The 144,179-nt window shown below is 40.4% G+C and overlaps 5 protein-coding genes and 1 long non-coding RNA gene across 17 annotated transcripts; 4 read left to right on the top strand and 2 right to left on the bottom strand.

Annotated features, from left to right (window-relative positions):
- Positions 1–20,760: 20,760 nt before the first annotated feature.
- On the bottom strand, positions 20,761–32,406 carry LOC311598055 (uncharacterized protein). 4 transcript variants are annotated; one of them, XM_084782853.1, is made up of 5 exons: positions 32,244–32,405; positions 31,652–31,803; positions 28,030–28,156; positions 25,675–25,770; positions 20,761–23,384 (listed from the first exon to the last, which is right to left on the bottom strand). In XM_084782853.1, the coding sequence occupies exons 3-5, from the start codon at positions 28,061–28,063 to the stop codon at positions 21,496–21,498; spliced, it is 2,019 nt and encodes a 672-aa protein (XP_084638979.1). In that variant the 5' UTR covers positions 28,064–28,156; positions 31,652–31,803; positions 32,244–32,405; the 3' UTR covers positions 20,761–21,495. The 4 variants fall into 4 exon arrangements, with proteins under 4 accessions (XP_084638979.1, XP_084638980.1, XP_084638978.1 ...); XM_084782854.1 differs by having other exon boundaries at positions 31,652–31,790; XM_084782852.1 differs by lacking the exon at positions 32,244–32,405 and adding an exon at positions 32,043–32,165 and having other exon boundaries at positions 31,652–32,001.
- A 24,966-nt stretch (positions 32,407–57,372) lies between these two features.
- Positions 57,373–66,283, top strand: LOC311598071 (uncharacterized protein). 4 transcript variants are annotated; one of them, XM_084782894.1, is made up of 5 exons: positions 57,384–57,536; positions 59,082–59,252; positions 61,317–61,443; positions 62,457–62,552; positions 63,362–66,283. In XM_084782894.1, exons 2-5 carry the CDS (start codon positions 59,229–59,231, stop codon positions 64,117–64,119), a joined length of 1,005 nt encoding a protein of 334 aa, XP_084639020.1. In that variant the 5' UTR covers positions 57,384–57,536; positions 59,082–59,228; the 3' UTR covers positions 64,120–66,283. The 4 variants fall into 4 exon arrangements, with proteins under 4 accessions (XP_084639023.1, XP_084639020.1, XP_084639022.1 ...); XM_084782897.1 differs by lacking the exon at positions 62,457–62,552 and having other exon boundaries at positions 57,373–57,536; XM_084782896.1 differs by lacking the exon at positions 59,082–59,252 and having other exon boundaries at positions 57,389–57,536.
- Positions 66,284–73,073: 6,790 nt separating this feature from the next.
- LOC311598070 (uncharacterized protein) lies at positions 73,074–80,192 on the top strand. 3 transcript variants are annotated; one of them, XM_084782893.1, is made up of 4 exons: positions 73,074–73,191; positions 76,210–76,336; positions 76,837–76,932; positions 78,244–80,192. In XM_084782893.1, the coding sequence occupies exons 1-4, from the start codon at positions 73,186–73,188 to the stop codon at positions 79,008–79,010; spliced, it is 996 nt and encodes a 331-aa protein (XP_084639019.1). In that variant the 5' UTR covers positions 73,074–73,185; the 3' UTR covers positions 79,011–80,192. The 3 variants fall into 3 exon arrangements, with proteins under 3 accessions (XP_084639019.1, XP_084639017.1, XP_084639018.1); XM_084782891.1 differs by having other exon boundaries at positions 73,101–73,484; XM_084782892.1 differs by having other exon boundaries at positions 73,103–73,385.
- Positions 80,012–109,119, top strand: LOC311598058 (zinc finger protein 58-like). 2 transcript variants are annotated; one of them, XM_084782858.1, is made up of 4 exons: positions 80,012–80,114; positions 97,361–97,487; positions 103,332–103,427; positions 104,227–109,119. In XM_084782858.1, the coding sequence occupies exons 1-4, from the start codon at positions 80,052–80,054 to the stop codon at positions 105,927–105,929; spliced, it is 1,989 nt and encodes a 662-aa protein (XP_084638984.1). In that variant the 5' UTR covers positions 80,012–80,051; the 3' UTR covers positions 105,930–109,119. The 2 variants fall into 2 exon arrangements, with proteins under 2 accessions (XP_084638984.1, XP_084638985.1); XM_084782859.1 differs by lacking the exon at positions 104,227–109,119 and having other exon boundaries at positions 103,332–103,972.
- LOC311598074 lies at positions 89,777–93,566 on the bottom strand. 3 transcript variants are annotated; one of them, XR_014779471.1, is made up of 5 exons: positions 93,430–93,566; positions 92,698–92,975; positions 91,985–92,075; positions 91,666–91,735; positions 89,777–90,026 (listed from the first exon to the last, which is right to left on the bottom strand). It is a non-coding gene; the product is annotated as an uncharacterized lncRNA (long non-coding RNA). The 3 variants fall into 3 exon arrangements; XR_014779472.1 differs by having other exon boundaries at positions 92,698–93,562; XR_014779473.1 differs by lacking the exon at positions 91,985–92,075 and having other exon boundaries at positions 92,698–93,562.
- Positions 109,120–123,492: 14,373 nt separating the features above from the next.
- LOC311598060 (uncharacterized protein) lies at positions 123,493–133,793 on the top strand. The gene is made up of 4 exons (XM_084782861.1): positions 123,493–123,615; positions 129,372–129,498; positions 129,987–130,082; positions 131,015–133,793. Exons 2-4 carry the CDS (start codon positions 129,375–129,377, stop codon positions 132,712–132,714), a joined length of 1,920 nt encoding a protein of 639 aa, XP_084638987.1. The 5' UTR covers positions 123,493–123,615; positions 129,372–129,374; the 3' UTR covers positions 132,715–133,793.
- The last annotated feature ends 10,386 nt before the right edge of the window (positions 133,794–144,179 follow it).

Here is a 144,179-nt window from a genome sequence, read left to right as displayed (position 1 = left end):
TTAATGGCTAAAACACACACACACACACACACACACACACACACACACACACACACACACACTCATATGTGCACAATAGAATATTGCTCTGTCTTTAAAAGAAGGAAACACAGACATTACATGGTTTTGTGTCACTGCTACTTCTGATTGAAACACTCTCTGCTAGAAAGAGGATGAAAGTTCCTAATTCTTAGGAAGAGAGGCTCACATGACTCAGAACATTCACAAAGTTATGACATTTACAAGGCCCCTTCCCACAGTTCTAACAGCACTAAAGGGTTGCTGGGTGACATGAATCGCTGTGATTGAAGCTGCCTTGCAGTCTGGGCAGAGTTTTAGGGTTTTGTGACCCACACTATGGTGGCCTTCAAGTCAGCCATGCATGTAGTAGTAACCCACAAATCCACTGACTCAGCATGCCTGGCTTGGGTGGAGTCTTTTCGTCAGCCTTATATTAATGCTCTTTCTCTGGTGAATAGACATTTGTTTACATTTCTTCACGAAAAGTCATGAAGCTCATAGATGAACCTAGTGACTAAAAATGATGCTTTGTCCTCGCCTCTGTGTCTCAGACTTAGAAAGATAAAATACTACATAACATCACTTCCATTTGGGATCTAAAAGAGTCGAACTCACAGCAATGGGAAGTAGAGCAGAGATAGTAAAAGAATTGGAGAGGGAGATTGTGATCAAATGTTCTGCGGCTGAATCTTCATCCCAGCTCATAAGATATATAACGGCAACTTCCCAGGAGGCACATGCTCAACTCCAATCCCATCCTAAAAATGTCTTCCTCTAAGTCAACACTGTTTGACCCCTGTGCTCACTCTCCTAATAATTATAAAAAGACACTAATTTACATTTTGTCTAGCTTTTATTTTTTTCTACTTATGGACATGTGGCTTGTAGACTTTGGACCACAAGTGCCCTCAAAGGTTTATGTAGTTATGTAGTTAAGGCTTCATCATGACAATATTGTGAGGTCACTGGAACCTTAAACAGGCACAGTGGGAGACCTTTAGGTTTTCCAGACTACATCCTTAAATCAGGTAGAGGAACTAAACCCTTTCCCCTCCAGGGCCATGTGTTAAGTGGTTTCATTGCTCTCCATTCCCACCACAGTACAGTGCATCCCCCATAGACTATGAAGCACTGGGACCGGCTGAGCATGGACTGGAAATGCTGAAACTGGCAACTACCTCCTCACCCCTTTTTATTTATCAATTGGTTATCTCAAGAACTTCTTACAGTCACATTAATTCTCTTTCTTCCTATCCAAGTTGAAAACTGAAGTCTAGAGTGAAAGAGTAAATTATCATGGCTGTTATTATAAACATTCTTCATAATAAACAGAATGACTCAATAAACTGGGTCCCCTTCCAGAGCCAGGAAGTCTATAAAGTGTGTTCCCCTTTTCTGAGTGCCTTGTAAAATATGTGTCATGATGAGTGGCTTATTAACATTTATAAGAAGGCAGTGACACCAAACACTATAATGAATGCATGCAGGGATGTGGTACAGGTTCTTGCAAGAGGTTTCGTTACCTAAAATTGTTTACTTGGGCAAAGCAGATGTTTTTAAAATCACACATCCTAGGCTGTCTTCAGGGTAAAGCTTTTACTAATCTCCCCAAAAGAGAGCAACAAGATCTCTACATCGCTGCCTAGACCAAACACACCTTACTATCAAAGTAGTTATTACCTTAAAGTGAGAAAAATGAACAAAAGTGTTCCAACTACATGACTTAGGAAACAAAGAGGCATCAGTATTATAATAGCTCACAAAAACAGACTGGAAGGTAACATTTTTGAGGAGACATAAAGAAGGCATGCAGCATTAATTAAGGAACGATAAATAAAGAGGACATTATAATTCTAAACATATACACATTGAACACAGGTGCTCTCAATTTTCGTAAAACATATTACTGGATATAAAAGCAACATATTAAGAAACAGTAAAATTAGGTGACTTCAATAGCCTAGTCTTACTAGAGGCAGGTCATATAGACAAAAACACAGAGTAACAATAAAGTTAAATTATATTATAGATCAAATGAACTTAACAGACACACAAAATATTCCACTCAGTTACTACAGAATACATATTAAAAGGCAGTCAGTAAGAGCATCTTAGTTACTTTTCCTGTTGTTGCAATGCATTACTCTAACAAAAGCAGTTTAAAAAGAAAAGAACTTATTCTGTCTCACAATTTGAGGGTACAGCTTATGACAGTAGGGGTGTCGTAGAAGCAAAAGACAGAGGAGCTGGCCAAGTTGCTGTTGTTCAGCAAAGTTTCTGATACGAAATTGTCCATCTTGAAGGGGAGCTCGAATCGACATAAATGTTATAAAAGGAGATGAAACACTCCATCCTGCACAGAAGTTGGTTAAGCTCAAGAAACAACAGCTCAAAGAGTTCAAGAAGTCCCTAACACTGACCAGATAAATTAGTCTCTCCCTCCCAAAGAACAAACAAGTAGTACCAACTGCTAAGACTCATGTTCAGACAAGACAAGTTGCCTGGAGCAGACTCAGACCATCTGGGCCTCCCACAAAGTAAACTCTCCAACCAATTGAACTGCCTACCAGTGGTTCAGTGTGCTCGAGGTTTCCAGATTGCATGAATAGTCACCCGTGCTGGGATGACCCTTAATGATATAGCTGTCTTTGAGTTATTTCTACTCCTATAAGTAGACTCCTCGCCCTGAGGATAACACTAATAAACCTCAGTGGTTCACAAAGTTAGACTTTGGTACAATTCTCACTTTGATCTTTCATGGGTTCCCTATCTGGGATGAAGAGACATGTGCTTGCACATCTCCAGGATACTGTTAACCAACAGTCCAACAATAGAAAACAATGAATACCAATGCCCAGCTCCATTTACACAATCCACATCCCATCTCAGGGAATAGTACCATCCACATTTAGGTTGAGTCTTCCCAAGCAAGCTAGTGAAGAAAATTCATCATCTGCCTAACCACAGAGCTGCACAATCTAGATTATTGCTCAAAGAGACTTTTTTCCCAGGTAAGTACAGATCCTATCAAGAAAATACATGAACTCACAGAAACAAAACAACACTATTGAATGAAGAATGGGTCATTGAAGAAAACAAGAAGGAAATAAAAATCTTTGAAAACAAAATGAAAATCAAAATACAACATATCAAAAGCTATGGGATGCAAAGAAGGCAGTCCTCAGAGGGGATTTTATGGATTTAAGTGTCCACATTAAAAAAACTCAGTAAGACTACAAATAAATAAGTTATATACTATAAAGCCTTAGATAAACAAGAACAAACCAAACCCAAGTGTGGTAACTGAAAAAAAATCACTAAAATATGCAAAAATTTAATTAAATAGAAGGGCACAACAATAGAACCAAACAAAAAGCAATGAGGTAGAAGAGTTTGTTCCTCAAAAATATTGAAAGACTCTTAGCCAAATTAATCAAAAGAGAAACAATGTTCCAAATAACATTTGGAATGTGAAGCATTACACTACATACCAATGAAATCAGAAAATCATAATAACATATCTTTTTTTAACCTTTAAATGTATTTAGTTGTTCACTTTAAGTTCCAATCAGAGTCCTCATCCTCCTCTCCTCCTGGTCCCTTCCCTTCCTGTTCCCTCCTACCCTACCACCCAGGAAAGCACCCCACCACCACAGACACACTAACCCACATCAGCATTTCAAGTCACATCAGGACTGAGCATATCCTCTTCCTGGAAAGGTAGTCCCTCCAGTGAGAAGTGATTGAAATACATGCAACAGAGTCCATGTCAGAAACAGCTTCCACGCCCCTAGTAGGGAACCCACAAGAAGACCGAGTTGTTCATTGGGTATGTATGTGTAGAGGGCCTAGATCCAGTCTACGGATGGTCTTTGGTTGGTGCTTCAGTCTCCACAGGCCCCCCTGGTTGGTTCTGTAGGTCTTCTTGTGAAGCTCTTGTCCCTTCTGGGCCTTTTATCCTTCCCCCTCTTCCACAAGCCCCCCCGCCCCGTGATCAATCTTTTGATGTGAGTCTCAGCATCTGTTTTGATCCTTTGCCAGGTGTAGCCTCTCAGAGTACAGCTATGCTAGGCTCACCAAGCATAGAAGACTGTCATTAATAGTGTCAGGGGTTGGTTCTCTTCCATGGGATGGGTCTTATGTTGGGCCAGGCATTGGTTTGGCATTCCCTCAATCTCTGTTCTATCTTTATCCCTGAACATCTTGTAGGCAAGGTAAATTTGGGGTAGAAGATTTTATGGGTGAATTGGTGTTCTCCTCCTTCCGCTAAGAGCCCTACCTAGTTAGAGGGTGTCCTCTTCTGTCTCCATGACTCCTGCTACTAGAAGTCTCTGCTGGAGTCCCCCTCATATGCCCCTAGAAGCTTACCCTGCCTTACGTCTCCAGTTTGTCACAGAGGTTGCCCTGCCCACAGTTTCTCTTTTCTCTAAAGTCCTTTTGTCCTCCCACCCCAACCCTCACCAGGTCTGATCTCAACCCTCATCTCTCGCTACGCTCCCTCTCCTACCCTGTTCCCTCTCTTCAACCACTATTCTATTTCCCCTTTCTGAGTAAGATTTAAGCATCCTCCCTTGGATTCTCCTTGTTACTTATCTTGTTTGTGTCTCTGCATTGCAGCATATTTATCCTGTACTATATGGCTAAAATCTACTTATAACTGAGTACATGATATGTATGCCTTTCTAGGTCTGGGTTGCCTCACTCAGGATGACCTTTTCTAGCTCTATTCATTTGCCTTCAAATTTCATGATTTCTTTGTTTTTAATAGCCGAGTGGGGTTCCATTGTGTAAATGCACCACAATTTCTTTATCCATTCTTCAGTAGAGGGGCACCTAGTTGTTTCCAGGTTATAAATCTTACAAATAAAGCTGAGCAAGTGTTGTATGGTGGAACATCTTTTGGGTATATATGCAGGGATGGTACAGCTGTGTCTTGAAGTAGAAATATTCTCAATTTTCTGAGAAAACATTAGATTGATTTCCAAAGTTGTTGCACAAGTTTGCAGTCCCACTAGCAAGGAAAAAAATCTTCATATCCTTGCCAGCAGGTGCTGTCATGTGGGTTTTTTTAATCTTAGCCATTCTGACAGGTGTAAGATGAAATCTCAGGGTTGTTTTGATTTGCATTTCCCTGATGACTAAGGACATTGAGCATTTCTTTAAGTGTTTCTTTGCCATTCTATATTCTTCTGTTGAGAATTCTCTGTTTAGCTCTGTACCACATTTTTAATTGGACTATTTGGTTTGTTGGTGTTTAATTTCTTAAAAATCTTTGTATATTTTGGATATTAGCCATGCAGTTTTTATTACTATTGCTCTATAGTACATTTTGAAGGCAGGGATGGTGATTCCTCCAGAAGTTCTTCTACTATATACGACTATTTTAGCTATTCAGATGCAGCATTGGTAAAGATCGTTTCCCAACCTGTAGGCTGTTGCTTTGTTCTGTTGACAGTGTCCTTTGCCTTGCAGAAGCTTCTCAGTTTCATAGGGCTCCATTTACTAATTATTGATCTTAGAGCCTGAGCTGTTGGTGTTCTGTTCAGAAAGTTATCTCCTGTGCCAGTGAGTTCAAGGCTGATTCCCTATTTTTCTTCTAATATATTTAATGTTTCTGGGGGGTTTTTTTGTTGGGTCTTTGATCCACTTGGGTTTATGTTTTGTGCAGGGTGATAAATTTGGGTCTAATTGCATTTTTCTACAAATAGATATCCCGTTAGACCAACACCCTTTATTGAAGATTCTACCTTTTTCCCATTGTGTGGTTTTGGCTTCTCTGTCAAAACTCAAATGTTCATAGATATGTGGATTTATTTCTGGGTCTTCAACTCAATTCCATTAATTCCATTGACCTACCAGTCTGTTTCTATGCCAGTACCAACAAGTTCTTATTACTATTGCCATATAGGACATCTTCAAGTCAGGTATAGCGATACATCTAGAAGTTCTTTTATTGTATAGGACTGTTTTAGCTATTCCGGGTATTTTGTTTTTTTCAAATATGGTAGAGAATTGTTCCTTTAAGGTCTTTAAAGAATTGTGCCGCTATTTTGATGGGAATTGCATTTAATCTCTAGATTGGTTTGGTATGATGGCCATTTTTACTATGTTAATCCTACCAACCCATGAGCCTGGAAGATCTTTCTATCTTCTGATATCTTATTCAGTTTCTTTATTCAGAGGCTTGAAATTCTTGTCATAGAGGCCTTTCGCTTGCTTTGTTAGAGTTATGCCAAGATATTTTCTGTTATTTCTGAATGTTTTGTTTACCTAATTTCTTTCTCAGCCCATTTGTTATTTGCATACAGGAGGGCTACTGACCTTTTTTTTTTTTTTAATTTTAGCTAATTTTGTATCTAGCCACTTTCCTGAATGTGTTTATCAGCTGTAAGAGTTCTCCAGTAGAATTTTGGGGTTCACTCATGTATACTATAATATCATCTGCAGTACATACCAATGAAATCAGAAGATTACAATGGCATATCTTTAAAACACACACACACACACACACACACACACACACACACATGTAGCACAAGCCTATAATCCCAGCCTCTGGGAGGCAGAGGCAGAAGAATCTCTGTGATTTTGAGGCCAATATGGTCCTGATCTAGGACTGCCAGGGCTGTTAGACAGAGAAACCTTATCTTGAAAACAAAACAAACAAACAAAATAAAACCTATTGACTCGGTTACTTTTTCTGTTACTACAATAAAGTACCCACCAAGCAAACTGAAGGGAAGAACCCTTTATTCTAGCTCACCTCTCCAAGGTGAGTGACGTCATAGCAGCAGGAACTGGTTACATTTGTTCTGTAGTCAAGAAGAGAGTTACAAATGTTTCTGCTCAGGGCTGGTGCTCCTGTTTTTCAGCCTTGCATTCCAGGCCAGTGAATGCCTTAGCCAAAGTTTAAAAGAGCCTCTTCATATCATTCAACATGATCAAGGTAGTGCCTTGCACGTTGTCAAAGGCTAACTTTAATCCAGATACTTGCTTACAGGCATGTCTAGAGGCTTATCACCTTGCTGAATCCAGAGCCTGTGAGCTGACAATTAATGTCAGTCATCACACCTATATTCCACCATAACCTCATTGTGCCCACAGTCAAGTAGAATGCATGCTCCTGCTCATCTGCCCTTCTTGACTTGATGCTCTTTGCACCAAAGGTGGCCTTTCCCACTTCGAATTACATCATCTAGACAACCCTTCGCAGGCATACCAAGGAGCTTTTCTGGGAGATTCTAATCTAGACCCTGTCAGATTGACATTACCCATCACAGGTAGTTAGTACAGACCGATACTCATCACAAAGTTTAGGTTTGTAGGATTTCTCAACAACAACAAAAAATATGTTTTATGCTATTAAGGCATAATCAATAAATAGTTAAGTAAGCCTTCATATTATTTGAATGTGAAAGTTTTCTCTCACATAAATGTTTCGACATTTCATAAGTATAAGATCTTCAAGAAACTGTCACATTCTTCCCTTTACAAGGTTTCCTTCCAACATAAATCTTTTGGTATAAAGCAATGCCTTAATTATTAAAGGTTTTGCCAAAATCCTTTTCTTTCTAAGGTTTCTCTCAATTATTAATTATTTGATGGTGAGTAAGACTTAAACAACAGCTAAAGGCACTGCCACAATCCTTACATTTGTACAGTTTCATTCTAGCATGAAATTTTTATATGTCTAATTAGGGCTGAATAATGATGAAAAGTTTTTACAACATTCTTTACAATTGTCAAGTGTTATTCCAATATGAATTCTCTGATGTCAATTAAAAGCTAATGGCTTTGCTACATTCCTAATATGTGTAGTGTTTCTCACAAGTATTTGTCTCTGTTGACATTTAATATGTGGAACACCTGAATACCTGTACACCTTGGCTGTAGTGTTTTTTCTTCAGTGTGAATTATTTGATGTTGAATAATGCTTAGAAAGCTATACCACGTTTTTCACATGGATAAGATTTCTCTCTGATATTAATTTTATGTTTAATTGGGGCTAAATTATTAGCAAATTCTTTTCAGTGGGCGAGTATTTTCTAGGATGATTATTTGGTGTTCAGTAAAGGCTGAACAAATGCTCAAGATTTTGCCACATCCTAACATTGCCTCTGCAATACTTGATGATAAGAGAGATATGAAGAAAAGTTAAAAGCTTTACCTCAGGCTCTGCACTTGAAGGATTTCTAACCAGAGTGAATACTTTGGTGTAGAATAAAAGTTGAAGAATTGAAAAAGGCTTTACCACATTTTTTGTAAGTATATGGTTTCTCTCTAAAATGGAATCTCAGAAGTAATGTATGAAAAGTTAAAGGCTGTGCCACATTCTTTGCATTTGAAAGGCCTATCACAGGGATGTATTATCTGATGGTTACATAAGCCTAAAAAAATAACTAAATGCATGGCAAGATTCTTCCCATCTTCAGGGTTCCTCTCCATTGTGAATTATTTGGTGTCATTTAAGGCTTGAAGAACAGTAAAACAAACAAACAAACAAAAACATTACCACATCTTCGTTGTTATATAGTTGCTTTCAAGTATGAATTCTCTTGTGTGTTTTTTAGTTGTTGTTGTTGTTGTTGCTCTTAGGATTTTTATTTTTAATTTTTCTTTTTTCGAAAATAGTTTTTCCTATAATATATTTTTATTTTAGTTTTCCCTTTCCTAGCCCCTCCAAGTCCTCCCTAACTTACCTCACAACAGAATCTACGCCCTTTCTGTCTCACATTAGAAGACAAACAGACATCTAAAGGATAATTTTTTAAAAAAGACAAAAACCAAAAATTGGAATAGAACAAAACAAAACAACAGAAGAAAAAGACTTCTTAAAAAGGAGTCAAAGATGTGAATAAATTATAATAAAAATAAATAAATAAAGGAGCCAAAGATAAAAAAGAAGAAAGGCATAAAGGCACAGAGATATACAAATTGTTATACATAAGAATCCAATAAAAATACAAAAGTAGAAACCATAATATATATACAAAAGACCTCTTAGATATAACTGATTAATTTTTAAAACGTCATGACTAAACACTATGAGATAAAGAATAGCCAAGGATGACTTTGAGTTCATTGAGCTCATTACGTGCTGGCCATCTACTGCTGGACATGGGGCCTGCCTCTACTTCCAGTGAGACTCCATTAGAAAAATTCTAATTTTTTATTTGCAAGTGGTAACCCACTGTTGCTGGCTTCAACTTTGACTTCTTATATACTTAATAAACTCACTCATTCAAATCTAAAAGCATGATTTTTCTGGAGTGTACAAAACACGTCTATTTTGGTCTCCTGTGTGACATACCTGGTGTAGTTGTGTGGAGGGGATGACGCATGTGTTGTATGCACATGTGCACTCAGAGACTGAGGAAGAACATCAAGAGCTTTCCTTCATCACTTTCTGTCTTATTCTGTTAAAAGAGGATGCCTCACTCAAGCTGGTGAGCAGATTCTTGGCTCGGCTGGCTGAACAACAGGCCCCAGAAATCTGCAGGCTTTGTTTACAGCCAGGCTGGTTCCATAGCTGAGTGCTAGGAGAATCTAGCTCTTGTTATCCTGCAGCAAATGTTCCTACCTCCTGAGAGATCTTTTCAACACACTGTATACCCTTCAGTCACATTTGTAATCGTGTATAGTTAGGTATTACTTCGTTGCTTTATAAAATACTCACTCTCTTGTGACTTCAGGACTCTCAGAAGCCACCACAGCCAGCAGAGGAACAACCTACTGGAGGTAAGAAGGCAGCTCAGTCCAATATGACTCAGTAGATGGTGTTGGTTCAATCTTCAGAAGTCTGACCTCAAGTAGTTTATTTTTAGGCATATTTAAGCACAGCACAATTGGGTGAAGACTTTCCTAGTAAAATTATCCCAATTTGTGTGCACAATAAAGCTTAAGATTTGACTACATTGAAACTCTTTGTAAAGTACCTGTGACACCTTTCATGAAGACGGGTTCGCTAGATTGACTGCATGTGACACTTTCATAAAGACAGGTTCTACAGATTGACAAGCTCACAATAAAGTTCTGGTGGAAGATCCAGCATGATCTCAGACACACAGATAGTGTAAAGGTTTTATAACCATGGCCACTCCCAGCCTTCTGGACAAATAACTAAGTATGCATCCCTCCCTTTGAATGGACAGCCCCATGTGTTTAACATTCCTGGGTCCCATAATGCTTATCTGTGAGCACAAGAGCCTCCATACGTCCCACATGTGACCTTTTCATTATGACAGAAAAACATTTCTATTTCCCACCAAAAGCTTTAATTTAATTTCTAAGTTTCCCAATCAAAATGTTACAATTGTTTTACATGCGACATTATCAGAAATGGCATATATTAAGTTGTTGGAGAAAGCAATTTGTTTGGTTACACTTTTCAGTGTAACTAGAAATTTTGACTTTGCTTCAACTAACCTCCTCATCCAGAGATCCAGACTCCAGCATGATGTACAATCCTCATGCTGAGCTTTCAGGAAGACTCAAAGTGTAGAGGTATAGGCACCAAGAAACAACGTTGAAGCTCAGTTTTAGAACCTATGTCTGTGATGTCATTGTCTGCCAGTCTACATTTCCCATAATGGGTTAAGAGAGAAACTGACAATCAAAGAAAGTTTCATAAAAATAACTTTAACAGTGTTTTGTGAGTTAAAGACTCATAGCTGGGGTAGGAGAGATGGCTCCACAGTTAAGAGCATGCACTGCTCTTCCAGAAGAGCCAACTTCGTTTCCCAGTACCCACATCAGGTGGATTACAACCAACTCTAACTTCAGCTCCAAGGGCTCTAACACCCTCTTCTGACCTCTGTGAGTTCCTGCACTCATACACAATCAGGACATCCCTCTCTTTGCAGCACACACACACAACATCACACACACACACACACACACACACACACACACACACACACACACACACACACACCATACATTTTAAAAAAGCAAAGTCTATTTACCATAGACTTATATCGCAGTACGGAAAATTCCCATTGACTTAAGGTTACCTTAAAGTACTTACACAGGAAACAAAATTGTTACAATCCCTTTAAGATGATATTTCAAGCTAAGCTTAAGGCCCAGCTGGCTTTCCCAGCTACTCAGGAGCCTTAGGCAGGTGGATCACATTTGCTCCTGGGACTGTGTGTCAGAGTAATTTCAAGGCCGCGTAGATAACGTATAACTTTTCTCAAAAGAAATAGCACAGAAAGAAATAAAGAGGCATGGTAATTGCTGAGAATGGCCAGATGAGCGTGACCCTACAGGTTTGTAGTAACTTTCTTGTATTACTTACATTTCTTGTCACTCTGATGAGATGTCTGGCTAGCCTCGTGGAGATGAAAAAGATTTACTTTCTCTCATAGTTTGAGCACATGGCCCATCATAGCAGGAAAGGCATGGAGACAAGAGCTTGAGACAATGGTCAATCTGTGTCTACAGTCAGGAAACAGACACAGAGGAGCATTGGTTCTCAGCTGACTTTGTTTTGAAGTGCTTGTGGAGTATGTGTGTATGTGTGTGTGCATGCATGCATGCATGTGGGCTCTAGTGCTCATGTGGAGGTCATGTGAGACTATGACAGGTCAAAGAAGGAGGATAGTGACTAGAAACCAAAGGGCCACTCCACCTTACTGGCCAGTAGGGCCTAGGCAGTAAATACAGTCCATCTGTCACTGTCTTGCTTATATTAATAACAGTTTTGGTATATAAATGCAGGTATCTGATGTCTGGGAGAAATGGCTCTAACAAGAGAGATGCTGTTTTGTTTGGTTACAACATCCAATCCAAAGCAATATGAGCCTCAGAAAGATGCTTTGTGAGAAGACTAGTAATAAAAATACAGTTTCATTTTACTTTGATATGATTATCACATATCTTGAGTACAGCTGAATAAAGCTTCTCAATTATATCATTGCACCGTGTGACTAGTAATACTCTACAGTGAAAGGCAGCTTAAGATGTAATTTCTTTGAATTGCAGGCAGATTTTACTTAATAAAATAAAAAGGGTCATAGCTATAAATGCCCCTCAATGAGAGTTCTGTAGCACTACAATATATTCGATAAATATTTAACATAAAGTTTTACTGTACTTGTGAACTCAGTCTTCCCTTAAGGTTAAAATTTTATACTAAATGCCAGTAATTATGCATTGTTGTGTTAATTAACAACAACACAGTGTAGATTGCTGATTACTACATGAAACTTAAGCAAGACAATGAGAGAGAGAGAGAGAGAGAGAGAGAGAGAGAGAGAGAGAGAAGCATCCATTCCTGTTTAAGGACAATGGCTTTCTGGAGTTGCAGCAGTTAACTGCTCCCTAACGGCAGCAAAGCCTTGGCTCTTAGATGTTATTAGCATCTTTGCTTTATTATTTCTTCATTATCCTCTTTGGAACTCCATGCCCCTGTGATGGAATACCCAGTGTAAGTTCTGGAGAGGTGACATAAATAATATGAATGGTAAAAATACTAGAGAACATAAATCCTAACTGTTTGGTAGTGATAAATTAGACCTTGTTGTTTATGGTATAAACCCCATTGTTGGCTTCCTAATATTCTTTTAAACCAATTTAGTTAAGGTGAAATGTATCAGCCAAAGTTGAATATTTTGACAAAAATTATATCTGAAGGAGAGTTAGGAGAACATAAATAGTGATGGAAAATAAAAGCTCCCTGAGGTGGTAGCTTCTTGTTTCCAGAAGGCATTTCAAGTAAAAATGGTGGGAAGACATGAGAGTAGGTATCTAAACCTGATAAATAGGGAAACAGAAAAGACTCAAGGTTTCCACAAAATATACAAGCCAGAGGCTGTTTATTGGGCTCCTCCCATCATCAGGGAAAAATGCTGTCACTTTTTATGTCTCTACAACTGAATCTTCTTTATTTACCAAATACTTAATTCTTGGCCCATTTCAAGCAATTAACCTGGCAATATCCTGATAACCACTGGCACCTTCATTACATATTGATTTAATAGACCTCAACTGTACATAGCCATTTCTCTTTTTAATGAATGAAAATAATTGGTCCAACTTTGAATATAATTACTTCCTCATGAACATAGGCACAAACATCCTTAATAAAGCACTATACTAGTAGACCATATTCAAGAATATCTCCAACAGATTACACAGCATGAGAGGGAGGGGTACTTCCCCCTTTAATGAAAGGTTAAGTTACTTGACATTAGCAGAATTAAGGTGAAAACAATATGGCCACACAAATAAGTATAAGAAAAGCAGTGATAGCATTGAGCATACTTTCTCAACCAATGCTATCAGAAAAAAAAATGTATAAATGAAATGTCCAATATATTATGACCATTTACATATCTAAAAGCTGCAAATAGCAAAGAGACACCATTTTTTCCTCAGGGATCCTATACAATATGAGAATGGCTTCTCTCTCTCTTTTCATTCCACACAGTCCTGAAGCACAGTAATAGTTATTTACAGATGAGATGATCCCAAACACACACACACACAGACACACACACACACACACACACACACACACACACACACACACACACACACACAACTACCTCAGTGAACTTTCGAGACATGGAAATCAGCATTTAAACTTGTAAGAATCAGGGTCTGACCAGCAAGCTCAGAAGACCCATATTTGGTGTTCAGATTTCATCTCGATGGCTGACACCCACTTATAACTCCAGCTCCATGGAATCCAGTGTCTCTTAGCCTGTGCAAGTACCTGCATTCACATGCACACACACACACACACACACACACACACACACACACACACACACGATTAAAAATAATTATTTAAACATTTTAAATCCAATTACACTTCTTTACAGAAATAGCTATCTGTCTGAATAGGAAATCAAGGAAAGGGCTGGAGAGATGGCTCAAGGTTAAGAACACTAGACATTCTTCCAGAGGTCATGAGTTCAATTTCCAGCAACCACATAATAGCTCGGAATTGTCTGTAATGAGATCTGGTGCCCTCTTCTGGTGGGCAGGCACACATGCAGGCAGAACATTGTATAATAAATAAATAATAATAAAAATAAATCTTTTTTTAAAAAAAAGAAAAGAAAGAAACCCAAAGTAGTTGTAAAAGTTAGCACTCCCACCAGCTATGGAAGACTGTCCCCCTTTCCCCACATCCTCGCAGGCATGTGCTGTCACTTGAATATTTTTTTTGGTCACTTGAATTTTTGATCTTGGACATTCTAATAAGTGTAAGATACAATCTCAGACTTGTTTTGGTTTGCATTCCCTTCATTGCTAAAGATGTTGAACATTTCTTTAGGTGTTTCTCAGCCATTCGATATTCTTCCACTGAGAATTCTCTGTTTATCTCTGTACCCTATTTTTAGTTGGATTATTTGATTTGTTGTTGTTTAATTTCTTGAGTTCTTTATACATATTAGATATTATCCCTCTGTTGGATGTAGGGTTGGTGAAGATCTTTCCCTAGTCTGTAGGCTGTCATGTCCTTTGCTTTACAGAAACTTTTCCATTTCGTGAGGCTCCATTTATTAATTGTTGATCTTAGAGCCAGAGTAGGTGTTCTATTAAGAAAGTCGTCTCCTGTGCCAATGAGCTCAAGGCTCTTCCCCATTTTTTTTTAAATTAGACATCCAGTTAGACCAGCACCATTTGTTGGAGATGATATCATTTTCCTTTGTAGGGTTTTGGCTTCTTTGTGAAAAATCAAATGTACATAGATGTATGGGTTTATTTCTGGGTCTTCGATTTTATTTCATTGATCCACCTCTATTTCTCTGACAGTACTGTGCAGTTTTTATTAGTGTTGCTCTATAGTACAGCTTAAGATCAGGCATGGAGATATCTCCATATCTTTTATTGTACAGGATTGTCTTAGCTATTCTGGGTTTTATTTTCCTTTATGAAGTTGAGAATTGTTCATTCCAGGTCTGTAAAGGATTGTGTTGGTATTTTGCTGGGAATCGCATTGAGTCTGTAAATTGCTTTTGGTAAGATGGTCATGTTTACTACGTGGTTTCTCAGAAAATTTGGAACAGCTCTACCTCAAGACCGATATTCTACTCCTGGACATACACCCACAAGATGCTCCACCATACCACAGAAACTTTTGCTCAGCTATGATCATAGCAGCACTATTCATAACAGCCAGAAACTAGAAACAACCCAGATGTCCCTCAACCAAATAATGAATAAAGAAACTGTGGTACATCTACACAATGGAATACTATTCAGCTATCAAAAACAAGGACATCATGAAATTTGCAGGAAAATGGATGGAGCTGAAAAAGATCATCCTGAGTGAAATAATCCAGACCCAGAAGGGCACGAATGCCATATACTCACTTACAAGCGGATATTAGCCATATAATACAGGATAACCATATTACAATCCACAGACCTAAAGAAACTAAGGAACAAGGAGGACCCCAGGGAGATTGCTTAATTCTCATTCAGAAGGGCAAATAAAATAGACACAGGAGGCAGTTGAAGAAAGGGAACAGTATAGGAGCTTACCATAGTTGTCCTCTGAAAGGATCAAAGCAGAAACTGAGTCTCACATCCAAACTTTGGGCAAAGCACAGAGAGTCTTATGGATGAGTAGGGTAATAGAAAGTCTCCAAAGGAACAGAAAGTCCCCAAAGGGACCAACAGAGCCAACAAATCTGGGCCTGGGGAGGTCAGCAGAGACTGATGCACCAAACAAGGACCATACATGGAGAGAACCTTAGGCTCCCCCCCAACTCAGATGTAGCCCGATAGGCACCTCAGTCTCCATGTGGGTCCCTGATTAAGGGGAAAAGGGCTGTCCTTGCTATAGACTTTTTGCCCCCACTTTGATCACTTTCCCCTGGCTGGGTGCCTTACCATGCCACAAAGGAAGGGGATGCAGGCAGTCCTGAAGAGAATTGATACGCTGGGGCAAATTGGTAGGGGCGAAGGACTCCCCCTCTCAGAGGACTAGGGGAAGGTAATAGGGAGAAGGAGAGAGGGAGGGTGGGACCGGGAGAAAATGAGGGAGGGGGCTAGGCTTGGGATGTAAAGTGAATAACTTTTTAAAATAAATTTAAATTTAAAAAAAAAAAGAAATCAAGAATATAATCTAATTTATAAGTGCATCAAGAAAATAACATTAGGAATAAAATAAACCAAGAAGATAATAATTATCAGATGAAATTTTAAAACATTGATAAAGGAAATCAAAGAGAATGTTAAGGAACTGTAATACATTCCTTGTTCACAAACTGAAGGAATGTACAGTCTTGAAATGCACGTTGTTCAGAAAAACAATCTACAGACACAATTCAATACCTGTCAAAGTGTCAATGGCATCATTCATGAAGTGAGAGTTGTTCACGGCGAGGAGAGACATGGGCCCATTATATTTGGAGATCAAGGAAGATATTGTGTGTGGCATTTCTGGAACATAAGCATGCAAGAGTTGAGTGATGAGAGGTTAGAAGGAGCATGGCTTAACAAATCCTTCCAGAAGACTGGACTGTGCTGCTAGGTAGATGCACAGAGCACAGAAAAGATGTAGCGTTGGCAAGGGTGCATAACCTGTGAGACATAAACAGATGTATGCATGACTGCCACAGTAAAATAGAGACCTAAATATTTAGTTATTTATATAACTATACCATATTATAATATATATTGTAATATGTACATAATATATATGTGGACTTTTGCAGGTCAAATAAGGGCCTGGAAAACCCACCAAATTTTTTATAATTTTACATTGTCTGAAATATCCTACTATTACAATCAATTAAATAAACTTTAGAAATTAGGGGTGCCTCAGAAGCCTCATGTATATATGTCTCTTGAAAACTTCAATTTGTCTGTCCAACATCACATCTAAATTGAGCTACAGAGGGTTATTTTCAATGGGAGTTGGTTATAAGTTATTATTGGTCTTATTTAGAGAGAAAACAAAATTGGACTCAAGGATGTCTCTTTTCTTTTACCTTCCATTCATAGGTTTGGAGACAGGGGTTGAAAAGAAAGAAGGGGGAATAAAGAAATATATAGGGAAGATAGAACAATACGTAGATTAGTGAATCTACTCAACTTAATGCCTCAACTGTCACTCACAAGGTTATTTTTAATACACTGGTATATAATTTTGTATATAGATGCAAAATAACTTTAATTTTAGATACAGTGATATAGAATTCAAATTTAAAATTATTCCCCATACATAATATATAATATAAATATATGTATATTCCTACTCTAATATGCAGTATTGTACCAATATTACTCAATTATAATACAAAGTAAACTTCCAATACTTTGAAAGTGCTGTTGCAGGCTGTTTAGGACAAATAAGTTGTACAAGTTAATTTTTAATTGATCAAATCACGGCCATATCAATTACTGGTCTATTTTTAGCACATGAATATACATCTTAGGTGCAACAGATAGATATGATTCTATAGAAAGACAAAGTAAAATATATAAGGCCTTCAAAACCCTCAGAGGCATACAGAATATGATATTTAAAATGTTTTTATTATTTTAAAGATTTATTGCCAATGAGACAGATTAACTCCTGGCAATACTCAGCCTACCTCAAAGAGGATGATGAGCATCAAAGAACTTCCTTATGGAGATGGTTTCAAAAGCAGCAAAATAGCCACTGGGGAAAATGTTCTCATTTCTACCTCAGGCAGAATTCTGCCTAAAAAAGGGCAAGCTTGTATGCAGGCAGAGTCGATGGCCAAACTCTGCCAAGACAGGGTAAGCAAGTCCTCAATAGTTCCTGCCTCACAAATATGTCTATCAGATATAGTGGGCCAGAAGGCTGAAGATGACACTCCAATGTTATAGAGTTTGGGGTGACTGCTCAGGTAGCAAACTATCTCTGTTATCTCTCATTTGGGAAACTGCTAACCTACACTCCCTGTTAACTCAGGTAATTAATTTTATTCCTTCTCAAGTCTCTGATAGGGTTGAAGACAAGATAGCTTAGTTTTACAATGAAGTTTAGTTTTTTTAGGGATTAAGATGTTTTTAGGTCTAGATAAATGTTTTAAATTGATAATGATGAGATATGATAGATATTGATTTACATTCAGAATTTTAGACGCACCAAGATAGGAAAGATATTTTCTTTAAGGCTGCCAAATACAAATAACCAAAACACTAAGAATGTAACATTTATGTAATTCCTGATTGTGTCATGGCTCTTCTTGCTGCAGGTAGTTTATTGTATATATATATGTGCTATAAATGTATATGTAAAAAATAAAAAATATTTAATAAAAAAGATTCACTCTCTCTCTTCTCAGCTATGACTATATTTATGTCAAGTTGACAAAATAAAACCCAATCAGTACAGTCATGAATCTGGCAGAGAGACCAGTAGGCAGGAAGGCAAGTGATAATGATAAAAGGGAGCTAAGAAAAGATGAGGTAAAGAGTAACCATAATGCATTATATACCTGTATAAAATTGTCTAAGAACTAAGTGAAATCTGCAAGTACTCTTTTAAGGATAGTCCAGACTGAGCAACCCAATGTGTTTGGATCTGGAGTGAAACAGGGTTTCATGTCCAGAAGTCAAGGGATCGTTCTGTATGGGGTCATCCCATCTGAGCATATCTCAGTAACGTCAGTGTTACATGCCTAGCTCTCACTCCTAACCTCAACATATAGTAGACACCCTCGATGGACTTTTTAAGGGAACCCTTGCATTTCTAGTAGGAACTGCTATCGATCCTGTGTCATTTATTCCCTCAGAAGTCAGTCCTGGGATACATTCTACACTCGGTCTCAGAAAATCAAAAGACAGGAATTGTAGCTTCATGGTAAAAATGCTTGACCGCTTTCAAATCTGTGGATTTGATTTCTTTCTTTTTTTATTTTTTTAATTGAAAAATAAATTCATTCATAATTACATCTCATTTGCTATCCCATCCTATGCATCCTCCCATTCCTCCCTCCCTCTTGCTTTCACCCCACTCTCCTTCCCTATGATTGTGACTGAGGGGGACCCTCTCCCCGTGAATATGATGCTAGGGTATCAATTCTCTTCTTGGTAGTCTGCTATCCTTCCTCCGAGTGCTCAAACTCTTAAAAAAAAAAAAAAGTCAAATCAATCACTTATTGTATTTTCCTCTGAAACAAAATTTCACCTTTTTAACTCACTACAAGGCTACAAATAGTGGCACATTCCAGTATAACTGTATCCTACACTTAGATGTCATTTTTCATACCTCAGAAAATGACTCAGTAATTCCTTATGTCCAGCCTCCGTGCCCTGTCACAAGGCCCCCAGCTGCTGGAGAGATGTCACATAAGCCTTACTTGGTTCTCTTACCACAGTCCTCTCCTAAGATCAGCTATAAAATGTAATCTGTTGTCTTTTCTACGCACCTGTGTCGCCGCACGGGCTTCAGGTTCATCGCGGCACGGGCTTCAGCTTCATCGCAGTTGACCACACCTTAGCTTAGTCATACAGCTCCCACTTTCCCTGGTGTGGTCTCTCTGTCATTTATTTCCCCATCTTTGGTGTCACTGTCACAGTCAAGGAGTGATCCCCTACCCACCACTGTCACAGTCAAAGAGTGACCCCCACCCACCACTGTCATAGCCAAGGAGTGACCCCCGCCCATCACTGTCACAGTCAAGGAGTGACCCCTGCCCAACACAGGCCCAGTCAAGGAGTGATCCCCTGCCCACCATGGTCACAGTCAAGGAGGGATCCTTGTCCACCACGGTCACAGCCCCATGTCTTTCCAGCAAGGTTAGTCTTCCTAGTAAAGCTATCAGACAAATTAGAAAGTCCCTCCTCTGGATGCCTCAGGGCTTTTTCTTCTCAAAGCAAGATATTCTTAAGAGAAATTCTAATTTGTTGAGGACAACTGTTACAATAGCTTGAAAAACAAAGAGAGGAGGATAGTGTTTTAGAATTTATCAATTCCAGCCAGTCAGCCTAGCTGCAGTTATGTAAAAACGTGTACATACGCATGGTGCGTCAAATGTTTTCTTAATTCCTAAAGTTTGATTGTAAAAGTAGGCTATTTCAGACAATGTAACAAATTACCAAGATTGAGTAGGTTTTGTAAGTCATGGCTATATAGCCATACCACCATTTTCAAATATGTACATATATGTGTGTGTGTATATATATATATATATGCATATATATACAAATTTTACTATATACTAATATATAGTAAAATTCATATATACATATTTGTATATAAATATATATTTATACATATATAAATACATTTATATATGTGTATATACATATATATGCATATATATAGTAAAATGTGTGTGTATATATGTGTACATTTGATAAATGGTAATACAATTCAAGATTCAGAAAACTAGGACATAATTGCCCTCCTAAAAGTCCTTAATTTCTAGTTTCTGTAAGAGGGGGATAGACATCAGATGTAGTAGTGCACACCTTTATTCCCAAGACTCTGGGAGGCAGAGGCAGCTGGATCTCTGTGAGTTCGAGACTACCCTAGTCTACAAAGCGAGTCCAGGACAGCCAAGGCTACACAGAGAAACCCTGTCTCAAAAAGGGAGGGGTGAATATGTAACATATGAAATAATATCCTCAAAATCACTGAAAAGACACTGGCATTTGGGATATGATAACCAGTTATTCAAATAATTCTCAGCATTAGACAACTGAAATCTGTCGCCTGTCTCCCTTTAGTAAGGTGGACTATTTTAATGTCTGTGATAGAATGACATGTTACCCAACAAAAACAGCAACACTACACCATGAACCATTCAAATTTGTTTATTTAAAGCAAGCTTCACATACAACTCCTATTTTATACCTACTGTATGGTTCTCTGAAATCAATCAGGACTATCTTGTTCTTTTGACACAGTCTGAAAGTTTAGCTAATTTCCATTTTCAAACATGAAGACATATCGTAAATATGGTTTCACTAACAAATTCATATCCTTACCGAGATGAATTGTGGTCACTATTCTGATATCTATGAAGAGTTATTCCTACCATGTCAAATAATGTCCCGTAATTTATAAGCATTATTCTATATATTTTATATATTCATAGGATGTGTCACCTACAGTAGTACTCCTCATATCCATTAAAATCTGAGGTATGAGTTTTGCTACTCTTTGTGTGTACATAATGTCTCCCCGTATAACTACTTCGCTCACACATACTGGACAGAGTTCCTTCCAAAGTCAAGAGACAGAGAAGACTTCTATGAAGCTTGAATTCATTGATGAGGAATGAGCATTCATTAAAAGCCTTGATACATTATTTATATCTGTAGTGCTCCTCAATACAAATTTTCTGCTATCAATAAAGACATGAAGAAGAACTGACAAACTTGCAACACATTTGAACTTGTAGGGTTTCTTTCATGCATGGTGTTTTACATTGTGTATGTATGGAACATTTATTAATTAGTCACATTTTTTTTTTCCATTTCCACTGTGTCTCACTAGTATGGGGTTTGAAGCTAAGAGGTGAGCTATTACTAAAGGCCTTGCCATATTCCTTGAATGTCAAAGGTCTCAGTTCCAGCGTGAATTCGTTGATGCCGAATAAGGCTTGAGCTATTATTAAAGGCTTTACTACATTCTTTGCATGTATAAGGTTTCTCTCCAGTGTGGATTCTTTGATGTTTAATTAGGGCTGAATGATTATTAAATGCTTTTTCACATTCCTTGCATTTATAAGGTTTTTCTCCGGTATGAATTCTCTGATGCTGAGTGAAGGTGGAGTAAATACTAAAAGCTTTGCCACATTCTTCACACGTATACGGTTTCTCACCAGTATGGATTCTCTGGTGCTTTCTCAGGTAGGAAGAACAGATAAACGCCTGGCCACACTCTGCACATTTGTAGGGTTTTTCACCAGTATGAATTCTTTGGTGTAGAATAAGACATGACGATTTAGCAAAGGCTTTTCCACATTCGTTGCATGTGTACGGCTTCTCTCCAGTATGAAGTCTCTGATGATATTTAAAATACGAAGAACACCTAAAGGCCTTGCCACATTCTTTGCACTTGTATGGTTTCTCGCCTGTGTGAATTCTTTGGTGTACAAGAAGGCTTGAGGAACTGACAAAGGCTTTGCCACAGTCTTTGCATGTGTAGGGTTTCTCTCCAGTGTGAAATCTCTGATGATTCCTAAGGTAAGACGACGACCTAAAGGTTTTGTTGCATTCTTTGCATGTGTAGGATTTGCCCCCAGTATGAAATCTCTGATGATACTTAAGGTATGAAGAGCAGCTAAAGGTTTTACCACAATCTTTGCATTCGTACAGCTTCTCAATAGCATGAATCTTCTGATGCTTATGTAGGTATGAAGAACAGATAAATGTCTGGCCACACTCTTCGCACTTATAAGGCTTCTCTCCACTATGAATCCTCCCATGTTGGTTAAGGTGGGAAGAACAGTTAAAGGCCTTGCCACACTCTTTGCACTTGTAGGGTTTCTCTCCTGTATGAATTCTCTGGTGCTGAGAAAGGGATGAGCGGAAAATAAAAGCCTTGCCACAATCTGCACATTTGTAGGGTTTTTCTCCGGTATGAATTTTTTGGTGTCGAGAGAGGGCTGAGCAGTTATAAAAGGCCTTACCACATTCTTCACACTTGTATGGTTTCTCTCCACTGTGAATTCTTTGGTGCTGAGTGAGAGCTGAACAGTTGTTAAAGGCTTTGCCACACTCCTCACATATGTAGCGCTTCTCACCGGTGTGAATTCTGTGGTGTTGGTTAAGGCTTGAGGAACAGTTAAAAGCTTTGCCACACTCCTTACATTTGTAGGGTTTCTTTCCAGTATGAATAATTCGGTGTTGTTTAAGATGGGAGGAACAGTTAAAGGCTTTGCCACACTCCTCACATTTGTAGGGTTTCTCTCCAGTATGAATTCTCTGGTGTTGAGAGAGAGATGTGGGAAAATTAAAGGTCTTGCCACAGTGTGTACACCTGTAGGGCCTTTCCCCAGTATGGATTCTTTGGTGTCGCGTACGGGCTGAGCAATTATTAAAGGCCTTGCCACATTCTTCACACTTGTATGGTCTCTCTCCAGTGTGAATTCTTTGGTGCTGAGTGAGAGCGGAGGAATTATTAAAAGCTTTGCCACACTCACATTTGTAGGGCTTCTCACCAGTGTGAATTCTGTGGTGTTGGTTAAGGCTGGAAGAACAGGTAAAAGCTTTGCCACACTCCTTACATTTGTAGGGCTTCTCTCCAGTGTGGATTCTATGGTGTTTATACAGTGTTGAGCGAACATTAAAGGCCTTGCCACACTCATCACATTTGTAGAGTTTTTCACCAGGATGAGTTTTATGGTGTTGAATAAGAAGTGAGCTCCAAGGAAAGGTTTTGCTACATTGTTTAAATTTAGAAGGTTTTATTCCTGTTGAGTAAAGTTGGAATGATCAGTAAGTGATTAACCATGTAGCTATAAGTACAAAACTTACCTTTCATATAGATACTTACACCCGTAGATACAGATATAGATGCAATTTACTCTCATGTAACAGTAAAGTATACACAATTCCATAACTGTATTCACTACGTTAGTTATATATGAAACAACACAAACTTCTAGTGAACAATGGAAAATAATTCAAAATTTTTAAAGTAAATACTCTAAAGCCAGTAAAATCGCTCTGTGGATGAAGACATCTGATTCCCAGGAATCCACATGTTGGAAGGAGCAAACTGAATCCTACGAGATGTCTTCCATCCTCTGTATGAACCAGAAGCTCTGAGCAAACACACACACACACACACACACACACACACACACACACACACACACACGTGCCTGCACATACACACATTTAAGATAAGAAATATGTAATATTTACAACAAGAATAACCCTTAAGGGAAGTATGCTAAATGAAATATACATACTATATATGACAGATATCTAATTAGAAATATATGAAAATTCTAAAATAGAAAACCTGGAGAGTATGAATTTGAATGGTGACTAGATGAGAGTGACAAAAAATACACAATTATTTTCCCAAGAATATGTTTTTTGTTTTGAAAGTTAAACTATCTCTGAAAGATTTGAGACATTACAAATTGAATGGAACAATGCCCACATATTTAAGACAGTAAATTGAATGTTATATGTTTTTTAACTCCAGTTTTAAAAAAAACACTAAGTGCTATTGAATGATTTAAAATTTTTCAAGTGGGGCTGGAGAGATGGCTCAGACGTTAAGAGCACTGGCTATTTTTCCAGAGGTCCTGAGTTCAATTCCCAGAAACCACATGGTGGCTCACAGCCATCTATAATGAGATTTGGTGCCCTCTTCTGGCATGCAGTTGTACATACAGACACAACATTATATACATAATAAAAAATATTTTAAAATAAAATAAAAATAAAAATTTTCAAGTTTATGTTTAAATCATAGAAGTGTCTGTAGAGGTAACATATTTATTAATAGCTTATGAAATTATAATTAACTTCTAGAAATATTCATTTTTCAGGATAAAAAAACTTAAGTAACCAATGAAGAAAAATATACATAGCATGAATAGACAGAATTAATATTTTTAAAAATTTATTAATTATATATATAGTATTCTATCCATCAATTTTTTTACTAATAACCATACAATATTTTAAAGAAAATCTTTAATATGCATATAATTTTACCACTTATTAAAGCTAAAAACAAATTTGTATACTACTGATATGTTTGAGTTTGTTAATTTTTACCAAATATAAAGTCTTTTATGGGGAATCAGACCAACGCAAGATTTTCTTAGAGACTCTAACAGAAGGACAACAGAGACTTTAGCTCTGTGTACTTGTCCAGTAGTGAACTTGGCATGGCCTGTCAGGCTTCCTCAGAGGAATCAAGTTGTGGTTTCTGGGGAGCCTGACTTCTCCCCCCCCCCCAACTCTCTGGGCTGTTGCTATCAGTTCTTAGGCAGCTGTATCTGAGGTATTCCAAATGAGAGCATCAATTTTATTGGAACTAGTCACAGGGTTGGAAACCTTTTATTATCCTACATTGTTCTAAAGAGCCACTAGTAAAAACTGCCATTCAATCACACGGTGTAGGTTGCAGCTAAGGACATAACCAACAGATATGAGGGAGCTTGTGCAAAAGTAAAACGCAGAAAAGGGAATTGCAAATTCAGCAAAATTCTGAAAGAGTATGGGTGAGCTACCAAAAGTACTCTTCTGCCTGTGCCCGCATACCCACACTGACAACCAGTGTGTGGCAGAAAACATCACAGGAATATAGCATCATAATAGTTCAGAGAAGGCTGATGAGATGACTTTAATTACTGAGGCTGTAAATGTAATTGGGAGACTTATTTGTGGTGACACTGTGCTAGAAAGGCTTGACAAACAGGTCATTAGTACTGTGAGTGCGTTTCTGAGGCACAGAAAGCAATAAGTCCGTAATGATCTCGACCCTGACCTGCAAAAGGACACACTATAGTCACTGCGAATGCATTCAGACATCACTAGAGAGGAAGGACAGATTTAAGGAAATAAAAGACAATAAACATCTGTCAGAAAATGTCCTACTCTGGGAGATAATACATGCAGGATTCTAAAACACTCCCCACAAAAGAGCCTCTAGCCCACCCAGTGTTTGATGTCTGCCTTTCCGTGGCATCTCTGGACCTCTCACTGGTGTGCTCTGATCTACTCCCTCGCACATACCTGGGTATACAGCTGCTGTTGCTGGTCCCTTCACGTTCCCGGGCTCTTTACTCTGCTCGAGAAATGAGACCAAGTATGGCTTAGAGAAAGCAAGACCTGTTAGAAGAGAAGACAAAGCTGGTGATTGCATTTGCTCTCTAGGAATAACCTTCCCATATCACTATTGTGTTTTAAGGAAAGAGGAAATAGCACAAAAGATGGTAGAAAATTTATTTAAGTGTATATCCTGATAGGTATATTCAATACATGGAGCTTTACCTTAAGAAGAAAAAATAAAGCTGATGAGTAATATACTTTAAGATGTATGCTCATGCTTGATGTCTATCAGTTACTAAAATTCCAGTCCAAAACAACAAGGACTGTAATTAACTTCATCAGCCACACCCACAACCCCCCTAAGTGTTCCTTAAGAGCAGGAATCTGACTCTGAGAAAGAAGTTGGGAGGCTTCCCTTCTCCACTTTATGTAAAAGTTTGAGAATATTAGTCTTAGTTCTTCTTTACAATATGGTATAAATATGAAGTAACTCCATCCAGACATGGGTTTTGAAGTTGGTAGATTTTATTTTTTTAATTACTACTTCAATTTCATTGTTTATTATAGATCTGCTTAAATTATTTATCTCACATTGCCTTAATTTTATTAGTACATATTACCCTGATGTCAAAACCAAATAAAGGCATAAAAAAGGAAAAAAATGATAGCCCATCATATCTGGTGAATAGAGGTGCAAACTTTCTCAGTACTTGTGATACATATCACAATGACCATCAACATCATCTGGACAGCATCCCTAACATGCAGGGATAGTGCAACATGCATAAATCAATAAATTCACTACATAAAATAATTTACTACACAATAAGTTTACTACATAAATGGACTCAAAGACAGAAATTACTTAAGTATCCCAATAGGCAGATCTATTTGCAGAGAATTTTACTCTCTATATAAGACTCCAAGGACTCTACCAGAAAACAAGTATAGCTGAAAAACACTTTCAACAAAATGGCAGCATACAAGCAAAGAAATATTAACAAAATCTTGTTATATACCAAAAACAAACATATTGAGAAAGTAATTCCCATCCACCAAAACTATCCCTGACCCAAAGGAAAGGAAAACAGGAAACCTCGGAATAAATCTAACCCAGGAAATAAAATACCTCTACAGTGAAAAGTTCAAATCATTAAAGAATAGAAACTGAAGGAAAAACAAAAAGAAAGAAACCGAAGAACATACTGGAAGGATGGAAAGACTCCTCATGCTTGTGGGTTGGTAGAATTAATGTTGTAAAATTGATCATCCTCCTAAAAGCAATCTATATATTCTGCACAATTCCAATAAAAAAATTCTAGTCCCATTTTTCACAGAAAAAAAAATTTAATCATAAAATTCATATAAAAGCACAAAAGAGCCTGAGTAGCCACATACTACTGACCAAAAAGAACACTGTAGGAAAGGGAACCACGCCTGAGTTTAAGTTCTACTAGAGCCATAGTAATAACACAATCTGTACTGCCACAAATGCAGACACACAGAGAGATGAAAAAGACCAATGTACCTAGATATACCTCCACCAAACTACAGCCCATTGATATTAGACAAGATTCTAAAACCTCACATTGAAAAGGGACTCTCCATAAATAATATGGGAATAATTGACTATTTACATGTATAAGAATGAAACTAAATAAAACCAACTCTACAATGGACTAAGGATAAATGGACATCCGTAACAATCCTCCTACAGCTCAGTAAACATCATGGAAGAGGGGCTGGAAAAAAAAAAATCTAAGAGCTGGAGGACTGGAGCGAGTACTGTTGAGAAGTCTTCTAGACAACGCGTGGCTACCGTACACATAAATTTAAAGCAGCAAAGATCCTTTGTACAAAACCTTCACCAGACGGAGTCCGTCAGCGTCACATCATAGGCAGGGGAGGGGCTCGTAAAGCCACTGCACTCCCCCAGGAGCCGAAACTTGTTGACTGTTGTGAGGGGAAAGGAGACACACTCCTGTGTGGTCCGGCCCAAGGATAAGTAGCCATGCTTAAAGAAATATCCCCTGCCCACTCTCAGGATGCCAAATCTTAACCAAATGTAGTGGACCAGAGGAAAAACAAGGAAGGACGCCAGGGATTTCATGAGTTGAAGAAATGGGTCCGTGGACAGAGTCAGAGGGTGAGTGTAGTCAATGTACATTACATATATGTAGAAACTTCTGAAATAATTGTCATAACACAAGAGTCTGAAGCTTATTGTTGGAAAGCACAAGCTCCCGTGAGCTATTCTACAAATGGAGGAAGCTACATGCTTATAGTGCATTAAGAATTTACTGTGGAAGTGATCCTCACCCAGAAACACAAGGTGGCTGTAAGTCTCCAACATCACGTCCCTGTACAGATTCCACTGAGTGAGGTCCAAGCATTCACACTCCTCTGCAGAGAAGTCAATGGCCACATCCCTGAAGGAAAGCAGTCCCTGAAATAAGGATAAATAAACAGCACATAGTAATTTAGGGAAGCAGTGTAACTTAATATCAATAGATAGCTAAATATGTGGTTGGAAATCTTTTTAAATTTTACACAAGATGAAAGAAGAGTAGTATAGTGAATGAGATACTTTTACATAGTATCTTACACATTGTCCATCTTCAAGGAAAGAGAATAGCATGTGTCCTAATGAACCCATGTGGATATTATATTTCATAATATACAAAATAGAATAACAGAATTATTTCATGTACTGTGAACCATGTGATGGGGGAACTGGCCTGGAGCAAAAGTGAGGTTGAGATGAGTCCAAACCCCCAAAAATCTCATCTTGAGACCGGCAGAAGTAAGGACCACTCCCTCCCTGTTCTGGGCCTGCGTGCCCCGATTCATGTAGTCTTGTGACCCCCTACCTCCACCATCCTTGAGGTAGTGACATAGCCTGGTGACCAGGTTTCAGGTTCCTCCTAAAGACATGTCCAGCTAGTGCCTGGAATTCCTCTCCGTGCAAAGGAAGCATTTTCAGCACCTCAGCCCCAGTCAGTGATGGACACACACCTGAAAACCCCTACCCATTCCTCCAAGGTTTATATAGCCCTGACCCCCCCCCCAAATAGAGAAAGCTGTATTGGAGAAGGCATGTCCCCTTATCCCACTCCACCCCACCCCATCCCCAGCACTCACTGCCAAACCAAGATCCTACTGACCCAACCACCAGGCTAAGCTTTACTCCTTCAAGTCCAGCATCTGTAAGCTTCAGTGCCTGGATGTCCCAAAGGGCAGAAGCAAGATGACATAACAGTGAAACTAAAGCTAAACTGAAACATCATAGACCCGGATACATAGACTCTGGAGATGACTGTGGGGAGGACTTCATCCCACGTGTTGTTCTGAATCAACATTGAGATCTCACCATCTCAGAGTACCCACCATGTCATCCGCAACTCCAAACATTCAACTATGAAAACAGAGTGTAAAACTGAGGGGGTGCAAAGTCAAGGTTTACCTTTCTGGAATCCGCATGCTCTCTGCATGTTGTGTTGATGAACTCACTGCACAGTTAATGGACAGAAAGCTATAAGTTACTGAGTAGATGTGTTCCACATGTCGAAATGTGGAGGTTTGACTGAGAATGGCCCCTAAAGGTTCTTATGCCTGAATACCTAGTCCTGAGCTGGTTCTCTCTCTCTCTCTCTCTCTCTCTCTCTCTCTCTCTCTCTCTCTCTCTCTCTCTCTCTCTCTGTCTGTCTCTCTCTGTCTCTGTCTCTCTCTCTGTCTCTCTCTCTCTCTCTCTCTCTCTCTCTCTCTCTCTCTCTCTCTCTCTCTCTCCCTCCCTCCCTCCCTCCCTCCCTCTTTCTCTCTCTCCCTCCCTCCCTCCTTCTCTCCCTCCCCCCTCCCTCCCCCCTCTCTCTCCCCTCCTCCTCTCTCTTTTCTCTGTCTTTGTCTCTCTTTCTCTGTCTGTCAGTTTGCCTGTCTGCCTTGTGGTTGTGTCACAAGATGTGATCTGTCAGCTAGTGCTCAGCACCATTCCTGCCCACCTACTGCCACGCTCCTACTGTGATGGTCATGGACTCCAACCTTCTGAAACATAAACTCCGAATAGACTCTCTCTTCACCAAGCTGTCATGGTCATGGTGTCTTATCACAGCAATAGAAAAGCAACTAAGACCCAGACTCAGAGATAGCTGTGTTGAGTGAAACCGAAACACATGAGATTCCAGTCAGGCCAGGCATTCTGGCCCTAGCAACACATTCTTCTCTCCATAGCTCACAACGGACTGGGTGTCCACTTCCCTGAGACATACAGTGCCACGCATATCCATGTTTCCGTTCATGTTTTGTGGTTTGGATTGGATGGTTTGTTTTTTTTTTTCCTTTTTAGAGCACCATACAAAAATAATAGGCATCATCATGGCATCATCCTATACATTCATTTTCCATAGTTTGCTTTTATTTTAAAAACTGGGCAGCTTCAGGTACTCAGCAAAGTTAAGCAGGAAGTACTTCTTGCTTCCATATATGAATCCACAGCTTATGCTGCTCAGTCTTCTGCATAAGTGATAGAGGGGCTGACTTGCTACAATGGCAAACCTGTGTTGGCATGCACCGCAACCCTCCTGAGTAACCCCCTCCCTTCCAGCTGGTTCCCTTTCTCCCCCAGTTCATGACCAATTATTTCACATTACATAGACACATCCACTGTGTATGTGAGCCACGTCTCCTTCGTCCTGTTAGTGGGCCTCTCCTCTGGCCTCACTTAGTAGTCAGTGAAAATAATGCAGCCACAAACATGGAGCAGGGGAGGGCAAACATCTCTCAAGGATGCTGTCTTAAAACCCTTCAGGTATGTGAGAGACTGGTCGAGCTAGGTCATGTGATTATCCCGTTTTCAGCATTTTGAGGAACTTCCATACTGAGTTCTGCCATGGCTACACATGTTAACACAGCATCCAGCAGTGAAAAAGGACTCCCCCTTTCCCACACAGCTTTGTGAACACCTGCTGCCATTCATATGTTCAACCATGCTGAATGGGGTGAGAGAGAATCTTAAAATAGTTTTAACCTGCATTTCTCCGATGTTTAACATGTTGAACTTTTTTTTTCAAGTATTTCTTGTCCATTTGCATTTTTCCTTTTGAGAATTGGTGATTTATTAAACAATTTATTGATCAAATCTTTAGTTTTTGACTGTTTAATTTCTACATTACTTTTTATATATTCAATATTAGTACCCTGTCTGATGTGTCATTGGCAAAGATTTTTCTCGTTCTGTAGACTGTCTCCTCACTCTGGTCAAGATATTTAATTTCATATAATCACAATAGTCTATTCAAAGGAATATTTCTTATTCTATTCTACATGTGAAATCCAGTTTTCCCCACAGTAGCTGTTAAAGACACTGGCTTTTTTTTTCCAATGTATGTTTCTGATAGCTTTGTCAAAAATTAAGTAGATTAAGTAACAGGTATACTTCTGTGTCTTCTATCTTAGTCAGTGTCTTGATCAATGACATTGAGCTGTGATGGGATATTTCAGAACTAACAGCAACAAATATTCAACCACCGCTGAGATTTACTTATAAATTAAAGCACACACATACATAAGCATCTCCAAATTTCCTTCCTATATCTCAGATATTGTGTCCATCCCCAATGGAATTCTTCCACTTCCTAAATGAATTAGAGAAGTAATTAGGTCCTGTCTTAACCAATAATTTATGGTTTAACAGTTATCTCTTTCAATCTCATTCCCAGTTGCTGTGATAAAAATACCCAGAGGACACACACACACACACACAAACAAAACTCAGCATTCTAGGGTATAGTCCATCACTGCCAAGAAGTCAAGACAATAACAACTTAAGGCAGCTAGTCACATCCATAGTCAAGAAGGGAGAAAGAAGGAATGTGCACACACTTCCCAATGCTCAGCTGGGTTTCCTCATGGTTACACAACCCAAGACTCGGGGAATGGTGAGACTCACAGCAGGCTGCGTCTTCCCACATCAGTTAAGTAAGCAAGGCAATCCCCGAGGCCAGTCTGATCTAGACAATCACCCAGTCGTTGAGAATCTCTTCCCAAGTGGCAGTAGGTTGTGTCAGGATTCCAATACACCAATAGCCCTCGGAGAAAATTCTGGAAGGTTATAAGCGCAGGAGGGCCCAGAAATTTCACTTCCTCTAGATAGGCCAAGAACTTAACTAGACCAGCAGCCATCAAGCCGGTGTCAGCTAGTAAAAGCATACTTCCACACCTCAAGGAGACAGGCTGACAGCAGATGCACCCTGCGGGGGAGGGCAATTGCTTCACCTTCCACCCTTCTCCACTCCTGGGCTACCAAGCCAGCTCCCCTGGCCCAGAAATGCAGAATAGACTATGCCAGCCGCATCTTAACAGAGTGGTCAATCCCAGCTCCATCCCTCATCACCTTCTCTCCAGCGCTAGGCAGCATCACAGTGGCCCAGCCTAGGTCAGCACAGCACCTCACACTCTGCTTCTTTGGCCTCCCAGCAACCCCAGGCCCGCACCCGCCCACCCCACAATATCCCTCTGGCTGCGCTACATGCTGGACCAACCTCCATGTCGGAGATGCTACCAAAGCGCCAACAGGACCCGACTCTGGCCCAACTTTGGAGAAGCCGGCCAGATAACGGAGACGCACAGGCACAGGAGAAATGCGGAAGTCCTTGTTTGTGACAGCGCAGGGGCGAGACTACATTTCCCACAACTCTGTGCGAGCGAGTTTCAGGAAGCCCTGGAAAGTGTCTGTGCAGGGGCAGGGGCAGGGCCGGGGCGCGGGGAGGGGGGCGCTGTTTGCTGAAGACTGTGCTCAGAAAGAAGACACGTCTGCCTGCGGACCAGCCACTGGGAGTCAGGCTGCTGCCTTTAAAAATCTCAAGTTCTCAAAATGAGATGTTTGGATGTGAGTCGATGTTTATTAGGTATCCTGGATACTTTGGTTCCGTGTGTTGTGATATTAAAACTCGACCTGCTTACTACAGATATTTTAAATATTAAAATTTCATCCCAGGACCTGTATACAGATACTCAGAGACCTATTTCGGGAGATCAAGTCTTTTAATAATGATAGCCATTCACCGTGGGGAAAGCAGCAATATGCAGCAGCTTATCCACCAGTCCAGCGCATCCCATAAAACAAAGGGCATCTCTTGCTGAGTAGAGATCAGAGGGGAAACTTAGAGTTTATCAGATTAATGGAGGCTCTGGGCTTCATTTAAAGTTGTAATTTGGGAAGTTGGTGCTATCGCACTACCCTGCCTCCATGCTATTATACCTAGGAGTTTAGCAATTGAAAGGCAGTAGACAGGATAAAAGGCTGACACCTGTTCAGGGCTTCTGCTATCTGATTCGAAATGTTGAGATCAGTCTGTGCCCTACGAGAAGCTACTTCATACTGTGTAAAAAGGAGTTGTCATGCTATGCCTTGCCCTGAGAGTTCACTTTGAGGGTAGAGGAATATGCACCCTGAGTGGACAAGTGACACCTGTCTGGCCGGATCTCCCTCCACATTAGACTGGACTCCGCATGTTCAATCCCAGTATGTTCCCTGACCCTCTTGTGGGGTCTCTTAGATCCAACACAACTTGAACACCAGGTCAATGCAGATGACAGAAATGTACTGCAATCAAGCCACTACTGACTGATCCGGGCCACAGAACAGACTCAGGAGGTGAATTGTGACTCTCAAAATGTTATAGATCTCTTAAGCCTGAAAACCATTAACATGTGTCAAGTTACAGCTATAATTTCCCACCGCTCAGGATTTAGGGATAGGGGATTTTCTTGAAAACATGTCTTTGTGGTACACTCATCTTATAGTGTACCTATACTATAGCAAGTCTGAAACAAGGTTGGTATTCATGACACCCAACTCAAAAACAGAACAATCAGAAAATAAGAACACAGAATGTATATGCTTTGAGCAAAGTTCCATATTAAAGAATGTTCTAAAAGGTAGTGTTCTTTCATATACTACCACCCAGGAAAATATCATCAGTGTAGGATTCTAGATCCTAAAAGAAAAATGAAGGACAATAGGGAAGAGTGAAGAGAAACTGTAATTTTGAGCTTCTTGAGAGACTTCACTAATGAGTTTCCCCTAATGATTACATAGTGGGAAAGAGCCAGAATCTATGTGCTGTGTAACAGAAGTATGTTAATTGAATCTGTTCCAGAATTCAATGATGAATTTTTTGTAAAATCGTCATCATCAATCATCATCATCATCATCATCATCATCATCATCATCATCATTGCTCAGTGGTTAACGTAAATGATAGCATAGTCAAATAACATAACAAAAACTATTGAAATAATCGGGTTCAAAACTGGGCAATATATAGAAATTATTTCTCCAAAGAAGCCATACTAATATCTAATATTATGGAAAGCACTCAATATCACAACAGCGTATTTATAGCTATAATAATTTGAAATCTACAACATAGTAGCCTGAAGGATCATAAATGACCTTACCATGGAAATGATGCTTGAGTTAGACCTGCCGGTTGTATTGATTATATAATTGACAGATATTGAAACCATATTCTACAGCATATACTGTGGGTCAATTCTGAATAAGCACTAAAAATGAAGAATGCCCTGAATACATAAACAAAACTATTTTTGTCAGAGAAATGAAAAGTACATACCAGAAATTTAAATTTATAGTAAGATGAAGTTAAGTGGGGAGAAGAGAGAAAATGAGAGCCACAGTGTTGGTTATAATGGACAATGGCTGTGTTGCACATACAGCTGGAGACTAAAATGAATAGCCAAAGAATATTAGCTAGGAAATGTAAAATTCCCTTCATAAGCTTGGTGTTTTCTCTGGAGTGACAGCACAGCTGTATTCATACCACATGCAGAGCTCACACCATTTCCTCATCACATTTTTCTTTTTTTAAAAAAAGCAAGAATCTCATTCTAAATTATTCTACTTGCTATGGAAGATTATTTTGTTTCTGTTGTTTCTAATAATAATATATAGGGGGACTTCCAAGATGGTGGCAGCCAAGGTGTTGAGGGTTGGTCTGATGTATTCTGATGCTAGTTAATAAAATGTCGTCACACCTGGGCAGGACAAATGAGATAGGCATAGCTAAGATTCCCAGGAGTGGGGAGACAGAGAGAATCTTGGGAAGAAGAGAGACCTGAGGAGAAAAGAGAAAAAGAAGGCCACCATGAGTTAGATGGAAGAGAAGCCCATGGCTGGCATGGATGGAGGATTTGGACCAGATGAAGAACATTAGCAAGTATATGGGATTATGGATGGAGTTAGCTTAATAGAAATTAATAGAAGAAGATGGCATGGGATTCCTGCCCCACTATGGGAGGTAGTTTAGAGGATTAATGTCTGCCCTGTCCCAGGTTAACTACGGCTATTTTAAAATATAACAAGAGTCTGTGTCTTGATTGATTGCTAGTGGGTTAGAAAATACTGCTGTAATAATAATTATAGATCCAATAATAATCGTTTTTAGGTTCTACTGATAAATTAACAACACCAGGGTGTATAGTATGTGAGTGGCAGAAGACCAGAGACTGGTTCCTGCGAATAACCTAACAGCTGACCCCAAAACATGACATTGGTGTTTCCCAGATGGGAAGGGATATATCCCAGGAGCTGGGGACCCATAGTTCCGGGCCCTCCACAGCTGTGTCCTAGGTCCAAGAGTCACACAAGATCCCCTGGCACCTGATGCATTCTGCCTATATGGAGTATGGGTTCCCAGTTCCAGCAGCTCTTTCCTCCAGCAAAAAGACCACAGATCCCTCCCACTTCCCTGAGGGCAGCACCTAGATAGTACTCCAGGTTAGCATCCCAACTACTAGTATCCCTGAAGAGACCAGCTGAACAATATGAGCATATAGGGCATAGGTCCAAGATGGTGGAGCCCAAGCAAATCTGAGTGCTGGGAGCTGCTTGGCTACCAAATGACTGCAAGGATGAATCCAATTCTATAAAGCCAGTGTCCATTTGCTGACCAACTCATGTTTGTTTGTATGTATGTTTCATTTTGTTTTTATGAGACAGGTTTCTCTGTGTAGCCTCTGCTGTTCTAGAACTCACTCTGGCCTCAAACTCAGAGATCCACCTGCCTGCTGCCTATCTCCCATGCAACATTCAGCTTAGAGCCCTCTCCCTGCTAACTCTGAACCTGCCTGTTGCTGGGATAATGTTGGGGGATGGTTTGATGTATTTTGATGCTACTTAATAAAAGCCATCCTACCTGGACAGGGCAGATGAGAGACGTGTGGCTAAGGGTCCCAAGAAGAAGAGAAAGGAATTCTGGGAAGAAGAAAAACAAGAAAGACCACCATGAGAAGATGAGGAGAGGGTCCCGAGAGGAGAAAGAAGGCTGCCATGGGTTATATGGAAGAGAAACATATGGCCCACGTGGATGGAGAATTCAGCCCAAATGAAAAACATTAGCAAGTATTTGGGATTATGGATGGGAGGTAGATTGATAGAAGTTATTGGAAGCAGATAGCATAGGATTGGGGCAGGTATCACAGGTAGAGCATTTAGAGGATTAATGTCTGCCCTGCCCCAGGTTATCTAAGCCTATTTTAAAATATAACAAGTGGCAGTGTCTTAATTGATCCCTAGCTGGGCCTACTGATAATACAGATAATTAAAAACAATAGGATAAGGCCAGCAGAGGTGAGCAGTACTCAGACTCTGACCCACATCTGCCAACAAAAGGAGGCCTGTGCAGGACCATGCAACATTTAGCTTGGGCCTTCTTCACCCACTCCTGAACTGCCTGGAAATCAGAGACCACTAGGCTTTCTGACACCAGAGACAATCAGATCACTAGAAGTCAGTGTAAGCACACAAGCAACAAACCAGAGGGCCATAAGACACTGATTGAAACTGGCTATGCTACCACAGCAAGCCCTGGAGATACTAACGTAACTGAAGTACAAGAAAATGATCTTAAATCTGAGGTTATGAAAACAATATATACCTAAATACATGAAAGTGCAGCCAAGCAGATGATGGAATTTAATAACTCCTTTAAAGAAATACAGGAAAATACAATCAAGTGGGAGAAAAAAATGAATAAAGCTGTTCAAGACCTAAAAGTGGAATTAGAAGATATAAAGAAAACATGATTTGAGGAAACCCTGGAGATGGAAAACCTAGGGAAGAGGACAGAAACTGCAGATACATGCATCACCAGAATACAAGATATGGGATCTCAGGTGTAGAAGATACAATTGAAGAAATTGATTCATCAGTCAAAGAAAATATCAAAACTAAAAAGTCCCTGACACAAAACATGCAAGAAATCAAGGATACTATGAAAAGACCAAACCTAAGAATAATAGCAATAAAATAAGAAGACTCTCAGCTCCAAGGCCCAAAAAATATTTTCAACAAAATCATAGAAGAAAACTTCCCCAACCCAAAGAAAGAGAAAATCTTCAAGCAGCTTACAGAACACCAAATATATTGGAAAAGAAAATCCTCCCACTATATAATAATCAAAACACTAAATGTACAGAACAAAAAAACAATATTAAAAGCTGCAAGAGAGCTGGGTGGTGGTGACACACACCTTTAAGCCCAGCACATCAGAGGCAGAGGCAGGCAGATCACTGTGAGTTTAAGGCTAGCCTGGACTACAGAGCAAGTTCCAGGACAGCCAGAGATGTTACACAGAAAAACCTTGTCTCAGAAAGAAAAAAAAAAAGCTGCAAGAGAAAATGTCCCAGTCACGTAAAAAGCAAACCTATTAGAATTACACCTGCCTTCTCAACAGAGACTATAAAAGCCAGAAGGGACTAGGCAGATATCATGCAGACACTAAGAGACTAAAGATGTCATCACAGACTACTAAACCCAGCAAAACTTTCAAACGCCATAGATGGAAAAAACAAGATATTCCATGACAAAACCAAGTTTAAACAGTACCTAGCCACAAATCCAGCCCTACAGAAGATATTAGAAGGAAAACTCCAACCCAAGGAGGCAAAGTTTACACAGGAAAACACAGGGAATAAATAACCTCCCATTCACAAAACCAGAAGAAAGGAAGCACGCGCGTGCGCGCGCGCGCGCGCGCACACACACACACACACACACACACACACACACACACTACCACAACCAACATCAAAATGAAAGTAACAACCACTGGTCATTAATATCTCTCAACACCAATGGTCTCAACTACCCAATAAAAAGACAAAGGCTAACAGAATGGATGTGAAAACAGGATCCATCATTCTACTGCGCACAAGAAACACACCTCAGCAATAAAGATAGACATGATCCCCTTGGTGGGGAGGCCTGGGGGCACTCAGGGGAAGGATAAGCAGGCTAGCAGGATGAGACCTGATAGATGTGATCACATGGTAGGGGAGAAGGTCCCCTTATGTCATAGACCTAGGGGAGAGGAGTAGGGTGAAAGAAGGAGGTAGGGGGGAACTGGAAGACACAAATGAGGGGATAACAATTGAGATGTAGTCTGAATAAATTACTTAAGTAAAAAAATATAAAAAGAGAAAAAAGATAGATATTATATCAGAGTGAAAGGCTGGGAAAAGGTTTTCCAAGCAAAGAGACCCAAGAAGAAAGTGAAAGTATCCATCCTAATGTCTAACAAAGACTTTCAAGAAAAACTTATCAAAAGAGATGGAGGACACTTTATACTCATCAAAGGAAAAATATACCAAGATGACATTTCAATTCCGAACATCTATGCCCCAAAAGTAAGGGCACCCACATTCATAAAAGAAGCATTTCTAAAGCTTAAGTCATACATTGAACCCCATACATTAATAGTGGGAGACTTCAGCACCCTACTCTCACCAATGGACAGATCATCAAGAGAGAAACTAAGTAGAGAAATAATGAAAATAATACATATCATCAATCAAATAGACCTAACAGATATCTACAGAACATTTCACCAAAACACAAAATAATATACCTTCTTCTCAGCACCTAAGGAACCTTCTCCAAAGTTGACTATGTACTTGGTCACAAAGCAAACTTCAACAGATACAAGAAGATGTAAATAACCCTTTGCATTTTATCATACCCCTATGGATTAAAGCTAGAATTCAACAACAACAGAAACAACAGAAATTTAAAAACTCATGGAAATTGAACAACTTTACTCAATGACCACGTGGTCAGGGACAAAATAAATATCTTCTAGAATTCAATAAAAATGGAGGCACAGCATACCCAAATTTATGGGACACAATGAAAGCAATGGAAATAGGAAAGTTCATAGCACTAAGTGCCTTCATATATTTGGAGAAATCCCATACTAGTAACTTACTAGCACACCTGAAAACTCTAGATCAAAATGAAGGAAATAAACCAAAGAGGAGTAAATGATTGAAAATCATCAAACCCAGGGTTGAAATCAGCAAATTAGAAACAAAGAGAACAATACAAATAATCAATGAAATGAAAACCTGATTCTTTGAGAAATCAACAAAATAGACAAACGCTTAGCCAAATTAACTGAAAAGCAGAGGAAGAGTATCTAAATTAACAAAATCAGAGATGAAAAGGGGCATAACAACAGACACCAAAGAAGTCCAAAAAGTCATTAGATCTTACTTCAAAAGCCTGTATTCCACAAAATTAGAAAATCTAGAAGAAATGGACCATTTTCTTGGTATATTTCACTTACAAAAGTTAAATCAACATCAGCTAAACAGTTTAAACAGTCCTGTAACACCTAAGAAAATAGATGCAGTCATCCAAAGTCTACCAACCTGGAAAAAAAACAAGGCCAGATGATTTTAGGGCAGAATTCTACCAGATATTAAAACAAAAGCTAATGCCAATACTTCTCAAACTATTCTACAAAACAGAGACAGAAGTAATGTTGCCAAACTCTCTATGAAACCACAGCCATTGTGATACATAAACCACACAAAGATTCAACAAAGAAAGAGAATTTCAGACCAATTTCACACATGAACATTGACACAAAAACACTCAATAAAATACTTGCAAACTGAATCCAAGAAAAAAACTGAATATATCATCTACCATGATCAAGTAGGCTGCATCACAGAGATGCAGGGGTAGTTCAACATATGAAAATTCATCAATGTAATCCATCACATAAAGAAGATGAAAAAAATCATATGATCACTTCATTAGATGCAGGAAAAGCCTTTGACAAAGTAAAACATCCCTCCATGGTGAAAGTCTTGGAGAGATCAGAGATTCAAGGCCCATACCTAAACATAATAAAGGGTACATACAGTGAGCCAATATCCAAGATCAAATTAAATGGAGAGAAACTCAAAGCATCTCCACTGAAATCAAGGACAAGACAAGACTGTCCATTGTCACCATAGCTCTTCAATATAGTACTTAGAGTCTGAGTTAGAGCAAGAAGACAATAAAGGAGATCAAGAGTGCCAGAGTCCAGCTCCGGATGAGGGTCTGGCCCTGAAGAAGGGTATATGTAAGAGCGACGATGGAAGAAAGAATCAGATGCCAGACACCATTCAATTCTTCTGATGAGAGACGGGACAGAGAGGAAGCCTGAATGGCTTTACCTGCTCTGACAACTTGTGTCTCCTTTAAGCTTTATTTATACACATGACTAACAATAATATTAGAATTAGCACCAAAAGATTGAAAAGAAATTGTTTATCAGAGAAATGAGGTCTATGAAGATCAAGATCAGGTGTGTGTGTGTGTGTGTGTGTGTGTGTGTGTGTGTGTGTGTGTGTGTTTTAGGATGTTTTGTTGAGTATTTGATAATGAGTATTTCAAACTACCTTCTATTTCAGCACTTCTCCTCTATTCTTGTTTCCTCTGAAAACATGTTTCAAGAGTTCACTCAGAGCTAAAGTTCATGATGCTTTGATTGCATATTTCAGACAATGTGAAGGATATCAAAGTGTGTGCACTGGAAGGCTGAAGAGGTTCTTCAGTAAACTTTTGTTAGAATTTGACATAAAATGCAAGAGTCAAAAAGGACATCTCTATTTCTATAAAGCAGAAGATATAAAAAAGTAATGATGATAAAGAGGGTGAAAATGATACAGCATAAAATATGCTACAAATTATCTGAAGCACATTAACATTAGGAACAGACTATCCCACTAATCCCCAATAGTGAATAATTAAAATCTTAGCTAGATCCTTTACTTCTGGTTTGTTTCTCTGTTGTTTTGATAAAGCCCCAAGCCCAAAAAGCAATTTGTGGAAGGACTGCAGGCTTTGTCCCAGGTAAAAGCAATCTTGGCAGGCTTTGCCCCTTGGAAATGCCATGGATACATTGGGATAGATTGGATGGAGCTATCCTGGGTCTGAAATTCAGGAAGCCAACTGGGGACTCTGGCTGGGCTATTGTGTTTCTAATCGAACACAGATGGGGGAGGGATCCTGACCAAGACTGACCATTGCACACTCAAGAGAGGTGCAGGCACAGAGGAGAGAATGCTGCAGTTTATGGAGCAGGAAGGCACATGGATTGGGGAGCTGACCAGTTAACAGGCCAGAGACACCTGGAGATCTGTCCCGTGGAACAGATACTGGAATGTTATTCTTGTTTCCCTTTAACTCTTTTTCCCTCTTTTATAGGCTAGTTGGACTGTATAATAAAGTCTAATTGTTAAGAAACAGAGCCAACAAGTGGTGCCCAATATGGGGCCCAATGGGTTCCATAATTTCTAGTGGCATGAGGGAAGATTCAAGAATCAAAGGTACAGAGATGCTGTTTCAGGCTATCAGCAAAATCGCAACTACTGTTGCAAAACTCTTTCCTGCTTTATACTTAGAGGGAATTTTCTGTTTTCTCATTCTTTTATTGTAGTTCTTTCTTAGACAGATTAGAAGAAAGGCTAATATGATAGAAAAGCCAGAATGGTCAGTAAATTCTATCCTTTCGGAAAAGATTGCAGATTTTACTGGACAGATGGAAAGAATGAGGAAAGAAAATGAAGGGATGGAAAAGCAAATAGCATTTTTGGTAAATGAGAGTGATGAAGGACAGAAAATAGAGAGACTGGAAAGCCAGGAAAGAAAAAAAAAGGAAGAGTCAATAAGCTCTATCCTTTTGGAAAGAATTACTGACTTGACTGAACAAACGGGCAAAATGCAGGAAAAAAACTGGAAGGTCTGGAAAAGAAAAAGGCACCTTCGGTTAAAAAGGGTGGAGAAGGTTGGAAACCAAGGGAAAAGGAGGGCAAACAGACCAAAGGGTCTTTGGAGAAAAATGGCCCAGTGAGGAGGCCCAGAGGCACCCAGACACCTTCAGCTTTTCCAGTCACTATAAGACACGTGCTGAGGATTATGATGAAATGGCCTGGCATCCTGTAGACATGATGGATTTAAAACAGTTTAAGGAATCCATCATCAAACATGGTATGCACTCTGCCTTCATTAAACAAATGTTAAACAGCTGGGCCACACTGAATAGACTTGTTCCCCAAGATTGGAAAATTTTAGTTTCAGTGGTATTAGAAGCAGCACAACAGTTACAGTGGTTATCATGGTGGTGAACTGAGGCTGTAAGCATAAAGCAAAAAAATATGACACGGGGAATAAATATTAATAGAGATCAATTGCTTGGTGAAGGACAATATACTAACTTAAGAGAACAAATTCAATCTGAAAATAGAGTGATTAAACAATGTCATATTGCAGCCCTGAGAGCCTGAGAGCTGGTAGAGGAACCTGGGAAAACAACTATTCCATTCACTAAAGTAATCCAAGGACCTGTGGAACTCTTCACAGAATTTTTGCAGAGGTTAGGATCCACTATGGATAGAGTGTTGCCAAACTCTGATACTAAACAGCCATTAAAACTTATAATGGCTTATAAGAATGCAAATACTGAATGTAAGAGGGTTCTTAGACAATTAAAGGAAAGAGGTGCTCCATTAGATGACTGGGTAAAGGAAACAGTTAATATTAACACTCAGAATATCAAAACAGTATTGTGGGACAAGCTTTAGCTAGAGAGCCCAGATATCATAACATGCAGTGCTTTAATTGTGGTAAAATTGGTCTGCAAAGAAACTGTAGAGATAGAAAGCGCAATAACACAGAAGAAAATATAACTCATAGGATAGAACAAAGAGGTTCTGGCTACAATGATAACAAGATGCCAAGACTTCCAGGGCTCTGTAGTTGCTGTGGGAAGAGGAAACATTGGCCTAGGGATTGTCAATCAAAAAGAGATGTGCAAGGCAATATCTTGCTGACAGGAAATGGAAGGAGGGCCCAATAGGCTCGAGGCCCTGTAAACAATGCCAGCTGAATTCCCTTGGCCAGTCCAGAAGTGACAAACCCACAGGAACGGGAACTGAGTATTAGTGATCTAATGCATGCTACTGAAGGCAGTGCAGCCTTGGATCTGAATTCAAATATGTCTCTTACCCTATCTCCCCAGGTTGAATGTTACAAATCAAATACTGGTGTTTTTGGTCCTTTGCCTTCAGGCACAGTAGGAATGGTTCTGGGAAGAAGTGGGATGATTTCTCATGGCTTTTATTGTGCATCCCAGTATTATAGATAGAGATTCTATGGAAGGAATAAAAATCATGGTATGTGTAAAGAAGGAGATAAAAATTAATGCCAGGGATAGAATTGCTCAACCCTTACTGTTCCTTACATTAAGGGTAAAGCTGCTCCAGTGTAAAGGACTGGTGCATTTGGAAGCACAGGGACATGTGTGTTCTGGCAAACAATAGTTAATGATAAGAGGCCTAAATGAATTATACAAATGAGTGGTGTTAAGATAGAAGGCTTGGTGGACACAGGAAGTGATATCTCAATCATGTGTCAGAAGTCTTGGAACCAAAATTGGCCACTTCAGAAGGTTTATACAGAAATTACAGGGATTGGTAAATTATCTCAAATAAAACAGAGTGTACAGTGGCTTGAATGTGTGGGACCAGAAGGGCAGACAGGGAGGCTAAAACCCTAAGTGGCTGACATTCCCATAAATCTATGGGGAAGAGATCTCTTACAGCAATGGGGTACTCAGATTAATATTCCTGAAATTACAGAGATAAACAATGTTGAAACTAGGGGTGAAATGGTACACACTTCTGGGGAAGAGATTAGTGTATGTATTCAGGAGTGACCACAAGCTATGCCCACTGTCCAACTTCAGAACTCTTCAGGTTTACAGTGTCCAAATTTACAAGAGGGGCCCTTGCTGAGAGCAGCTGAAGGCTCAATACATCAAAGAATCTTCCAGTCCCTGGAATTCCCCCGTGTTTGTGGTAAGAAAGAAATCAGGTGGAAGGAGAATAACAGATTTGAGGGCCATAAACAAGGTAATTCAACCCATGGGTTTACTTCAACCTGGAATTCCTTTTCCTTCCTTGTTATCTACATCTTTGCATATAATTACAATTATTTTTTCCCAATACTTCTGGCATGAGAAGGACAGGGAAAGGTTTGCTTTCTCAGAACCTACTCTGAACAGTAATTCTCCAATGAAGAGATATCATTGGAAGGCACTTCCACAGGAAATGTTGAATAGCCCTACCTTATGCCAATATTTTGTACAAAAGCCATTTGAAATAATTCGTAGGCAGTTTCCTCAATCTATCATTTAACAATACATGGATGATATTCTACTAGCTGATTCTGATCATAATGTTTTAGAAAAAAATGTTTCAGGAAGCACAAAGAATTCTGCCATGCTAGGGATTACAGATTGCTGTAGAAAAAATACAAACAGGAGATTCAATTACCTAGTTAGTCTATAAAATAACTGAACAAAATATTCGACCACAAAAGGTACAGATCTGTAAAGATCAATTACAAACTCTTAATGACTTTAAAAATTTATTTGGAGATATTAACTGGTTAAGGCCTACAAATGGGTTAGCTACCTATGAGTAAAGTAACTTGTTTCAAACATTACAAGGGGATTCAGATTTAAACAGTCCAAGGTGTCTAATCACTGAAGCAGAAAAGGAGTTAATTCTGGTAGAGAAAAAACTTCAGAAGGCATTTGTGGATAGAATTGATCCTGAACTTGGTTGCATTCTATCTATTTTGCCCTCAAAATGTTCTCCTACTGGACTGCTTATGCAAAGGGAAGACAGAATCATAGAATGGATATTCCTGGCAAATAAACAAAGCAAAAAATTGAAACATACATAGAGAAAATTTCTGAATTGATTACAAAGGGAAGAATAAGATTGTGCCAACTGTCAGGGATGGACCCAGCAGAAATTGTAGTGCCTCTTACTGATTCTGAGATTATGTCATTATGGGTAACTAATGAAGATTGCCAAAGAGCTTGTAGAAACTATCTAGAAGACATTAACAATAGATATCCAAAAAGCAAATGTATACAGTTTATAAAAAGAACTAATTGGACCCTTCCAAGTATTGTAAAGAGGTCACCAATCTCAGGGGTACCCACTTTCTTCACTGATGCAAATAAATCAGGTATGGCTGGCTTTAAGTCTGATAAAATGACTAAGGTGATTAAAAGCCCATTTACATCAGTTCAAATATCAGAATTGTATGCAATTCTTATGGTATTGTTAGATTTTCCTGAATCTCTTAATATAATTACTGACTCTCAATATGCTGAAAGAGTTGTTTTCCATATGGAAGCTGCTGAATTTACTCCTGATAACTCAGAATTAACTACATTATTTATAGAACTGCAACAGGTCATCAGAAGCAGAAATTATCCCTTGTATATTATTCATATTCAATCCCATACAGATACCAGGTCCATGGGCACAAGGAAATGAAGAGATTGACAAATTACTGATAGGTAATGTATTTGAAGCCTCAAAATTTCATGAAATACATCATGTCAATGGTAAGGGGTTGAAGAAAAGATTCTCTATCACTTGGCAACAAGCCAGAGAAATAATTAATAAGTGTTCTGCGTGTTCCTTATATAGTCAAATCCTATTACCTGCTGGAATTAACCGTAGAGGCAACAAAAGGAATGAAATTTGGCAGATGGATATGTTTCATTTTGCAGAATTTGGAATGATGATGTACGTGCATCATACCATCAATACATATTCAGGTTTTCAATGGGCAACTCCCTTAAGTTCTGAAAGGGTTGACTGTGTGATTACTCATTTACTGGAAAAAATGGCATTTATGGGAATACGTGCACAAATTAAGACTGACAATGCCCCTTAAGATGAAAAACTTCTTTATGTATTATAATATAAAACATGTTACTGGTATACCTCACAACCCCACAGGACAAGCAGTCATGGAAAGAGCTAATCATACCTTAAAAGAAATGCTTATTAAACAAAAGGGAAGAGTAAAGACCCCCAGGGACCGATTAAATAATGCTTTGTTGACTCTAAATTTTCTTAATGTTAATTATGAAGGGACATTAGCTATGGAGAGCCATTGGGTGAATAGAAAAAACTGAGGAGCTGGGACAACCAATATTCTACAAAGATTTGTCACGTATGAAATGTAAACCTGCAATAGTTTTGAGATGGGGTCATGGGTATGCGTATGTTTCCACAGGGAGTGAAAAAAATATGGTTACCAACAAAACTTATAAAGATTAGATCTGAGCATATAGCAAGTGAATCTTAAGAGCTACCTGGCCTATAGAGTGAGTTCCGGGACAGCCAAGGCTACACAGAGATACCCTATCTCAAAAACCAAACTCCTAAAAGTGCATATGACTATTATACAGTTAAGAATGCTAATGTAAAATGAGTGCATCTAACAGAGGATGCAAATCATATGCTTGTATTATGCTCCACATTATACAGGTTTCTCACAGGAGAAAGTCATGGGGTGTGAGAAGGTACTTCTCAACACTAATACACAGAGCAATGAATGAAATGAAATGAAAATGCAGATTCTGATGCAGACACTGTTGACTGAAGCCCACTAGTAATACTTAACTTGCAGGAATTTGGAAGTGGTCCTCTTTCTTTCTTTCTTTCTTTCTTTCTTTCTTTCTTTCTTTCTTTCTTTTTCTTAAATAATTTAAGAAGCATAGAATTTAAAGAAATGGCTATAGATTTCCATTAACACTTATTAGGATTCTTCTGTGAATCCATCCGGGCCTCTGTTCTGTTTTGAGGGGAGATATAGTTGTTGATTGTGTGTGTGTGTGTGTGAGAGAGAGAGAGAGAGAGAGAGAGAGAGAGAGAGAGAGAGAGAGAGAGAGAGAGAGAGAGAGAAGGCTCTTCACTGTTCCAACCTCCTCATTTGTATGGTCTGGGTAGTTGGCTGATTTCCTCTTAGTTTAACATGGGTGGCTTGGAGGATGGGTTTCTAATGTACTTCCTTGTAAGACACTGGGTGTTGCCTGTGTTTGCTATCATGTTTTCCCGATTATCCTGGTCCTCTTGACTCAGATCCTCCTTCTCTTCCCTCAGTCAGCTGCCAACAGGCTGTCTTCTCTCCTGTCCCAAAAACAGCTCTGAAATTCATCACTTTACACTCTGATTTTTATATTCTTCTACTAGATTTGTATTTGCCTAGCTCTTCCTTTGTGTAACACCTGAGTTGTGTCATGAAATCGTTTCTTTGTTTTCTTTTTTTTTTAACATCTACTCTTAAAGCTATATATTTCCATCATAGGACTACTTGAAGTTTATTAAGTTTCAGAAATTTTTTGAAATCCATAAGATCCTTGGAGAACTCACTCTGAGTTCTGAGAGACCAGAGATGGCAGCATAGACTACTACACTCAGCCAAGTTACCTGATAAAGTTGAAGGAGAAAGAAGAACTTTCCAGGATACAAACAGGCTAATAGAATTCATGTGGATCAAACCAGGCCCCCAAAAAGTATTGGCATCCATATTTTAGACTGGAGAGAGGGATAAGCAGAGCCAAGAGACTATAGGAAGAAAGCAAAGGAAGGCATAGTTACTCAAACACAAAGTATGACTGAGGGTGCAGATAGCAACACACACACACACACACACACACACACACACACACACACACGTGGTGTTGGTGCACGCCTTTAATCCCTGCACTCTAGAGGCAGAGGCAGGCAGATCTCTGTGAGTTCCAGGCCAACCTGGTCTACAGAGTGAATTCTAGGACAGCCAAGGCTACACAGAGATACCCTGTCTCCAGGTGGAGGACAGAGGATAACAAAAACAACAAAAGAACTGCAACCATGCATGCACACTTTGCAATTACTTGAAGGATTTATGGACTTTCTAATCACAAAACAGGCTGACTGAATGGATTAAAATACAAAATCCATCTTTCTGTTGTTGAAAAGAAATTAATGTTAGTTTTAAAAGCAGGAACCACCTTAAAGTGAAAAGATGAAAAAAGTAACCAAGAGCAGATGAAAGTGGCACACACCTTTCATTCTAGCACTCTGGAGGCAGAGGCAAGTGGATCTCTGTGAGTTCGAGGCCAACCTGGTCTATAAAGTTCGAGGACAGCCAGGGTTATAGAGAGAAGCCTTCTCTTAGAGAGAGAGAGAGAGAGAGAGAGAGAGAGAGAGAGAGAGAGAGAGAGAGAGAGAAAAGAAAAAGATAAGAAAGAAAGAAAGAAAAAAGTGGAATGGGACCAGGAAGCAAGCAGAACTGTACCCTCTTAAATAGCTGAATAGGACCCGCACAAACATGTATACTGCTTCTTGTTTTTGTTTTGTTTTTTTAATGACATTGTCAAAAATCAAGTGAATTTTACAAGCTGGATTTCATCCAGTTTTAGATGATCATCCAGTTAGAAAAAAGTATTAAGAAAAAATGTTTTAAAAATTTTTGTAAGAAGATTTTTTTTATTTTTTATTTATTGATTGATTGATTGATTTTTTTGAAATATAGTCTGAGCAACAAGAATGTAGCCGAAAGGCAGAGGGGCTGGCCAGCCCGAGAGGAGGAGGGGCTATCCTGCCTGAGAAGGCAGCCTTCCTAATGGCACAGGAGCAAGAATACAAATATGCCAATATCTGTGTGCCCCACGCCCAATAATAGTGCTGAGCTCTGCTTTTATAACTGAAATAAGAAAACTATTATGAAGACAGACATAGAAATATGGTAAAATACTAAGGAATCCAGTATTTCTATGTCTGAGATACACATGTTTAGAAAGGACAAATTAAGATGGATGGCGTGAGTTTCATCTTAAAATATTTTTCATCCCCTGTAGTTTTAATTCTGCATGTACTAGTCTTAGAAGTAAGAACACAAGTTAACAACTTGACAGGAACTCCTCCTGTGGCTTGTTTTCCAGAGTTCCAAGAACAAACCCTAAGCTACTTCCTAGGTCTTGTAACTCAGCAAGGCTTGTAAGTGGAAACACAGTATCCAATCACATTCTGCTTTAAAAGGTAAATACAGACGAGATAAAAAGAAAAACAAAGAAATATGGTAAAATAATATTTACATCTCCTGCAGCAAGAGTAAACATGGGACTATGCACTATAAAGCCATCAGGATGTGTACAAGGCGCTGACAACAGCAAAGATGTGCTGTGTGCAGATCATGCACTGTATGGGGGCAGGTGCCTTGACTCTACTGACACCACTGAGGCATGCATGAAAGAAAAACAAAAATAAACCATGTGACAGCGGTTCATCTCTATATTAACTTTTTTCTTTTGTTTATGTTTTTAGCTATATTTATCCACTTGTCAATGATAATAAATGTTCCATAAAATATTAATTCCATGAATAGCAGATATTCCATATATGAACCCAAACTACCCTTAGCCCAGTACATATGAATACATTCTGCATATCAAGTGAGAGTTGAATGGATTTCCTTCCAATGTAATATTCCTAACTCATGCATTTAAAGCTGATCAAGCCGCCCAATGGAAAAAACTCAGAAAGACAGAAAGATCTAAATATTCCCAGTGGAAATGTACGGTGAGTGTTGACCAAGACGAGATGTGCTAGAAGAAACTTTAGTGAGAAACCCACAAATTGTTGCTGAATTTCAGCACTGAGAAAGATGACAAATCAAGGGCAAGTACACCAAGAAGAATAGCAAGGGCTGGGAACACAGCTTGTGGGAACTGGACAAGGGACAGCTTCCCTGAGCAGAAGCCCCCTCCCTGCCCTATGCTTAATTAGCGTGAAGTCAACTTCTCTGGGAGCTAGACCAGGGCTCACTTCCCTGAGATCCAAACAAAAGCTCACCTTATCAGATTAGAGCCAGCTTCTCCTTCTCCAGTTGTGTGGGAGACCCCGCAGTGTGACAGCTACAGCAGATGAAAATTTTACAGATGAAATGTCTAGATAAGAGTCCCCCTGCAGCATGACTCAAAGCTCTTCTGCCCTGTACCTTATCAATTAAGGCCAACTTCCCCTATGCCCCTTACCCAATTATATGATGCCAAGGCCGGGGAAGTCCTGCTTGCAGTTTCTGCCTTTAAAAACCATGTATTCTAAGGAATCAGAGCTGCCCGCCTTCCTCCGCCTATGGGGAATGCATGGCTCTTGCTCCGGAGAAAAAAATCAATAAAAAAAAAAGACCCTGTGTACATTGCATCTGGCTGGTCTCTAGTGGTCTGTGGAGGTTTCGTGACTTGGGCATTTCAAGCTCATGGCAAAAGTTGTTACTCAGATATGCGAGTTCGAGTTCCAGCATAGAGTGGACAGGAGAAAAAGTCTTGAAGCTCTGCTTGCCCACTCCCTGCTCACATGCAGAGCAGCAAGATGTGACTCAGAGGATAGCCTCTGATGTGTGGGCGTTTTCCTCAGCATGTTAAGAATGGAACAGGTTTCTGGCTCCTATCTTGTTTCAGGCCATCCAAGGCACTGAATTCTGACTTGCCTCTTCAGACAGGCAAGAAAAAGTATTTTACAGTTTGAGTGATGGATTAAGGCCACTGAAAAGTGACTACAGCCCAGTGGACATGATCCAATAGTGTGTCACATGTCCTAGTAATTATGTCCCAGGACAGTCACTTGGTGCCCAGTTTGATGACCTGTGTCCCACATGGGAGAAGAAACAAATCTTTACTCTTTCCTCTGGCCTACACAGGAATAGCGTGGCAAGTGGGTCCACATGGTCAACCAGTCAGCCAGTCAACATAATAAATAGCATCAAAGGGAATGTAACAGATTCTTGGAACACAACACAGAAAAGATAAAGAGACTGCTCTTTATTGCTCTTTAAAAAAAAAAGATTTATTTATTTATTATGTACACCAGAAGAAGGCATCAGATCTCACTAGAGATGGTTGTGAGTCACCATGTGGTTACTGGGAATTGAACTCAGGTCCTTTGGAAGAGGAAACAGTGCTCTTAACCTCTGAGCCATCTCTCCAGCCTCTTTATTGCTCTTTTATTGCCCTTCCCGAGGACCTGGGTTCGATTTCGAGCACCCACCTGTTGGCTCTCCAGCCCCCTCCTTGTCACGACCCCTCCAGTGGAGTCTGTGTGACAAATGTTACTACACAACCCGAGGAGACAACCCCTGCCCAGGGAGAGCCTCCTGGAATGGGTCTGATGTTCCTGCCAGGAGTAACTGATTGCAGCCTTCTTGTTTTGGAACATTCTGTCTTTTTTTTTTTTTTTCTCCTATATCAGAACTTTCCAAACACGACTCTGCTGCTATGAAATGCCCTAACTTGGGACTGCAGCCAAGGGTCATTCAGGCAAGTTTACCACTGAGTTCCGCTCCATTTGTTAATACAAACATGGCTAAGGATTAAATCATAGTCATATTATGACTTACAAATAAAGTGTTTAAGAAATCTCCAGATAGTGATGAGAAGAACTAAGAAAAAACTGTCTTGACACACAGATGTTTGGCATGAGAGAACACTGACCTTTGATAAAGGGGGCACATGCGTACTGATACCAAGCCAATGACTTAAGAATGATGATTCAAGATTGATGACAACATTATTACTTTGCATCCTGTATTCTGAATTGTATGAAAAAAATGTAAGCACAAAAACACTCCCCGTTTGAAAAAACGTGTATAAAAATCCAGCTTGCTTGTCTGCAAAATACACTCAGACTCAAACTCTCCCCTGGGTTTGTTTGTTTGTCACTCTGCCTATCTTTGTCCACCGACGCTTCGAGAACTCCCATTCCCAAGGATCTATAACTGACTGAGAATCCTCGGCTCCTCCTCCTTGTTCAATGGGTATCAGGAATGAAAGTGGTTCACAGTTATCCATAAAAGTAAGACAACATATTCATTAAGAGAGAGATAGACAGATAGGCAGAGAGACAGAGACACAGTGAGACAGACATAGAAAAAGCAGAAAACAGCAATGGAGAAGGCTAATAATGGATTTCTGAGTCACAAGAAGAGTGAAAGAAGTTGTTTAATAGAAAATACAGAATTTTCTTAAGAAAAAGAGTCATTGCCAGAAGCTTCTCCACAAATGAGAAATGAGAAGCACACCCTCTGCTGGTCTTTACCTGTGAGACAGTCAGTGGGAAACCTGCTCATCTCAGAGAACAGCAAGAGTCCAGAGCAGAGTGAAGATAGAAACGGTTCTCTGAGAGAGCCAGAGGAGATCCCTGGTGAAGTATTAACTGGGAGCATCCCTCCCTAATGCTGCCCAGCACAGGCCACCGCTGTTCACTATTAGAGTGTCTGCTATGCTCAGCCCCCTGTGGATGGAGAGAGAAGGCCTGCCACCATGGCCTCATCTAGGTGGGGTTTAGCTAAAAACAACTAAGAGAAATATTTCAGGGCACTTAAGGCTGGCAAAGTTTACACACTAGGTGAATCCTTTCCAGCCAGGGATCAAAATGTGATACTCTGAGAACCACTGTACATTCATACCTGTCCCTTAGAACAGTCTCACTGCCCCTGTTGGCTCCTATTCCTTATATTCTACTTTATTAGGAATTTATTAAAGGAGGTAGCTCCCTTACAACCTGACTACCCTAAATAAGAGGGAAAGGAGATTAAGGAGAACAAGAATGAGACCTTCTGGGTATCAGTTCCATGGGGCAAATCCCCTGGCATAATTCTCAGGAGTCTAGAGGATCATCTACCTGACAGAAGCAGCTGCAATATCCAGGCGCCAAACTTGGAGGTCTTTCCCTCCCCTCAGCGTCAGGCAGGAACCCCCCCCCCACTCCTCCCCCATATCTATCTATCTCTCTCTCTCTCTCTCTCTCTCTCTCTCTCTCTCTCTCCTTCCCTCCTCCTATTGATAGCCATTTTGCAATACAAGAGCCCAGCCAGAGTCCCTGGCCCCTGTCTTTTGTCTTGGCTAAGACAAGATTCCATTCTCTTCATCGCCCCCTCCTTCCATGGTTCTAGAAACAAGCCTGGAACAACAGAATGGAGAGGGGAGGGGTCATGAGAACTCTTGAAAGTTTGTGAGAGAAGTCCAGATAAATCTGACTGCTCTTCTAGAGTGTAAGCCAGACATTGTTCCCGTTCCTTTTCTCCTTCCTCGTTCTTCTAGAATATGAGGTAAGAGCTTATAAACTTCACAAACAAGAATACAAACTTTATAAACATGAGTACTACATGGCTATAAAGTGCAGTAGCAGGCAGAAACTCCTGCTTTCTCTAGACATACTGAGAAACCTGACTTGTGAGAGCTTAACAAAAGTCATCTTGCACCAAGCTTGTCTTGCCCCTAGAGTGAACTCCCCCCTTCCCCCATGATCCTCAAGTTCTCGGGAAGCCCACAAAAGTACGCCTGGTAACACCTGGGGCCAATTCATAAGGTGAAAAACCCATAATGTTACAGTAGATTAAAAAATTTAGATAAGATTCCCCTTGTAACATTTATATAACTCATGATTATCTCATGGTTCTCCCTGCTGAATGTAGTTTTTCTAATACATATGTAATAAAATAAATGTACATGTTAAAAAAAAAACAGGATAGTTAAAACAATCCTCAATAGAAATACTGTGGGAGGTTTCACCATTCCTGGTTTCAATTTGTACTACAGAATTATAATACTAAAACCAGCATGGTATAAGCACACACACACAAAAAATATTCCCTTTGTAGGATTCTAATCCTCTAATTGGAAGAGGCTATACCAGGAAGCACCAAATGAGAGACAGGGTCAATGCAAAAGCAAGAGGCTTTATTTGTCCAATGCAACGGTGTCAACCTACACCCAAAGGAGAGGCAACCCTGAACAACAAATTTGTAAGGTTTATATACTCTTGCAAAAACAAGCTTCAGCAACAGTACTATAACTGGCTAATGCATATTGGGTGAGAATAAGGGTGTATTGGGAATGTGAGAATTTCCACCTCGCAAGGCAGTTTGTGGCTTTTTCTTGGTGGTTCATGTTCCTGGTAGGGTGGGGTAGCTGTAACGGCCCATGGCAAAGGAATCTTACAGAGTTTCGTTTCTCAATTGGGAGTTAATTGTATCTAATTGCTTCGGTGAAATTTCTGGAGGCTGCTAGCAGGTCATTCCCTCCCGGAATGCAGGAAGAAGTGAAGTCACCTGGAGGGCAAGTTCTCATACAGAATATGGTATTAAATGCAGAATATAAGTTACATATAGGATATGGCATTAATTTTGCCCCTTCAGCTTGGCCCAAACCCCCTATCCTATCATACTCTATCAGCGTTAAGGGCAACTTCCCTGTAACTCCCTTACCCAATCATGTAGCACGAAGGCTTGGAAAGCCCCTTGTGGTTTTTGCCTTTGTAAACCCTGTATCCTAAGGAGTTGGGCCGACAACTCGTTACTGGAGCTTGCTCAATAAAAGATCTTGTCTATCTTGAATCCAGCTGGTCTCTGGCAGCTCCCGGCCTTGCCCCAGGTGCAGGTCCCCGCCTGCCTAGATCCTGGGTGACCTGGAGCAGCAGCAGGCTGATGGTCGCTTCCACGCGCCCCCCCCCAACCACCTTCTCTCCAGAGCTGACAAAAACACTGACCCAGTGGCCCAGCCTAGGTTAGAACAGCCCCTCTAAAGTGAGCTGCTTCCTGCTTCCCACATGCCCCATGCCCACTGTTTCCAAGGTGGGTCTACCCGCCCTCCCTGCCTAATTCCTCAGGCCTGGTGCTGAGGCCAGCCTGTCCTGCAACTTGGACTAACCTTCACCTCAGAGATCTGACACCAGCCGGGTATTAAGAAACTTGAAGGGAGCCGGGCGCGGTGGCGCACGCCTTGTAAGACCCCCAGCACGGTGGTCTTAACGTGGAGACCCCCACCAAGAACCAGCGAGACCAAGGTTTCGGTTGCAACACGCAAGAGGCTTTATTAGGGGGACGGGTACCCGGGCGTCTCAGTCTCTGGAGAGGCTGGCGCACCGAGTGAAGGGGAGGAGACCCTTTTATAGGGTGGAAAGCAGGAAGCAGGGTTACAGAAGCGAGAGGCATAATTACAGGGTTTTGATTGGCTAATTTGATGCGGCTAGATTTAGCTCTGGTCAGGGCTTTTGGAATCAGGAAACGGTTGGGCTATTTTTACCAGTAGCTTACTCACAGATCATACATCCTGTTGCCCCAGGGCAGTTTCCCATACATCCTGTTGCCCCAGGGCAGTTTCCCAGAACCGTTTGTGCAGGCCTTGTGAAATGGTGGGTGACCATGAGTCTTGTGACATCTGCGAGCCTTGGGACATGGTGGTATTTTTCCAGTCTGACTGGGCCTTTCAGGTGACCTCCCTGAACTATTGTACAGCCTTACAAAATAGCATTACACAAGCCTTAAACTATTTGACTAAACAACATTTCGAAATGGGGTCTTTCAGTCTTGCCTTGCAAGATAGCGTTACTGCTGCTATGCTCGCTATGGCGGGTGCACAGGGGAGGGGGTCTTACAGCCTTTAATCCCAGCACTCAGGAGGCAGAGGCAGGCGGATCGCTGTGAGTTCGAGGCCAGCCTGGTCTACAAAGTGAGTCCAGGACAGCCAAGGCTACACAGAGAAACCTTGTCTCAAAAAACAAACAAAAAACAAAAAAAAAAACAAAAAAAAAGAAAAAAAAGAAAAAGAAACTTGAAGGGAAGAACATGAGCAAAAGAAACTCAAAAGAAATACGCTTCCTTGTGACGTCACGTTGAGTGAGACTACATTTCCCACAAGTCTCTGTAACAGAGATCCAGGAGTTGCTATTCAGGAAAGGACAAAAACATGCAATCTCTGCCGCTAGAGGGAGACAGTCACAGGGAGCCAGGCTGCTTTTAAAATGCTCAGCTCACAAAGCAGATGTTTGAATGTGAGTGGAGACTTTATAGTAATGTTTATTACATTTAATAGTTATTTTTGGTTACTCTATTGCGGTTTCACACTCAGATCTGCTTATTATAGCAACTTGCTACAGGATAAAACATTCATTTTTGACTCAGATTTAACTTTAAGATAATTACCAAGAAACTAACATGGGAAGTCACCGCTAAGCCTTTCAAATGAAGTTTGTAGACAGGCCTGGTGGCAGCCCCCTGGTGGCAGCTACTCACGCACTGAAATGAAAAGAACAAAAGTGGGCGGAGGCTGGGTGGTGTGACAGGTTCCACGAAGCCAAGAGGCCTTGATATTAGTGTGCAGCACTAAAAACCGCAACACAACGAAACCGAACGCGGTCTGGTTGGGGCTGAAGGATGTCTCTCACTGGGAGAGCACGTTGAGGCATGGCAGTACTACAGGCTGGGGTCTGGACTTGCACTCGTGAGTTTACACACACACACACACACACACACACACACACACACACACACACACACACACTGAAAGCCTAGCCATGCTCAGAAATGCTAAGCCCTTAAGGTTGCTGACAGTGCCCTTCACTGCAGCATTCAGGAGGAGGACTGACCAGTCATGACCTCATTCTAAGCAGCCTTGCCAATCAGGGGCCCAGCTTACTGTATTGCTTCTTGACTCTAGTTTCTCCAAGTTGAGGAAGCTGTTCCCTGTCACTGGGCTAATACACTGCCTGCAATAGAAGAACAGAATAGGAACCTCGAACCTTCTCCCCTCAGAAACAGCTTCCCTGTGAATGACTATGCATCATGACAGCACGAAACCTTCCTGTGATGGGGTTTGTATCTTTGTCTCAGGCCTGAGCTGCACAGGAATCCTCACTGCTTAGACCATGTGGGCATTCTCAGTACTCCGCGGTTCCAATGGGACCGTGCTACTACAGTGAGCTCATTTGACAGTCCTGTGAACATATTTCTGATACCTTTGTGTTCAAGGAGGAATCACCTCAGTGTTCTGCTCAGGAGTGAGGGAAATTCAAGGCAGATACATTTGGTGTTCAAATAGTGTCAAATGTGAACCCTGACAGGAGCAGAGGAGAGACAGGCAATTCAATAAGAAACATGAAATAAAGCAGAGAGAAATGTCCTATCGTGTTCAATGTACCCAGAGTCAGTGCACACACTAACGCGATCCCAGGGGCCCGGCCCTCCTCTTGCAGAGAATGCAGAGGAGGACATAAATTACTCAGAGAACACTGGTGGTGACTTCAGCGCCTGAGATGCAAGGTCACCAAGGACGACTTCAATAAGCATCTTAAAGACATAGCGCTCAGTCCTACATCAGCTTCCGGCTTCCTTATATTTAGGTAAAGAAGATCAATCTGAGTTTTCAATGCTGTAGTAAGATTCCATTTAGCGTTAAAATCACAAAGTTTCAGCCGAAATAACCAGGAAACGTGATAAACATTACTGTTGAAGGCTCGACTCCCAGGCTAATATTGGGTGCTGCGACCACAGGACTTTAAAACACGATGAATCCCCTTGTGGCTGTGGCTGTCCCTGTCCTGAAGATTAGTTCCTAACATCTTGACCGGTTCCTAGCTGGGCTGGAAACCAAGCACCTTACAAACCTCAGGGGGTTCCTGGAAGTCCTTCGCACTGACTTGTGGGAAATGTAGTGCAGACCACTATGACATCATCAGAAGGGGCCATGGTTATCCAACTTCCGCGTTCACTCTTCAAACTTCCTTTTTCTGCAAAGTTAGGCGCCTGTCCTGCTCAGCGCTGGGCTTGAGTCTCTGACATGGAGGTTGGTGTAGGGAACAGCGGCGTCCTGCAGATCTGAGGGACTGTGCATGGTGGCGGGTCCTGCGCGGAGGGAGCTGACTTGGGCTGGGAGGGAGACAGGAGTAGCTGCTGACCTAGAGGTTCTGTGCTGAACTAGGCTGCACTACTTACTGCCTCTGGATGCAGGTTTGACCCAGAAGAGGGCATCATGCCAAAGCCATGTGCTGTGAGTGTCCAGTCTCTTAGGACGCCCCTGCTGCTCGAGTCCACCTGTGCTTCTGAGAATGGAGAAAGTTGGAAACACCAGGATTGCAAAGGCAGTAGGGTGGGTCCCCTGTCTCTGGTGCCTGAGCCTGTGCTGGCAGCCCCTGTTCCAGCTTGGGTGGGGTATCATGGTGGTACTAGCCGCCTCACGCTCAGAGGGCTGTTGTCAGATTTCTAAGGACACCTAGCAGGTGGGGCTTCTGACTCTCCTGTAGCGATAGCCTGCCTGGGACTCCTGGTTTGAGCTAACAGTTTCTGAACTTCCTACTTTACAGAGACAGAGTGCTGTGAGGGCGATTAGTTTAAAGGATGTCAGTCTCAATTCGTTGTAACAAATTGAAAGTTTTCAGGACAGCTCCTTTGAAATGGAGCCACTATACATACCCCCCTCAGACCTGAATCCCAGACGGACACTCCCATATAGTTACAGAATAATCCTGTAAACGGTATGATCCGAGCTTTGCTTTAGTCCAAGTAAATGACTAATTTTATACTGCACAGTAAAAACCCTGAGGCAGTTACAGCACATTCAGTTCTTTTTGATACAGTGTGATGTTTGATATTTTGGACCCCTGTTCAGGTGTGAGCGATGACTTGGTGTGATGAGAGAAATGGACCTCAGGATTGCTTACTGACTCTAGGCTTTAAGCATCACAGAGACCCCTCCAGCTGGAATTGCAATGGCCTCTCTACCATGTTATAGGAATCAGTCTCTTGGACTGCAGCCTCTTATTGGCTAGACCGCACCTTTCAGGATGCCATACCCTCCCATTGGCTCTCTGACAGAGGCAAGTTAGAACCCCACTCTTCCTTCATCATGACAGAAATTAAATATCTGCTCCACTCCTAACACCACGAGGAAGGAGCTGGAAAATTGGGGACTATCCGGCATATTCTGCCTTGCTAGTCCACACGTGAGTGGGCCATGACAAAGCACAGAACCATGACTTTCCCTGGTCCACCTCTTCTTCTGGGAATTGAGCCCAAGCCTCACACATCTGAGTAAGAATTTCTCCACTGTGGGGCGTTCCCCGCCCACTTTCCCTTTTCCTTTAATGCATTCTTCTTCAGATTGCATCTTCTGTCGTGCTGACTGATCAGCAGTCTACAGGTTTCTCACAAAGGTTTATTCTGGCTCAGCTCATCTTCAAGGGGAGGCAAAAAAGTGCCCTGCATTTGCAAGGGCAGTAGTTTGGTTTTATTGGATCTTAGGGTGTGACAGTGTGACAGTTGGGTGTTCAGTAAGCGTTGTGTGCAGTAGTTAGTAAAACAGCACTGGAAAGGAAGTCCACTCCACTCCCAGGCTCTAGCACAATGCTGTGGAAATGGAGAGTATTAGGAAGAGCATGCATGTCTCCAAGAGCCCACGTCTCCACAATGCTGAGGAAAAGAGAAAGTCTGAGAAGGTCAGAAACACAAGTGGACACCTGAAAAGACAAAAACGAAACACATGGAGCTACCTACCATAAGGAAGGTGGGAAGACTGTTAGGAGGAGAAAACTAGCTGTGAGAAGGTCATGGTGGCAGTGACACAACACAGTTGTGGCTTCTAGAAAGCTGGTGAAGGGACATAGCTCATGAGTGAGAACTACAAGAAACTGTGGGATGGGTTCTTCCAGGTTCTTTGGCTTAGTGCAAAGTAGCAAACAGTTCTCACTCTAATTGATTGGACCCACTCTATTTACATGTTCACATTCCTCTCAATGAAGTGGGAAACAAACATTTTAATGTTCTAAATCCAAGGACTTGATTTCATGTGATTTTTTTGTGTGAGTTTGCTTTTGGTAAGAAATATTAAGATTTCTCCTGATTGGTCCAGCATTTCAGACTGTCTCACACAGAACCTTAAGCTTAGAATTTCTCAACATTTAGGAACTGGACAGCTAATGCTATTTCTAGCTTGTTTAATCATTTCCCCTACTTTTATTTGGGCCCCTACAAAGATATTGTTCATCCCAAATCACCCAGAAGAAACCTTAAGAGGCCAATGCTTCATTTCCTTTAAGGGGGGTCTGGTAGGTTTTTGGGCTATAGAGGGTTATTGTCAATAGGAGTTGATTATATGTTGTTGTTGTTGTTGTTGTTGTTGTTGTTGTTGTTGTTGTTGTTATTATTATTATTATTATTATTATTATTATTAAGAGAGAAAACAAGGTTAAACTCAACAATGTCTCTCTTTTGCTTTATCTTACATTCCTTGGTTTGCAGATAGGGGTTGAAAAGAAAGAAGGGAAAATATAGAAATATATAGGGAAGTTAGAACAAAAAGTAGATTAGTGAATCTACTCCTCAACTTAGTTCCTCAGTTCTCACTCACAAGGTTATTTTTAATTCCCTGGTATAGAATTTTGTATAAGGATGCAACGTAAGTTTAATTCTAGATATGGTGGTATAGAATTCAACTTTAAGAATATGTCATACCCATTAAACACACACACACACACACACTCTAATATGTGGTATTGTGCACTTATAACTCAATTATAATATAAGGTTAACTTCCAAAACTTTGAAAGTGCTATTGCAGGCTTTTTAGGATAAATAAGTTGTACAAGTTAATTGTTAGTTGATCAAATCATGGTCATGCCAATCACTAGTCTACTTGTATCACAAGAATATACATCTTAGGTGTGGCAGATAGATGTGATTCTATAGAAAGATAAGGGAGGATAGTTAGATAAGGTCTTCAGAAACCTCGGAGATATGCAGAATATGGCATTTAAAATGTTTTTATTATTTTAAAGATTCACTGACAATGAGACAGGTTAAATCCTAGCAACACCCAGCCTACCTCAAAGAGGATGATGAGCATAAAAAAAACCTCCTTATGGAGATGACTTCAAGTGTGACAAACAAGCCACTGGGAAAAATGTCCACATTTCTACCACAGACACACCTCTGCCTTAAGAAGGGCAAACTTGCATGCAGGCAGAGTTGATGGCCAAACCCTGCCAAGACCAAGGAAACAAGTCTTCAATAGTTCCTGCCTCAGAAATATGTCTGTCATATATATTGGAAGGGCAGAGAGCATTCATAATTTCAAAGATGTCTCTCCAGTCCCAAATACTGCTTTGTTTTGGTTTTTGGTTTGTTGAGACAGAGTTTCTGTAACAGCTCTGGCTGTCTTGGAACTCTTTGTAGACCAGGCTGGCCTCAAACAGAGGTCAGCCTGCCTCTGACTCCTGAGTAAGAGTTCTGGGGTTAAAGGCATGAGCCACCATGCCCAGCTCAAATACTGTTTTGTAGGTGCAGTTATTCTCCGTTTTTATGGACCTTAAAAGTGGAATATCCGTAGGAGTGTCTAGGATCTCTTGTCATCCAATTTCCTTTAAGATGAGTCCTCTGTAACATCCCGGCACCACATCATAAGTTTTTCAGAGATATTGCTTCCGTATATCAGAAGCACTTGCAGCTCTCCTCTCACTATGGGTGACGTTTACATTTGTGTGGAGAACATGATGCCTCTTGGCATTTGCAGTATTACTGGTGGTTGGAATTAGCATAACCTGTGCTAGTCACTCTTTTTTCTTTATTTCAGGAAATGCTGTCATTCTGGGATGTGGCCGTTTATTTCTCTGCGGAGGAGTGGGAATGCCTGGGCCCTGCACAGTGGAATTTGTACAGGGACGTGACGCTGGAGAATTTCAGCAACCTTGAGTTCCTAGGTGAGGTATACTTCCCTGGTGAATTCTTAATTTATTGTCAATATCCTTTTACACAATATTGTTATTTAAAAATGATCATTAGTATTAGTGTTACCAGCTAGCTATCAATTAAGATACAGACACTTGTTATATTTTAAAATAGCCTTAGTTAACTGGGGGCAGGGCAGACATTAATCCTCTAAACTACTTTCCATAGTGGGGCAGGTATGGGATCCCTGCCTCAATCCCATGCCATGTGCTTCTAATAATTTCTATCAAGCTACCTCCCATCCATAATCCCAAATACTCGTTAATATTCTTTATCTGGGCCAGATTCTCCATCCATGCTGACCATGTGCTTCTCCTCCATCTAACCCATGATGGCCTTCGGCTCCTCTCCCTTTAGGTCTCTCTCTCCTGGTCTTTTTCTTCTCCCTAGAATTACCCCCTCTCTCTCTCTCTGGGTCCCTTAGCCACACCTATCTCCTCTGCCCTGCCCAGGTGGGATGGCTTTTTGTTCATTAAAAGGTGGGTCACAGAGACAGCAAGCAGTAATTAGCATCAAGATACATCAGACCATCCCCCAACACAGTATCTCATGAGGGACTGTGCTTCAAACAATGAGGGTCATGGAACGACTTTTAGGGACAGTTAGGAGATTATTTTTCTACCTTACAACTATTTTATTTCCTCTTGTGTTTTTTACCATTTATTGTTTTGCTTATTTTGTTATATATATCTTCCACATCAGCGGTTATGTTAGAAATTCAGTGGCAGGAGCAGGGAAAATATATGTTGTAGGGAATGTCACACTCTTTAGTTTTAATATTTTTCCTTGTAAATGAGTGAGGGAAGCTCAGGAGCTGCATATTCTAAATTCCTCTTAAGCATGCTGATGTTCCACTCAGGAAGCAATCACAGAACTGGTCTTCTACAATGTTCCACTGCATCTTCTCACTCCTTACGTGGATGAACTGGACATGTTATTTCCCAGGAGAACCTACTAACAATGTTGTCCCGTTGCCCACAAACAGGTCTTGCTTCCTATAAGCCATACCTTGTCACATTTTTGGAGCAAAGACAAGACCCTTCAAATGTCAAGAGACAAGCAGCAGCTGCCGTGCCCCGAGGTTTGTTGGAATGAGGGGGTCACAGGATAGAGTGGGAGGCCAGAGAGCCAACAGAAGGACGGGTTCTGCCATATAGAAGCTGTGGTATGGTGGAACGTATTTGTTAAGGGCCTCCTTTTCTGTATTTCACTGTCAAAGGAGGACCTCTGTCAGACATTTGTGATGCCTTTGAGTCTCCTAAGTTTCAGTTTCTACTGCCTTGAGGTCAGCTTGTGTTTACAGTGACTCCTAAGCTCTGCCATTTCTATGTGAACTTGACTTATTTGGCATAAATTGTTTCAGGAATTAATGTTTTTCATAAAATATACACAAAGCTTCCTTCTTATATTCTTGAAATATATTATTTACTATTGTTATGGGCAGTCTTCTTGTACTGTAGACTAACATCTGTACTTTCCAAAACTAAAGTCTGTACTTGGATATGTTCATGTGTATACATGCATTCTCTTAGTTTGACCATTATACTTTCTCTTTGTCTAGATAATACTTTGATATTTTTTCATTAGCATAGTGCTCTTAAGGGTTTTCTTGATTGCTGATGTTCCCCCTTCCTACATGTTTGACCTTTATTAATGTTTCTTTTTTTCTGTGTTCTATGTTGTCATGGTCTTATTTCAGAGGAAGGTTACATGGTTTCCACCTGTTCTATTTTGAACTAGGTTTCCTTGAATGCAGGTGTAAAAATTAGAATACACCTCTCATTTATATAGAAAAATTTAATATGAGTAAATATTTCCATTTAAAATAAGCATTTTCAGCACAAAGAATGTTGCTCTGCTTTTATTTATATTTCAACTTTTGTTCACCAGGAAAAAAATGCTATACATGTAAAGAATGTGGCAAAGCCTTTGATTGGAACTCACGCCTTATTAACCACCAGAGAATTCATTTAAGAGTAAAGCCCTACAGGTGTGAAGAGTGTGGTAAGGCCTTCCGTGTTCCTTCATTGCTTTCTGCGCACCAAAGAATTCATACGGGAGAGAATTCCTACAAATGTGAAGAATGTGGCAAACTGTTTTCTTATTCCTCAAGGCTTAAGCAGCATCAAATTTGTCACTCCCAAGAGAAACCCTACAAGTGTGATGTGTGTGGCAAGGGCTTCAGGTCTTCCTCACATCTTGATACTCACTTGGCAGTCCACTCCAGGAGGAAATCGCACAAGTGTGAAGAGTGTGGCAAGGTCTTTAAAAATTCCTCGCAACTTTCTAGGCATTTGAGAGTCCATTCTGGAGAGAAACCCTTCAAGTGTGAACACTGTGAAAAAGCCTTCTCTACTCGTTCATACCTTTCTCAACACACGTTAGTTCACACTGGGGAGAAACCTTACAAATGTGAAGCATGTGCTAAACTGTTCTCCTGTGCTAGAAACCTCAAGGAGCATCAAAGAATTCATTCTGGAGAGAAACCCTACACGTGTAACGAATGTGGCAAACACTTCAGAACTTACACAGCACGTTCGAAACACCAAAGAATTCATAGGAGACAGAAACATTACAAGTGTGAAGAATGTGGCAAAACCTTTCACCAGTCTTCGAATCTTAAGCAGCATCAAAAAACTCACCTGTGAGAGGAACTGCACAAGTGTGAAGGATGTGCCAGTGACTTTTGTACTAAGAACTTTTGCAACACTGGATAATTCACACTGCAGTGAAGTGCAACATGTGTGAATAATGTTGCAGACCCTATAATCAGCTTTCTAGTACTTCTCAGCAAATGGTAGTTCAAATTTCAGTAAAATAGGACTAATGTTAGTGTTCATTAAAATGTTTTACACTGTAAAGAAATCAAAAAAAGTCATCTGAATTGAAACTCTATATGTGTGGGAAAGTGGTAAAGCCTTTCATATCATTCAGACCTTACCCAGCAGAGAAGAATCAATATTGGGGGTAGGTAGACATAGGGGAAGAATTTGGGGCAGCTTTGTCATGCAACCCACATTTCTGACCTCCATAGAATTCATCCCAGAGAGAAACACCACAACTGTGAAAGGTGTGACAGTGTCTTTAAAGGCACCACACACCTTAAGGAAAGCACTCATATTGAACACAACCATACAAATGTGAAGAGTGTTGAAAAGGTGTGATATATTTTATATATTATTCAGCCCTTGTTAACATCAAAGAAGTCACACATGGTAGTCTCTGCAAATGTACAAAGTATGGCAATGTATTCAGCTGTTTTCTGTTGCTCTATAAGAACCATTGTCCTTGTGTTGGTAAGGAGCTCCACAATTGCTAACTGCTTGTGGCAAGCCCTTTACCTGACCATCATATGTGAAGTGTCCCCGAAGACTTTATTCTAGGGGAAAACTCTTTACACCCAAACATTGTGGAAAAAGTATCTTTTGACCATCATTAGCACACAGAGTCTGCACTGTTGAGAACTCTGCAAATGCTGATGCCATGTCTTACTTCTGTTCTCACCGTCACAGCCAAGCAGTATGTGAGAGTGTCAATCTGGATGGAACTGGCCCATGGGCATGTCTATGGGATGTCTTCATGAATGCTCATTGATGTGGGAGAATCTAGACCAGTTTGTTGGCTTTGCAACACCTGGTCATGTAGTCCTGCTTGGACAAGACTACTTCCTGAATTGTAGCCAGAGTGCACAGGCCTGGTAGACACTTCCCTCTCTGGTTCCTACTTCACTTGCTGCCTTAGATTCCTGCTTTCTCCCCCTTCCCTGGCTTCCCTTGATGACAAAGTGCAGCCAGTGAATGGAAATAACCCTTTCCCCTCCCCCCAAGGAGTTTTGGTTATGACATTTATCACAGCAATAGAAATCCAACTAATACAGTAAGGAGTGCGGGATTGCTTTCCACTCTTTATGTCCTCCTCAGCGTCAGGGCCTCCATATGGACACAGTGTTCTAATGAGTGATGAGCGAGTTCATATGTGTTAGAGACCCTTTTCATATGACTCAGGCAGAAACTTTGTCCAACATATAAACCTCATAGAGCATATTATACCAGAAAGCAATGTGGAAGACAAATTGTGTAGCAAAGTCTTTTCAAATCTTAGAAATCAACAGAAGGGAATTAATGTAGAAGATCAATACCATAAAAGTGGAATTTTGGAAAAATGAGGCATTGCTTGAAATTAGTGTGACATCATCGTTTGATGTGATGGAATGAAACAAGTCATAGGTATCAGAATCCTTCAGATCACTCATGTCAGAGGATGTCAATGGCCTTGGGAGCCAGCTTGGTTGCCAACAAGACCCGCTCCTGTATTTGTATTCCCAGTGTCCACGAAACAGAAGGGGAATTACCTCTGCAGGTCATCCTCTGAACTCCATGCATGGGCCACTCACAGACATGTGTTCACATGTACACACACACAACACAAAATTAAGGTGTATTGTTTAATCTTTGGATGTATTATAAAGTCACATTCTGAAGTTCAGTGGTCAACCTTCAGTAGAGTCACCATTTGCTCCATGGTCTCCTGAACTATCCCCACAGCGCCTGTGCCTCCTTGTGAGGAATGCAGCACGAAGGGGCCTGCACTGTGGCTGGGGAATTGGTACAGGCTCAGTGTGGTGGGCATGCAGGATCGTGAGAATGTCACTAGCAAGGCATCTGCTTCACTGGGCTTTTTGGTTTTTTTGTTTGTTTTTTGTTTGTTTGGGTTTTTTTGTAAATGACAAGTGACAGGTGTTTAACCATTTGTTTATATATATAAACCCAGAAAATATTACCTTCAAATATCAATTCCTTTTTGAAATTCAAACCTGAGAATTGACAATTTTTTCTATCTCTGTGCGTATGTGTGTGTACATACTTTGTACATAAGCCTGAAGACATCAGAACAAGGGCTCTTATCCCCTGAGACTGCTGCTACATGTGCTTGTAAGCTATAATATGCATGTTGGGAAACAAACCGAGCTCCATTGGAAGAACATTAATTACTTTTTACTCCTGAAGCACCTCTTTGGCCTGCACACATGGCTTATCAAGTTTCTCCAACTATCACACCAAATGCAGAATGTTTCCATAGGAGAAAAGTGTTCATTATACAAAATTCTTTATTAGAAGTGTTAAAATTGTTGGCAGGATGTAAAAGCAACTTTTATTCTTCTGTTCTGATTGTTGTCTTGGAGGCTTACTGCCTCTGCTACCTAGGCCTAGTCCAGGTAGCTTCTAGCCTCTGTGCAATCTCACCTAGGCCTAGAGTGTTTTCAGTCTCTGAGACTTACTGCTTAATGAGCTCACCCTTCCTTGTTCTTTCCGAGCTCTGGGCTGGCTGGTTCAACTCAGCTATTCTTGCTCAAACTCTTCTCGCAGCTACCTTATTTAATTTGCCTTCTCTCTCAGCCCAGAACTGTTCTGCTTGGCCTCAAACTAACTCAGCAATCTGCTCTAATCTTCTGGCTTCTTCTCATTTCCTAGCTCGTTCCGTCTTCACGTGAGTTTTCTCTCTGCGGTCCATCTCTCTATTACTGTCCTGGTAAAACTGCCTGCCTCTCTCTGTAAAACTTCTTATTAAGTAGATGCTCTTTCCTCTCTTCTTGTGAGAGGTGGGCATATTCTAATCTTTCAAATCTTCTGATTCGTCACCTTTTCTGCTTCTCAGACAACTGTTGTTTTTAATTAATATTATCAGTATGACCGGCTAGCGATCAATTAAGACACAGACACTTATTATATTTTAAAATAGCCTTAGTTAACCTGGGACAGGGCAGATATCAATCCTCTAAACTACTTTCCATAGTGGGGCAAGTATATGATCCTTGCCCTATCCCATGCCATCTGCTTCTAATAACTTCTATCAAGCTACCTCCCATCCATAATCCCAAATACTTGCTAATGTTCTTCATTTGGGCCAAATCTCCATCCATGCCGGCCATGTGCTTCTCCTCCATCTAACCCATGGCAGCCTTCCTTTCTTCCCTTCTTGTCCTCTGGGGTCTCTCCTGTGGTCTCTCTTCTTCCCAGAATTCTTCTCTCTCTAAGCCCAGGAACCTTAGCCACACCTATCTCGTCTGCCCTGCCCAGGTGGGATGGCTTTTTATTAATTAGCATCAAAATATATTAGACCATCCTCCAACAGACAACACTTTCAACATGGGTGCTTCCTTCTACAAACTAACATTACCTTCATTGTTTGTGATTAAAGGTATGTATCATCACGCCTGGACCTAAGCTTTTCTTTACCTGATCCTTGTTCTATACCAGACTGGCCTTAAACTTAGATCTTTTTGCCTCTGTCTCCTGGCTTAAAGGTGTGTTTGTATTCTAGCCAGATCACACAGACCTAGAAGATCTTTGGATGTAATCTCTCGCCAGCCTAGAGGTCCTTGTATATGATCTATTGCAAGAGCAGCCTTGTTCTAAGTTAGCATTCCTCTATAGCAGTGTCTAAAAGACATATTAGGCCAGAGCATCTGGATCTGCTAGACTTTTCCATGTGTATGCCTGGGTCCCTAATATCCTGTGGAGTGAGGCTTCCTCCTAGATCCTGCATGCTCAGTTCTGCCTGTACCATGGTAGCTGCTCCTCCTCCTCCTCCTCCTGAACAAAATAAACCCAGTAGGAAGAACTAGAGACTGCAGAAAAGTTGGTAATGAATGCTGCATCCTCAAGGATGAGCATTTCTCATATGAAGGAGTGCCTCCTGAGTTAGCTGTCCATGTAACTAACACACACACACACACACACACATACACACACACACACACACACACACACACACACACACACACACTGAAAGCCTAGCCATGCTCAGAAGTGCTAAACCCTTAAGGTTGCTGACAATGCCCTTCAATTCTGCATTCAGGAGGAGGACAGAACACTCATGACCTCATTCTAACCTGACATGCTAATCAAAGACCTATTGAAAGATTATTGAATTATTATTTTAGTGAAAGCAGCAGTTACTCCTTAACTAGGTATATACCATATAAATAACGATATATTTAATTACTTGATAGTACAATGCTGCACAATAATTACTCCACCCTAAACCTCCAAGCTAGTACAGTTTCCCACCCACTCAGATTTCCCACATTCTACTTGCTTTTAACTCATATCCTAGGTCTGGCTCATTCCTTCTTCTGCTTCCCTGTCCTCTCCATATGCATCCCTCCTGTCCTTCCTGCTCCTTCTCCTCCTCTCACTGGCCTAGGATGTCCCAGCCTATTGTCTGTTATTGTCCACCTTTGGCTAGTTGGCTTTTATTGGGAATACAGAGAAAAAAATGGTGACACGTTTACACAAACTTGAGACAGGAGATACTTAGAGTAAGCCCAGAGTGCAATAGCCTGATTGAAACAGAATAGTGGGGTAGAGAAATCAGCACTTGAATGACCAGATCAGAAGAACATTATACCAACAAGGATCTATGTGAACTCACTGCTTCTTGACTCTAGTTTCTCCAAGTTGAGGAAGCTGTTCCCTGTCCCTGGGTTGACACACTGCCTGCAATAGAAGAACTGAATAGGAACCTCGAACCTTCTTCCCTCAGAATCAGCTTCCCTGTGAATGAGTATGCATCATGACAGCACGAAACCTTCCTGTGATGGGGTTTGTATCTTTGTCTCAGGCCTGAGCTGCACAGGAATCCTCACTGCTTAGACCATGTGGGCATTCTCGGTACTCCTCGGTTCCAATGGGACCGTGCTACTACAGTGAGCTCATTTGACAGTCCTGTGAACATATTTCTGATACCTTCGTATTCAAGGAGGAATCACCTCAGTGTTCTGCTCAGGAGAAGTGAGGGACGTTCAAGGCAGATACATTTGATGTTCAAATAGTGCCAAATATGAACCCTGACAGGAGCAGAGGAGAGACAGGAAATTCAACAAGGGACATGATATGTAAAGCAGAGAGAAATGTCCTATAATGTTCAATGTACTCAGAGTCAGTGCACACACCAATGTGATCCCAGGGGCCCTGCCCTCCTCTTAGATGCAAAGGAGGACATAAGGTGCTCAGAGAACACTTGTTTTTAAAATATTTATTTATTTATTATAATTTATTCATATTATATCCCAATTGTTATCCTCTCACTTGTATCTTCGTGTTCCCTCACTCATGATAAGTTTTCATAGAAGTCAATGGAAACTAACACACTGTCTTCCCTAGGCCAACTGCAGGTGAGCCTCAGCCCAATGGAGGCTGGTAAAACCTTGGAGAAGAAACACAACCTCATGAATGATGCAACGTGACCCTGCAGTGGCACAGTGCAACAATCCCTGCCCTGCTGTCGGTATCCCAGGAGTTCTCCTAAGTCTCTGTATTCCAGACTTCTAGACATTTCTTCCTGTCTATCCATCTGTCTGTCTGTCCATCTGTCCATCCATCCATCTGTCCATATGGCTGTCTTTTTTCTTTTTGATTTCCTTATACAGTTCCCAGAAATTACTTTTCTTTTCATCATTAAACAAATCTTGAATGTCTTTCCTCTATAGCAAAGATGCTAAAGGCAGTGGTTAATTCATTCAGATACTTATGCAAGGTCTTTGGTTGGTTGCACAATTAAAATACATTTTCTGAGAGCCAGATAGTGGCTGAGCTGTGGGGTCAGGAAGTCAGCAACAAAAGTAGTTTTACTACCGTTCATGTTGTAGACTGCATTGTACACTTGAGTAGTAGGAAGTTAAACTAGTACCAGAAAAAAAGGGGTCCTGATAAACAGCAAGAAACCTGATTTCACGGTACAAACTCAGATTGTAAGTTGGTCAGCATTCATTAGTCCTGTGCTGCTGTGAACACTTCAACGGCTGTCTTCCGAAAGTAAGTAACTGATAGTCCCACTAGGTCCGTCATCCCTCCATCCTCTCTTCTTGCTTTCCCTCCTCCCTCCCTCTTCCTATCTTTCCTTTGGTCTTTCTCCTTTCTGCCTCTCTACTTCTCTTCCTTTCTTCCTTATTCACTCCCCTCCTCGCTGTGGCCTGCCTGCCTTGCTACTTATTCACTGAGGGGTTTGAATTACTTCTTAATGACTAACATTCCAGCAATCCTGGAAAGAGAAGCTTGGGTTTGGCAAAATGCATACCAGCCAGAGAAAATCATACAGTGTGCACTGACTCCTGTAATGAGGATTTAGTCATCTATGAGGGTCTTTCAGGTAATATGTTGAAGAGTATCTCCATTTACTGGGTGTTCAGCACCTCTGCAGCTGATAATGGGAGCAGACCCATGATGAGAATAAGTGAAAAGCATTCAGTATGGATAGGAACATAAATTGCAGTGGTATTAGTGTAAGTAAGGACAGAGCGAGTGACACTCAGCATTGGTGGCCTGGGCAAAATGAAATGGTTTTCCTTTTGAACCAGGGTATTATGGGAAACCCCACAACACCATAGTGGGAATCCCTCCTGTTTCATCACCTGGTATGGTCTGGGTATGATTTATGTATATGTCCCGAAGATTTAGTCATTATTGTGAAGCATTAAAAAGGGTAGAAGAGGTGGGACCTTTGGGGGCGGGCAAATCAGGATGAGATAAAGTCACCAAAAAGCAACCCCAAAAATTGAATCCTATTGGCTTTGTTAGAGTGGGTAGAAGGGCCACACTGTAGTTTCCAACACATGATTTCATGCACAGCCCTGGGACTCTGCCAGCAAGGCAGGTGTCACCAGATGAAGGCAGAGCTGTAAAGCATCTTTCCATTTTTAGTCCCCAAGGCTGTGATATTCTGTTACTGCCAATGGAAGATGAAAGAATACACACACTCAAGACAGATATGCTGCAAATTCTACTTTCTCTCTATCCTAGAAACAAAACGTAATGACACAAGACCTCAAACACACTCTGCAGCCGAGAGAACACTTGTGGGTGAGGAGTCTTCACAGGCACATGCACCTTACTCAGGAGCCACAGGAAGCTGGCCTGTGTCTAACACGTGCAGCTGTGACCAGAAATCGTCCCCAATGTCTCCAGGTTCTTACAGAGCTCAGCTGAGGTAGCAAATGCCCCCTCTCCCCACACTTGCTGAATGGAACCATCACTATGAGCTCAAAAGCCAAGTGTAGGGTGCAGGAAGTGTGAATTGACCAACTTGTGCAAGGCAAGGCCCTTGCAGCTCTCGGCATCACAATATTTCACAGTGTTGTTGATTCATTTTAAGTTCTTTATTTTTTTAACATTATTTTTGAGATTATAATATGATTATATCACTTCATCTTTCCCTTCCCTGCCTCCAAACTCTCCATATACCACCCATTTTTCTCTTTCAAACTCATGGTCTCTAGCTTTCTCTAAGTTGTGTATCTATATCTAGACCTATATAGACAGGTGTGTGGGGGTGGGTATAAAATCTGTGACGCTTTAATACAAGAAACCCACTAGCTACGTGTGACCTACTAATTACTAGTGTGCCCTGTGGCAACAGGTGTGTGTAGGCAGGTAAACATGCACATAAGTTCATCTGGTCATAGACAAACAAGGACTTTCTGCAATCTCCTTTCATTCTTGACCAGCAGTATCTATAAAATGGGAACAAAAAATAGACCACAGAGTGTGTATGTTATATTACAAGGGGTAATTTTAAATGCAAACAGTGTTTTCCTCATCAGAGGGAGTTAGATGGAGGTCTGCGGACTGCCTTTTAGTATCTGCTCAGAGAACACTTGTGGTGACTGCTTGGTTAAGTTTGTGAAAAGCCAGGGTAAGGTGGCTGTGATAGACAAGGTGTGGTAGAGTCAACAGGAAAGTTAAATCGCTCACCCAGATTAATAAAACAAAGTGTGATCAAGGAACCAACAGACAGAAAGATCTAGATCTTCAAATGGATTCTAGAGTTTGTCTCAAGTAAACTTCAGAGACCTGTACTTTTCACATTGTTCAATGATTTGAAATATCTCTGTAGCCCTGACTGATTCCCTTCATTGTGTGGATTCCAGTGTTCCCATGAAGCCTTCCCCCCCCCACCCCCCCAGCTGTGGAGTCTGATCCACGTGTGACTCACAGTATGTCAGCTCAAGAGAACAGGATTAAATTCATTTGTGTTACTGGGTTTTAAGCCAAGGCCGCCTTCATTATAGACACATGTCTTACCCTAATCCAGCCCCCTCAACTGTTTCTTACTTGGTATTTAGATAAATGTCTATAAACTTTCCTTAGTCTTTTTTACAACTCTTCTGACTTCAGCGTCTGAGTGCTGGATGATAGACAAGATTACTAAGGATGGCTTCAGTAAGCATCTTGCAGACATAACGTTCAATCCTACATCAACTTCCTGCGTCCTTAGATTTCGGTAAAGCGCACCAGTTTGAACTCTCCATGCTGTAGTAAGACTCTATAAAAGGCATACCTGAGCTTTAAAATCACAACGTTTTAGCAGAAATAACTAAGAAACATGATAAACATACTGTGGAAGGTTCGCCTCAGGCTAACCCCGGGTGCTCCGACCACAGGACTTTAAAACAGCCCAACTCAACTTTGGCAGCCCCTGGGGTAAAGCTTGGTTGCTGCCAACTTGCTAACAGTTGGGCTGGAAACCAAGCACTTTAGAAATCCTCTCTGAGTTCCTGGAAGGTATTCGCACTGACTTGTGGGAAATGTAGTCTGGACCACTATGACATCACCAAAAGGGGCTACAGCTATCAAACTTCCGCGTTCACTCTTCAAATTCGCTTCTTCCCAAAGTTAGGCGCCTGTCCTGCTCAGCGCTGTGCTTGAGTCTCTGACATGGAGGTTGGTGCAGGGAACAGCGGTGTCCTACAGATCTGAGGGACTGTGCACGGTGGCCGGTCCTGCGCGGAGGGAACTGACTTGGGCTGGGAAGGAGACAGGAGTAGCTGCTGACCTGGAGGTTCTGTGCTGAACTAGGCTGCCCTACTGCCTCTGGGTTTGACCCAGAAGAGGGCATCATGCCAAAGCCATGTGCTGTGAGTATCCAGTCTCTTAGGACGCCCCTGCTGCCTGAGTCCACCTGTGCTTCTGGGAGGGGAGAAAGTTGGAAACACCAGAATTGCAAAGGCAGTAGGGTGGGTCCCCTGTCTCTGGTGCCCGAGCCTGTGCTGGCAGCCCCTGTTCCAGCTTGGGTGGGGGGTATCATGGTGGTACTAGCTGCCCCACGCTCAAGTGACTGCTGTCAGATTTCTCAGGATATCTAGGAGGTGGGGCTTCTGGCTCTCCTGTAGCGATAGCCTGCCCGGGACTCCTGGTTTGAGCTAAGAGTTTCTGAACTTCCTACTTTACAGAGACAGAGTGCTGTGAGGGCGATTAGTTTAAGGGATGTCAGCCTCAAATCGTTGTAACAAATTGAAAGTTTTCAGGACAGCTCCTTTGAAATGGAGCCACTATACATACCCCCCTCAGACCTGAATCCCAGACGGACACTCCCATATAGTCACAGAATAATCCTGTAAACGGTATGATCCGAGCTTTGCTTAGTCCAAGTAATGACTAATTTTATACCGCACAGTGAAAACCCTGAGGCAGTTACAGCACATTCAGTTCTTTCTGGGACTGTGTGATGTTTGATATTTTGGACTCCTGTTCAGGTGTGAGCGATGACTTGGTGTGATGAGAGAAATGGACCTCAGGATTGACGGCTGGAATGTCTTTGAAACGGAGGTGTTTCCTTTAATTTAAAAGCATGACCAGCTAACTCCCAATGAAAATAAGCATCTGTAGACCAAGAGAATAAACAGAAATCCATCCAACCCTCCTTAGAGGAAATGGGGCGTTATTCTCTTAATGTTTCTTCATGATGATTTAGTGTGAATAATACCTTTGAATCCCCCCTCTCCCAGAATGGGGGAAATGGATAAATAAACCAGGGATAGTATTTATGGCCCATAACCCTCCATTTCTATGAAATTGAGAAGAGGGCTCCTTTGTGGAAAGGGTATCACATCCTTTTGAGTTGGTTTGCCTTTTCAACATACTCAGTGAAATGGTTCATTTCTTAGGCTGAAATAGAAACAGTTTGTTGTTCTTATTGTGTCGATTAGCATAGCTCTGAAGCCTGTTTTTTAATATATTATAAAAACTTGGTATACTAGAAATATTAAGATATAAAGTTTCATGGGGGAAAAGGTATGGCCTGATAAATATTTTGAGCATATATGTAGTTTAGTTGTTTTTCTATTTCCTTCCCATATTCTCTATTCATAGGCCTCACAATGTTTGCTGACGCTAAGCTTTTAAGCACCACAGATACCCCTCCAGCTATAGTTTCAGTGGCTTCTCTACCTTGTTTTAGCAATTTATCTCTTGGACTGCAGCCTCTTCTCATTGGCTAGACCCCATCTTTCAAGATACCATACCCTCCCATTGGCTCTCTGACAGAGGCAAGTGAGAACTCAGCTCTTCCTTAATCGAGACAGAAATTAAATGTCTGTTCTGCTCTTAACACCGTGAGGAAGGAGCTGGAGAATTAGGGATGATCCAGCATATTCTGCCTGGCTATTCCACACGTGAGCAGGGCATGAGAAAGCACAGAACCGTGACTTTCCCTGGCCAACCTCTTCTTCAGGGAAGTGAGCCCAGGCCTCACACATCTGAGTAAGAATGTCTGCACTGTGGGGCGTTTCCAGTCCCCTTTCCATTTTCCTTTAGTGCATTCTTTTTCAGATTGCAATCTTCTGTCGTGCTGAAATCTATAGGTTTCTCACAAGGTTTATTCTGGCTCGGCTCATCTTAAGGAGGAGGCAAAAAGTGCCCTGCGTTTGCAAGGGCAATAGTTTGGTCTTACTGGATCTTAGGGTGTGACAGTGTTATCTTTCTATTCCTTTGGGTATTCAGTAAGTGTTGTGTTCAGTAGTTAGGAAAAAGCACAGGGAAGGAAGTCCACTCCACTCCCAGGCTCTGGCACAAAGTTGTGGAAATGGAGAGTATTAGGAAGAGCATGCATGTCTCCAAGAGCCCAGGTCTCCACAGTGCTGAGGAAAAGAGAAAGTCTGAGAAGGTCAGAAACACAAGTGGACACCTGAAAAGACAAAAACGAAACACATGGAACTACCTACCATAAGGAAGGTGGGAAGACTGTTAGGAGGAGAAAACTAGCTGTGAGGGGGTCATGGTGGCAGTGACACAACACAGTGTGGCTTCTAGAAAGCCGGTGAAGGGACATAGCTCTTGAGTGAGAACTACAGGAAATTGTGGAATGGGTTTTTCCAGGTTCTTTGGCTTAGTAGGAAGTAGCAAACAGTTCTCACTCCAATTGATTGGACCCACTCTATTGACATTTTGACATTCCACTCTATGAAGTGGGGAACAGACAATTTTAAGTCCAGTGATTTGATTTCCTGTGATTTATTTGTGTGTGTTTACCCTGAGTAAGAAATGCTAAGGACCTAGGATCCTTTTCTCAAGTCAGCTGTGATGACTGTGGTAGAAGGAAAGAGAACGGCTCCCATAGGCTCATGTATTTGAATGCCTAGTCACCAGGGAGTGGACTATTTATTTAACGTGCATGATTGTTTCAGGAGTGTGCATCTGTAACACATTGTTTTGTTTTCTGGGACTGGTAGGATCTCCTGCAATCCACTTTCCTTAAAGATAAGTCCTCTGTAACATCCTAGCACCACGTTACAGTTTTTCAGAGATATTGCTTCCGTATATCAGAAGCACTTGCAGCTCTCCTCTCACTATGGGTGACGTTTACATTTGTGTGGAGAACATGATGCCTCTTGGCATTTGCAGTATTACTAGTGGTTGGAATTAGCATAACCTGTGCTAGTCACTCTTTTCTCTTTATTTCAGGAAATGCTGTCATTCTGGGATGTGGCCGTTTATTTCTCTGCAGAGGAGTGGGAATGCCTGGGCCCTGCACAGTGGAATTTGTACAGGGACGTGACGCTGGAGAATTTCAGCAACCTCGAGTTCCTAGGTGAGGTATACTTCCCTGGTGAATTCTTAATTTATTGTCAATATCCTTTTGTACAATATCTCATGAGGGACTGTGCTTCAAACAATGAGCATCATGGGGTGACTTTTAGGGACAGTTGGGATATTATTTTTCTACCTTAGAACTATTTTATTTCTTCTTATGCTTTATATCTTTTATTGGTTTGCTTATTTTGTTATATATATATCTTCCACATCAGCGGTTATGTTAGAAATTCAGGGGCAGGAGCAGGGAAAATATATGTTGTAGGGAATGTCACACTCTTTAGTTTTAATATTTTTCCTTGTAAATGAGTGAGGGAAGCTCAGGAGCTGCATATTCTAAATTCCTCTTAAGCATGCTGATGTTCCACTCAGGAAGCAATCACAGAACTGGTCTTCTACAATGTTCCATTGCATCTTCTCACTCCTTACGTGGATGAACTGGACATGTTATTTCCCAGGAGAACCTACTAACAATGTTGTCCCGTTGCCCACAAACAGGTCTTGCTTCCTATAAGCCATACCTTGTCACATTTTTGGAGCAAAGACAAGACCCTTCAAATGTCAAGAGACAAGCAGCAGCTGCCGTGCCCCGAGGTTTGTTGGAATGAGGGGGTCACAGGATAGAGTGGGAGGCCAGAGAGCCAACAGAAGGACGGGTTCTGCCATATAGAAGCCGTGGTATGGTGGAACGTATTTGTTAAGGGCCTCCTTTTCTGTATTTCACTGTCAAAGGAGGACCTCTCTCAGACATTTGTGATGCCTCTGAGTCTCCTAAGTTTCAGTTTCTACTGCCTTGAGGTCAGCTTGTGTTTACAGTGACGCCTAAGCTCTGTCATTTCTAGAGGAACTTGACTTATTTGGCATAAATTGTTTCAGGAATTAATGTTTTTCATAAAATATACACAAAGCTTCCTTCTTATATCCTTGAAATATATTATTTACTATTGTTATGGGCAGTCTTCTTGTACTGTAGACTAACATCTGTACTTTCCAAAACTAAATTCTGTACGTGGATATGTTCATGTGTATACATGCATTCTCTTAGTTTGACTATTATACTTTCTCTTTATCTAGAGAGAACATTTTGATTTTTTTTCAAAATTTGATATTAAGAGCATAATGCTCTTAAGGGTTTTTGTTTTGTTTTTTGTTTTTTTACTGATGATGTTCTCCCTTCCTACAAGTTTGACCTTAATTAATGTTCCTTTGTTTCTGTGTTCTATGTTGTCATGGTCTTATTTCAGAGGAAAGTTACATGATTTCCACCTCTTGTGGTTTTGAATTTAAGTTTCTGTCCTGACCCATGGGACAGTCAATGGGAGGGAGACCCTAGAAACGGAGGGGAAAGGGTACAAGGAGGTGCATGAGAAATGTAGACAAGACAGGTTTCTGATCAAGTCTCATTTATTGAAAATCATCACAGAAGTTTTATGGGTGGTTACTGGGGCAGGGATATTTGTGTGAGCGAGGTCGCTATGGATACCCAACTGTGAAATGCTCCAGCAGTTATCGACTTTTACAGCTGCTCTAACCACAGAAGGGGGAAAAGTTCCAGAAAGAGAGAAGTTGTAAAAGGTCTGTTGAGTCAAGCAAACAGCTCCCGGGACTGCTGTTCCTGGAACAGGGTGGCCTCATGAGCAGCTGGCCTTTATCTGAGTTTACCAGTAGTCTTACTGGAAAAGCTAGCTTATAGCCAGGATGGAGTAACTCCTCTTACGAGCTTGGGGGTCTTAGAATGATCGTTCCCCCACAAGTTTCCTTGAATGCAGCAGTAGACACTAAAATATGCCTTATCATTTATTTAGGAAAATTTGAGTAGGAGTAAATGTCTTCATTTAAAATAAGCATTGTCAGCATAAAGAGTGTTGCTCTGCTTTTATTCATATTTCAACTTTTGCTCACCAGGAACAAAGGGAACAAAGAACTATACATGTAAAGAATGTGGCAAAGCCTTTGTTTGGAACTCACACCTTATTAACCACCAGAGAATTCATTTAAAAGTAAAGCCCTACAGGTGTGAAGAGTGTGGTAAGGCCTTCCGTGTTCCTTCATTGCTTTCTGCGCACCAAAGAATTCATACGGGAGAGAATTCCTACAAATGTGAAGAATGTGGCAAACTGTTTTCTTATTCCTCAAGGCTTAAGCAGCATCAAAAATGTCACTCCCAAGAGAAACCCTACAAGTGCGATGTGTGTGGCAAGGGCTTCAGGTCTTCCTCACATCTTGATACTCACTTGGCAATCCACTCCGGGAGGAAATCACACAAGTGTGAAGAGTGTGGCAAGGTCTTTAAAAATTCCTCGCAACTTTCTAGGCATTTGAGAGTCCATTCTGGAGAGAAACCCTTCAAGTGTGAACACTGTGAAAAAGCCTTCTCTACTCGTTCATACCTTTCTCAACACACGTTAGTTCACACTGGGGAGAAACCTTACAAATGTGAAGCATGTGGTAAACTGTTCTCCTGTGCTAAAAACCTCAAGGAGCATCAAAGAATTCATTCTGGAGAGAAACCCTACATGTGTAACGAATGTGGCAAACACTTCAGAACTTACACAGCACGTTCGAAACACCAAAGAATTCATAGGGGACAGAAACATTACAAGTGTGAAGAATGTGGCAAAACCTTTCACCAGTCTTCGAATCTTAAGCAGCATCAAAAAACTCACCTGTGAGAGGAACTGCACAAGTGTGAAGGATGTGCCAGTGACTCTTGTACTAAGAACTTTTGCAACACTGGATAATTCACACTGCAGTGAAGAGCAACATGTGTGAATAATGTTGCAGACCCTATAATCAGCTTTCTAGTACTTCTCAGCAAATGGTAGTTCAAATTTCAGTAAAACAGGACTAATGTTAGTGTTCATTAAAATGTTTTACACTGTAAAGAAATCAAAAAAGTCATCTGAATTAAAACTCTACATGTGTGGGGAAGTGGTAAAGCCTTTTGAATAATTCAGATCTTACCCAGCAGAGAAGAATCAGTCGTTGGGGGTAGCTAGACATAGGGGAAGAATTAGGGGGCAGTTTTATCATGTAATCCGCATCTGACCTCTGTAGAATTCATCCCAGAGAGAAACACCACAACTGTGAAAGGTGTGACAGTGTCTTTAAAGGCACCACACACCTTAAAGAAAGCACTCATATTGAACACAACAAATACAAATGTGAAGAGTGTTATGTATTACTCAGCCCTTGTTAACATCAAAGAAGTCACACATGCAATGTCTGCAAATGTACAAAGTATGGCAATGTATTCAGCTGTTCTCTGTTGCTCTATAAGAACCATTGTCCTTGTGTTGGTAAGGAGCTCCACAATTGCTAACTGCTTGTGGCAAGCCCTTTACCTGACCATCATACATGAAGTGTCCCCAGACACTTATAGCTAATTATAGTAGAAAGCATTACGTAAAGACAAATCGTGTAGCCAAGTCTTTTCATATCTCAGAATTGAACATAAGGGAATTAATGGAAGGAAGTCAATACCATTAAAGTGGGCTGCTGGAAAATGAGGTATTGCTTGGAATTAATGTGACATCATTGTTTGATGTGATGGAAAGACACAAGTCAAAGATATCTGCATCATTCAGATTACTGAAGTCAGAGGATGTCAATGTATTATAAAACTAAATTATTATATAGCCCTGGATATCGGATATGCCAGGAATAAGAAAGTAGAAGATCTATGAAGGAAAGCTGCAAACAATCAGTAGAGCATGCCAAGGAGACACAGAGGCTCTGTGTCTACAGGTGAAGTTGGAAGGGAGAGGCCACCTAAGGTATTTGGATCCATCCCCAGGGCAGCAGTTGCCCTAGATGTCAGAAGTATAGTTATCAATTTGGGCATTTTCCTCTGATTTTGGTCTGATCCTTCCTTGCTATATTCTGATTATTCTGTTTTAGAATAGGAATTTTTATTCTGTGAAATGGTTTGGTGGAAGTATATAATTTATTTTTAAGTTACAGAAGCCCATAGTTTAGAGACTGCCTTGAGTCTCTGATGGAATGTGGACAGCAGTCTTCAAATTCTTTAAATTGTTAAGTATTCTGTAGACCTTTCACACTGGATCCTATTTTTCTTATGGGATGAATGTAAGAGTTGGAAAAAGGGAAGGAATGTTATGTTAAAGTTATGCAGCTGGAGCCAGCATAGTGGTTTGGGGAGCAAGCTTGGTTGCCAACAAGATACAGGTATTTGTATCCCCAGGGTTCACAAAATAGAAAGGGAATTACCTCTGCAGATCATCTTCTGAATTTCATGCAAGGAAACACACAGACATATGTGTTCACATGTACAGACACAAAAACCACAAAATTAACACAAAATAGTATAAAGTCATAATCAGTGGTCAACCTTCTGTAGAGTCACCATTTGCTACCTGGTCTCCTGAACTATTTACACAGCACCTGTACCCCCCCCCATGAGGTGTTGCCTCTGTTTCTTAAAAATTAGACTTTATTATACAATCCAACTGTCCTATATAAGATTGAAGAGGGTCAAAGGGAAACAAGAGTAAACGTTCCTGTATCTGTTCCTTGGGACAGATCCCCAGGTGTCTTCTGGCCTGCAAGCTGGTCATCTCCCCAAATCCACATGCAATCCTGCTCCAAAAAGTGCAGCCTTCTCCTCTCTTCTCCACCTGCGTCTCTCTCAGGCCTACAATGGCTGGTCTGGGTCAGGATCCCTCTCCCCATCAATGTTTGACTACAAACACAGTTTCTATATGCAAAACAATTCTTTCAGCATATTGAGAATCAGTAATTATATTAATAGACTCGGGAAAATCTAACAATACAGATTGCATACAATTCTGATTTTTTGAACTGATGTAAATGGGCTTTTAATCACCTTAGTCATTTTATCAGACTTATAACCAGCTGTACCCAATTTATTTGCATCAGTGAAGAAGGTGGGTGACCCTGAGATTGGTGACCTCTTTACAATACTTGGAAGGATCCAATTAGTTCTTTTTATAAACTGTATATGTTTTCTTTTTTGGTATCTATTGTTAATGTCTCCCAAATAGTTACTACAAGCTCTTTGCCAATCTTCATTAATTACCCATAATGACATAATCTCAGAATCAGTAAGAGGCACTACAATTTCCGATGGGTCCATCCCTGACAGTTGATGCAACCTTATTCTTCCCTTTGTAATCAATTCAGAAATTTTCTCCATGTAATTTTTTCAATTTTTTGCTTTGTTTATTTGTCAGGAGAATCCATCAATTGTAATTATATGCCAAGACCTAGGTAACAAGGAAGGCAAAGGAATTCCAGGTTGAAGCTAACCCATGGGTTGAATCACCTTGTTTATGGCCCCCAAATCTGTTATCATTCTCCATCTGCCTGAGTTTCTTTCTTACCACAAACACAGGGAAATTCCAGGGACTGGAAGATTCTTCAGTGTGTTGAGCCTCCAGCTGCTCTTTCACTAAACAGTGAAATGCCTGTAACTTTTTTGTTGTTGTTGTTGTTAGGGCCACTGCTCCTGCCATACAAGTCTGTTTGAAATCCATTTTAGGGGCAAGGCTGTTGGCCTCTCAGCAGTGGCCCCTCTTATAAATTTGGATACTCTAAACAGGATTTCTGAGGTTGCATAGTGGGCATAGCTTGTGGTCGCTCTTGATCACATATATTAATCTCTTCCCCAGAAGCATGTACCGAATCACCCCTAGTTTCAACAGTGTTTATCTCTGTAATTTCAGGAATATTAATCTGAGTACCCTATTATTGTAAGAGATTTCTTCCCCATAGTTTTATGGGTATGTCAGCCACATAGGGTCTCAGACTCCCAGTCTGCCCTTCTGGTTCCACACACTCAAACCACCGTACACTTTGTTTTATTTGAGATAATTTACCAGTTCCTATAATTTCTGTATAAACCCTCTGAAGTGGCTAATTTTGGTTCCAAGACTTCTGACACATGGTTGACACATCACCTCCTGTGTCCACCAAGCCTTCTATTTTAACACCATTCATTTTTATAATTAATTTAGGTCTCTGATCATTAACTATTGTTTGCCAGAACACACATGTCCCTGTGCTTCCAAATGCACCAGTCCTTTACACTGGAGCAGCTTTGCCCTTAATGAAAGAAAACAACAACAGTTGAGCAATTCTATCCCTGGCATTAATTTTCATCTCCTTCTTTACACATGCCATGATTTTTATTTCCTCCTTAGAATCTCCATCTATAATGCACAATAGGATGCACAATAAAACCATGAGAAGTCAGCCCACTTCGTCCCAGAACCATTCCTACTGTGCCTGAAGGCAAAGGACCGAAAATACCAGAATTTAATTTGTAACATTCAACCTGTGGAGATAGGGTAAGAGACATATTTGAAGCCAGATCCAAGGCGGCCCTGCCTTCAGTAGCATGCATTAGATCACTAACATTCAGTTCCCATTTTCCTGCGGGTTTGTCACTTCTGGACTGGCCAAAGGAATTTGACTGGCATTGTTTACAGGGCCCCGAGCCGATTGGGCCCTCCTTCCATTTCCTGTCAGCAAGATATTGCCTTGCACATCTCTTTTTGATTGGCAATCCTGAGACCAATGTTTCCTTTTCCCACAGCAACTACAGAGCCCTGGAAATCTTAACATCTCATTACCATTATGGCCAGAACCTCCTTGTTCTCTCCTACAAGTTTTGTTTTCTTCTGGGTTATCACGCTGGTATTTATCTCTACAGTTTCTTTGCACATGACCAATTTTACCACAATTAAAGCACGAGGTATAATAATATACCTCTGGCTATAGCTTTTCCCACAATATTGTTTTGATACTCCTGAGAATTAATATTAACTGTCTCCTTTACCCAGTCATCTAACGGAGCACCTCTTTCCTTTAATCGTCTAAGTACCCTCTTATATTCAATATTTGCATTCTCATAAGCCATTATAAGTTTTAATGCCTGTTTGGTGTCAGAATCTGGCAACACTCTATCCATAGTGGATCCTAATCTCTGCAAAAATTATGTGAAGCATTCCCTAGGTCCTTGGAACACTTTAGTAAATGGAGTAGTTGTTTTCCCAGGCTCCTCTACCAGCTCCCAAGCTCTCAAGGCTGCAATACAACATTGTTCAATCACTCTATCTTCAGATTGAATTTGTTGTCTTAAATTAGTATATTGTCCTTCACCAAGCAATTGATCTCTATTAATATTTATTTCCCGTGTAGTATTTTCTTGCTCTATTCTTACAGCCTCAGTTCACCACCATGATAACCACTGTAACTTTACGATGCTTCTAATACCGGTGAAACTACATTTTTCCAATCTAGGGGAACAAGTCTATTCTCTGTGGCCCAGCTGTTTAACAATTATTTAATGAAGGCAGCGTGCACACCATATTTGATGACAGTCTCCTTAAAATGTTTTAAATACATCACATCTACAGGACGCCAGGCCATTTCCTCATAACCCTCAGCACCATTTTGCATGGGCACGTGTCTTATAGTGACCAGAAAAGCTGAGGGTGTCTAGGTGACTCTAGAGGTGTCCTGCATTTGGACATTTTCCTTCAAAGACCCTTTGGTCTGTATGCCTTCATTTTCCTTTGCTTTCTGACCTTCTACACACTTTTTAACCACAGGTGCCTTTTGCCTTTCCAGCCCTTCCAGTTTTTTCTTCATTTTGCTCATTTGTTCAGTCAAGTCAGTAATTCTTTCCAAAAATATAGAGCTTATTGACTCTTCCGTTTTCTTCTGGCTTTTCCGTCTCTCTATTCCTTCCTCTTCTTTACTCTCATTTATCAAATATGCTATTTGCTTTCCCATCCCTTAATTTTCTTTCCTGATTCTTTCCATCTGTCCATTCAAATTTGCAATCTTTTCCAAAAGGATATAATTTACTGACCCTTCCAGCTTTTCTATCTTATTAGCCTTTCTTCTAATCCTTCTAAGAATGAAATACAATAAAAGAACACCAAAAACCAGAAAATTCCCTCTAAGTATAAAGCAGGAAAGCGTTTTGCAATGGTAGTTGCGATTTTGCTGATACCCTGAAACAGTATTTCTCTACCTTCTAATTTTGAATCTTCCCTCATACCATTAGAAATTACAGAACCCATCAAGCCCCACATCTGGCGCCACTTGTTGGCTCTGTTTCTCAACAATTAGACTTTTTTATCCAACCCAGCTATCCTACACAAGAGGGAAAAAAGGTGAAAGGGAAATAAGAGTAAACCTTCCAGTGTCTGCTCCACGGGATGGATCAGTAGGTATCTCTGCCCTGGATGCTGGTCCTTTCCCCATCCAAGTGAGCTCCTGCTTGGTCCAAACCTACAGTCTCCTCCAGTCTTCTCTACTTGAGTGTCTCTCTTGCACAATCAAGGGCAGGTCTCCTCCCAGGATCCCTTCTCCCATCGATGTTTGATTAGGGACACAATCACCTGTCTGGAGTCTCCTGGACTCCAGACCCAGGAGGGTTCTCCCAGTCTTCAATAATGTCCATCTCAGTGGGGTGTCAGTGGTGTTTCCAAGCAGTGGGGCCTGAGACAAGACCCACCTAGACTGCCTTCACCTGGGATATTGTCTACAATCCTTCTACAGGGCCATAAAAGTATAGCATAAGGCCAGCGTTCCACAATCAGTTGTTAGGTGAAGGTCAATATGTTGATTTACAAAGGTAGCTTGAATTTGATAACAATGCATTGGCACAATGTCCTCTAGCAGCTTTAAATGCTTGAAACAAAGTTGAAGAGTCAGGAAAGTGCTTTGATTCATTTACTAAAATTGTACAACACCCAAAGAAACTTTCACTGATTTTTTTTTTTTTTTACAGATTGGCTTCAGCCTTAAATAGAGTAAGTTCAGAAGTCAGGAATATACCAATTGAATCTCTGGCATTTGAAATACTAATTCAGACTGTAAAAGGGTAATCAGACCTTAAAGGCATGATGAGCACCAATAGATGAATGGATTATGAATACAACTAATATTGGATCTCACATTTATGATGCTACTCTGATAAGAGAAGTAATTTCTAAAAGTTTTAAGACAAAATAGCTTCAGTTGACAAAACAAAAAATTCATGAGAGAAAAGAAAACAAGTATTTTGGCAACCTTCTATAAATAATCAGATACAAAATCTCAAAATACAAATAAATATCATTAAAATTAAAGACTTAGTAGGCACAGGATAAGATGTGATCATAATTTCTCCAAAATCTTGGCAAGACTGTTCTCTTCAGGAGGTTAAATATTCATCTTCCAGAGATTTGAACTTTATCTGAGGTTTTTAAAAAAGTGCAAGATGGGTCAAGTGTAGAGGGTCAGAAGGACAAATAGGAAAATTAAAGCCATATGTGGCTAATATAGCCATGAATTTATGGGGATGTGATATTTTGCAGAAATGTAAAAACAGTTTAACATTCCTCCAGTCTTAAAGACAAACCATGAAATGAAGATTGCTTCTGAGAAAAGAAAATTAAAAGGTGATTTCAAGAACAGTCACAGACAATTCAGATTTTAGGTAAGCAGTATACAACAGCTGTTGGTCCTTCAAATGTACCAACTGCTCTACTTTTAAAGTGTTTGACAAACCTGTATGGGCGGAACAATGGTCTATAAACAAAAAAAAAGTTATAGAGACTAGGACAGTTCATATAGGAGTAGCTAAATGCTGAACACATTGAGGACTCTACCAGCCCATGGAATTTCCCTGTGTTTGCTACTTAAAAAGAAGAAGAAGGAGGACGAGGAAAGGTAAGAAGGAAGGAAGGAAAGACGGAAGGAAGGAAGGAAGGAAGGAAGGAAGGAAGGAAGGAAGAAACAAAGAAAGAAACAAAGAAAATGGAAGATGTTAATGGATTTAAGAGCCATAAATTATATTATTCAGCCAAAGGGCTCTTTAAAGCCTGGGATCCCATTTTTTTCTTTACTGTCCAAGTCATGGCCTTTGATATAAATTGATTTAGAAGATTGCTTTTTTCACAATCCCTTTGCATGGGCATGATAGAGAAAGATTTGATTTCTCAGTACCTACATATAATAATAGTTGTCCAATAAAGAGATATTACTGGAAAGTCTTACCACAAGGAATGGTAAATAGCCCAACCATTTGCCAATATTTTGTACCACAGCCATTAGCAGTAATTCGTAAACAGTTTTCTTGATCTACAAATCATCATTATATGGGTGGTATCTTACTGGCTGATTCAGTTACCTTAGATGCAGATACCTTAGAAAAAATGTTTGATGAATTAAAGAGATATTTGCCTTGCTGGGCATTACAAAATGCTTTTGAAAAATTCAAAGAGAAGATTCTATCAATTATCTAGGATATAAGTCTACAAAACTTGACCACAGAAAGTACAAATCAGAAGAGATCAGTTACAAACTCTTAATGATTTTCAAAAATTACTGGGAGATATAAACTGGCTATGGCCCACAGTTGGATGAATGACTCAACAACTAATTAATTTATTTCAAACCTTACAGGGTGATAAGGACTTAAATAGTACAAGAAAATTATCAGCTGAGGCTGATAGAGAATTAGCTCTGGTAGAAAGATATTACAGGATGCACATGTGGACCTGCTGGATTGTATTTTAGATATTTTACTTTCTATTTATTCTCCCATGGGAAATCTTACACAGAAAAAAGGATAATATCATAGAATAAATTTTTGTTTCGTTGGTTGGTTTTCTACAGAAACAGAGTAAAAAAATAAAGTCCTATGTAGAAAAGGTTTCTGAATGGACTCTGAAAGGAAAAATGAGACTTTGTCAATTAGAAGTAATAGAACAAGTAGAAATTGTGGTACCCTTTATTAATGTTCAAATTGCCTCATTGTGGGCAGAAAATGAACACTGGCAGAGAGATTGAAGTAAGAGGTTAACAGTTAATTGGGAGAGATTAACAACAAGTACCCCCAAAGTAAGAGGCTTTATGTTATAAAAAGAGCTACTTGGATTCTTCCTCATATAGGAAGAGGGACACCAATTTCTGGAACCCCTGCATTCTATTCTTATGCAAATAAACCAGGAAAGGTGGGTTATAAGTCAAGAAAAATATGTAAAGTGGATCAGAGCCCTTGTGATTCAGTTCAAAATTCAGAGCTGTATGTCATTCTGATGGTATTATGCAATTTTTCTGGGTTTATTAATATAGTTACTGACCCTCAATATGCAGAAGAGTTGTTTTACATATTGAAACATCTGAGCTTACTCCACTTGCCTTGCTCACCTGAAATGAAAGTTGTCTTTTCTTAAACCACATGTTTTAATTCCATATTAGAATGTTAGGCTGTAGATTACCACATTTCATACCATTTTAGACATCAACTTTTGAGTTTTCTTTTTAAAAATACATTTGTTGTTTGGTATTAAAAACACAGTTAAGAGATATAAGATGTTTTAACTGTATTCAAATGGTTACTACAATTCAACCTTGTTTTCTAAATCTCTAAGATTTGGAGTGATTTGGAGCTAAGATGAAATATTTAAGCAGGGCAGTGGTAGCCCATGCATTTAATCACAGCAGAAACAGGCTAATCTCTATAACTTCATTGTTTTCTAAAGTCTAACATTATAATGAACAAGTTGGTGGTGGAACATGCCTTTAAATCCCAGCACTCAGTAATAAAAACCAGACATACTTCTTAATTGGTATGTTTGTACACTAGCGAAATTACATATCATATTTACAGATTGTCATAAAGATTCCCACATGGTTACTAGAAAGGCAACTAATTTACAATGAGGACAGGAACAAAGAACAGCTTTTCTGACTGTCAGTAAGCTCATCTTTGTGCATGGAAGCCTGACCAATATTATGGATATCATATTTATTAGTGAATTGGAGACTAGAGACTCTTCATAAAGCAAAAGGGAGTACAACAACATTTGCCTGTGGGCTTCTATTGCAAACATTTTACAAGGCATAGAGAACCTAATACTCAGTTAATGCCAGCCACCCTGTGGTCATAAAAGCACCACTTAAAGTGATAGATTGAATCCTTGCAAGCCTGAGTCCTTTGCAGGCTTAGCCATGGAAGCGAAGTTATTACTGTGGAACTTGTGCCTAGCTGATTTCCTTATGACCAGGATGTGCTATCAAAAGCCACTGTGCCTTCCTCCAGTGGAGAAATTGGTCAGTTGCCTGTACTCTCCATCCCTAAACTGCACACTACTCCTTGAAAAGAGGCACCCATTGAACTGTGGAGACAAACAGAATAGTCACAGCATTTGGCTAATGTAGGGTTTATTGATGATTCATCAGCCACTGATGTTAATAAAATTAACAGAAAGCAGCAGCCTATAGACCAGTGGAAGGAATGGCCAACACTGAAGAAGGAGCTACAAAAATCAGTGCAGCACTCTTGGCTCTAAGGCAAACAACTAGAAAAGCAAAAGGGAAATCTCTATCTTCTCCAATTCATGGTGTGTGTGCAATGGTACAGCTATATCGTTATCAAAATGGAAAACCACTAACTGGTAGATAAATGGCAAAGATATCTGGTCATGGGAGGTGAAAATGGAAATGGCAAAACCTAGCAAAACTTAGCAAAGGTATTGAATTTTATGTAGCTCATACAGGTGAGACAGACCAAACATCTGAAAATAATGAAATAGTGGACGAATTGGCATCATATTTAATAAACACTGTATGTTTAGTCCAGGGAACTAATTCAAAATAAATCATCAAAAATGATAGAGTACATATTCCAAAATCTTGAAAGTTTATCCCTAACATCAAAAGAAGAAGAAAAAGAAGAAGAAGAAGAAGAAGAAGAAGAAGAAGAAGAAGAAGAAGAAGAAGAAGAAGAAAGGAATCCATATCTAGGTGGTGGTGGTTCACACCTTTAATCCCAGCATTTGGGAGGTACATGCCTTTAATCCCAAAAATTATGAGGCAGAGCCAGGCACATAAGAATTACAGTGATTTAAATTTAGAAAACTTTTAAAAGGCAGGCTGAAATAGAATGTACTTTGTGATCTAAAACTAAATACATTTATAACTTGAATAAGAGGGAAGAATACTGTATATATTAAGGTATATTTGTTTTCAATTTTTAAAATTTATTGTCTTCTAATTTCAATTAAAGCATCATACATTTTCTGTTGCCAAAAACCATTTTGGCCTAGGAAAGCTATAATCCGCCAAAAGAACCCACAGAGTTAATGTTGGGGCAGGGTTTCCCCCCCACTCTGGGAAATAAAAGCATCTAGCTAATGAATCAAGAGATGCAAAAGTGAAACATCTGAAGAAAAGGACTAGACAGACACCAAGGAAGACAAGTAGCTCACATGATCCAGCTTCACAGTCTGACTCAATACCCGTTTCCTCAAAAATCTGCACCCAGAACACCTTCAAAATGGCTGTCTAAGTTGGGACAGCCTCACAGACATTTCCAGCCAGGACTTCAGTTGAGCCCTGAACTTTCCCATTCCACAAAGACAGGACAACAAATGATACAGATAGCACTCCTAGGACTTGGCCAATTTCCAAATTTAATTCCCCCAAAAGATGCCATTGCCCCAGACAACAGGAAGCAAACTCCCATTTCCATGAGGTGGATTGGTTGATTTTTGCCATGCAATGGATGGTGGTTTGTTGTTGTCTTAGGAAGGCTGTTTCTAACTTGTTAATGGTCTTGGTCATGGAGGAAACCAAGAAAAGGAGGTTGGATTCAGGGATTTCTTTCTCTCTTTTTCTTTCCTCTGTCCTTCTGTCTCTCCTATCTAGTATTAGGGCAGAAAAGAGGAAGAAGGAATGAAAAGAGAGATAGGAATAATAAGATAAAAGGGCAAGTTATTGAATCTAATTTGAGACTATAAAGCAACAACATAATTGCTATAGACATGTATATTGATACAAATTTAAGGTTCTATTACTTATGGCATACTATATATATGTTTCAACTCTTGATTTAGGTATTGTACCTGTGAAACTCATTTACAAATGCAATATGAAGTTCTAGTCCTTTTGAAAGCTGCTATTTCAGACAGTTTAAGATAAATAACAAATGCAAACGAATAGTCAATCAAACTTAAGGTCTTGTTAGAGTCTAGTTTAGTTAATCACAGAAATAAGGTTTATTTAGCCTCTTGTAGATTTTTTTATAGTAAATTAGATTGTAAATAGCTAGAAACAAGCAACATTTGCCTATTCAAATATACTGAAATAGGTAGTCTTCAAAAACCACCAAGATCTACACAGTAGGGCATTTAAAGATGTTTCATAATAAAAGTATTTCGGACAGTGAGATATATCTGCTCCTGGTAGCACCATCATATTACTTCAAAGAAGATGATAGGTATAAGTTCCTTCATATGAAGTTTGTTTCAAGTGTGGCAAAGCTACCCATGGGCCAATAACTGCTCTTGCCTCAACTTCTGACAGTATGCTGTATACAAGCAGGATATAAAGAAAGTCAACACCAAATTTTCCCAGGGCGTTTTTCAACCCAAAGCTAAGATTGGCATTCTGATTTTTAGGCTTTATCATGTTCTTTGTTTTGTTTTGTTTGTTTGTTTTCTAATCTAGAATGTATAGCAGGATGCTTAGGCCAGACAGCTTATGGCCTATATGAATAATATGAATAACAACACAGAAGCTTTTTAATATTTTAAACCTTAAGTATTTTAGCTGGGCAGACTCCTATCCAGATTTATCTAGAACTGATGCTACATATTTTTGGGAGCTACCATGTCAATGTTGGAACACAAACTCACATACTCTGCAAGAACATTAAATACTCAACAACTGAACCATATCTTTAGCCTGTAAGACCAGATGTCAAAGTGTTTCCACCAAACATCACACCTAATGAATGTTTCAATGGGAGGAAATTAAATAATATTATTAATATGTCATAAAATATATTATAGGCAATAGAGTTAAAACTGTCAATGTGGTCTAAACATATTAGGACTGAGAATTTGGCTTGGGTAGACTTTTCCATAATTATGTCTAGGTTCGAAATATCCTGCTGAATGGGGCTTCCTCTTAGATTTTGTGTTTTCTATTTGTGCTTACACTGTAGTAGCTCCTCCTACTCTTTAATTAAACAACCCCACTAGGAAGAACTGGAGACTGCAGAAGAGTTGCGAAGGAACGCTGCATCTGGATGGATCAGCACTTCTTCTATGAATGAGCACCTTCTTAGTAAGCTTTGTATGTAATAGACACAAAGATACATGTACACACACACACACACACACACACACACACACACACACACACAGAAAGTCTAGCCATGCTCAGAAATGCTAAGCTCTTAAGGTTGCTGACAGTGCCCTTCACTGCAGCATTCAGGAGGAGGACTGACCAGTCATGACCTCATTCTAAGCAGCCTTGCCAATCAGGGGCCCAGCTTACTGTATTGCTTCTTGACTCTAGTTTCTCCAAGTTGAGGAAGCTGTTCCCTGTCACTGGGCTAATACACTGCCTGCAATAGAAGAACAGAATAGGAACCTCGAACCTTCTCCCCTCAGAAACAGCTTCCCTGTGAATGAGTATGCATCATGACAGCACGAAACCTTCCTGTGATGGGGTTTGTATCTTTGTCTCAGGCCTGAGCTGCACAGGAATCCTCACTGCTTAGACCATGTGGGCATTCTCAGTACTCCTCGGTTCCAATGGGACCGTGCTACTACAGTGAGCTCATTTGACAGTCCTGTGAACATATTTCTGATACCTTTGTGTTCAAGGAGGAATCACCTCAGTGTTCTGCTCAGGAGAAGTGTGGGACATTCAGGCTGATGTTCAAATAGTGCCAAATGTGAACCCTGACAGGAGCAGAGGACAGACAGGAAATTCAATAAGAAACATGAAACCTGGAGCAGAGGGAACTATCCTATAATGCACAATGGACCAAGAGTCACTGCACAGACTGACACGATCCCAGGGGCCCTGCCCTCCTCTTGGAGAGATGCAGAGGAGGAAAGCATGTGCTCAGAGAACACTGGTGACTGGCCTTGATTTCCAAATCTTCTCTCTTAAGCTTCTGAGAGGCTGGCTGGGTAAGAGGCAAGGGTCGCCAAGGATGGCTTCAATAAACATCTTAAAGAGATAATTCTGAGGCCTAAATTACCTTCCTGCTTCCTTATTTTTTTTAAAAAAAAAAAAACTTATTTATTCACTTTACATCCTGTTTGCATCCCATCCTCCTTTCTCTCCCACCCCGCCTCCACCCCAATTTCCCCACCTCCATTCTCGTCTCTCCTTTCCACAGAGAACGGGGTGGTCCCCCATGGTTACCAACTGGTTCTGGCACATTAAGTTATTGCAGGACTAGGCACATCCTGTCACATCAAGGCCAGGGAAGGCAGTCCAGTTAGGGAAATGAGAGGCATCTAAGTCGTAGCCCCTCCCCCAGATGTTAGTGGATTCACATGAAGACCAAGCTACCTATCTGCTGTATATGTGCAGGGGGGTCCTAGGACCAGTCCATGGATGCTCTTTGGTTGTTGGTTCAGTGTCTGTTAGCTGCCATGGGCCCAGGTTCCTTGAATGAGTAGATCTTCTTGTGGTGTCCTTGACTCTTCCGGCTCCCTCATTCGTTCCCCCCAACTCTTCCATGGGACTCCTTGAGCTCTGTCTAAGGTTTGGCTGTGTGTATCTGTATTTATTTTTCCATCAGCCGCTGGGTAGAGCCTCTGAGAGGAGTTGTTATGCTAGGCTCCTGTCTGCAAGCACAGTAGAATAGCATTCATAGCGTCAGGGATTGGTTCCCTCCCATAGGATGGGACTCAAGTACGGCCAGTGTTTGGCTGGCCATTCCCTCAGTCTTTGTTCCATCTTTGTCACCGTGCATCTTGTGGGCAGGACAAATTTCGAAGGCTTTGTGGGTAGGTTGATGTCCTTATCCCTCCACTAGAAGTCCTAGGTAGCTGCAGGAGGTGGCCACTTTAGGCTCCATATTCAACATTGCTAGGAGTCTCAGCTGGATGACCAGCACTGACTTCCTGGGGTTTGCCCGATCCCAGGTCTCTGGAAGTCCCAGAGACGCCCCCACCTCCTATTTCCATTTTTTCACCTGTCCCTTTCTCCCCCTGCTCTCCCTACTCCTAACACCTACACCTTTTTAGCAGAAAGAACTAGGTGACTCTGATAAACATTACTGTGAAAGGCTCGACTCACAGGCTAAGATCGAGTGCTGTGTCGGATAAGAATTTAAAACAGCTTGAATCCCCTGTGGCTGTCCCTGTCCTGAAGCCTGTTTCTTTCCATCCTAGCCTGTATGCACTGTGGCAGGAACTAAGGTACTGTACAATCTTCTTTTCTGGAAGTTCTTCGCACCGACTTGTGGGAAATGTAGTCCCGACCACTGTGACGTCACAAGAAAGGATTGTGGGTATCGACCTTCCGCATTCCTTTTCCAAACTTCGCTTCTTTCCAAAGTTAGGGGAGTGTCCTGCTCAGCGCTGGGCTGGCATCTCTGACATGGAGGTTGGTGCAGGCAGCAGCGGCGTCCTGCAGATTTGAGGAACTGTGCAGGGTAGCGGGTCCGGCAAGGAGGGAGCTCACTTGGGCTGTATGGGAGACCAGGGAAGCTGACATGGATGTGCAGTGCTGACCTAGGCTGGGCCACTGGCCTTGGGTACAAGTTTGACAGGGAGAAGGTTGGAAACAACAGGATTTCGAGGGCAGGTTAAGTCTGCTGACTGCCTGTGCCTGAGTAGCTGAGAGAGCTCAGTCATCTTTGCTGGGTAATCATGGCCTACGTGGCTGTCCGAGGCTCCCACGACTGTAGTCAGGTTTCTCAGGACATCTGGAACACGTGGACATCTAGCCTCTCCTATACTTTATGTCCGACCTAGTACTCCTGGTTTGAACTCACAGAACTTCCTAAAGTTCCTAGTTTTCAGGGACAGAGAGTCCTGTGAGAGCGGTTGTTCAATGGGATGTTCGTGCCTTTTCCTTCAGAATGAACTCTTAGATTTATGGATGCCTCGGTTTTAATAGGAGTTCCTAGTGTACAAACATCACAATACATTGCTATATAACCACAGAATAATCTTAGAAATGGCATGAACCTATCCTTACACAACATAATTATGGATTTTACACTTCAAAGTAAAAATCACTAGACAGTAATACCTCATCAATTCTGAGACTGTGTAGTGTCTGCAAATTGGGCTCCTTTTCAGATGTGAGAACTGGAGCTCATGATATGGGCGGGAATGTTTCTGAAAGGGAGGGAAGAAATGGCCCTGCTAATCTGCCCGGCTCTTTACATGGTTCTTCTATCTGTTCATGTTATCAGCAGTGATTAAACTCTTCAATGCATTTTTGTCACTCTCTCTGGAAGCCAGGTTCACTGATGCTCCCTGAATGTTTCTAGAAAGATTTCCCCAAGACTTTGTACTGTGTTGGAGAGAATATAAGATGAATTGGAAAGTTGTAACACACTCAGGGTCTTGTGATTTGCATATAGTAGGTTCCTGTTTGTACAAAACCCACATCTCTCATCTTAAAGGTAAAGAGATAGTTAATTCTGGAGCTATTTGCATGTCCATGACCTGGGAATACAGATTTAGGTTACCCTGGATTCCATGCTTCAACAAGGAAGCAGGTTCATGGCTTTACAGAACACTGAACGTCAGCAATCAAAGAAAGGATGAAATACACGGGTGGGCGCCCCAGAGAGCAGGTCCTCTGCGCAGGGAGAGCTGTTCTGTGCGCCTGGGATACTGTCTGATGACGTTCTCAGCATGGGGACGATAGACGCTCGTGTTCTGTCTTGTCAGTGGATTCTAAGAGGTTTTTATCAGTTGTCACAAACTGTTTGGGCCACTCCAGAGTGAGACAAGGACTGAGTGTTCCTGAAGGGTGAAGCCAGCCCAAGGTAAGGCAGTCACCCCAAACCTGTAAAACTCCAGTCTGTACGCAGCACTGAACGTCCTCATGGGCCATCAGTCTCTGCAGCCACAGCCACCTCTCAAGAGTTCTTCACTCACAGCCAGACACAGGCTTTTCAGGGTTTCTCCTCCGCAGCCCCTCCCCCTATCTTGAGTGACCTTGCATGTACTGTCACTCTTCTGTCAACCCAAGTGTGTATGTGCTGGAGACTGACTTATGACATTGAAATCTACTCTTAGGAAGTGTGGCCTGTAGACCTCCTTGCCCTCTCTACTGGAATTTTCAGTGTGTTTCCAACCACATCTAAGATAGTCCTTAGTCAGTACTGCTAATCTGTAGGAAAAATAATAACATTGTGTGAAGTGCGGAAAGCACACGGCCTTGTCCAGCCAACAGCTTCCCTGTGTAGAGACAGATACAGCAGCATGCTCATGTATCACTTACAGGCACCAAATATTTACATATATATGGAATTAAACAGCCCTACAACTGAAAGGTGAGCTTAAGTCTAGTCTATGATTCATGTCTCTCATCTCTGTATTTTGAGGAGTTGTCAGGAACTCTAGAGTTCAAATTTATCCTCTGCTTCATAGGCATAAGGCAAGCCTAGGCTACACTATATTTTAAAAGGAGTATTTTTAAAAAATGTTTATTGGGTGTAGTAATTACTTTTTCTGGTTCCTCTCACTTCTGAGCACCAGCAACCTGACAGAAATCCATGCAAATTGCATTGTACTAATTATCAATCCTTACACCTATGCTTAGAGAAGTTCTATTGACTGTGCTTGAAATCTAATTTCCAATTTTCCACTAGCATCCATTTGTTATTGCCATCATGTGTTGATGATTAGGAACACATTTGTATTTACTGTGTGTTGGGGTGTGGTCTGGTTGATTCCCAAATGAGCAAGACTTGCGTACCCCAAAATGTTTGTAACCTCATTCCCATTTGATCAATAAAAAGCCAGCCCACCAGGGCAAATGGGATAGGCATGGCTAAAGTTCTTTGGCTTTGAGGGGAAGAGAGACCAGCAGAGAAAGGGAGGACAATTTGGATAGAATGCATAGCTTTTCTTCTCCTGTGAAAAGAAATATAAAATCTCCTCCCCAACTCAACACATTTCCTTTCTTCCATTCTGAGATCATCACATATATATGTTGATCTAATTCCAGTGTACTTCAGCAGCTGTGGTACTTGTCTCATTGGTATTTTTTAAAAATTAAAGTTAACAAAGCATGACTTAATCTATCCCTGGGAGATTCCTTATCCCGCTTCTGTTCTATGAGCATTCTCTCAGAAGTCTTGTTTGACTTTTCTGCAACTGTTTGTCCTGTAAGGTTGTAAGATATAGCTGTAACATTCTATGCCATATCATCTAAAATAGTGTTCTAACGGATACACATGTTGAAGCATCATGAGCTTTTATCTGTAAAGGCATTTCCAAGATATCCATCATTTTCAACAGATGTGCAATTTCAGAGCCATCCTTCCCAGATTTCAAGGCAAAGGCACATTAGAGTTCTGATTGTGAGCCTATGGCATGGTGTATATATTTTAGTTCTTCAGACTCTGGTAAATGAAAAACTATAAGCCACTGTAGGACCTTGTCCCAACTTTGTGCTATAGTGAACAGTGCTGTGGATGTGGAAGCACAATAGGCCCTTTTGTCCCTGAGTTCATTTCTGGTCATGGAGTTTCATGGCGGAACTAGGAGCTCTAGCTAAGGTGGCTATATACGATTATAATTTGGTAGAAGGCGTGTCTAAGAGGTTGTCTGATCTTCTTTCACTGCAGTTAGACACTTAGTTGTGAGCAGCCATAGAGCTTCTCCGAGTCAACCCCAGGTCTTTGGAAGAGCAACCACAGCTCTTGACTCCTGAGCCATCTCTCCAGCCCCAACACACTGTTTTGTAGATGCGCTCATACTCTGTTTTATGGTTCTTAAAAATACAATGTCCATAGGAGTTTCTAGGTCCTTCTGCCATCCACTTTACTTAAAGATGGGTCTTCTGTAACATCCCAGCACCACATCACAAGTATTTCAGGGCCATTACTTCCCTGTATCTGAAGCGCTTTCAGCTCTCCTCTCACTCTGGGTGACCCTGACATTTGTGTGGAGAAGCCCGTGATGCCCCTAGGCATTTATGTTATTGTTGATGGCTGTAATTAGCATAATGTGTGGGAGTCACGCTTTTTTCTCTATTTCAGGACATGCTGTCGTTCTGGGATGTGGTCATTCACTTCTCTGCAGAGGAGTGGGAATGCCTGGAGCCTGCTCAGTGGAATTTGTACAAGGATGTGATGTTGGAGACTTACAGCCACCTTGTCTTCCTGGGTGAGGATCACGTCCACGACGAATTCTCAATTAATTGTCAGCATGAAATTGGCTCCCTTTGTGCAGTATCTCATGGGACCTTGTGCTTACACCAATGAGGTTCATAGGGAAACTTCAAGGAAAATTGCAATTAGTCATGTACCTTAGAACTATTTCTTCTTGTGTTCATGCCCCGCCCCCATTTAAATGTGTGGTTTAGATTAGAAAGAAAGTGGCATGATCAGGAGTGGTGCACCTTAAAGAGACGGTCATACACTTCCGTTTTAAAAGCTTTCCTTGTAACTTAGGGACGTGAAGCTAGGACCTTGTTACTGTTAGTCTTAGGTATGGCCTACTAAATGCTTATTATTTATAATCATTACGATGGTATTATCTCACCCACTTATACACTCAGTAAAGATGCAGACACCGGGTGTATTTTAGAATAGCCTATTTTCACCTGGGCAAAGTAGATATTACCTCCTAAGATATTCTCCATTATCTCCTAGTCTCCAGCCCATTCCATCTGCTTCTAGTAATTTCTGTTGGGTCTACTTCCCATCCATAATCCCACAATACTCCTCAGGTTCTTCATGTTGGCCATCTCTTTCCATGAGGCGCTCCAGAGTTCCTCCTCTGGGCCCACGTGGCTCTTTTCCTACCCCATAGTGATGCTCCTTCTTCCTTCTCCATCAGGTCTGCCTCTCTATCCTAAGATTCTCTCTGCTCAAAGCCCTTGAACCTTCACTCTGCCCCTCCCTTCTGCCTTGCTCAAGTATTTTATTCAGCCAATCTGAGATGCAAGGTTCAGGGCAGTAACTAGATCTTGTTAGCTAGTAATTAGCATCAGAACACATAATCAGACCAGCCTCTAACAACGCCTCCTTTCTGTCTAAATATAAAGACCATTTTTTAATATTAACAAAACCTAAGAACAATTATAATTTACATAATTTACATATTTACATAATGCCGAGTTAAAGGTATTTGGCAACTTTGAAGAAAATATTATCTGTCCTATCGATGACAGTCTAGAGTTTTGTACATAAACTATTTTTTTATCAACCTATTAAATTAAACCACTATCTAGACTTTAAAGCATCTTTAATTTGTAAATAACTAAACTGAATTGTAAACTGTAATAATGTAGTTTTCAACCCCATCAGAGACTTGAAAACAAATAAAATTAATTACCTGAGTAAACAGGAAGCACAAGTTAGCAGCTTCCAAAATGAGAAAATGACAGAGATAGTTCGCTGCCTAGATAGTCATCCAACACTCTATATAACGTTGGAGCATCATCTTCAGCCTTCTGGCCCAGTATATCTGACAGATATATTTGTGAAGCAGGAATATTGAGGACTTGTTTACCCTGTCTTGCCAGAGTTCGGCAGTTGACTCAGCCTGCATTCCAAGCATGCTCATTTCAGGCAGTATTCTGTCTGTGGTAGAAATGAGGAAGGGCATTTTCTTTGCCCACATGGCTGGCTTGTCATATTTGAAGCCATCTTTAGATAAAGGTTTCTTGATACTCCTTATCTTCTTTGAAGTAGCCTGTGGGTCCTGCCAGGAGTTGACATGTTTCATTGTCAAAGAATCCTTAAAATAATAAAAACATCTTTAAATGCCATATTCTGTACGTCTCTGAAGTTTTGAAAACCTTATCTATCTAATTGTTTTTATATAATCTATCTATAGAATTATATCTATCTGTTAAAGCTAGGATGTATATTCCTGTGCTAAATTCAACTAGTATTTGACATGCCCATGAATCTGATTGACTACCTATAATTTGTATATAATATGCGGCAAAAATAACCTTAAATTTGAATTCTATACCAATATATCAAAAATAAACTTATTTTACATCAATATGCAGAATTCTACCTAAATGAATAAAAAATAAACTTATTTGAGAGCAACAATTAAATCCTTAAATTGAGGAGTAGATTCAATAATATACTTTTTGTCCTATCATCTCTCTATATTTTCAATTTTCTCCTGTTTTTTTTTTCAACTCCACTTTCCTTACCTTAGAAAGAATGAAAGATATAGAAAAGAAAAGGAAGAGAGAAATCCCTGGTGTAACTTCATTTTCTCTCTGAAAAAACCATTAATAACTTATAACCAAGGCTAGAGAGATGGCTCAGAGGTTAAGAGCACTGTCTGTTCTTCTGAAGGTCCTGAGTTCAATTCCCAGCAACCACATGGTGGCTCACAGCCATCTACAATTGGATATGGTGCCCTTTTCTGGCATTCAGGCACACATGCAGGAAGAATGCTGAATAAATAATAATTTAAAAAATAACATAACCAACTTCCAATGACAATAAACATTCATAGCCCAAGAAAACAACTAAAAACCTACCCAACCCCCTTAAGGGAAGTGGGATGTCATTTTCAAGGTTGCTTCTCACTGATTATGAAATGAAGAATGCCTTTAGGGGGGCCAAATAAAATTGGGAAAAATGGTTAAGAAAGCTGGCAATAGCGTTTGTGGTCTAGTCTCTAAATGTTGAGAAATTTAGGCTGACTTAGAAGTCCTGTTTGGAACAGTCTGAAATGCTAGACCAATTGAGATCAGCAGCTTTCTTCAAAGCTCTCCTGGATCAGACTCTGATGAGCAGCAATGAGGCTGGAACATGCAGGATGCTGGAACAGATGTGGCAGCGCCTTGGCATCCTGGAGGATGAGTCCTGTCAGGTTTGATCTAGTATCATCAGTGTCCAGTTCTATTGTTCTGAAAATATATAATTTCTCACAAGCACTGCACAGTCTTCAAATTATAAATGTATGAGATGTGCAGGATGCACAGGTCAATTGAGAATGTTTTTCTGCTCTTTATATTTAGGTCTGTTTTATTTTGTCATGTCTCAAAGAGGGTGTATAATATTACCACTATCAAAGAACATACAATCATTATCTTACTGAAATCAAAACAAGGTTGCATAGATCTAAACGTGTATTAGGCTGAGCCACTACCTGTCTCCTGAAAGAAGGCCTCCTGCTTAAAGAGACAAACCGGTTGCCCTGGGCAATAGAAAAGGCATTATATTTTAAATAAACTTTATATAAAATCTTTTTTTTTTTTAGTGTTCAAGCATACCCTAGGTATGTGTTACCTGTTTAGTGTTTAGGCCTGGATTTTTATATTTGTTGTGGCTACTTTCATCCTGCCCTTTTTTCCATATGGAATGGGTGTTATGTCTTGATAGCCAAGTTTTATATAAACTCCATTATTTTCAGAGCTTAAGTATACCCTAGGCATCTTGTACCTTCTTTTTTTTTTTTTCACTTGTTGTGTCTGTCTTTGCCTTGTCCCTTTTTCTTTTTTCTTTTTTAAAATATATTTTATTAAATTATTCATATTATATCTCAATTGTTATCCCATCCCTTGTATCCTCCCACTCCTCCCTCCCTTCCTCTCATTTTCCCCTTACTCCCCTCCCCTATGACTGTGACTGAGGGAACCTCCTCCCCCTGTATATGCTCATAGGGTATCAAGTCTCTTCTTGGTAGCCTACTATCCTTCCTCTGAGTGCCACCAGGCCTCCCCATCCAGGGGATGTGGTCAAATATGGGGCATCAGAGTTCGTGTGAAAGTCAGACCCCACTCTCCACTCAGTTGTGGAGAATGTCCTGTCCATTGGCTAGATCTGGGTAGGGGTTCAAAGTTTACTGCACATACTGTCCTTGCCTGGTGCCATAGTTTGAGCAGGACCCCTGGGCCCAGATCTGCCCATCATAATGTTCTTCTTGTAGGTTTATAGGACCCTCTGGATCCTTCTACTTTGCTGTTCTCCCATGCTTCTCTCATCTAGAGTCCCAATAGGATGTCCTCCCCTCTGTCCCAGTTTCCTGGTAAGTGAAGACTTTCATGGGACATGCCCCTTGAGCTAGTGCTTGTCCCTTTGTAGCCTTTACATTTTGGGGTTTTAGACCTTCCCTTAGGCTAGCATGTATTTCCACCTGTATAGTCCTCTGTGTCTTTTTGTGCCAGGCATGGCCGTAACCTGTCCCCCTTGACAAAGAGTCTCATATTTAAAGGCACAGGTCAGTTGTAAGAGCAATGTGACATCTCACCTTAATCAGCATTTAATAGCCTTTTGGCTGTAGGAAGCATGCAGTTGGTATGTTTGTTTCCCAGCCCAACTTTGGGTCTGTTTATTGATTAACAGAATATTCTTTGTTGGTAACAGTAAGCAAGGAAGAAGCAGAGTTAGTGGCACCTGGCCTAAGAAAGCATCAACCTGTGTTGATGGCAACAGGAAATTTTAAACTGACCATTTCCCCCCTAAAGCTGGCCCTGTAAACAACCTGCTTTCTCAGCAGAGGGTTCCTGACCAACTTCATCTTGTTGGGATTAAAGGTGCTTTCATTTATCTGTTTAAATTTCTCTTCGCAAATCCAGTCAAAAATCTTTTAAAAACCTCGTGTTTTGGCAATGTAAAAAACCAAAAATATTCTATTTCCACTATAGGGAAAAACAAAATCTTTTAAGCAAAATTCAAAGACACAACACAATTTTAAGTTTTGGGCCAGCTGCACCATCTTAGGCTGCAGCGGTGGAGCCCAGTCTATCATTACTTGGGATCTAGGTGTTGTTAATGTGTATTGTGGGACCTAGCTCAGAAAGACTTTACAAATATCTCACAGCTACAGAACCTTGAGCTTTTGCCACGATCAACTCTATCAAGAAGAGCCCTGTTTTTTCCTCCCTTCCCATTGCCTGTAACTTATTAATTGTATCTCTCAGACTTTTCCCCACCTTTTCCTTGAAAATTCCTATTGAGGGCTTGAAAAAATCATGATCACTATTAAACACATTGCAACCAGGTCCATGACAGTAACAGCCAAAACAAAGCCAAAAAAGATCCAAGTGCCCTCTGCCATGGAATTTTCCATTTCAAGTGTAATTCTAGACCTAACTCTATCTTTAAGCCTGCCTGCTTCCTAATTTTGCCTCCCCAACCCACCATTTGTCCATAACTGCTGCTGCTCTGTAAGAGCTAAGCCCATGGACAGGAGCAAACAGCACTTGCGAAATGCATTTTGTCTTTGGTTCCTTGCTCTTTGGCTAAGAAATTGTTCTTTACCTAGGACTTCTCAGGCTATAAGCTTAGCTTCAAGCCCCATGTTGAATCACCATTCATTGAATACTTATTAATGTTTAATATTTACTTATTCTTTTAATAAATAAATGGCTACTCCTTAACCAGCTATATACCCAAGTAGCCACCCAGAGAGACTAGGATCTATTTAATTAGCCTAGAGCGCAATATTGAGCAATAATTACTCCATCCTAAACCTCCAAGCTACTCTGGCTTCCTCCCATTCAGATTTCCTGCATATACTTGCTTTTTATTTGTATCCTAGATCCAGCTTCTTCCTCCTTGTGCTACCCTGTTCTTTTCATATGGCTCTATCCTCTCCGTCCTCTCTTTCTCTTACCCTCACTGAACCTGGATGCCCTATCCTCTGTCTTGTGTAGCATTGGCTAGTTGGCTTTTATTTGCAGTACAGAGAACAAATGATGATGTGTATACACCAACTTGAGACAGGAGATACTTGGAATAAACATCACTATGCAGTGTGGTTGAAACCAGATAGTGGGGTAGAGAAATAAGCTTTTGAATGAACAACGACACACTTGACAAAATCCATAAGAACATTATGCCAATAGGACCTGAAAATCCTAAATTCATCCCAGACATACTGATGTGTCCATCAGAAAACACATAAAGAACAAATCTTCTACACTCCTCTACACTGTACTGTCTCCTTCCTTATACATTCAGTCCTGGAAAGACATGTTATTTCTCAGGAGAACACCTTAACAATGCTGTTCCCTGTTCCCACAAATAGGTCTTGCTTCCTCTAAGCCATTCCTAGTCACATTTCTGGAGCAAAGACAACAGCCTGCAAATGTGAAGAGACAAGCAGCTGCCACCATGCACCCAGGTGTGTCAGAATGAGGGGGGCAGAGGACAGAGTGGGGTATCCAACAGAAAGCCATTGAGACATAGTGTTCTGATGCAAATCATCTTTTAAAGATTTCATTTTCTGTCTTCTGCTGTCATTGGAGGACATCTATCTGACATTCATGTTTCTCATGAGTTTGTTTTCTACTACCATGAGGCTAACTTGTATTTACAAAAACAGCCAAAGTTCTATCATTTCTAAGTGAACTTTAACTTGGGTATTTATTTTCTTCATAAGATTTGCATAACAATTCTTAAATCCTTGAAATCTATTGTCTAATGTTATTATGGACTGTCTCCTCTTTATGCAGCCTAACACTCATAACATTCAAACCTAAAACTCTGTACTTACAATATAGATATAAAATGTGTATACAGGTGTTTTATAAGTTGGACTACCTTTATACCTTGTTTTTATCTAATACTATTTCCGTACTTGTTTGAGGGACTGATTTCCATTTGCAAAATGCTGTTATGGCTTTTCCTAGTTGTCGATGTTGTGCCTTCCTTACATGTTTGACATTAATTAAAATGTTCCTTTGTTTCTGTGTTCTATGTTGTCATGGTCTTCTTACTTCAGTGGAAAGTTACATGATTCTCACCTATTGTGTATTTTAAATTAGGCTTTATTGAATACAGGTATAGCAATGTGAATGTAGCTCATCATTTATGTAATAAAACACAAGTATGAGTAAAAAGCTTTTTTAAAAAACAAAAAGCATTGTAAATATAAAGAATTTTGCTCTGATTTCACTTATCTCTCAATCTTTACTCACCAGGGGGAAAATGCTATACGTGCAATGAGTGTGGGAAAGCCTTTGAACGGAACAAAGCCTGTAGTAACCACCAGAGAATTCATTTCAGAGTGAAACCCTATAAGTGTGAAGAGTGTGACAAGTCCTTCCATTATCCATCAGCACTTTCTGAACACAAGAGAATTCATACAGGAGAGAAACCCTGTAAGTGTGAGGTATGTGGCAAGGCCTTCCATTATCCGTCATTACTTTCTAAACACAAGAGAATTCACACAGGAGAAAAACCCTACAAGTGTGAAGTGTGTGGCAAGGCCTTCCATGTTCCATCACTACTTTCTAAACACAAGATAACTCATATAGAAGAAAAACCTTACAAATGTGAAGTTTGTGGCAAGGCCTTCCATGCTCCAATATTACTTTCGGAACACGAGAGGATGCATACAGGAGAGAAACCCTACAAGTGTGAAGTATGTGGCAAGGCCTTCCATTACCCATCAAGACTTTATAAACATAAGATAATTCATAAGGGAGAAAAACCCTACAAATGTGAAGTATGTGGCAAGGCCTTCCGTTACCCATCACTACTTTATGAACATAAAATAATTCATATAACAGAGAAACCCTACAAGTGTGAAGTATGTAACAAGGCATTCCCTTTGCCAACATTACTTTCTAAACACAGTAGAATTCATACAGAAGAAAAACCCTACAAGTGTGAAATATGTAGCAAGGCCTTTCATTCAGCATCATTATTTTCTGTACACAAGAGTCTTCATACAGGTGAGAAACCCTACAAATGTGAAGTATGTGGCAAGGCCTTCCATGTTTCATCATCACTTTCTAAGCACAAGAAAATTCATACAGGAGAGAAACCATATAAGTGTGAAGTGTGTGGCAAGGCCTTCCATATTTCATCATTACTTTCTAATCACAAGAGAATTCATACAGAAGAGAAAGTCCACAAATGTGAAGTTTGTGACAAGGCCTTCCGTTATCCATCAATACTTTATAAACATAAGAAAATCCATACAGGAGAGAAACCCTACAAATGTGAAATCTGTAGCAAGGCCTTTTGTTTACCATCAGTACTTTCAGGACATAAGAAAATCCATACAGGGGAGAAACCCTACAAGTGTGAAGGGTGTGGCAAGGCCTTCCGTTTGCTGTCATTACTTTCAGTACACAACAGAATTCACACAGGAGAGAAACCGTACAAGTGTGAAGTATGTGGCAAGGCCTTCCGTATTTCATCATTACTTTACAAACACAAGAGAATTCATACAGGAGAGAAGCCATACAAGTGTGAAATATGTGGCAAGGACTTCCGTATTTCATCATTACTTTCTAAACACAAGAAAAACCATACAGGAGAGAAACCCTACAAGTGTGAGATATGTGGCAAGGCCTTCCATTATCCTTCCTTACTTTCTAAACACAATAGAATTCACACAGGAGAAAAACCCTACAAGTGTCAAGTGTGTGGCAAGGCCTTTCATTGTGTCAATCATTACTTTCTAAACACAAGAGAACACATGCAGGAAGAAAACCTCTACAGATGTAAAGTACAGGCAAGGCCTTCTGTGTTCCATCATTACTTCCTAAACACAAGAGAATTTACACAGGAGAGAGGCCCTGCAAGTGTGAAGTATGTGGCAAGGCCTTTGAACTTCCCAGATCCTCTCTACTCATCTGATAACCCGTTCTTGAGACAAACCCTAAAAAAGTGAAGGAATGTGGAAAAGCCTTCTGTACAGAGTCAGTCCTCTATCAGCACAAATTAACCCACAATGTGGAGAACACTTACAAATATAAAGGATATGGCAAAGTGCTCAACAATACTAAAAAAACTTAGGGATCTTCAAAGAATACATCCTGGCGAGAAACCCTACAAATGTAAAGAATGTGGCAGAGCCTGTAGAAGTTCCACAGCGCATTCTAAACCCCAGACAATCCATACTGTAGAGAAACATTACAAGTGTGACGAATGTGCAAGAGCTATCACCAGTCTTCTGGTCTTAAGCAAAATCAAAACATTCATTTTTGAGAGAAAGCGTACACGTGTGAAGAATGTGCCAGCATCTTACCAAGAACTTTTGAACCACCTCGTAATTCATTCTAGACTGAAATGACACAAGTGTGAAAAATGTTGCAAACCCTTTAATAAGCTTCCTTTTTAAAAGTTTGTTTATTCACTTTACATTCTGATCGCGGTCCCCACTCCTCTCCTCCTAGTCCCTACTCCCCCCAATTCTCCCCTTTCTTTCTCCCCAGAAAAGGGGGAAGTCACCCATGAGCACCCACTCACCCTGGCACATTAAGCCAGTGCAGGACTAGGCGCATCCTTTCCCACTCAGGCCAGAGAAGACACCCCAGTTAGGGGAACAGGAGCCAGCGGCAGGCCTTAGAATCAGAGAAAGCCCCTCCTTCAGTTGTTGAGGGACCCACGTGAAGACGAAGCTGTGCATCTGCTACATATGTGTAGGGCATCCAAGACCAGCCTGTGCATGCTCTTTTGTGAGTGATTCAGTCTCTGTGAGCCCCCGTGGACCTAGGTTAGTTGACTCTGTAGGTCTTCTTGTGGAGTTCATGGCCCTTCCAGCTCCCTCTGTCCTTCTCCTAATTCTTCCATATGACTCACTGTGTTCTGTCTAATATTTAGCCGGGTATTTCTGCATCTGTTTCCATCTGCTGCTGGGTGGAGCCTCTCAGAGAAGTTATGATAGACTCCTGTTTACAAGCATACCAGAATAACATTAATAGTTTCAGGGTTTAGTTCTCTTCCATGGAATGGGTCTCAAGTAGTGTTAGTCTTTGGTTGTCCATTTCCTTGGTCTATGCTCCATCTCTATCCCTGTATATCTTGTAGGCAGAACAAATTTTGGCTCAAAGGTTTTGTGGGTGGGTTGGTGTCCCCCTGTCTCCACTGGAAGCCCTTCCTGGCTACAGGAGGTGGCCACTTCTGGCTTCATAACCCTGGTGTCTCAGCTATGGTGCCCATATAGAATTCCTGGGGCCTCCCGTATCCCAGGCCTCTGGCAAATCCCAGAGATGCTCCCCATCTCCAATCTCACCCAGCCCTTTCACACCTGCTCTCTCCAATAGTCCCCACACTTGCTCCCCTCCATCCACCTCCAATTCCTATTTTATTTTCTCCTTCTGAATGAGATTCAAGCTTCCTCCTTTGGGCCTTCCTAGGCTTCTTTGGGTCTGTGGATTGTAGTATGGTAATCCTGTACTATATGACAAATATCTACTTATAAGTGAGTACATACAATGTCTGTATTTCTGGGTCTCGGTTACCTCACTCAGCATGATCTTTTCTAGTTCCAATCATTTGCCTTCAAATTGTATTCTCTTTGTTTTTAATATCTGAGTAGTGTTCCATTGTGTAACTGTGCCACCTTTTCTCTGTCCATTCTTCAGTTGAGTGGCATTTTGATTGCTTCCAGTTCCTGGCTATTATGAATAAAGCTGCTGTGAACATAGTTTAGCAAGAGTCCATGTTGAATGGTGGAGCGTCTTTTGGGTGTATGCCGAGGAGTGGTATAGCTGGGTCTTCAGGTACATCTATTTCCAATTTTCTGAGAAACTGCCAGATTGATTTCCACAGTGGTTATACATGTTTGCACTCCCACCAGCGGTGAAGTGGTGTTCCCCTTTCTCCACATCCTTGCCAGCATGTGCTGTCACTTGAGGTTTTTTTTTTTTTTTAATCTTAGCTATTCTGATGTGTGTGAGATGGAATCTGAAAGTCATTTTAATTTATGTTCCCCTAATGACTAAGGACATTTAACCTTTCTTTTTTTAAGTGCTTCTCTGCCATTTGATTCCTCTGTTTAGAATTCTTTTTAGCTCCATACTCCATTTTTATTTGGGTTGTTGGCTTTGTTGTTGTCTAATTTCTTGAGTTCTTTATATATTTTGGATATTAGCCCTTTGCCAGATGTAGGGTAGGTGAAGATCTTTTCCCATTCTATAGGCTGCTGTTCTGTCCTATTGGCAGAGTCCTTTGCCTTGCAGGAGCTTTTCAGTTTCATGAGGTCCCATTTATTAATTGTTGATCTTAGAGCCTGAGCTGTTTGTGTTCTGTTCAAGAAGTTGTCTCCTGTCCTAATGAATTCAAGACTCTTCCCCACTTTCTCTTCTACTAGATTTAATATATCTGGTTTTATGTTGAAGTCGTTGATCCATATGGACTTGAGTTTTGTGTAGGGTGATAAATATAGATTTATTTGTATTCTTCAACGTTCAGACATCCAGTTAGACGAGCAACATTTGTTGAAGATGCTTCTTTTTTCATCTTATGGGTTTTGTTTCTTTGTCAAAAACCAGGTATCCATAAGTGTGTGGGTTTATTTCTGGGTCTCTGTTTCTATTCTATTGATCAACCTGTATGTTTCTATGCCAGTACCATGTGGGTTGTATTACTATTGCTCTGTAGTACAGCTTGAAATCAGGGGTGGTGATACCTCCAGAAGTTCTTTTATTGTACAGGATAGTTTTTTCTGTTCTCGTTTTTGTTTGTTTGTTTGTTTTTCCATATGAAGTTGAGAATTGTTCTATCAAGATTTCTAAAGGATTACATTGATATTTTATGGTAATTGAATTTGAATCTGTAGATTGTGTTTGGTAAGATGACCATTTTTACTGTTAAGCTTACTGTTACAAGAGCATGGGAGATCTTTCCATCTTCTGATATCTTCTTCAATTTCTTTCTTCAGAGACTTGAAATTGGTGATGTTCCTTCTGTTTCTATTTTGTGGAATAGTTTGAGGAGTATTGGTATTAGCTCTTCTTTGAAAGTCTGATAGAATTCTATGATGAAACCATAATGCCCAGGGCTTTTTTTTTTTCTTTTGGTTGGGAGACTTAATAACAGCTTCTATTTTCTTAGGGGTTATAGAACTGTTTAATTTGTTTACTGGACCTTGATTTAATTTTAGTATGTCGAATCTATCAAGGAAATCATCCATTTAATTTAGATTCTCCAATGTTGTGGAATATAGGCTTTTGAAGTAAGACCTACTGGTTCTTTGGATTTCCTCAGTTTCTGTTGTAATGACCCTCTTTTCATTTCTGATTTTCTTAATTTGGATATTGTCTCTGCCTTTCAGTTCATTTGGCCAAGGATTTGTCTGTCTTGTTGATTTTCACAAAGATCCAGCTCTTGGTTTAGTTGATTCTTTGTATTGTTCTTTTTGCTTCTAATTTATTGATTTCAGCCCTGAGCTTGATTGTTTCCTGCCATCTACCACTGTTAGGTGTGTTTGCTTCTTTTTTTTTTTCTAGATCTTCCAGTATGCTGATAAGTTGGTAGTATAAGCTCTCTACAATTTCTTTATGAAGGCACTTAGAGCTTTGAACTTTCCTCTTAGCACAGCTTTCATTGTGTCCCATACACTTGAGTATGCTGTACCTTCATTCTCATTGAATTTTATGAAGTCTTTGGTTTATATATTTCTTCCCTGACCCAGTGATTATTGAATAGAGAGTTGTTCAGTTTCCGTGAATTTGTGGACTTTCTGTTGTTGTTGAAGTCCAACTTTAATCCATGGTGAAATGTTAAGATACAAAGGGTTATTTTAATTTTCTTGTATTGATTGAGGATTGCATTGTGATGAACTTTATAGTCAGTGTTGGAATAGGTTCTGTGAGATGCTGAGAACAAGGTATATTCTTTTGTGTTTGGGTGAAATTTTCTGTAGATATCTGATAGATCCATTTGATTTATGACATCTGGTAGTTACACTATTTCTCTGTTTAGCTTCTGTCCTGATAACCTGTTCATTGGTAAGAGTCGGTTGTAGTAGGCGTTTGATATCCATTCTATTAACCTGTGTATTTTTATTGGGGAATTGAGTTCATTGAGGTTAAGGGATGTTAATGACTAATAATTATTACTTCCTGTTATCTTAATGGTGGTGGTATGTGTGTGTGTGTGTGTGTGTGTGTGTGTGTGTGTGTGTGTGTTTCTCTTTTGGTATTGTTGCACAGGACTTATGTCCTGTGTTTTCTTGAGTGTAGTTAACCTCCGTGGGTTGGAGTTTTCCTTCTAGTAATTTCTGTAGAGCTGGAATTGTGTATAGATATTGTTTAAATTTTTATTAGTCATGGAATATCTTGTTTTCCCCATCAATGGTGATTGAAAGTTTTGCTGAATATAGTAATCTGGGCTGACATCTGTGGTCTCTTAGAGTCTGCAGGACATCTGCCCAGGCCTTTCTGGCTTTTAGAGTCTCTGTTGAGAAGTCAGGTATAATTCTGATAGGCCTAACTTTATATGTTACTTAGCCTTTTTCCTTTGCAGCTTTTAATATTCTTTATTTATTCTATAAATTTATATCTTTTGAATATTATGCAGCAGGAGGCTTTTCTTTTCTGGTCCAATCTATTTGATATTCTGTAAGCTTCTTATCTAATTATAAACTTCACTTTCTTTAGGTTAAACTTTTCTTCTATAATTTTGTTGAAAATGTATTTTTTTCTCTGAATCAGAATGTGTTTGATATCAGGGAGGTAGCATGAGTTTCTGTCAGGCAAGTGACAGCTGTGATAGAGTTCCTCATTCTGATCATGGCTGTTTTTGTCACTGTCACATCAACTGTACAGTGTCAGCAACATGTGTATTGGAATATCTTAGTTACTGTCAAAGTGGTGTTTTTGTTGTTGTTATTTAAGTCGAGATCTTATGTTATTTTCTAGTCCTTGGAACTGGGAATTGTCTCTTCTCGTTCTATTATTGTTAGGTGTTATCTTTTCATAGTGACCCTGATTTCTTCGATGTTTTGTGTCAAGAATGTTTTAAATTTAACATTTTCTTTGACCAATGAATTGATAAAGTTGTATCTCCTGTACCTGGGATTCTCTCCTCCATCTCTTGTATTCTGATGCTGATGCTTATGTCTGTAGTTCCTGTTTTTTTCCCTAAGTTTTCCATCTCCGGGATATGCTGAGTTTGTGTTTTCTTATTGTTTCTATTTCCATTTTCCAGTATTGAACCATTTTACTATTTCTGCCATCTGTTTGATTATATTTTCATGTATTTTAAGGCATTTATTTGCTTCCTCCTTAAAAGCCTCTATCATCTTCATAAGAATAGATTTAGGGTAATTTTCCTGTGTTTCAGCTGCATTTGGATATCCATGGCTTGCCATAGAAAGATAGCTGGGTTCTAGTGGTGCCATATTGCCCTGGCTCTTGTTGATTGTTTTCTTTTACTGGTATTTAGCTACCTGGTTGTCCCTGGTGTGGGCTGGGTGTTCCTGGTGCCTGATGGACTCCTAAGGAAGGTGGGTATAGCTTGATGATTTGAGGATAAAGCCATGGGCTGTAGCTTGGAACCAGGTGTCTGTAAGGGCCAGCATGTCTCCTCAAGAAGGTTTGTAGAGCTGTGGTTTGGAGAGTGGATGCTCCTGGGGCCTGATAGTCCTCTTCTGGAAGCAGGTAGAGCCAGAGGCCAGAATTTGGAACTCAGTGAATAACCATAGCTCTCTTCTGCAGTCTCAGTTGGACTTCCTCTGCAAGTAGGGGATTTGTGTGGGAGGAGTATCTAACATGGATAATCCTAGGGCTTGACTGCTCTCCATGGGAGGTGGGTACATGATAAGCTTTCTTTTATTTATCAACACAATGTAGTTCAGATTGGAGAGAAATATTACAAATGTTAAAATGTTCATATAATGTTTACACATCTTCAGACCCTAAACGTAATCAAAATATTCAATCTTAATAAAGCCCTATAAGCAGGAGGAATGTAGTAAATCCCATGGAGTCATTCATGCTTTACCTAGCACAAAAGAATTAATAGTTGAGGGCAGCCATACACATGGGAAGAATGTAGTGAGTTCTTTACCATTAAGTCCACATTTCTGACCTCCATAGAATTTATCCTGCAGAGAAACAGGGAAGGATGTGACAATGGCTTTAAAAGCTTTCATCCCATAAGCAAAAAATAAAACTGTTCATACAGAGCAACAGTCCTCTAAATGTAAAGAGTTGATAAAGTTTTCTATATCACCCTTTGCTGTAAATAAAAAATGTCACACACAATTCTGCAAATGTGGAGTATGCCCAGGCATTTAGCTGTTTTTCATGCCTATATCTACATCATAGGGTTCATATTGGTAGAGTGCACTACAAATGCTAAGATTATGGCATGGTCTTTAGCTGACTCATAAGTTTCCTCTGAGATTCCATACTAGGGAGAAACTCTATACACCCAAATAATGGCCTTCAATAATATGTTTAACCTTCAGTTACACAAAATTTCACACACAAATAATGAGGAAACCCTCATCAACTCCAAAGAATATTTACTGATAAGTTTGCCAATGGTGGTGTTGTCCTATTTTGCTTCTGCTCTCAGCTTCACAGACAAATAACATGTGACAGCTTCTCAAATGGGTGTATGACTGGATCTGATTGACTCATGGGTATGTATGTCTGTAGGGACCTGTTTGAAGTACTAGTTCAAGTAGATGAATCTTGACCATTATGTGATGACAGTGCTCCTTGGACGTGTCACTGCTGGCCACGTGGTCCTGAGCGATTGAGAATTGTGATCTGAAGCCAGAGTGAAGAAGAAAGAAAGCAGTATTCCACCATGATTTCTGTCTCATGTGCTGTGTCTAGATTTCAGTGATGTTCTCCTGCCCTAGCTTAGAAGGATGATGAAATGTAGCCAGTGAACTGAAATAACACCTTTTATTCCCTGTGTGGTTGTTTGCCATGGCTTTCATCACACAAGCAGAAATCAGATGGAGTGAAGAATGTAGCAAGGCTTTCTACTCTTTTTATACCTTAGTTATCATCGGAGCCACTATATTGGAGATAGTGTCAATGCTTTCTGGTTTCTTCAACCTTAACTCTGCACTAGAGCATTCACAATGGAAGAAAAAAGTTGCACTGTTTCAAAGAAATAAAAATTTACTGATTTTTATTGGCAATTAAACACCAAAAACTTGTAGTGGAAAGAAATCCCCTAAGAACCCTCAGAAACTCAAATCTAATGTGGTAGATGATAAATTTATATTTAAGAGATACTACCACAAACTCCAACAATAGATTATTTGACATACCTTCATATCAGGAAATTTGTTTTGTTGATAACCCTACAAATACAAATGATGTAGAATGTCTTTAATTGAAACTCCATTCTGATTATCCATGAGTGAATTCCTATTATGTAGAAACCTACATATGGCTCTGGCAGTAACTTTGTCTGACATATATCGCAAAGGAGTAAATAAGATTTTAGCAGAAAACATTCTGTGAAGGCAAAGAGTATAGTACAATATTTCATCCTCCATTAGATCATAATAAGTAGAAGTTTATTCTGTTAATAAGCAGTTTTGACAATTTTGACCTATTTCTTGGAATAGATATGACATCATTGTTTGATGTGCTGGGGAAAAAAACAAGTCATTGATTCTAGAATTAAGCAGATCACACAAGACTGGGGATATTATTTTTTTTTTATAAAAACCAAATTATTACATGCTCCCAAGTTATTGTAGATAGCAGTTGTAGCAAGAAGGGAAGCCCCGGATCTACTAAGGAAAGCTGCCAACAGTGGATGGAGCATGCCTAGGAGAGGCTATGTGTCTTTCCAGATGAAGCTGGAAGGTGGGGCCACATAAGTCCTTTGGAGTCAACACCAGGGCATCAAAAATCCTGGATGTCAAAAGAGGAGAGTTTTCAGATTGTGTGTTTTTTTTTATTTTAATACATTTTTATTAATTTATACATATTACATCTCAGTTGTTAGCCCATCCCATGTATCCTCCCATTCCTCCCTTCCTCCCACTTCCCCCCTACTCCCCTCCCCTCCCCTAAGTCTGTGTCTGAGGGGGACCTCCTCCCCCTGAATATGCTCATACGGTATCAAGTCTCTCTTTGGTGACCTATTATCTTTCCTCTGAGTGCCACCAGGCATCTCCGTCCAAGGGACATGCTCAAATATGGGGCACCAGAGTTTGTGTGAAAGTTAGATCTCCTTCTCCACTCAACAGTGGAGAATGTCCATCGGCTAGTCCGGGTAGGGGTTCAAGGTTTTTACTGCCTATTTTTTCCTTGGCTGTTGCCACAGTTTGCGGAGGGCCCCAGGGCCCAGACTCGCCTGTAGTTTTCCAGGACCCACTGGATCCTTCCATTCCTCTTTCTCCCAGGCTTCTCACACCTAAAGTTTCAATAGGATGTCCTCCCCTCTTACCCACTATTCTGGTAGGTATAGTTTTTCATGGGGACGTACACCTTGGACTAGTGTCTCGATATAAGTGAGTATATACCATTTAGCTCTTTTTGCTTCTGTGTGAACTCACTCATTATGACAATTTCTATTTCAATCCATTTGTCCACAAATTTTGGAAATTCCTTGTTTTTAATAGCTGAGTAGTATTCCATAGTGTAAATGTACCACAGTTTCTTTATCCATTGTGTGTTTGTTGTTAAAGGAACTTTTATTTGTCTGTTTCAAGTGTCTCAGAGGGTTATTGCCAGTCTGCAAATGTAGGCATAGTCCTGGATGCTTCTAGCCTTCACATATCTAACCTGGGCCTAGAATGTTTTTCACCTCTGAGACATAACTGCTTAATAAGCTCACCCTTTCTTGTTTTAACTGAGCTCTGGGCTGGCTGGTTCAACTTGCCTGTTCTGGCTTAACACCTCTACCAGCTGACTTATTCAATCTGACTTTTCTCAGTCTCTAAATTGCTCTGCTTGGCCTCAAACTAACTCCAGCAATCTGCTGTACTGTCCTGGCTCCTTCTCATTCTCTGGCTCATTTGGTCTTCACCTCTCCTCTCTCTGCCACCTGTCTCTATTACTGACACAGTAAAACTGCCTCCTCTCTCTCTCTGTATTGCCCCTTAAGTAGCTTCCTTTTCCTCTACTCATAAGAGTTGGGGTGTGTCCTGGTTTGTCAAATCTTCTCTAATTCATCTCCTTTTTTTTTTCTGTTGCTCAATTATAGATTATTCAAACATGGGTACTTCTACAAATTATCTTTATCTTCATCATTTGGGATAAAGGGCATAAACCACCATGGCTGGACCTACACTTTTCTTTACCTGATATTTGCTATATAACAAGCTTGCCTTGACCTTATATTTGTTTGCCTCTGTCTCCTGCATTAAAGGCATGTTTGTATTCTGATGGTTCACACAGACCTAAAAGGCCTTTGGATGTCATCCCTTGCTAGGGCAGCCATGTTCAAAATTGAAGTTCATCTACAGTTTGTCCTCCTGGGTTGGTGCTGATCCTTCCTAGATGTCTTGTGTTTCTTCTGTTTTAGAAGGATATTTTTCTATGCCAATGTGTGGGAGAAATAGGCACTTGTTTTTATGTTGTAGGACCTCACAGTTAAGAGATTGCCTTGAGTATCACATGAGATGTAGAAGTCTTTCATACTCTTGAACTGTTTAATAGTTTGTGGGCTTTTCAAGTTGATCCTATTTTACTTATGAGATGAGTGTAAGATTGTAGGAATGAGAAAGAATGTTAAAACTTAAACCTTTGTAGCTGGAGCTAGCATGATGGCTTTGGGGACAGACTGGATGACCACCAAGACCTACAGCTGTATTAGTGTTCCAAGTACTGACAACATAGAAAGAAGGAATTTCCTCTAAAGATCGTCCTCTGACCTTTGTGCATGGGCACGCACACGCGTGTGCACACACACACACACACACACACACACACACACACACACACACAAAATAAACTTAAATTGTGTTTTTGCACTGTATTTATACTTTATGTAGACAAGGTCCGAGAAGTAGTACTTAAATCTCTGTTGTTAACAGTGAGATCTAGAATCAAATGAGAGGCAAGCCTCTGGTGGTTATTTGCAGGGCTCGTCTTTCTTAGTTGAATTGAAGTCAGGAGACTGTGGTTGGAAGCATCTGTGTGATTGAGGTGCTGGATGGTATAAGAAGAAAATACCCCCGGAACAACCGTTCTTCTGTCTCCTTCTGATTGCTGACCATGGGCGATGCATGAGCAGCTGCTTTAACCTCCTGTTGTCTTGCCTTCCCCACCACGTGTGATGGGAGAATAAGCATGTCCCCCAAGGGCTTGTGGATTTGAATGCTTAGTCATCATATAGTGCCACTACTGGAAAGGGGATTAAGAAATGTGGCATCACTGGAGTAAGTGTCACTGGGGATGGAAGGTGAGGTTCCAAAAGCTCAGGCCCAGTGTCTTGCACTTCATGCTGTGGTAGGAATGACTGGGCCCCAGGTGAAAGCAATCTTGGCTGACTTTGCCCCTTTGAGACACCACGGATACCCCACTGTGATAAACTTTGTAATAGAAGGAGAGGAGCCATCCTGGGTCCAGAATTAAGGAAAAGGACTGGGGACACCAGGCTGGCTATTGTGTTGCAAATCGACCATCAATGGGGGCTGGGGGCAGCCAGAGGAGAGACCAGGGGTTGCAGACTCTGGGAGAAAGCAGGCAGAGAGAAGAGAGAGGAGGCTACAGGGTCATACCACAAGGGTGCGGATTGCTTCTAATGGGGAGAGGATGTGCAAGCAGGCCTGGAGATGCCTGGAGATTCATCCCGTGGAACTGATACCCAGAAGGTTTACTCTTATTCTCCTTAACCTCCTTTCCCTCCTGCTTAGGATAGTTGGGTTGTAAGGAAGATACCTTTGTTTAATACATTCATAATAAAATCTAATCGTGAAGGAACTAGAGCCAACCGCTGACTATGGATCCAGATATAGAATTCTCAGCTCCTCCAGCATATCTGTCAGTGTTCCACCATGTTCCCCACAATTATGATAGTGGACAAAACCTCCGAAACTGTACACAAGTCCCAATTAAATGCTGTTTCTTATGAGAGTTGGCCTGGTCATGGTGTCTGTTCACAGCAATGGAACACTGACTAAAACATCTTGGAAGGCAGTGACCTTGAACCGTGATCCACATTAAACCCTTTCTTTTAGTTGCTCTTGTGTCCTTATTTTATCACTGAAATTTGAACAGTTGCTAAATCTCCAGGACAGCCAAGACTTGCTTTGTAGACCAGGCTGGCCTCGAACTCACAGCAATCCGCCTACCTCTGCCTCCCAAGTGCTGGGATCAAAAGCATTTTCCAACACTGCCCGGCATGTTCCCTCTCTTCTTAACCTATGTACTCACACAGCTGTATGAACAAGCACAGATGTAGTGTCAGTACAACCCTTTGTATTGTGAATGTTTCTCTTTCGCATAAATGTAGATACCACTTATGTGATTCCTGTGTACATTTGTGTTTGGCATTAGTTAATATATCATGTTTTTGCATTTTCAACGTTAAATTACTCTTTATTTCAAATTGATTTTTCTGCAGGGTGAGCAACATTTCATTTCTCTGCAGTTGGACATCCAGTTTTTCCAGCACTATTTATTGAAAAGGCTGTTTATTTCAGATTATGGTTTTGATGCCTTGGTCAAAAATACCACATCCCTTGACTTACTGCTTTATGTTTGATTGTTGATCTGGAAGTACATTGGCCTACATCCTTATTTCATGTGAGTATTAATATAGCCATTTTTACAACTTGACGTTTGCAAATCCAGGAAGATGTAATATCCTTCTCTCCTGTAATGTCTTGTTTTGGTAGTTTATTTTCTCATTTTTAGTCTTTATATATAGAAGTCTTTTACTTCCTCTGGTAATGTGAGCAACTACTCCTGTACTTCTTGTTTTTTATGGTGCTACTGTAAATGTACAGGTTTTTGTCCCTGAAGAGTTTCCCGGACGGTAAGTTGTTGGTGTTATAAGAAAGCTAATGACTGAAATAGTATTGATAAGTTTTTCTATAGAGTGTGGAACCTCTTAACTATAGGGTTATATCATTTGCATACAGGGATAGTTGAACTTCCTCCCTTCCCATTTTACCCCTTTGCTATTTTTCTATTCTCTTATTTCTTTAGTGAAGCATCTGAGCCTCTTCTTGTATTGCAATATAGATAGGGAACCCTTACCTCCTGCCAAATTTTAGAGACATGTTTTCAGTGTCTCCTCCTTTGAGGATGGTCTATGGGCTTGTCACACACAGCCTTCCATTGGATGTTGGAAGGTTGGCCATCCATTCCCGCTTTCCTAGGGATTTATTATACAAGTATTTTGACATTTCACAATTGCCTTGTCTGCAGCTATTGAGACAGCTGTGTGGATTCCATTTTTCTCTATCAATATGGTTTATTATACACAAGATTTCCACAAGTTGAGCCAACCTTTTGTCATAGGGATAAGAGCAGGCCAGTTATAAAGTATGATATAAAGTATGATCTAAGTGGGAATTTAGTTGAGGGTCTTAAATTTTTTTTATGTTCTTTAAGGAAATGGTTTCTGGGGTAGTTTGTTTTGATGTGCTATGTTTTTAAATTAATTTAATTTTTTTCTCATATGATGTATCCCAACCACAGCTATTCCTCCCACTTCCCCCACCTCCTCTCTCCCTTCTATAGACTGCCAATTTATCCCATTGAAGGTGTCATCTGCTTTGAAGAAGCTTGAAATCAAAGATGGTGGCACCTTCAGAAGATTCATTTGGTTGGTTTTTTGTTGGTGGCTGTTTGTTTTTGTTGTTGTTTTTGTTTGTTTGTTTGTTTTGTACAGGACAGTTTTAGGTTGCCTGGATTTGTTTATGTTTTCATATGAAGTTGTGTATTACTTTTTCAAGGTCTCTAAAGAATTATGTTAGAATTTAGATATTGTCTTGAATCTGTTGCTTTTGATAGGATGGAGATTTATTTATTATTATGTATACAGTGGTCTACATGTACATCTGCAGGTCAGAGAGGGTATGAGATCACATTATAGATGGTTGTGAGCCAGCATGTGGTTGCTGGGAATTGAACTCAGGACCTCTGGAAGAGCTGTCAGTGCTCTTAACCTCTGAGCCACTTCTCCAGCCCGGGATGGAGATATTTTACTCTGTTAATCCTGCCTATCCATGATCATGGGCGATCTTTCAATCTTCTGCAATTGTCTTCAATTTCTTTTTTATGAGACTGGCGCACTACCTACTGTACTAATGAGGCACCTTTCAATTTCTTTTTTAAAAGATGTGATGTTTTTGTCATAAAAGACATTTCCTTAGTTAGATTTACTCCAAGAAATTTAATATTTGTGGTAATTATGAGGGGTGTTGCTCCCCTGATTTGTCTTTCAGTCCATTTGTCATGTGTATAAATCTACAAATAACAATACTTTGACTTCAGCCTTTTCAATTCGGATCTGCTTAATCTCCTTCAGTATTTGATTGCAAGTATTTTGTTTCTCGAGGTCGGCTTGCTGTATCTTATGACCAGACTGTCATGTATTGGAAATGATGCTGTGTAACCCTGCCTCCAAAATTATCCCTTATTGGCTAAGTAAAGTTGCCTACATACCTGGGCAGGGCAGAAGTGAGGCAGGCAGAGCTAAGATTCACAGGCTTGGAGGAAAGAAAGATCATGGGAAGGGAGAGACAGGTATGAGAGAAGAGAAGGAAGTGGAGAAACCTCAGGAATGTGATTTGGTCTTAGGCCAGGATCAGAGAACGCCTCTCCCTGTGAACTGAGGGAGGGAGTCTGGCCAAGCACAGTGATACACAAGATGCAATCCGAGAAGACCCAAGCTTCTGAACTGGTAAAGTATTAAGTTTAAAACTGGTAAATTAAAATCCTGAAAGACAAGATTAAATAAACTAAAAGGAATAAGCCATGTAAAATTGGGAAAGAGTTTGGGTAAAATTAGATACAGAATTTAAATAATGGAATAAGTCTCCATAGAGAGACTTACAGAGATTAAAAATATTTTTCCATATGAAAAGATGGAAGACAGTGTCAAAGAGGGTATCCTGACCCAATATGTTTGTTTTGACTGTCAACATACAAATAATTATATATTCAATAGTAATTATAGTTCTATATATCCTTTTAAAGAAAGATCAGCCAGGCGTGGTGGCACATGTCTTTATTCCCAGCACTTGGGAGGCAGAGGCAGGTGGATCGCTCTGAGTTCGAGGCCAGCCTGGTGTACAAAGTGTGTTCAGGATAGCCAAGGCTAACACAGAGAGACTTTGTCTTGAAAAACAAAACAAAATTTAAAAAAAAAAGAAAGATCAAAATACAATATTTGGAGACAAAGAAACTGAGTAATTAGATGCTAGATTAGTAATAGAACAGAGGTTGAAAGAATCATTGAATCAAAATAGAGACCCTTCAGAGAAATCTGATCTAGAACTTACAATAGCATCAGAGAGGATAGTTCCAGAAGAGAAAAATCCACAGAGTGAAGGGGAGATAAACATGTTTTTGTTTTGATCCCATGTGTGGGATGGGGAAAAGGCTTGTGAGAGAGCAGGTGATGTTATCTACTTTGAAGCTGACCACTCCATGGAGGAGATTGGTCTTTGGTCATCACTCCACTCTGAGACGCTCCTAGAGAGAACTGCTGCAGGGAAGGCTTCAAGGCTTTGGGCTCCAGCTGAGGCTCCTGGTTCTGGTTGCTCCAGGTTCCAGCAGCAACTTTGATGGAATTGCTGGTCTGCTGAAATCCTGCTGACTACGCCAGGAGAATCGTTCCTAGGAACTGACACCCAGAAGGTTTCCCTCTTGTTTTCTTTACTCTCCTTTTCCTCTTGTTTAGGCTAGTCGGGTTATAAGGGAGGTATGCTCATTTAATAAGATCATAATAAAGTATAATTGTTAAGGAAATTGAGGCTACAACAGAGGCTTAAGGAAATTACAGAATACATGGTCAGACTATATATTATATGTGTATTGTCAAGATGCAATTACTGCATAAAGGCCTAAATGCTAAACTATAAACACAGACCCTGTTTGGTGTTGCCTTGGAGCAAGGCCTTGCAGTGGCTTGAACGCTTCTGGTACAGAGTTTAGAGAATCCAGACCCTGCCATAGGTTCATATTCAGAACTCAAATAGGATTTTGCCTTAAATTCTGAAAAGAATGATTCAGAGGTTTCACATTTATTAGAAACGGGGACTGTTTTTACGTCTCTTTTTAAGTTGGGCCTGATGGTGCTTCAGCATGTATATTCATTTAAATACAGCAGGCTTTTGGAGAATATGACATAAAAATTATTACAGATATAACTAACAGTCATACAGATCAAAATATTGTAGAGAGATCTAACAGAACTGTAGGAAAATTCTCATAAAACAAAAGGGACTCTCAAAAATAGATTAAAAATGATTTAATGACTTTAAATTTTTTAAATGAGACAAGTCCCACGGCTTCTAAAAAGAACCGGGGTTTACAAAGCACTGATGAATTGGATCAGCACAGAAAGGTTCTTATTCCCAAAATGGAAGAAAGCAGGTGCGCTGCATTGGGGAGATTTTACATTTGCTCCAAAAGGAGAAGAAAAGCTTTGCCTTCTATCCAATTGATAAGAATCTGATTTGACTGAGGGAGAGCCCCCTGGAGATCTTGGCTACAGACGGAGGGAAGGAAATCGAAAAGACCAGGACAGGTAATGTTTGTGCTGGCCCCTTTATGTGGAAACGTCTCTGAGACTGGCTGAGACATGAGTGACTTTGAGCAGCCAATAAATCTTGTTGGCTACAGAGTCCTCGGGACTTGTCATGCCATCCTCTCATATGGCAGAGGTAAGAATGCGTATTACAGTCTGGTATACAGTTCAGACTGGCTTATAAAAGAAGACAAATGTCTTTCACCTGCTTAAACAAAGAACAAAAACAATCATCTTTAGCTGATCCATGCACACTGCACATTTTGTACACATATTATTACATAACCGAAGGAGAGATAAACCTGTCTTTGTTATGATACCAAGTGTGGGATGGGGAAAGGTCTTGTGAGAGAACAGGTGATGTTAATCCACTAGAAGGCAAACCACCTCGTGCGGTAGCTTGAGTGTTGCCAGCTGTAAAGATCTGTGGACAAACTCTGGGAGGAGATATGTAAGTGAGCCAAAAACAAGAGGCGGGACTTGGGATAATTTTGGCTGTTCATCGCTCCACTTTGAGATGCTCCTAGAGAGAACCACTTGAGGGAAGGCTTCGGGGCTCCAGCTCCTGCTGAGGTTCTGGGTTCTGGTTGCTCCAGGTTCCAACAGAAAAAATCCTGCTGATTACACCAGGAGAATCGTTCCTCGGGACTGATATCTTCATAGTTTTATTATTGTATTCTCTAATCTTCTTCTCCTATTGTTTCGGTTAGTCGGGTTATAAGTGACGTATTCTCGGTTAATAAGTTCATAATAAAATATATTTGTTAAGAAAATTGAGGCTACACATAACTACATATTACTTGTGGGCAATTATATGTTTACAGAACAGAAAGACCAGATACCAATGAAATGGAGATGGTCTTGAGACTCACCCACAAAAATGCTGAGAAGGATGCTGAAATAGGTTTACTCCAGCATCCTGTTTGATCCAATCACAGACTGCCTCAGTAGCTGTGTTCTCAAGAATCTACATCCAGAACAACTGAAAATGGCTAGCTAAGTCATCCAGTATCGCAGACTGTTCCAGTCAGGACTTCATTTGACAGTTCTATGGACATATTTCTGATACCTTTGTACTCAAGGAAGAATCATCTCATTGTTCTGCTCAGAAGTGAGGGAAGTTCAAGGCAGATACATTTGGTGTTCAAATAGTGCCAAATGTGAACCCTGACAGGAGCTGAGGAGAGACGGGAAATTCTATAAGAAACATGAAACAAAGCAGGGAGAAATATCCTATAATGTACAATGGACCAAAAGCCAGTACACACACCACCGTGATCCCAGGGGCTCTGCCCCTCCTCTTGGAGAAATGCAGAGGAGGAAAATATGTTATCAGAAAACACCTAACGACTAGCTTTGATTTCCAAATCTTCTGTCCTAAGCTCCTGAGAGGCTGGCTGGATGATAGGCAGGGTCACCAAGGACGGCTTCATAAGCATTTAAAAAAGATAACGCTCAGGCCTCCATTAGCTTCCTGCTTCCATGTTTTTAAGTAAAACAAATGAATCTGAATTTTCCACGCGGTAGTAAGATTCTATACATAGATCGGAGCTTTAAAATGACGTTTTGCAGAGTTAACTGAGAAACATGATCAACACTACTGTGAAAGACTCGACTCACAGGCTAAGATCGTATGCTCAAACCACAGACCTTAAAACAGCCTGAATCCCCTGTAGCTGCCCCCGTGCTGAAAGAAGCCTGTTCCCTGGCAAATTCACCTGTTCAGAGTTGGTCAGGAACACAGGGACGGTACAAATTCTCTTCTGAGAGTTCCTGGAAGTCCTTCGCACTGATTTGTGGGAAATGTAGTCCAGAGATTTGTGACATCACACGAAAGAGCTGCTGGTACCAAACTTCCGCATTCATTATTCAAACTTCGCTTCTCCTCTAAGTTAGGCGCATGTCCAGTTCAACGCTGGTCTTGGATCTCTGACACTGAGGTTGGTGCAGGGAGCAGCGGCGTCCTCCAGATCTAAGGGACTGTGCAAGGTGGCGGGCCTGGAGCGTCTGCCGCAGAGGGAACTGACGGGCTGGATGGGAGACCAGGGAAGCTGAAATGGATGTGCTGTACTGACCTAGGCTGGGCCACTGCCCCTGGGTGCAGGTTTGACAGGGAGAAGGTTGGAAACAATGGGATTTCAAGGACAGGCTGAGTCAGCCTGACTGCCTGTGCCTGAGGAGCTGAGAAAGCTCAATCATCATTGCTGGGCAAGCATGCTCTGCCTAACTGACCCAGGATCCCACGGCTGTAGTCAGATTCTCAGGACACCTAGAACACTTTATGTCCTGCCTAGTACTTCTATTTTGAGTTCACAGAGGTTCCTAAAGTTCCTATTGTTCAGGGACAGAATCCTGTGAGGGCGATTGCTGTATGGGATGTTAGATTTATGAATGCCTGGCGTTGGACAGTAACCCCTAATGTACATCCCTATGACCCGAGTCACCACAATACATTGCTATGTACCGACAGGATAATCTTGTAATAGGTATCAACCTAACCTATCCTTGAACAATCCACATAATTATTGATTTTATGCTTCAGAGTAAAAGTCACTAGACAGTAATACCTCATCAATTCTGAGACTGTAGTGTCTGCAAATTGGGCTCCTTTTCAGATGTGAGAACTGGAGCTCATGATAGGGGCGGGAATGTTTCTGAAAGGGAGGGGAGAAATGGCCCTGCTAATCTGCCCGGCTCTGTACATGGTTCTTCTATCTGTTCATGTTATCAGCAGTGATTAAACTCTTCAATGCATTTTGTCACTCTCTCTGGAAGCCAGGTTCACTGATGCTCCCTGAATGTTTCTAGCAAGATTTCCCCAAGACTTTGTACTGTGTTGGAGAGAATATAAGATGAATTGGAAAGTTATAGCACACTCAGGGTCTTGTGATTTGCATATAGTAGGTCCCTGTCAGTACAAAACCCACAGGTCTCATCTTAAAGATAAAGAGATAGTTAATTCTGGAGCTATTTGCATGTCCATGACCTGGGAATACAGATTTAGGTTCAACAAGGAAGCAGGTTCATGGCTTTACAGAACACTGAACGTCATCAATCAAAGAAAGGATGAAATACATGGGTGGGCGCCCCAGAGAGCAGGTCCTATGCGCAGGGAGAGCTGTTCTGTGCGCCTGGGATACTGTCTGATGACGTTCTCAGCATGTGGGCGATAGACGCTCGTGTTCTGTCTTGTCAGTGGATTCTAGGAGGTTTTTTTATCAGTTGTCACAAACTGTTTGGTCCACTCCAGAGTGAGACAAGGACTGAGTGTTCCTGAAGGGTGAAGCCAGCCCAAGGCAAGGCAGTCACCCCAAACCTGTAAAACTCCAGTCTGTGCGCAGCACTGAACGTCCTCATGGGCCATCAGTCTCTGCAGCCACAGCCACCTCTCAAGAGTTCTTCACTCACAGCCAGACACAGGCTTTTCAGGGTTTCTCCTCCGTAGCCCCTCCCCCTATCTTGGGTGCCCTTGCATGTACTGTCACTCTTCCGTCAACTGAAGTGTGTGTGAGCTGGAGACTGGCTTATGACATTGAAATCTACTCTTAGGAAGCATGGCCTGCAGACCTCCTTGCCCTCTCTACTGGAATTTTCAGTGCGTTTCCAACCACATCTAAGATACACACTCCCTAGTCAGTACTGCTAATCTGTAGGAAAAATAATAACATTGTGTGACGTGCGGAAAGCACACGGCCTTGTTCAGCCAACAGCTTCCCTGCAGTGTAGAGATAGATACAGCAGCATGCTCACGTGTCACTTACAGTCACCAAATATGTACATATATATGGAATTAAACAGCCCTGTGATTGGAAGGTGAGCTTAAGCCTGTTATGTGGTTCATCCCTGTCATCTTTGCTTTTCTGGGAGGAGTCAGGAGTCCTGGAGCTCAAAGTCATCCTGTGCTTCATAGACATTCAAGGCAAGTGTAGGGTACATGAGACATTATGTTTTAAGAGGAGTCTTTGAAAACTGTTTATTGGGTGTACTAATTACTTCTGGTTCTTCACACTTCTGAGCACCAGCAACCTGACAGAAATCCATCCAAGTTGCGATCTTACTAGTTATCAATACTTACACATGTGCTTAGAGAAGTTCTACTGTGTTTGAAATGTAATTTCCAATTTTTCATTAGCATCCTTTTGTTAGTGACATCATGTGCTGATGATCAGGAACACATCTGCATATACTCTTTGGGAAAAGAGTCTCTCTTTGCCTGGCTTGCGTATTCCTCTGTATTTGTAGAGAATGTGAAGTTCTATTGACTGTGTTTGAAATCTAATTTCCAATTTTTCTCTAGCATCCTTTTGGTAATGACATCATGTGTTGATATTTGGAAACACGTTTGCATTTGCTGTGTGGGGAAAGATTCTCCTCTCTGCCTGGCTTGACAGTCCCTCTGTATTTGCAGGGAGTGTTCCTTATCTTTGCATACTCTTCTCTGTTAGTTTCTGCCATGACCTCATGGTGCTTTCTGCAGACTTTACCTGAATTTTTCCAGGACAGAGTTTAGGCTCCACAAATGGAGAATGACAGCCACACCTGCCACTGTCCTTCCCCTGTGATATCAGAGCCATCCAGGCAGTAAAGCAAACTGTTTAGGTGGGATTCCTTCCTCTTCCTCAGAGAGGAGTCTGGCCTGCTATGGTGTGCAGTCCTGCCATTCTCCTCACAGGCCCATTTCATTTGATCCAATTGTTAATGTGGGTGATGATACAAATGAAGGACTCACTGATTAAACAGACTCATATAGTAACCTTGTTAGGTTTGACACGTCGTTCTTGGAAATCCCTGAAAGGATCATGTGTCGGGTTGTTATTCAGTTTCTGGTGGTGGCTGTGTACATGTCAGAGGCCATGCAGAGGTTGGTGTCGTTTTCTCCTTTTGAATTAAAATATTTCTGTCAGTGAGCTAAGGACACTTTCAAATCCATAGTTATGGTCTTTGACCTCCCTAATTCTTATATGGAAAATAGGCTTTGCATTCTTTCTCTTAAAGGAGCCATGCTTTAGTCCTGCATTCTCTAGCACTTTTAGCATGGAAGCATGTTGGATTTTTGTCTAAGGCTTTTGTGCATCTGTTGAGGTGATCATATGATATTTGTGTACAGGACTATGTCATTATTACATCTATTGACTTGAATATTATGGACTTTCCCTGCATTTAAGGGATAAAGCCAAGTTGGTCATGGTGGAGGATCTTTTTGACATGTCTGTGTATTTTTCCTTGCAAGTATTTTTCTATTTTGAGCACTTTGAATCTGAGTTAATTATGGATATTAGCTACTAGTACTCTGGAGGTGTGTCTCTGCAGTTTTTAATTATCAGTATTATTAGTAGGCCCGGCTAATAGTCAAGACACAGACACTTATTATATTTTAAAATAGCCTTAGTTAACCTGGGGCAGGGCAGATATTAATCCTCTAAACTACTTCCCATAGTGGGGCAGGTATGGGATCCCTGTCCCAATCCCATGCCATCTGCTTCTAATAATTTCTATCAAGATACCTCCCATCCATAATCCCAAATACCTGCTAATGTTCTTCATCTGGGCCAAATCTCCAGCCACGTGCTTCCACCTAACCCATGGTGGCCTTCCTCTCTTTCCTTATTGGAACTCGGTTCTTCTTATTCCCAGGATTCCTCTCTCTTTCTCCCTCCCTCTCTCTCTCTCTCTCTCTCTGTCTCTCTCTCTCTCTCTCTCTCTCTCTCTCTCTCTCTCCCTCTCTCCCTCTCTCTCTCTCTCCCTCTCTCTCTCTCTCTCCCTCCCTCTCTCTCTCTCTCTTTCTCTCTCATTCTGAGAACCTTAGCCACACCTCTCTCATCCACCCTGCCCAGATGGGATGGCTTTTTATTAATTAGCATAAAAACACATCAGATCATCCCCCAACATGTCTCTACCTCGTTTTTGTTATTAGAGTGATCCTGACTTCATAGAAGTAGATTCTGGGTGTATCTTCTGTGCCTGCATTTTTAAATAGTTGAATAAAGATTAGTCGTAGATCTTTGCCTCAGAGAATTCTGTTGTGGATGTGTCTGGGCATGGCAAGTTTTTTTTAGCTGGAAGGCTTTTATTACAATTTCAATTTCTCCATTTGCTTTGCCTTTTCCCAGTGCCTACCATTTCCTATATGTTTCCTTTTGCATATTTTTTCTTATTTTATTTCACATTCTTAGCTACATCAACCATCTACTTTATGTGTAAGTCCTTATACCGTGCCTCCTCTTGATTTATTCTAGTGTAAGGTTTTCCTTTGGGTTCTTTAGTTGGATCATTAGGTTTTCCAAGTCTGTCGTCACTGCAGCAAGAGTGCTCTTCAGTGTTTCTCTTCACTGATTTTCAGTTTCACATCTGTCTTTGTCATTTCCATCATTCTTATGTTATTATTTTCTTGGGCATCACTGGAGCATTTGCTCTTCTTAAGTGCATTGTCTTTCGTGGCATTGAGATGTTTCTTCATGCCTTTTCTAAGCTTTTGTAGTCTTTGATGAAGTTTATATGATTGTACTCTTAAAAATCTGTGTTGTGCTGTTCATCTACATAATGTATGTTGGCAAGTATTTCTACAGAACTTGTAGGTTATTGAAGAGAGATGCCAATGTGACCTTTCATGGTTTTTTCCTATGAGAACTAGCCATAGATAGTGTCTGTAGGAGAAAATGCTGGTATGACCTAGCAGTCAGTCTACCTGCAGCAAACTTAAGTACTGTTTTATCAGGTGTGTGTGTCTTAACTTTGTAACAGTTTCCTTCATTCTTTTCCATTATAAATCACTTCCATATTCTTTTAACACAAATACATGATTTTTTTTAATAGTCCCCTTTTCTGTGATTTTTTTAGGTCATCTTAATTGAGGTTGGAAATGAAGTTCTTTAATTTGCATGAATTTTAACTAAATCATAAAGATAAAACAGTCAGGGAATTGTGGTATTCATGTTTAATTTGGGATACTGTTCAGCTACACAAAGGATGAAATATGATCATTTGTTACAATATGGATGGTGTTAGATTTGTGAGCGCAGAGTACAGAGAAGAAAGGCAGGAAAGAGGCTGACAGCAACAGGTGAGGCTGTTTATTAGTATTTACAGGAAGGGACACCAGCTATCTTAGAAGTGTGGGATGAGGGGGTGTGTAAGGTAAGAAAACTGGTTGAGACGTTATAGAGAGGAAGATCAGGGCCTTGGGAATGAGGAAAGTGATGCTGTTGTAGGGGTCCCTGCAAGTCTGCAGACTCTCCTTCCTGGTATTATCTGCTTGGGCAAGACAGATTATTTTGGGAGATAGGCTGTCCCCAAAACACTGCTCTCTGGGTTGTAGGTAACCAATAACATTGAAGAAGGTAGGCTGTAATCACATAGGAATTCTGTATTTACAAGCAAGACTCTATCAGACGAGACAGGACATTATTGTTTCAGGTATAAAAAGCCAAGTCCATATGATGTGAGACCATGCTTCTTGCCCTCTCAGACTGACTTAGCTATGGTAGAAGCATGTCTAGCTGAGATCACTGGAACTGATCCACTCTGCTTGGTGGTAAAGCAGGATTGTATGAGATTGCAGGTAACTCTGATATGCTTCTCTATGTCAGAAGCTCTTCCATCTCTCCTCTCACTCTGGGTGACCTATTGGTATTTATGTGATTGTTGATGGTTATAATTAGCATAATGTGTGGTGGTCACTCTTTTCCCTTTATTTCAGGATATGCTGTCATTCTCGGATGTGGCCATTTATTTCTCAAGAGATGAGTGTGAATGCCTGGGCCCTGCACAGTGGAAATTGTACAGGAATGTGATGTTGGAGAATTACAGCAACCTTGTGTTCCTGGGTGAGGATCACGTCCGTGAGGAATTCTCAATTAATTGTCATCATGAAACTTGCTCCCTTTGTGCAGTATCTCATGGGAGCTTGTGCTTCTACCAATGAGGTTCATAGGGAAACTTTAAGGAAAATTACAATTAGTCATGTACCTTACTTAGAACTATTTCTTCTTGTGTTCATAACCTCATGCCCTTTTTTAATGTATGCTTTATATATTAGAAAGGCAGTGGCATGGCCAACAGTGGTATATATTAAGAGACTGTCACACCCTTTGTTCTTACAAGTTTTTCTTATAACCAAGGGATGTGAAGCTCAAGATGTAAAAATCCTAAATTCCTCCTACTAATTCTGATGTGCCCATCAGAAAACACATAAAGAACTAATCTTCCACACTTCTTTAGTGTATCTTCTCCTTTCTTATAGACACAATCCTGGAAAGGACAAATTATTACCCAGGAGTACATGTTAACAGTGTTTTTTCTTTCCTGCCTACAGGTCTTGCTTCCTCTAAGCCATACCTGGTCACCTTTCTGGAGCAAAGACAAGAGCCTGCAGATGTGAAGAGACAAGCAGCCGCCACCGTGCACCCAGGTGTGTCAGGACAAAGTAGGATATTTAAAGATTCAACATAAAGCCACTGAGACACAATGTTCTGGTGGAAATCATCTAAAGATCTCATTTTCTGTCATTTGCTGTCATTGGAGGACATCTGCCTGACACTTAGGATTTGTTGAGTCTCATAAGCTTTGTTTTTTCCTATCATGAGGTTAACTTGTGTTTTCCATGGCATCCAAACATCTGTTGTTTCAAAGTGATACTTATCTTGGATATTTATTTTCTTCAGAAGATATGCATGAAACTTCTTGTCTTGAATATTTGAAATGTATTATTTAATGTTATACTTAGGATATATAAAATTTTCATATACAGGTGTTTTCTAAGTTACACTTCTTTTATACTTTGTTTTTATCTAGTCATAAAAAGTTTAAGAGGCTAATTTTCATTTGCATAATGCTATTATCAGTTTTCTTGATTGTTACATGATTGTAAAATGATTCTCACCTACTGTGTATTTTAAATTAGACTTCATGGGATACAGGTACAGAAATTTGAATGTAGCTCATCAATTATTTTAAAAATGCAAGTATGAGAATGTGGTAGTGCACGCCTCTAATCCCAGCACTTTTGGATCACTGTGAGTTTGAGGCCAGACTAGTCCATAAAGCTACTTCAGGTCAGCCAGGGCTACACAGAGAAACCCTGTCTTGAAAAAGAAAACAGGGGTCTGGAGAGATGGCCCAGTGTCTTTGAAAGGACCCAGATTCAATTTCTAGCACCCACATGGCAGCTCACAACTGCTTGTATCTCCAAAATCTGGCACCCTCACACCAACACACGTAAATTAAAATTAAATAAGAATATCTTTAAAAATGCAAGTAAAAGTAAATGTTTTTAAAAATAAGCATTAAGAATATAAGGAATTTTGCTCTGCTTTCACTCATTTCTCAACCTTTACTCTTCAGGGAAAAAATACTATACATGCAAAGAATGTGGCAAAGCCTTTGACTTGAAAAAAAAATTTAGTAACCACCAGAGAACTCATCTAAGAGTAAAGCCCTACAAGTGTGAGGATTGTGGCAAGGCCTTCCATGTGCCGTTATTACTTTCTGAACACAAGAGAATTCATACAGAAGAAAACACCTACAAATGCCAAGCATATGGCAAGGCCTTCCATTATTCAACGTTACTTTCTGTACACAAGAGTCTTCATACAGGAGAGAAACCCTACAAATGTGAAGTATGTGGCAAAGCCTTCTCTTTTCCATCATTACTTTCAGGACACAAGAGACTTCATACAGGAGAGAAATACTATAAGTGTGAAGTATGTGGGAAAATCTTCCATTTACCATCATTACTTTCAGAGCACAACAGAATTCATACAGGAGAGAAGCCATACAAGTGTGAAGTGTGTGGCAAGGCCTTCCGTATTTCATCGTTACTTTCTAAACACAAGAGAATTCATACAGAAGAGAGACCCTACCAGTGTGAAGTGTGTGGCAAGGCCTTCCATTACCCATCAGTACTTTCTAACCACAAAAGAATTCATACAGGAGAGAAACCCTACAAGTGTCAAGTATGTGGCTTGACCTTCCATTATCCATCAATACTTTGTAAGCATATGAAAATTCATACAGGAGAGAAACCCTACAAATGTGAAGTATGTGGCAAGGCCTTCCGCATTTTATCACTACTTTCTGGACACAAGAGAATCCATACTGGAGAGAAACCATACAAGTGTGAAGTGTGTGGCAAGGCCTTCCGTTTACCATCATTACGTTCAGAACACAGCACAATTCACACAGGAGAGAAACCTTACAAGTGTGAAGTGTGTGGCAAGGCCTTCCGTATATCATCATTACTTTCTAGACACAATAGAATTCATACAGCGGAGAAGCCCTACAAGTGTGAAGTTTGTGGCAAGGCCTTCCGTGTCCCGTCAGTACTTTCTAACCACAAGAGTCTTCATACAGGAGAGAAGCCCTACAAGTGTGAAGTTTGTGGCAAGGCCTTCCATTATCCATCCTTACTTTCTAAACACAAGAGAATACATACAGGAGAGAAACCCTACAAATGTGAAGTTTGTTGCAAGGCCTTTCATTGTCAAGCATTACTTTCTAAACACAAGAAAATACATACAGGAGAGAAACCCTACAAATGTGAAGTTTGTTGCAAAGCATTCAAAAGTCCATCGGAACTTTCTATACATAAGAGACTTCATACAGGAGAGAGACCCTACAAATGTGAAGATTGTGGCAAGGCATACAGTCGTCCATCAAAACTTTCTATACACAAGAGTCTTCATACAGGAGAGAAACCCTACAAATGTGAACTATGTGACAAGGCCTTCCATTTACCATCATTACTTTCAGAGCACAACAGAATTCACACAGGAGAGAAACCTTACAAGTGTGACGTATGTGGCAAGGCCTTTCGTATTTCATCATTTCTTTCTAAACACAATAAAATTCATACAGGAGAGAAGCCCTACAAGTGTGAAGTGTGTGGCAAGGCCTTCCATGTCCCATCAGTACTTTCTAACCACAAGAGTCTTCATACAGGAGAGACACCCTACAAGTGTGAGGTATGTGGCAAGGCCTTCTGTTATCCATCCTTACTTTCTAAACACAAGAGAATACATACAAGAGAGAAACCCTACAAATGAGAATGAAGTATGTAATAAGGCCTTTCATTGTCAATCACTACTTTCTAAACACAAGAGAATACAGAGAGGATACAAACAGGAGAGAAACCCTACCAATGTGAAGTTTGTTTCAAGGCATACAAAAGTCCATCAGAACTTTCTATACACAAGAGACTTCATACAGGAGAAAATCCCTACAAATGTGAAGTTTGTGGCAAGGTGTACAATTGTCCTTCAAAACTTTCTATACTCAAGAGACTTCATACAAGAGAGAAATGCTACAGATGTGAATTTTGTGATAAGGCTTCCCATTGTCCATCATTACTCTCTAAACACAAGAGGATGTATACAAGAGGAAGACATGTACAGATGTGAAGCATCTTCAAAGCCTTCCGTTTTTCATCAGTACTTTCTAAAGACAAAAAAAAAAAATGTTTTTATACAGAAATTCTACAAGTGTATGGCACTTGTGTGAAGTGTATGGCAAGTCCTTTAGAACTTCCCAGATTCTTTCTACACACTTGATAGCCCGTTCTGTAGAGAAGCCTACAAATGGGGGAGGAATGTGGAAAAGCCTTCTACAGTCAGTCCTGTGTCAGCGCAAATTAACTCACTGTTGGCACGATCTTATTGTGCACTGTGTCCAGTTTACCCTTGTTCATTCAAATGCTGATTTCTCTATCCCGCTATCTGGTTTCAACCCCTTGGCATTGTGATGTGTATTCTAGATATCTCCTGTCTCAAGTTTGTTTAAACTTGCCCAACTTTTCTTCTCTGTTCTGCTAATGAAACGCCAACCAGCCAAAGACAGAGAATAGGGTGGGGCATCTGGTTCCTTCACGTGGTGGAGAAAGAAACCAAGTAGAAGATGAAGCCATGAGGAGAGGACCAAGAAGCATCAGTAGGAATGAACTGGAGCTGAGAGATGATTTAAAAAGGAACTATAATGGGAAATTTGACTCTGTGGAAGGTAGATTACATTGGATGTTTAGTATTCAGTACTTACTGCTCAGTCCTGAGCTCTAAGCTAATTAAATAAATCTTACTCTTCATGTGTCATTAAATAGCTGGTTAAAGATAAGCTGCTTCTGCTGTGCTGAATTTATAATTTATATCAGCAATCCCTCTACATCTGGCGGCCAACATGGGGCATCTTAGCCATACCCTAAAACTTCATAATTAGATGTTTGAGAAGTTCCAGATGGAAAGTGCACATTAGCACTCTCCAAGACTCAAGGTAGGTCAGTGGGGTGAGGCGAGCGAGATGCAGCTGCTTCATCTGAGGCCTAATTGAACTCTCTGCGGCTTGAAAGGACGGTCACGCTTCAGAGCTCTGTTACTTTGAGAAGGCAGGCAGCTCTGAATGATTTGCCATGACAAGGCATGAAGGGCTTGGCCCCAGAACCAGGCAATTCACTCCTGTCTGGAAAGTTTTCAAAGAAAGTGCCTGCATACCTCAGAGGGGAGACTTAACCACTTGACCAGAGGAGTCTCCCGCTCTGCACATGAAGGTGGTTACTCAGCAAACAGAGACTGGACATAGAGAACAGAAATTCTAATCAGGCAAAAATTGTTTAAAAAATCATAATTTTATGCTAATAACAGAAGGAACTAAATATAAATCATAATTAGATATAAGTATATTGTAATTGATGTTTTTAAAAAAGATAAAGACAATGATTTTGAGCTTTTGGATTTTAAACAATGCTGTTTTACATGGCTGAAGGATGGAGGCAAAAGGAGATAACTTGACTGAGATGGACACACTGCCAATTATAAATACAGCCATGTTGGTAACCCTCACTGTTAAGTCCAAAACTGGAGACCACCACTCACATAAGGAATTGGCAAGAGTGCTTTTATTTAGCAAAAGCAAGAATCCTACATGCAGAGGTCAGACACTTAACAAAATGGTGACCCTGAATGCCAGCTTGCAGGCTTTTTTTGTAGGTTAAGAAGAAACTTCCAGCAAGAGTTAGGTCATCTAAAACATGATTGGTGGTAAGAAGGGCAGTTACACGGATCATTTTTTGATTGGCCCATGTCCTGGTGGCCAGCAGACAGCATTCTTGTGTCACAAACATTTAACCACAAAATGAGATACCTAAATGATATAAGGGTGTCAAGCACAAATGCCCAGCATTGAGATAAGACTTCTCCACATCCCTGTGGTTAACTCTAGGCTGCCCTTTGGGTGGGAGATTTTTATGGTCTGTTCCTGGAACTGATGACTTCTCAGGGTCAGGCCTTAGGTAAGGCCTGGTTCTATAATGGAGACCAAGCACAAAACGGAGTTAACATCTTCTTTCATTATTTTGGTAATCATAATGGCTTTCCAACCCTTAAAACAAAGGGCCTTGAGAACATTTTTAGAAAAATTTATAATTGAAAATGAAGAAGGATATGAAAAAAATGAGACAGGTCTTGAAAGAAAAAAATGGAGAAATTTATAGATCAGAATGAACAGCAGGCAGAGAAAAATAGAACGTGGAAGTGAGGCTTAGAGGAGAAGTTACAAAAAAATTACGTATCGTGTTGAACAAAATGCTAGGATGACAGATACAGCACTAGAGAGGTATGAAATATGGACTAAAACCTTAGGAGAGGATCTTAAAATATTAATTAAAGAGAATTCTCAGGTAAAAACAAAAGATAAAAATAAAGCCAACCTAATGTTGCTAGAAAGCAAACATTAAGTTGACCCAGTTAGTATACAACAGAGAGAAGCAGATGATAATCATCCATAAGATAATCAAGAAATTAAATGACAATCTGTGTATGTGTTAGATTTGAGAAAATTTAAGCAAAGTGTTACTACTATTGGAATGCATTCGCTATTTGCACTACAAATCCTGACTTCCTGGGCAATCAAAAATAGGATAATCCCCCAAGGCTGGAAACCTATGGCAAACCCAATATGAGAATGTGGACCACATTTTCACTGGCAAACATGATGGAGGGAAGAATCTTGCAAGGTAGCACTGAAAAATGGAGTCAAAGATGTCAGTATTTCTAAGGATAAGCTGCTTAGTGATGGTCAGTAGGATAAGGCAGAGATCCAAGTCGAATATGATGAACAAACCTTGGCATTATGTTGCTTAATAGCCTTAAATGCCTGGGACAAGGTTGATGAGATAGGAAAAAGACTTAAACCATTTTCTCAAGTCATTCAAGGTCCAAAAGAAATGTTCATGACTTGCAAATATTGACTTCAGCTGTAGATAGAAGTATATCAGATCTACTAGCTATAAAGTCACTAATCTAATCTTTAGCTTTTGAAAATACTAATGCTGATTACAAAGAAGTAATCAGTCCATTAAGAGCAATATCAGCCTCAATGGAGGAATGAATTATAAAAACATATGATATCAAACTTCATTTACTTAATATGACCTTAATAAGAGAAGTCACCACTAAGGGCTCTGAGACAATCCAAAATCTCAAATGTCCTAATTGTGGTGAGCAACATCAAAACAAAACAAAAACTTATTCCAAAAAAGTGCCTATGCCTTCTGGAATATGCAAAAGATATGGCAAAGGCCAATATTGGATTTGTGAATGTAAATCTACAACAGATGAATGGGGTAACCCCTTGTCAAAAACACTCGGGGACACCTCTCACAGGCCCCAATACCAAACAGTGAAAATACTCTTCCACAAAACAGTTAACTCCACTGCTCTGGAAACAGACATTTAAAAAACAGATATTAAAGGGAAAACACATTTTTTAGATAAACAAACAAACAAAAACCAAAAAGGGCCAAAAAAAAAAAAAAAGACTGTTTTGGCAAACTTCTATAGATGAGAAAAGTCAAAATTAAAGGTATTTATAAACAATATTGAAATTGAAGGAATGGGCAACACTGGAGCAGATGTCCATTATCTCTCCAGAATCTTTGCCTCTAGATTGGCCACTTCAAGAGATCGATATCTAGTTTCAAGGAGTTGGAACTTTATCTCAGACAAAACAAATTATAAGATGGCTTAAGTGTACAGGCCAAAGGGTCAAATAGGAAAATTAGGGCCATCTGTGGCTGATATACACATCAATTTATAGAGAAGAGACCTGTTACAACAATGGAAAACACAGATTAACATTGCTCCAATTTCAGAGGCAAGCCACAAAACAAGTGATGCTCCTTATTTAAATTATATAACTTAAAAAATGTTATCAAAGACAGTAACAGACTGGCAAGGCTGTCCATAAACAAGATACAACAAAGACTGACTCCTCACCTTTCTGTTGGGGAGCAACAGATAAACACAGCCTTAATATTAAGGTGGTTGACTGACCAACCTATTTGAATTGAGCAATGGTCTATGACTAAAGAAAAATTACTGGCACTAAAACAAGTTCAAGAGCATCTGGATGCTCAACATACAGAAGAGTACACCAGCTGTTGGAGTTCTCCTGTATCATCAAAAAGAAATATGGCAAATGGAGAATGTTGACAAATCTCAGAGGAGTTAAATTCAGCCGATGGGATCTTTATAGCCTGGAATCCAATTGGCTTCCTTATTACCTAAGGAATGACATGTTACAGGGATTGATTTAAAGGATTGTTTTTTCACAATTCCTTTACAAGCTCGAGCCTGGAGAGATGGCTCAAAGGTTAAGAGCGTTGACTGTCCTTCCGGAGGTCTTGAGTTCAATTCCCAGCAACCACATGGTGGCTCACAGCCATCTGTAATGTGACCTAATGCCCTCTTTTGGCCTGCAGGTGTACATGCAGGTAGAGCACTGTATACATAATAAATAACTAAATAAATCTAAAAAGAAAAAATACATGCTCATGATAAAGTTTTGTTTTCTCAGTACCTACTTTTAATAGAGGTTGTCCAATAAAGAGACATCATTGGAAAGTGTTACCACACTGGATGTTAAATAGTCCTAGACAGAATGTTTGATGAAATAAATAAAACTTTTCCTTGTTGGAGATTGCAAATTGCTCTTGAAAAAATAAAAGGCAGAGATTCTAATAAGTATCTAGGATACTAAAAACAAACCAATTTAAGACTCAATGATTTTCAATAATTGCTGGGAGATATTAACTGGCTATGGCCTAAATTTGGCTTGACTACTGAAGAGCTAAGTTATTTATTTCAAACCTTACAAGAAGATGAGGACTTAAATAGTCCAAGAAAAAATTATCAGCTGAAATGGAAAAGGAATTGTCTCTGGTAGAAAATAAAATACAAAATAAATATGTAGACTCTTTTGATCCAACGACGGCCTAGGTTTTAGTTATCTTGCCTTATATTAATTTTCCCACAGGAATTATGTAAAGGGATGATTTTATCTTAGAATGGATTTTTAGCACACAAACAGAGTAAACAAAAACAAAACAAAGCAAAAAAAAAAAAACCTATATAGAAGAGATCTCAGAATTGGTTCTGAAGGGGAAAATAAGACTTCATCAATTAGTTGAAATAGATCCAGCTGGGAGTATGGTTCCTTTTATTGAGGCTGAGATTGCCTCATTGCGGGCAGAAAATTGGTTTTTGCATTGCTTCCTGTCATTTGGCTATTCATTGCTCCACTTTGAGACACTCCTAGAGAGAAACACTTTAGAGAAGGCTTCGAGGTTCTGGGTTCCACCCGGCTTCCAGTTCTGGCTGCTGCAGTTGCAGTGCCTTTTGCTGAATGGCTGGTGGAATCCTAACGGTGAAGAGTGGAATCGCTCCAAGGAACTGAGTCTTAAAAAGGGTCTACTTCTCCTGCCCCTATTAACCTTTTCTCTCTCCTATCTAAGGTAGGTGTGCCGGAAGGGAGATATAGGCATCAAAGAACCCCAAATGAAGTGGGTTTGTTAAAGACCAAAGCTTACATTTACTGTAAGTATCTCCTATCTCAAGTTTATATAAACATGCCCGCCATTTCTTTTCTGTTCTGCAACCAGCCAATGCTGAGCAATACAGAGAATAAGGTGGGGCATGTGGTTCCGTTGAGGAGTAGAGAAAGAGAAAGGAAGTAGGAGAATAAGCCACGAGGAGAGGACCAAGGAGCATCAGGAAGTGCGGGACTTTTCTAACCAGAGGGTTGGGTCAACTTCTCTCCGGAAAAAGGCAGTTTCGTGTGAGCACGGATAAGGAAACTATCTCCTATTTGTGGAGAGAAACCCATAAAATCCCATCTGGTAGAAAGGTGTAATTCTTCTTGCTTCATTAAAACACTTCAAAGCACCATTCAGAGATTCCAAAGCTCCTGGAGACAGGCGTCCAGGAGATATCCTAGGGCAGTCTGTTTTACAACACAGGGTGGGTAAAAACGCAGGTTCCAAAATGAGAGCCGATTCGTGCTCTCATCCTTTCTCTCTGTCCTCTTTTTTTTCTTTTTTTTCAATTAATTTATTCATATTACATCTCAGTTGTTAGCCCATCCCTTGTATCCTCCCTTCCTCCCACTTCCCCCCTACTCCCCTCCCCTATGTCTGTGTCTGAGGGGGACCTTCTCCCCCTGTATATGCTCATAGGGTATCAAGTCTCTCCTTGGTGACCTATTATCCTCTCTGTCCTCTTGGACACCAAGCTTTTTCCCCATTATCACAAGCTTGTCTTTGTTTCCCATTTGTCAGCTTAGCTCAGATACTCATCTCTAGATTAAATGTATGGGAATCTGCGTGTGAATTAAAACCGAGGCTTTGTCTCTCTCTTGTCTTATTTCGGGACAAGTGTGCTCAGCTATCTGGTCCTCTTTTAAATCCAGGCTACCCTGTGCTTCCTCATGTCCGGGGCTCGGACCAACTCAGAAGGACCCAAAGGCAAGGGCTCACTCCCCACAGAGACCAGCTTAAGAATCTGGCTCTCCTCCTGCCTGAGAACGCACAGGTGGGCGGCCACATTCACCTCCATTAGATTCTCAGCCCCTGTGTGATCAGTTCTTGGGACAAGCCTTCCCCAGCCAGCTCCCGCAAAGGGAACAAGATTCTCCAAGGAAGAATGAACTAGAGCTAAGAGCAAGTATAATGGGAAATTTGGCTGGGGGGAGGCTGCACTAGATTGGATGTTTAGGATGGAGTAATTATTGCTTAGTATTATGTTCTAGGCTAATTGAATAAACCATGGTTTCTATGTTCATTACTTGGGTAAATAGCTGGCTAAAGATAAACTGCTGCTGTACTGCCTTTATGATTTTTATATTAATAATCCCTCTACAATTTACAATGTAGAGAACCCTTACAAATGTAAAGAATGTGGCCAAGTGCTCAACAATACCAAAAACTTTAGCAAGCTTCAAAGAATTTATTCTGGAGAGAAACCCTACAAAGGTAAAGAATGTGACAAAGACTTTAGAAGTTCCACAGAACATTCTGCACACTGGAGAATTCGTACTGGAGATAAGCATTACAAATGGGAAGAATGTGGCCAAAGCTATTATTATCAGTCTTCTGGTCGCAAGAAACATCAAAAATTCATTTTGGAGAGAAACCACTCAAGTGTGAAGAATGTACCAAAGTCTTTTGAACTTAAGAAGAACTTTTGAAATACCTCATAATTCATACTGGACTGAAATGACACAAATGTGAAAAATGTTGCCAACTCTTTAATAAGCTTTCTTATATTTCTCAACAAAAAGTAGTTCAAAGTTGAGTGAAACAGTGCAATGCTATAATGTTCATAAAAATGCTTATACTTCTTTGAACCCTAAAAGATACTTTTTTAAAAAATCCATTCTGAATAGAATCCCTAGATGTATAAGGATGTGGGAGAGCCTTCGGAATCATTCAGACCTTACCCAGCACAAAACAATCAATAGTGGAGGGCACCCATACACATGACAGGAACGTAGTGATTTATTTATCATTCAATCCACATTCCTGACCTTCATAGAATTCATCCTTCAGAGAAACACCACAACTATGAATGGTGTGACAATGCATTTAGAAGCTCCTCATCCCTTAAACAAAAAGAAAGTGTTCATACTGAGCAACAGTCCTCCAAGTATAAAGAGTTGAGGTTTTATTTATAAGTTACTCCTTATTGTATATCAAAGAAGTCACACAACTGCAGTGTGGAGTATGGCCAGGCGTTTAGCTGTTTCTTTATGCCTGTATCCTTATCATAGGATTCAGTATAGTGGACAACAAACGCTAAGATATATGGCAAGGCCTTTAGCTGACTCATGTAAGGTCCTCTGAGAATTCATACTAGTGAAAAACGATATACACCCAAAGCATGGCCTTTAACAATATTTCTAATCTTCAGTAACACAAAACTCTACACATAAAGATAATGAGGAAGCCTTCTTGTTTTTTTCTTTTTTGGTTTTTCAAGACTGGGTTTCTCTGTGTAGCCTTGACTGTCCCGGACTCGCTTTGTAGACCAGGCTGGCCTCAAGCTCACAGCAATCCACCTGCCTCTGCCTCCCAAGTGCTGGGATTAAAGTCATGCGCCACCACCACCCTGCAGCATTTCTAATCTTCATCAACTCTAAAGAATATTTACTGATAAGTTTTACAAATGTCTGTGTCCTATTCTGCTTCTGCTCTCAGCTTCACAGACAACCAACATGTGACAGCTTCTCAAATGGGTGTATGACTGGATCTGACTGACCCAGGGGTATGTCTGCAGGGCACTGTCTGAAGTACTGACTCAAGCAGATGAATCATGACCACTATATGATGCCAGTGTCCTTGGAAGTGTCACTGCTGGACAGGGTCCTCGGTGACTGAGGATTATAACGTGAAGCCAGAGTGAAGAAAGAAGAAAGCAGCATTCCACCATGATTTCTGTCTCATGTGCTGTGTCTAGATTTCAGTGGTGTTCTCCTGCCCTAGCTTAGAAGGATGATGAAATGTAGCCAGCGAACTGAAATAACACCTTTTATTCCCTGTGTAGTTGTTTGCCATGGCTTTCATCACACAAGCAGAAATCAGATGGAGTGACAGATGTGGCAAGGATTTCCATTCTTTTTATACCTTAGTTATCATCAGAGCCACCATATTGGGGACAGTGTTGCAAGGCTTTGAGGTTTATTTAACCTTAACTCTGCACTACAGCATTCACAATGAAAGACAAAAGCTGCATTATTACAAAGAAATAAACACTTTATTGATTTTTATTGGCAATTGAACCCCAAAAGTTTGTAGTAGAAAGAAATCCCCTAAAAACCAGAAACTCAAATATAATATGGTAGATGTAGATGTATGTTAAAAAGTTACTACTATAAATTCCAACAATAGGTGATTTAACATACCTTCATATTGGGTCCACACAGCAGGTCTACAGAGCTGTCCATAATAATCAACCCTACTTAGAAACCCTGTCTTGAAAAAAAATGAATAGAACAAATTAGTATGGTAGATCATCCTATTAATATGAAGTATTGAAAATGTGAGATGTTGCTTGGAATTAATGTGGCATCATTGTTTAATGTGCTGCAAAGAAACAAGTCATTGATCCCATGATCTCATGATCACATGAGTGATGCAGATCATTCATGTCTGGAAGTTTCAATTGGTTATAATCAAATTATTACATGCCTCAAGATTTTGAAGTTGCCAATTATATGACATCTACTAAGGAAAGCTACAAGCAATGAATAGAGCATGCTATTGGCTGTTCAGATCTTTATTAATCAGAGGTGATGGAGAACAATTTTTACACAACATTGAGACAGGAGATGCTTCAATAATAATAACAATGCCAGTGTTGTAACCAGATCTGTGTGTAATCAGCATTTGAATACACAGTGCACACAAAAAAACATACCCCAACAGATCCTTATTGAGAAGTCTGCCAGTTATCCTGTTGTTACCCTATGTCATGGAGATCCTGCAGCCTTGGGACAGCAAGACTTGCCCTTTCATCTGTACCAACCATTCACAGATTATATAGACTTTGGAGTGGGCCAATTCAGAGCCCTGCATCTGGACATGGATGGTAGCTGAGCTGGTCCGCCTGCTGGCTCTCCCTTATGCACACCACCAGGGCAAATCTGTTCAACACTGCTCCATCCACTGCTAGGCCATCCAATGCCACCATCAGCAGGAAGCACGGTCAGCTCTCCTGCTCTCATGCCTTCAGGAGCCGCTTATCCACACTAAAACCTCCAGAGCCAGCGCCACTGTGTTAGCCCAGGCAAGATGCAGGGCCCACTTTTCCAAGTGCTACAGCCATTATGATACCTAGGTTTGGTGTTGCTGGCTCACATCTCAACAATTAGAGAGTAGAAGCAGAGATTTTAGGAGTACAAGATTTTCAGCTATAGAGTTTGATGTTCACCTGGAATTTAACAAAGTCTGTCTCAAATATTAAAAAATTGTTTAAAAATGGTTATAGTTATTGATAATTAAGGTATATCTGATGCATTATTTAATATTATATGGTGAATTTCCCAGCTCAAATCTACATAAAATGTGACTTAGCTCCCATTTCTACATAAATATGAGCAGTACTGCAAAGTGAAAACATCTGCTGCATATATGCTGCATAAACTATTCACTCAGAAAGCGCGCATTTGGGTGACGGTGGTGCTGATGGAGGTGGCTGTGATTTAGAGAAGCTATACCCTTGCAAAGGGAAAGCAAAAATAGCCAAATACCCAATACCTGACTATTTCATCACTACAGGCCCATGGGAGTACACTAATCATTTCTAGACCTTGGAAATAAAATCCGTATTTCATTTTAAAAGACATGTATTTCTGTTATAATGATCATAAAACACACATTGCAGTTAGTTTAACCAGGGACATTTTCAGACTGACTCCTAGGACTCCAGTGAATCACACTTGACAATGTTAAGACTCCGGTACTCGTCCAACGTGTTAGACGGTTTTATGTGGCTTGTGTTCCTATGTCAACCCAGAAACTTCTAACACTCTCCTCTCCAAATCAATTCGTATTTACCCCTGGGTTTGTATTATTCATTCTCCTATTTCTAATGCTATAGAAATATTGACATTTGTATCACCAAATAGTTATTTACAAACCATGTTTAATCATTGCAGGAAAGGAAAAAAAGAGATGAATTTCTTGTGGTGATAAAAAAATAATAATAATAATTGTGTGATTTTCCATCTCAGCTGAGATATAGCTTCCTTGAGTCAGTGTCCATCACATGAGTACAGACTTTTCCATCTACAGGTTTGCATTTTGATCTCTGGCGTGACGAGTACAGAACTAAATATTCTTAAGAAGAGATGGGTCCCAATGGTGCCAATCTGACTTTATTCGTCCATCAAGAATCATCCCTATGTCCTGAGTTATAGGAACTGAGAGAGGTTCAAGGCAGAGAGATTTGGCCTTTAAAATACTGTCACATAGGAAGGATTTCAGGATGAAAGAAGAAACTGAAGAAATTTAAAACCTAATGCAGAAGTAAATTCTACAGTGGATGATGGACCAGCAGTCAGCACACTCCCCAGTGTTATCCCATGGTGGTAGGTGTGGGTGTGTCCTGTTACAGTTCACAAAAATTAAAGTTTTTACATAGATTAATGGATTAATTGTGGAGAAGGGGCTTGTGAACAAAAATGAAAGATT

This window comes from Acomys minous (genome assembly GCF_964271855.1).
Source record: "Acomys minous genome assembly, chromosome: 5".
Lineage (NCBI taxonomy): Eukaryota > Metazoa > Chordata > Mammalia > Rodentia > Muridae > Acomys > Acomys minous.
This window is presented reverse-complemented; position numbering and strand designations above follow the sequence as displayed.

Excerpts from the sequence above, each read along its gene's own strand:
- LOC311598055 (XM_084782851.1), bottom strand. Across the intron at positions 25,771-28,029 it reads CAGCCACCTTGTGTTTCTGG|GTCTTGCTTTCTCTAAGCCA; the intron begins GTGAGGATCACT and ends CTCTTCTAACAG. Across the intron at positions 23,385-25,674 it reads AACAGCAGCTGTATACCCAG|GAATAAAACCTTCTAAATTT; the intron begins GTATGTGCGAGG and ends TTTACTCAACAG.
- LOC311598071 (XM_084782894.1), top strand. The coding sequence starts at position 59,229 with ATGGAGCTACCTACCATAAGGAAG. Across the intron at positions 59,253-61,316 it reads AGCTACCTACCATAAGGAAG|GAAATGCTGTCATTCTGGGA; the intron begins GTGGGAAGACTG and ends TCTTTATTTCAG. Across the intron at positions 61,444-62,456 it reads CAGCAACCTTGAGTTCCTAG|GTCTTGCTTCCTATAAGCCA; the intron begins GTGAGGTATACT and ends GCCCACAAACAG.
- LOC311598070 (XM_084782891.1), top strand. The coding sequence starts at position 73,368 with ATGCCAAAGCCATGTGCTGTGAGTATCCAGTCTCTTAGGACGCCCCTG. Across the intron at positions 76,337-76,836 it reads CAGCAACCTCGAGTTCCTAG|GTCTTGCTTCCTATAAGCCA; the intron begins GTGAGGTATACT and ends GCCCACAAACAG. Across the intron at positions 76,933-78,243 it reads AGCAGCTGCCGTGCCCCGAG|GAACAAAGGGAACAAAGAAC; the intron begins GTTTGTTGGAAT and ends TTTGCTCACCAG.
- LOC311598058 (XM_084782858.1), top strand. The coding sequence starts at position 80,052 with ATGCCAAGGAGACACAGAGGCTCTGTGTCTACAGGTGAAGTTGGAAGG. Across the intron at positions 80,115-97,360 it reads GAAGGGAGAGGCCACCTAAG|GACATGCTGTCGTTCTGGGA; the intron begins GTATTTGGATCC and ends TCTCTATTTCAG. Across the intron at positions 97,488-103,331 it reads CAGCCACCTTGTCTTCCTGG|GTCTTGCTTCCTCTAAGCCA; the intron begins GTGAGGATCACG and ends TCCCACAAATAG.
- LOC311598060 (XM_084782861.1), top strand. The coding sequence starts at position 129,375 with ATGCTGTCATTCTCGGATGTGGCCATTTATTTCTCAAGAGATGAGTGT. Across the intron at positions 129,499-129,986 it reads CAGCAACCTTGTGTTCCTGG|GTCTTGCTTCCTCTAAGCCA; the intron begins GTGAGGATCACG and ends TCCTGCCTACAG. Across the intron at positions 130,083-131,014 it reads AGCCGCCACCGTGCACCCAG|GGAAAAAATACTATACATGC; the intron begins GTGTGTCAGGAC and ends TTTACTCTTCAG.